Raw genomic sequence first — 105,147 nt, 5'->3', positions numbered from 1 at the left:
CCATGGAGATATGCCCCACCCACTATGTGAGTCTCCACCTACGTACTGGAGTGCATAGCAGATACTAACATACTTGTGTTGTGTGCTTAGATCTTTAATACGGGCTGTCTATAATTATACTAAATAGAATATAATTATGCTTTCAATTCCTGCGTACATTGGTGTGTCACGGTATTGATGTTAAGAGCTTCGTATGTCTCTTGTCATTGATGTACTATTCTGGGAATCCCTCTACTATGATCAAACAACATGATAATCATCGACATGTGCTCTTAATATTATTGCTCTTGTACATACTTTGTCCAGCTTCTACTACTAATCTATTTCAGTGTGAGGCTATTGACTTACTTTATGCCTCTATGTGTAACGTTGAGCGCTATGTTAACACTCCCCCAGGTTCAGAAATGTTGTGTTGATCACGTCACAGTTGTTCCGCCAAGATTCCGGAAGTATTATATAAGTACACAAATTTATTTGCAACGGAAGTTCAACTTCCGCTATCAAAATGAAGCTAATACTACAAGTAATTAAATATTCACACACTTATATTCTACGAAGTATTGTACATACACTCACGAACGAGCTCAGGCACGTAGAACTGTTCCTAGTCTACATGCATACACGAGAATAGTTGTTAAGCTTTTATAAGTTTGGCTCCACGAGCTCAAATAGCACTCTATGTCATATGATAGTACTCCTCTAGAACAAGTGACAAAAAATTTTGCTAACAAAGTGAAGCTACGTGATGGTATCAACAAAATTTGTAAGCTTTGAGCATTACTTTGCAAAAACATTTTGCTTGTACCCAGCTTTGAAGCAAAAATTATGAGCTTGCAAACTTGACCACAATTTCCATGTCAAACCACATGGAGTCCCACAAGATGGAGTGCACCACACGTACACAGACTATGGACACATCATAGACATTCCAGGTTTGTTGTGTCACACAATAATGATATAAAAAATTAATACAAACATTTGTAAAATAGTGTCTAGCTAGTAAGCGAAAAACTAGAAGGCAGCTTTCTTTTGGGGAAGTCAGTGACAGTGTTGCAGACAACGGAGTATGTGAGTTGTGCCATGGCGTCAGTGGGAATATGAGTAGTCCAAGCAACTGGCGAAGTGAGCCAGCACGTACCCTTGCAGCCTCCTTGAAGATTGATTTCACTCGTCAGGTTTGTCCTAAATGTAGAAAAGATATAACACGCTGTTTAGGGGATGATACATACGCACCACAATGGGACAAACCTAACAAAAAAGCATATGTAGTGTATTGGAATGTTACAGATGCTATACTAGCGTCACTCGGTAAACCCAAAGATCTCATAGAAGATGCACTTCGACGCGCTAAAGTGGATGTGACTACATATCCTTTTTTAGCAAAATAGGAAAAACAACATTTTTACGATATTTTTACCAGAACACTAAGTTTATATCTTCAGGATTGGAAAGCTCGACCCCAGGCACCCTAGCAAATGTAAGACTTTCAAATCAAGAGTACGAATTGGGTTTTTTAGCATTTGTACGTCTGGTGGGAGCAGCTTACTTTAAACAACATGCAACAGGATTTGACACTAACTCACCAGCTACATATTACCATTCATTGTCTGAACAAAATTTAACAGTTAAAGAACAACACTCTATTTGGCTAGACAATATAAGGCAAAATATTTGGGACAGGGTCAAATTTGAAAACGAGATGATACCATCTGATGATGCACTTTTGCTTCATTGGAAGCGATCGTGTTGGGTTCTACACATGTGGCAACAATCTGATCAACCCATTATGACATTAGAGCCATTAGAAAACTACGGTTGGAGTATCACAGACAATGAGCTCACCATTAAATGGGATACTGCCACCAACGTACAGGCTGTCCGTGATCGAGTCAACTCACTCCTTAAAGGATGCAAGTGTTCGACAGGTTGTTTGACTGGACGGTGTGGCTGCAAGAAAAGGGGGAAGCATTGTTCAATTGGCTGTGAGTGTTTAAATTGTGGTAATAACATAGCAGGGTCAAAACAGAACGAAACTCACATTATATCTCTGGAAGAAGATGTGGAGGCAGGCAGATTGACAGACAGAGAAGGGGAAGACATCGTCGACTGGGTGTTCGGACAAAATACAGGGAGTGACAGTCAAACCAGTCAGTCCGAATCAGAGCCTGAGTTAGACTAAGATTAAATTGTTATGTTTAAGATATTGTTTGTTATGCTTAAAATATTGTTTATATTTTTACTTGTACTCAAATTGTGTGTGGCTTTACTAGGCATGCTAAAACAAGTGACAAAAAAGTTTGGTAACAACGAATCTGTTCCTTACTTAGCATACACTGTAGCTAAAGGCTTGTACAACAGCTACCAGCTAAAACTGACTTGTACTCGCTCACCGTTATTCCATAAGCGCCGTCTCAGTAAAAATTCCAGGGGGGCTGGTGGTAGCTTTTTGTAACAAAAACAGTGCAACCTCTTTCAAAAATAAGAGGCATGGCATTATTTAAGGCTTGGTGGTTGCTACAACACCTATGCAGCCAGTATCAGACTTTATAGCTTGAGTTATAGGACTGTATCTTCAGCTATTGCCACTAACCTACAACACTATCAAGCGGAGCTTCTTTGTGATTTTTGTTGCTGTTGATGACGTCACGGTTGCAAATATATTCACGTGAGCTGTCAGATGGCGGAGCAACTGGTCAGTGGATGTGAGCAAGTTTGAGGTGTCTGGTCGTTTCCTGGGCAGGCAGATAGAGAATGTGGAGCTGGTCTTCCAGGTGAGGGGAGCAATAAAGGGAGTACTAATATGATTTTGTGTTATGTAGAATACATGCATTCTTTGTCTTATACCAGTTGAAGTGTTTCACTGCCCTTTCTTCTCCCCACACAGGACCTCCTTCAGCTGCAATACGAGGGTCTGGCAATCATGAAGATGTTTAGAAGATGTTTGGGAGGGCTAAAGTGAACGTTAATTTGCTCATCTTCCTCATAATTATATGAACAAAAGGCATCAGAACATTAAATTTGATTTTCACTAGCAAATTGCTTGCATTGACAATTTACTGTGCATGTGAGCATTTATCCAATTCAAGGAGAAGCCCTTGTTATGCCTCGAGGCGTAGCCGCACGAGGGATACCGTAAAGCTGACTGTGCGTGTGTGTCTATTATTACCGCACGAGGGATACGGTAAAGCTGACTGTGTGTGTGTGTGTGTGTGTGTGTGTCTATCATTACCAAGGAGAAGAAAAAAATTACTGCCTTGTGTCAGGTATATAGTGTTGTGCTTGTACGGTGTATGTAAGTACATGTATTCATTTGTCTTACACCAGTTGAAGTGTTTCACTGCCCTCTCTTCTCCCCACACAGGACCTCCTTCAGCTGCAATACGAGGGCCTGCAGTGGCGGATCCAGAGGTAGTTCGTTGGGTTCGTACGAACTACCCTTCCACTAAGTTGATACTTTATATTTAATACACCTGGCTAGCTAGCTAGCTAGCTAGCTTTATACTGTACTACTGTCATGACAATAGGGTACAAAGTCCTCTCTGCATAATGTGAGGGTGGAGCTGGTACTCTCTGCATAATATGAGGGTGGGGCTGGCTATATTGACTCATCCAGCCACATGGTAGCAGTGATAATTGAGCCTGGCCATGAATCCTAACAAAAGGCTAGATTGCAACCCTCCATTGACTCCTGGAGTAAAGTTTCAGGTAAGGGAGAGTTCATGGCACTGCATACTGAATGATAGACACTGTATAGATTAATTATAATTGCTATAATAATTATATTGACTAATATAATAATCTAGATGATGCGTCAAGTCTACAGCTAGTCTCCTCTTCAAGAGAACCACCAGCCACCATCGTCACTCCTCCAGTCATCAACGTCTCTCCTCCAGTCACAACCATCTTTCCTCCAGTCACAACTATCTCTCCACTGGAACCACCAGCCCCCTCCGTGTTCATCGAAGCAAGCAACGAGATCTTCCGCTGAGGATCAGCCAATGGACATTAATTGGTGCTCTCCTGAAAGAGAAGAAAGTGCAATCACTATCCCAGAGCATGAGAATGGCTTTGCCTTGTGTTCTTTCAGACATTATATAGTTGAAGGGGAATGTGGTTAATTAATGGGCGTGGCATGTAAAAGGGGGCGTGGTCAACCCAAAAATTTCGGCGCTACGCGCAGAGTGACACTTCTTGTCCGCGCTTTGCGCGGCCAAGAAGTAAGAACCCCCCTTCCCTAAATCCTGGATCCGCCCCTGGCCTGGCAATCATGAAGATGTTTAGAAGATGTTTGGGAGGGCTAAAGTGAACGTTAATTTGCTCATCTTCCTCATAATTATATGAACAAAAGGCATCAGAGCGTTAAATTGGATTTTCACTAGCAAATTGCTTTGTGTTCATTGACAATTTACTGTGCATGTGAGCATTTATCATTATTACCAAGGATCGAGAAGCCCTTGTTATGCCTCGAGGCGTAGCCGCACGAGGGATACAGTAAAGCTGACTGTGTGCGCGTGCGTGTGTCTGTGTGTCTGTTATTGTTACCAAGGAGAAGCCTTTGTTATTGCTGTGCTATTGACAAGTTGTAATTAATTAACAACATTAATTTTGTTTTTATAGTGTCTAACATAATTATATATGTACTAGTATATAATACTTCACTACTTTTCTCTATGCATTTAAATTGTCATTGAATGCATTATGGCAGAATTAATTAAAATCAATTGTCAAAACTGTATGAACTAGTGTTCAAGCTGGCGCTGTGCTAATGCCTCTCGCCATGTTTTTGCTTTCGCTGAAAAGTATTAGAGTGTTATATTAGTTTCTATAATGAATTTTATATTAAAGTTAGCTTATCTATATAAAGTCACTGAGAAGAAAAGACTTATTTACATGCATCTATTGTTGTATTATGTGGCTTACTAGGACCTCAAGAAAGAAGAAAATTGATTCTTCCAAGATCTGTAGTTCAGTGTATATAATATCTAAGAAGAAAAGACCTGTGTACATGCATATTGTTATCTATATTGTTATAATTATGGTAGTGTTTTGTGGCTTACCAGGCCTTCAAGACAAAGATGATTCTGCCAGGAGGATCTGGATCTGGATCTTGGATATTATTATTTTCTCACACGTGGGGAATGAGCGCGCATGCGCATTACATACACAGGAATAATTAAAGGGTGTGTCCAAAGAGATCAATTTCACAAATGGCTACTGCTAGCTAGCTGTTTTAACAGATATTTTCTGAGTATTGTAGCTAACAAAAAGCTAGCGCTTTAGTGCAAGGCTAACTCATATGTTAAATAGAAAGTTTGTGCGGACAGATGATGCTATGAAAGATTCTGAAGAGACTGCAACAGCCTTCAATGTGAGTCAAACTAGCCATAACTCGAGAAAGAAGCTTTAGTTTGCAAATCCACGAATCAAAATCCAAGAGAAAGTGGCTAGAAGCCTATAGAAGCTGTTAGTTTTCGTCGCATTGCAACCGTTGAGCAGTTACAGCTGGAACAGACACACAGACACACAGACACACGTACACACACAGTCAGCTTTACTGTATCCCTCGTGCGGCTACGCCTCGAGGCATAATAACAATCAATCTCAATTAATAATCAATCAATTATTAATAAACATAATTAATCTCTGGTAAACAACAATTACCACACAACAATCTCGGGTAGTCCATTTCTCTTCCTCTCTTTGTTAGTGTCCCTGAATACTGTCTCGATACAGGATCTTAGGTGGTCGGGTATCCACAATACTGTCAGTTCAGAGCAGTGGGTGGTTAGATGTCTGGCAAGCGTCTTCATTCCATCTTCTGTTATTGAGGCATTACCATAAATGTTCAGTGCTTCAATCTTGTTGATCAGTCCAGTTGATAGCTCCTCGATACTCTGATCAGTCAGTTCACAGGAAATCAAGTTCAATGTTCTCAGAGTCTTATTGACTGCAAGTCCAGCAGCAATGTGATGACAGCTAGTCACTGTGTTATTAGACAAAAAAAGATATTCGAGGGAATTGTTTGTATTCAGAAGTTGATAGAGGGCAGCTCCATTGTCGTCTGATATTGTTAGTGAGCAATTTCCCAGGTCCAGGCTCTTTAATGATGCGTCAGTTGACAAGGCCTCACAGATATTCTTCAGCTCAGTGTTACCAACAACATTGCTTGATAAATTAAGGCTTTCAAGAGTATTATTTGTGTTCAGTAGTCGAGGGATTGCTCCGTGATCGTCGAGAGATAGTGAGCAGTTGGAGAGATTGAGACTTTTGAATGATGTGTTAGTTGACAAGGCCTCACAGAGTGTGCTGAGTTCACTGTTGCCAATGGCATTATTAGACAAAACCAATTCAGATATTGAATTAGTGTTCTCGATAATCTCAGCGATTTGTATCCCTGCTGTAGGAATATCATTATTAGAGTTAGGACACTTGGAGAGTCCTCGGGCAAGAAATTTGCAGCCTTGTTCACTAATAGAGCAACTTCTGAGGCTAAGTGTGAATCCATTACTGGTGTTGGAACAAACTGATGCGAAATATCCAACAGAGAGGCAGTCAATAGGATTCATTGTAGTGTACCTAAGATTTAGATTGTGATTAAGAAGATTAGCCACAAACACACACAGTCGCGAGTCTTCAGCTTCGTACAAACAATTGATGAGGGACAACAAAAGGGGCTTCTCACCATACTTCTCTTTCTCAGTTTTGACAACCTTTCTGATCAGATCAAAAACAGTAGCTGGAACTGGACACAAGAATCGAGGTAGCTTGCTGAGGATTGGTCTACTTGTACTCAGTTTGGTGATACCAGCATAAAACTGGAAGACTGCACTGAATCGAGGATTCCCAAAGAGCTTCTGGAATACAGAGATTTGTTGCTTGGGAGACATGAGAGAGATGTGGATTGCTGCCAGTAGCTCTTGAATAGACAGGTGGAGAAAGCAGTAGTAAACCAAATGACCATCGCTAATGATACTGGGAACAGTTTGTAATAATCCAACGTTTGAAATGTCCTTCGTAATGCAAAGAGCGGCCAAATCACCGTCAGTAAATGTCGCTTTGTTTTTTTCGATCCCATGATATGCAAGTTGACACATTTGTACGGTCTGCGTTCTGATTTCCGAGGGCAGTGAGTCTGGGGATGTGATGTTTCCCACTGGAGTGGTCTTCCCCAACTTCTCCTGGAGGTATCTCTTAAGAGAGCTCTGGACAACCGATGTGAATATCCCGTGGTTGGATGTGGGGAGGGAGTGGTTGTCAGAAAGGAAGCAATTAACGACAATGGAAGCATTGAGGGGGAGGTAGCAGCTACCTTCTACCACTGGGTTCTCTCGAATTCTCTCCAGTAGAGTCTGCACAGCTTGTGAGTCACCTTTCAGACACTCGGTGAAATACTGTTCTAGTTTATGTGGTGTGAACCCCAACACCTCCACCCTGGACGATACTAGTGGGTGGAGCTCAGCCGAAGATGACGGTCGAGATGTTACAATCACAGCTGATTCGTGTAGCGGACTTTCTCGTGACATGTCTGGTCGAACTAGTTTGTTGATGATTGAGTCTCTAGGGAGGTCAGAAGGAAGTTCGTCCCATCCGTCTAGCACCCACAGTATACCTTTGCCATACAATGACATAATCACAGTCTCTGTTTCATTAGCCATCACTTTGTTTGTGCAGGGAAGTAAGTCAGAAATTGTAATGGCTTCTCTAACGAGGGGATCTCTCAGTCTCACAAGGATTGCAATATCGAACTCTTGGAACAGTTTCCTCTTTGCCCACTCCTGACAGATGTGTAGAGCAAGGGTGCTCTTGCCAGAGTCGGGAGCTCCTTCAATCAACACAAAGTTCTGTCTATTTCCAATCTCAGAGAAAATATTCATTAAGTCAATTGGAGTTTTTTGAAGCAAAATATCATCAATTTTTCCGGTGATTGATAGTCTAACAAATTCATCGTCGATTCTTCCTCTCTGTATTTTCTCCTTCTGAATCATGGCCAGTTTGAAGACTTTGTTTGTTGGGACAGGAGGCCATTGTGTGGCTAATGTGGATACTCGTGCTCTGTAGCGACTTTGTAGGTAGTCCCTGTACGAGGACAGCTTGTGGTTCAGCAGGATCCTCTCTCGGGAGGGAGGACACGAGGTGGTGGAGTCTGGGAAAAAAACAATAGGTGAGTACCATTCCTGGTGATAGTTAATAGAGAATTGTATGTGTAACAATAGCAATTAAGTTGAAGAGTCCCTTATTTGGTTGCAATCACTCCCACAACGTATGGTACCACAATGACCACACTCTCACATGACAGACTCACATTTGTCAGACAAGTACTTGCACACTTGAACAGCAACGGCTCCTTTGAGCAGGGAGAGTATGATGAGTAGCAGAGCTTGGAAGGTGGCTTGTAGTTGGTTCTTGTTCTGCCAGTATTCTAGGGCAAGTTTCATTCCGGCTTGAGTGCGGTTTAGACGTGTTTTAGCCTTCACTTCGCTGACGTCAGTTTTCTGTCCAGGCGACAGCTCCAGCTTTTCAAGATAGTCATCAGTGTTATCGAAACATGCTGCTAACTCGGGTAGATCTGGTTCCTGTATTGCTGTATTGAGCTGCTCATCAGTCAGTTTCATTTCTGTCTTCAGATCGTCAATTGTGAGCTCTGAAAATAGATGCCAAGCACACAAGGTTAGCAATTACCAATGAGGGTTTTATGCTTTAGCAATCATTAGTTTTAAAGGAAACATGACAGTCTTTATACCTTGGTTCTGCTCTTTAGTGGCCATTCCAGCAAATAAATCTGTGCCTTGCAGCTAGCTCTAGATCTCTCTGAAATATATTGGGTGTGTTGTTGTTTTTGCATGACTTGCAAAAAAAGTGGGTGTATCTCAGGTATCTAAGAATGAGATACACCCACTTTTGCATTTAATACCACACCCACCAAAGACATTTGAGTGAAACCATAGTTTATCTATGATGAAACCTGGCTAGCTAGCTTTTAGCTCCATCGCATTGCTAAAGTATTACAGCATTCTCCGAATGGAAGGAGGGTGAGTCAATTGATCAGCCATAGATTATTGTCTGGTTCATCAATAATAATAAATTGTCTGGTTATTAAATCTACAGGTTTAAGTTATGTTGTAAGGTCGTGGATCATGTTTTCTGTTCTTTAATTTGCACAGTTTGAGGCTGAGAATCCTGTCTTGTCAGTAATGAACCCGACGTATTCAAGTTTTCAAGTAAGAATATGATTACCGTAAGACCTTTAATTAAAGCAACACTTTTTTTAATAATTACGAAGCCAGATGTCGCTTCTTTTGGAGGTTGAAAAATTATGTTAAAAACCTGTTGTCGTATCTGATTATGGATAGCTCTACTCAGTCTATACTTGCCTCAATTTCTAGAACGTGTTTTCCAAAAACGATGCTAGGGTGTGGCTATATCATTTAGGACGCGACATTAAAACATAATTGTCAACGTAGCTGTCGTCAGAAAAATACCTAAGCTCGAGAGTGTTGCATATTTGGAGGGTCACCTTAATTAGAGGTCTTACAGTACCAGAACTGCAGAGAGTTGAGTTTTGCACTCCAATTGCCGTGTATTAAGTGTGCACCTCTGGAGAATTAGCTTTGGTCCAATAATTATAGGAAACAGAAGTTGCATTTCCTGCCATAATTATGTATCTCCAAAGCGGTCAAAGTTCACAATGGCTGCTGCTATAGGCACAGCTTTTGTTGCACTTTTATGACTAATAAATCAATAGGGCTTTAAATTAGCGCAAGCTAGGCTAACTCATAAGTTGGTTGGGTTGTCTGAGGAGCTGATTTCCCTCCCCAAGATATTTACTAGTCTCATTGAGATCGGGGAGAGGAAGTCACTATCACTTGTGCACCTTTGTGAACCTGTCTGTCTAATGTGATCACCCTGTAGCCAGGTTAATGGCCCAGTCTCCATAGGGTTGGTTTCATGCAACCTGTGTTAGCATGTCACCTCTTTATTACAGCCACTGTTGGTCTGCCCTAGTGTGACCTCTCAGACTTAGCCTTGTGTGTACATGTACATGCATGCTGCCTGTGCACCTGATGTGCTGGTAATGTGTATAATCTCTTCTGCTCAGAGAACCGGACATTTGGATCTACCGAGCACAACTCCAGATCACACACAATATTCAAACTGACCATTGAAAGCAAGGTTAGAGATGAGGAACTCAGTGATGGCACTACTATCAGGGTGTCCTCTCTGGTGAGTGGGTGGGGCAAGTGTGTGCCTACAGCTGTGAACACACTAGGTCGACTATTTTGCTTTAATTTGATCTACACGTACAGACTATGTATGTGTAAATGTACATATAAGTTATTGTTATTATGATGATTTTACCTCCTTCTCTGTGTTCAGAGCCTGGTTGACCTGGCTGGTCAGAGCGTGTAAGTGCAACAGGTGCCACGGGTGAGCAGTTTTGGGACAAGCTGATACAGTAGCCAATCAAGTAAAACTTCCCGTTGCTTTTTTGATGAAGATCATATCAAATTAAGTTATCAGAGTGAACCGTGTGAGTTACTATAGTTACATTGTACAGTATGCACTGCATGGAAATGTGCAGTTATATTAATCCCACGCTGAATGTACTGCTTTGTATAATTATACTCTCTCCTTCATAAAATGGTGTTGGTACATGTACGTACGTCATGTGATTACAGTTGCTTAAGTTTCTTACCAGTTTTGAGAGGCCGCTAATAGCAAGAGTCCATAATAAAAGAGAGGGAGTATCCAACGTAGCATTACCTTGCGTCAAATGTATTCGGAAAGTAACGTAACTTCCTGCTTTTTAACCAAACAATCCGAGTAGAAGCCGCTACTTACCTCGAGGCAGAAACATTTATACCATAAGTTGTTCAGACAGGGTATAACGTTACACTCCGAATACATCTGATGCAAGGTAACGATATACGCTCGATACTCTCTCTCTTTTATTATGGACTGAATTTTGTATGTATGAAGATGTTTAGATTAATGGATCATGTTGTTATGGTAAGGTAGTCTACTTTGCATGACTGAACACCCTTGTATTAGCTATCTATAAGTACAAGCACTGCAATATAGGACACCAACCTGTATGTTTATTTCTGAAGTACTGCTCTTTCAGTGTTTACATTGGAGCGTTTTTCTCATACCTCGATTTAGGCTGACCATTGAAAGCAGGGTTAGAGATGAGGAACTCAGTGATGGCACTATCAGGGTGTCCTCTCTGGTGAGTGGGTTGGGCAAGTGTGTGCCTACAGCTGTGAATAAATACTTGACTGATTGACGTCTGCATTGCTCCCAGGGTACATGCATCTATTTTAATATACAGGTTGGTTGTTCTGTTGAAGCTTTATGACCACTTTGAGCAGCTATAATCATAAGCACTGCAATAATTATGTCCCTGGTAATCTGCTCTTTCAGTGTCTATACTACTAATTATTGTATAATATTATTGGAGCTATTTTCTCTTCTGTCAGTTGCAGTTGCACCTCGAGGGGAAGCTCAGAGTTTTGGAGAATTGGACCAACAGCTGTGATAAGTCAGCGCTACCAAAGGTGAGCTCAATCACTTTAAGAATAAATGTCTTTGAGCAGTAATGGTCGCCAGAGTTGAGAGAGCTGAGATCTCACTATAGGGAAAAGTAAAATTGTTTCCTTTATAGTTTTTATCTAGTTAGTAGAAGAAAATTATTTTCAGAATACCTAACACCTTATAGGCTTTGATAGTGAGCCTCCCATTTCTAATTAAGATCTGATTGCACAAAATCTTCTTATCAGAGAGTGCCTGCATTTCATCAATAGCAACTGAATGCCATGGCCTACCATTGATGCTCACAACAAAAGCCCCTTGCTGGTACATTGCTAAGATGGTGGTGGGCATTTCAAGCAAATCAGCAATATGGGCGTGAGATTATTCTCTGATACGTTTGATGGTCAAATGCTGTGAAAATAGATGCCATTTTCTTTATGCATGATCCAACCAGTGTGTATGTGGAGGGTTGGGCAGGTTGTCTAGAGGAGCAGAAGTTCATTTGTATACTTTTAGATTCGTTAAAATGTTGTACACCAAGTGGTGTGTGGTGTTTTATTGGTGAGCATTTTTAGTTAGTTATGTGGTACGAGTAAAATAGTACATGTATTTCGTGCTTGTGCACAGTTCAATTCCAGTGCCTTACAATTCTCATTCTCCTCACAGCAGCTGTCCAGACGGAGGACCATGTGTCCGAGTCTTCTCTCACGTGACACTACGTCCCACCAGCCCTGGTCTGAGGCCCCTCCCCCCACAACCTCCTCTCTCACTTTATCCTCACTCAAATCCTCAACCAAGTCCGTATCTTTTGCTCCAAGATCATGTGACGAGTCCTTCAAAGTGCACTTCACTCCTACCAAGTTCATGAAGTTCCTGAATGAGCAGGAGGTGAGAGGAGGAATGTTTGTGCTCAAATATCAGATTTTACTTTAATGACCCTTTACCTGTCAATGTGGATCAATTGCAATGTTGTTTTGGAGTAGATCTTTACCAAATGCATATTATGTTTTCATACCTCCTAGATTGGCAGTGAGAAGAAGAAGTCCAGTCCTAGTCCTCTAGACAGTATCAGAGGGCCTCCCTCGTTCCTATACCACCCACAGAGGTGAGAGATACACATGTGCAGTGGTTAGAATATTCAGTGGCCTTTAATCAAAATAAATCTACTATTTGCTAGGCATTACTTTTTTTTGCTAGTGAGCTGCATTTCAGAGCATTTAGCAATTGATCATGTATATACTGTATGATCTATGCTCTGAATAGCCGATCTGATGGTGTACTGTGTGATTACACGTACGCTACTATCTCTTTATAATAGTTATTGCAACAACCCTGATAGCAGATGCCTATTTAATACCTAACTACAGTCCAACTTTAAGCTGACCTTTATCTCAAAGTGGGAGAATACCGTTAAATTTCATTGCCAGATTTTCAGTAGTTGACTGTACATGCACGTCACTATTGTATGTCGAGTATTCTCCACCTGGCAGCAACTTATTGATGTTCCCTTGTCAGGTTGAGGAGAAGAGTGAGACCATTCAATGTCTAGAGGATGACCTGCTGAGGGAGTTGGAGGAGAAGCTGCTCGAGAGGTCTCAAATCATGGACCCACGTGTCATGGCTGAGCTGGTGAGAGAATTGGAACTGGCCAACAGCAAGGCAGATGTGAGTTTAGCATGTACATGTATACACTCGGTGAATACTGTATAATTAATACATGTACAGTAGACTCTCGTTAATCCGGCCACCCTTGGGACAGTGCAACTTGGCCGGAATAGCGCGGTAGTTTGCATTTCAGAAAATAGCCGCGGCTTATAATCAACCTACCTCGAATATTAATGACTAATTTTGCGGTTTTGTCTCGAGGATAATAAATAAAGATAATGAATCATTTCCTCTCTATTACAATGTAATCCCACAGCTGTGTTTGCTCACAAAACGGTTTACCTTTTTTATAACTTTCATTGTAGTGTTCATGAGCATCCCGCTTCCTACCTCTCATTGTACACCCCAACCACTCCCCCCACACACAGTTTTTCTACTAAACCACACCCAAAATGTATACGTATAAAATTACTAGTTTGGGGCAGCAAGTATACAGAATAGCGAGTTGGCCACATTTCAGGCCGTACTTCAGAGAGTCGGAATAGCGAGAGTCTACTGTACCTTTATTATAACTACTGTACCACTACCACGATGCTATGATGGTTGTATCTGTATACCTGTGTGTGTACATGACCACCATGCAATCTATTACCCAGTCTGCTGTGCAAGAGAGACTTGTGATGGAGGAAGAGGTCAAGAAGGCACTGGATCGCTGTAAGGAGTTGGAGCAGAGCAGTGTGCCTGCAGTGGACGGGGTGGACATATTCGAGTGCTACAAAGTAACGGGAGAAGGAAGAGTACTTGAAACAGGTGATAAAGTGGTACAGTATACCGTACCGTACGTATAGCGTCCTGGGTATAGTTTCCGTGGGCAAGCTAAACCTTGACGAATATTTATCACTCACGAAAACGTAGGCATGGTTGACCGGAACGCGTGCAATGCAGTGAAGCAAAGGGAATTTTTACACACCAAATCACTGCTGCACCACGCCTACGTTTTTGTCTCGGATTTTTTATCCCACGAAAATGACCTGCTATACAGTATGTACTGATTAAGGCTTAGGCAAAATACACAATACATGATGCCGATTGTGTCTAGAGACTATTGTCCTTTTTTTTTCCCCATATAAAAGTTGCATTTCTGGTACTGTATCAGTTAGTCAGGGTTTCATCTATTGGGGGGGGGGGTGGTTCTTCCCCACCCCATGTTGTAGAATAATGACATCATCACATTAGTACTACATGTCACCACATTAGTTAACTAAAGGTAGATATCTCTACTGTGATGCGTTAGGTTAAGCATGTTGTAATCAACTTTTTTTTAAAACAAAAGTGGGCGTAGCCAAACATGTTGCGACATGCTTACGCACTCCCAAATCTCTCCCCCCCCCCCCCCCCAACTTGTTATCCTAGATGAAACCCTGTTAGTGTATTAGAGAGTACAAGAATGATTTGTCAGAACAATCTCATGTACCTCTTTGGTAAACATACACTAACTGTGTTGTACTGACTTTCATTGAATCACACTGTATCACACGTCACTCCCCTTGCAGCTGTACAATGAAGTACATAGCTGCGATAAAATCCTTCAATGTTGTGGATAGGCAATCAGCTGTCTACTGACCAGGTGTGTGTGGGCGGGGAATTGTGCGCTCAATAAGTGATAATCCTTATTAGTTGCTTAAAACCTGATACACAATTTCAGTAAATCAATTTTTCCATGCCCCACAGAGACGTAACCTATAGCTGTGCTCCATTTGCCTCGGCTGGAAAAAATGTGAGTCAATTAGTGACTTTCTATGACATTTATTCCCGGAACTGAATCATAATATGACTCTCACTGTTCCCCCCCAGAGGGTTCTTCCTGTGGGCATCGACAGTGGACTCCCCGGAGAGATAGCTGGGTATTGACGCGTACTCTGACGTGATCAAACAAATCATCTGCATCAGTGTCCATGGAGATATGCCCCACCCATTCTGTAAGTCTCCACCTACGTACTGGAGAGTGCATAGCAGATACTAACATACTTGTGTTGTGTGCTTAGATCTTTAATACGGGCTGTCTATATACTAAATAGAATATAATTATGCTTTCAATTCCTGCGTACATTGGTGTGTCACGGTATTGATGTTAAGAGCTTCGTATGTCTCTTGTCATTGATGTACTATTCTGGGAATCCCTCTACTATGATCAAACAACATGATAATCATCGACATGTGCTCTTAATATTATTGCTCTTGTACGTACTTTGTCCAGATTCTACTACTAATCTATTTCAGTGTGAGGCTATTGACTTATTTTATGCCTCTATGTGTAACGTTGAGCGCTATGTTAACACTCCCCCAGGTTCAGAAATGTTGTGTTTAAGATGACGTCAGTGGATGTGAGCAAGTTTGAGGTGTCTGGTCGTTTCCTGGGCAGGCAGATAGAGAAGGTGGAGCTGATCTTCCAGGTGAGGGGAGCAATAAAGGGAGTACTAATATGATTTTGTGTTATGTAGAATACATGCATTCTTTGTCTTATACCAGTTGAAGTGTTTCACTGCCCTCTCTTCTCCCCACACAGGACCTCCTTCAGCTGCAATACGAGGGCCTGGCAATCATGAAGATGTTTAGAAGATGTTTGGGAGGGCTAAAGTGAACGTTAATTTGCTCATCTTCCTCATAATTATATGAACAAAAGGCATCAGAGCGTTAAATTGGATTTTCACTAGCAAATTGCTTTGTGTTCATTGACAATTTACTGTGCATGTGAGCATTTATCATTATTACCAGGAGAAGCCCTTGTTATGCCTCGAGGCGTAGCCGCACGAGGGCTACGGTAAAGCTGACTGTGTGCGTGTGCGTGTGTCTGTGTGTCTGTTATTGTTACCAAGGAGAAGCCTTTGTTATTGCTGTGCTATTAACAAGTTGTAATTAATTAACAACATTTGTTTTTATAGTGTCTAACATAATTATATATACTAGTATATAATACTTCACTACTTTTCTCTATGCATTTAAATTGTCATTGAATGCATTATGGCAGAATTAAAATCAATTGTCAAAACTGTATGAATAACAATCAATCTCAATTAATAATCAATCAATTAATTATAATTGTTGCCCCTATTTGGCATGCCAGTGTTGAATTCCTACAAGGGAGAAGATCTTCTATTGTTTTTGCTTCTCTAACGAGGGGATCTCTCAGTCTCACCAGGATTGCAATATCGAACTGTTGGAACAGTTTCCCCTTTGCCCACTCCTGACAGATGTGTAGAGCAAGGGTGCTCTTGCCAGAGCCGGGAGCTCCTTCAATCAACACAAAGTTTCGTGTATCCTCAATCTCAGGGAAAATGTTAGTTAAGTTAACCGGAGTTTTTTGAAGTAAAATATCGTCAATTTTCCCCGTAATTGTTAGCCTAACAAATTCATCGTCGATTCTTCCTCTCTGTATTTCCTCCTTCTGAATCATGGCTAGTTCGAAAATTGTCTTTGTTGGGACGGGAGGCCATTGTGTGGCTGATGTGGATACTTGCATTCTGTAGCGACTTTGTAGGTAGTCCCTGTACGAGGACAGCTTGTGGTTCAGCAGGACCCTCTCTCGGGAGGGAGGACACGAGGTGGTGGAGTCTGGGGAAACAAAACAATAGGTGAGTACCATTCCTGGTGATAGTTAATAGAGAATTGTATGTGTAACAATAGCAATTAAGTAGACAGCAACATTCCTGCCAGAGTGCCATCTACATATGCTCTAGTCCTCACGTCAGTTTGCTCTCCAGGTGAGAGCTCCAATTTTTCAAGATAGCCTTTGTGAACATTGTCGAAACATGCTGCTAACTCGGGTAGATCTGGTTCCTTTATTACTGTATTGAGCTGCTCATCAGTCAGTTTCATTTCTGTCTTCAGATCGTCAATTGTGAGCTCTGAAAATAGATAGCAAGCACACAAGGTTAGCAATCACCAATGAGGGTTTTATGCTTTAGCAATCATTGGGTTTATCCTTTATAGGAAACATGACAGTCTTTATACCTTGGTTCTGCTCTTTAGTGGCCATTCCAGTAAATAAATCTGTGCCTTGCAGCTAGCTAGCTCTAGATTTCTCTGAAATATATTATTGAGTGTTGTTGTTTTTGCATGACTTGCAAAAAAAGTGGGTGTATCTCAGATATCTAAGATTGAGATACACCCACTTTTTACATTCACCACCACACCCACCAAAGACATATTGTTTTCACCCACAGAGCTAGCTAGAGCTAGAGACAAAACCTGGCTCCATTGCTAAAGTATTACAGCATTCTCCTAATGGAAAGATGGTGAGTCAATTTATTAGCCATAGATGATTGTCTGGTTCATCTCTTGGTTTATGTTACCTTGTAAGGTACGTCGTGGATCATGTTTTCTGTTCCTTTGCACAGTTTGAGGCTGAGAATGCTGCCTGTCAGTAATGAACCCGACGTATTCAAGTAAGAAATGTGATTACCGTAAGACCTTTAATTAAAGCAACACTTTTTAAAACTTATTGAAGCCAGAGATCGCTTCTTTTGGAGGTTGAAAATCATGTTGAAGACCTGGTGTCCATTATTTAGAGGGTCTCATCTAATTGGAGGTACATGTAACTCTACTCAGTCTACTTGCCTCGATTTCTATAGCCACTTAAAAACGTATTTTCCAGTGAGTTAGAATCTTTACTACTTTACTAGGGTGTGCCTACATTTACCTCCATTTAGGACGCGGCATTAAAAATTAATTGTCAACGCAGCTGTCGCTACTTTTAGAGGTCATAAATTTACCTAACCTCGAAGGTGTCCTCTCTGGTGAGTGGGTTGGGCAAGTGTGTACCTACAGCTGTGTACATGTAATTATTCTTAGCCAATTTTTTGAGAGGCCGCTAATAACAAGAGTCCCATAATAAGAGAGAGAGAGTATCCAACGTAGCATAAGATGTATTTGGAAAGTAGCGTAACTTCCTGCTTTGTAACTGATCAATTTAATTGATGACGTGTTTCAGACAGGGTGTCACGTTACTTTCCGAATATATCTGATGCAAGATAGCGATGCGTTCGATACTCTCTCTTTTTTACTATGAGCTCTTGACTTATTGTACTGCTCCCAGGGTACATGTATAATATGGATCAAGTATGTATGGTCGACTTTAACTGAGCACCCTTGTATTAGCCATAGTTATAAGCACTGCAATAATTATGTCCTTAGACAACGAACTTGCATGTCTGTTTCTGAGGTACCGTATATCTTCTAATTTATCGCCTCAGAAACTTCTAATTATCCCTGACACTCTTGCCTGCCAATTTTCGTTGTTCTAATACAACGGACACTCTTGTGCTTTAATATTACATTTGTCCGGACAATACCTTGAAAAGTTGAGTTACAGTCATAACCAGCCAGTAATACTTAGAGTGCTGCAGTTAGATAGCTTTGAGTATCTAGTTTTAGATAGCTATAATAGTGCAACTATTCAGTCGTACCCTGTTCTATTAAACTTAGCTCACTCGTATGCAGCTGCATGCTAATTATTCCCGGACACTTCGCATGCGCTATAAAAATCTGTTCCAATTATACCCGGACAATTTCCTGTCCAGAACATAATTATGCTGTACTTTATCTGGTAATCTGCTTATTCAGTGTCTTCTAACTTTATTGCATGAAACTCTTTTCTCAACCTCAACTTAAATCTTCTGTCACTTGCAGTTGCACCTCGAGGGGAAGCTCAGAGTTCTGGAGAATTGGACCAACAGCTGTGATAAGTCAGCGCTACCAAAGGTGAGCTCAATCACTTTAAGAATAAATGTATTTGAGCAGTAATTGGTCGCCAGAGTTGAGAGAGCTGAGATCTCACTAGGGAAAAGTAAAATTGTTTCTTATATAGTTTTGATCGAGTTGGTAGAGGAAATCATATTTTCAGAAGGCCCTAACACCTTGTAGGCTTTAGCTGATATGAAGTTGTAGTAAGCCTCCCATTTCAGATACAAACAGTCCAATTAAGATCTTCTTATCAGAGAGTACCTGCATTTCATGTGACTCATCAATAGCAACTGAATGCCATGGCCTACCATTGATGCTCACAACAAAAGCCCCTTGCTGGTACATTGCTAAGATGGTGGTGGGCATTTCAAGCAAATCAGCAATATGGGCGTGAGATTATTCTCTGATACGTTTGATGGTCAAACGCTGTGAAAATAGATGCATTTTCTTTATGCATGATGCAGCCAGTGTGTATGTGGAGGGTTGGGCAGGTTGTCTAGAGGAACTGAAGTTCATTTGTAGATTCGTTAAAATGTTGTACACCAAGTGGTGTGGTGTTTTATTGGTGAGCATTTTTAGTTAGTTATGTGGTACGAATAAAATAGTGCATGTATTTCGTGCTTGTGCACAGTTCAATTCCAGTGCCTTACAATTCTCATTCTCCTCACAGCAACTGTCCGCAGACGGAGGATCATGTGTCCGAGTCTTCTCTCACGTGACACTGCGTCCCACCAGCCCTGGTCTGAGGCCCCTCTCCCACAACCTCCTCTCTCACTTTAGCCCCACTCAAATCCTCAACCAAGTCCGTATCTTTCAAGATCATGTGACGAGTCCTTCAAAGGTTCATGAAGTTCCTGAATGAGCAGGAGGTGAGAGGAGGAATGCTTGGTCAAACTTCATATTTTACTTTAATAACCCTTTACCTGTCAATGTGCAATGTTGTTTGAGAGTAGATTTTACCAAATGCATATTTTGTTTTTATACCTTGGCAGTGAGAAGAAGTCCAGTCCTCTAGACAGTATCAGAGGGCCTCCCTCGTTCCTATACCACCCACAGAGGTGAGAGATACACATGTGCAGTGGTTAGAATATTCACTGGCCTTTAATCAAAATCGATCTACTATTTGCTAACTACAGTCCAACTTTAAGCTGGCCTTTATTTCAAAGTGGGAGAATACCGTTAAATTTCATTGCCAGATTCAGTAGTTGAGTGTACATGCATGTCACTATTGTATGTCGAGTATTCTCCACCTGGCAGCAACTTATTGATGTTCCCCTGTCAGGTTGAGGAGAAGAGTGAGACCATTCAATTTCTAGAGGATGACCTGCTGAGGGAGTTGGAGGAGATACTGCCCGAGAGGTCTCAAATCATGGACCCGGGTGTCATGGCTGAGCTGGTGAGAGAATTGGAACTGGCCAACAGCAAGGGCAGATGTGAGTTTAGCATGTACATGTTTGCACTCGGTAAATACTGTATAATTAATACATGTACAGTAGACTCTCGTTAATCCGGCCACCCTTGGGACAGTGCAACTTGGCCAGAAGAGCGCGGTAGTTTGCATTTCAGAAAATAGCCGCGGCTTAAAATCAACCTACCTCGAATATTAATGACTAATTTTGCGGTTTTGTCTCGAGGATAACAAATAAAGATAATGAATCATATTTCCTCTCTATTACAATGTAATCCCACAGCTGTGTTTGCTCACAAAACGGTTTACCTTTTTTATAACTTTCATTGTAGTGTTCATGAGCATCCCGCTTCCTACCTTTCATTGTACACCCCAACCACTCCCCCCACACACAGTTTTTCTGCTAAACCACACCCAAAATGTATACGTATAAAATTACTAGTTTGGGGCAGCAAGTATACAGAATAGCGAGTTGGCCACATTTCAGGCCGTACTTCAGAGAGTCGGAATAACGAGAGTCTACTGTACCTTTATTATAACTATTGTACCACTACCACGATGCTATGATGGTTGTATCTGTATACCTGTGTGTGTGTAGTTGACCACCATGCAATCTATTACCCAGTCTGCTGTGCAAGAGAGACTTGTGATGGAGGAAGAGCTCAAGAAGGCACTGGATCGCTGTAAGGAGTTGGATCAGAGCAGTGTGCCTGCAGTGGACGGGGTGGACATATTTGAGTGCTACAAAGTAACAGGAGAAGGAAGAGTACTTGAAACAGGTGATAAAGTGGTACAGTATACCGTACCGTACGTATAGCGTCCTGGGTATAGTTTCCGTGGGCAAGCTAAACCTTGACGAATATTTATCACTCACGAAAACGTAGGCATGGTTGACCGGAACGCATGCAATGCAGTGAAGCAAAGGGAATTTTTACACACAAAATCACTGCTGCACCACACCTACGATTTTGTCTCGGATTTTTTATCCCACGAAAATGACCTGCTATACAGTATGTACTGATTATGGCTTAGGCAAAATACACAATACATGATGCCGATTGTGTCTAGAGACTATTGCCCGTTTTTTTTCCCCATATAAAGGTTGCATTTCTGGTACTATATCAGTTTGTCAGGGTTTCATCTATTGGGGGGGGTGGTTCTTCCCCCCCATGTTGTAGAATAATGACATCATCACATTAGTACTACATGTCACCACATTAGTTAATGTGATTAACTAAAGGTAGATATCTCTACTGTGATGCGTTAGGTTAAGCTTGGTGTAATCAACTTTTTTTAAAACAAAAGTGGGCATAGCCAAACACTTTGCGACTCGCTTACGCACTCCCAATTCCCCCCCCCCCCAACTTGTTATCCTAGATGAAACCCTGTTTGTGTATTAGAGAGTACAAGAATGATTTGTCAGAACAATCTCATGTACCTCTTTGGTAAACATACACTAACTGTATTGTACTGACTTTCATTGAATCACACTGTATCACACGTCACTCCCCTTGCAGCTGTACAATGAAGTACATAGCTGCGATAAAATCCTTCAATGTTGTGGATAGGCAATCAGCTGTCTACTGACCAGGTGTGTGTGGGCGGGGGGTAGAATGGATTGTGCGCTCAATAAGTGATAATCCTTATTAGTTGCTTAAAACCTGATACACAATTTAAGTCAATCAAATTTTTCCATGCCCCACAGAGACGTAACCTATAGCTGTGTTCCATTTACCTCGGCTGGAAAAAATGTGAGTCAATTAGTGACTTTCTATGACATTTATTCCCGGAACTGAATCATAATATGTCTCTCACTGTTCCCCCCCCCCCACAGAGGGTTCTTCCTGTGAGCATCGACAGTGGACTCCCCGGACAGATAGCTGGGTATCGATGCGTACTCTGACGTGATCAAACCAATCAGTGTCCATGGAGATATGCCCCACCCACTCTGTGAGTCTCCACCTACGTACTGGAGTGCATAGCAGATACTAACATACTTGTGTTGTGTGCTTAGATCTTTAATACGGGCTGTCTATATACTAAATAGAATATAATATAATTATGCTTTCAATTCCTGCATACATTGGTGTGTCACGGTATTGATGTTAAGAGCTTCGTATGTCTCTTGTCATTGATGTACTATTCTGGGAATCCCTCTACTATGATCAAACAACATGATAATCATCGACATGTGCTCTTAATATTATTGCTCTTGTACGTACTTTGTCCAGATTCTACTACTAATCTATTTCAGTGTGAGGCTATTGACTTATTTTATGCCTCTATGTGTAACGTTGAGCGCTATGTTAACACTCCCCCAGGTTCAGAAATGTTGTGTTTTCAGTGGATGTGAGCAAGTTTGAGGTGTCTGGTCGTTTCCTGGGCAGGCAGATAGAGAAGGTCTTCCAGGTGAGGGGAGCAATAAAGGGAGTACTAATATGATTTTGTGTTATGTAGAATACATGCATTCTTTGTCTTATACCAGTTAAAGTGTTTTACTGCCCTCTCTTCTCCCCACACAGGACCTCCTTCAGCTGCAATACGAGGGCCTGGCAATCATGAAGATGTTTGGAAGGGCCAAAGTGAATGTTAATCTGCTCATCTTCCTCATAATTATATGAACAAAAGGCATCACAGCGTTAAATTGGATTTTCACTAGCAAATTGCTTGCATGTGTTCATTGACAATTTACTGTGCATGTGAGCATTTATCATTATTATTACCAAGGAGAAGCCCTTGTTATGCCTCGAGGCTTAGCCGCACAAGGGATACGGTAAAGCTGACTGTGTGTGTCTGTGTGTCTGTGTGTTGTTCAAGGAGAAGCCTTTGTTATTGCTGTGCTATTAACAAGTTGTAATTAATTAACAACATTTGTTTTTATAGTGTCTAACATAATTATATATACTAGTATATAATACTTCACTACTTTTCTCTATGCATTTAAATTGTCATTGAATGCATTATGGCAGAATTAAAATCAATTGTCAAAACTGTATGAATAACAATCAATCTCAATTAATAATCAATCAATTAATTATAATTGAATTAGTTTGTTAATGATTGAGTGTCTAGGGAGGTCAGAAGGAAGTTCGTCCCATCCGTCCAGCACCCACAGTACACCTTTGCCATCAGTCCCTGAAATTGTTGCCCCTATTTGGCATGCCAGTGTTGAATTCCTACAAGGGAGAAGATCTTCTATTGTTTTTGCTTCTCTAACGAGGGGATCTCTCAGTCTTACCAGGATTGCAATATCGAACTGTTGGAACAGTTTCCCCTTTGCCCACTCCTGACAGATGTGTAGAGCAAGGGTGCTCTTGCCAGAGCCGGGAGCTCCTTCAATCAACACAAAGTTTCGTGTATCCTCAATCTCAGGGAAAATGTTAGTTAAGTTAACCGGAGTTTTTTAAAGTAAAATATCGTCAATTTTCCCCGTAATTGTTAGCCTAACAAATTCATCGTCGATTCTTCCTCTCTGTATTTCCTCCTTCTGAATCATGGCTAGTTCGAAAATTGTCTTTGTTGGGACGGGAGGCCATTGTGTGGCTGATGTGGATACTTGCATTCTGTAGCGACTTTGTAGGTAGTCCCTGTACGAGGACAGCTTGTGGTTCAGCAGGACCCTCTCTCGGGAGGGAGGACACGAGGTGGTGGAGTCTGGGGAAACAAAACAATAGGTGAGTACCATTCCTGGTGATAGTTAATAGAGAATTGTATGTGTAACAATAGCAATTAAGTAGACAGCAACATTCCTGCCAGAGTGCCATCTACATATGCTCTAGTCCTCACGTCAGTTTGCTCTCCAGGTGAGAGCTCCAATTTTTCAAGATAGCCTTTGTGAACATTGTCGAAACATGCTGCTAACTCGGGTAGATCTGGTTCCTTTATTACTGTATTGAGCTGCTCATCAGTCAGTTTCATTTCTGTCTTCAGATCGTCAATTGTGAGCTCTGAAAATAGATAGCAAGCACACAAGGTTAGCAATCACCAATGAGGGTTTTATGCTTTAGCAATCATTGGGTTTATCCTTTATAGGAAACATGACAGTCTTTATACCTTGGTTCTGCTCTTTAGTGGCCATTCCAGTAAATAAATCTGTGCCTTGCAGCTAGCTAGCTCTAGATTTCTCTGAAATATATTATTGAGTGTTGTTGTTTTTGCATGACTTGCAAAAAAAGTGGGTGTATCTCAGATATCTAAGATTGAGATACACCCACTTTTTACATTCACCACCACACCCACCAAAGACATATTGTTTTCACCCACAGAGCTAGCTAGAGCTAGAGACAAAACCTGGCTCCATTGCTAAAGTATTACAGCATTCTCCTAATGGAAAGATGGTGAGTCAATTTATTAGCCATAGATGATTGTCTGGTTCATCTCTTGGTTTATGTTACCTTGTAAGGTACGTCGTGGATCATGTTTTCTGTTCCTTTGCACAGTTTGAGGCTGAGAATGCTGCCTGTCAGTAATGAACCCGACGTATTCAAGTAAGAAATGTGATTACCGTAAGACCTTTAATTAAAGCAACACTTTTTAAAACTTATTGAAGCCAGAGATCGCTTCTTTTGGAGGTTGAAAATCATGTTGAAGACCTGGTGTCCATTATTTAGAGGGTCTCATCTAATTGGAGGTACATGTAACTCTACTCAGTCTACTTGCCTCGATTTCTATAGCCACTTAAAAACGTATTTTCCAGTGAGTTAGAATCTTTACTACTTTACTAGGGTGTGCCTACATTTACCTCCATTTAGGACGCGGCATTAAAAATTAATTGTCAACGCAGCTGTCGCTACTTTTAGAGGTCATAAATTTACCTAACCTCGAAGGTGTCCTCTCTGGTGAGTGGGTTGGGCAAGTGTGTACCTACAGCTGTGTACATGTAATTATTCTTAGCCAATTTTTTGAGAGGCCGCTAATAACAAGAGTCCCATAATAAGAGAGAGAGAGTATCCAACGTAGCATAAGATGTATTTGGAAAGTAGCGTAACTTCCTGCTTTGTAACTGATCAATTTAATTGATGACGTGTTTCAGACAGGGTGTCACGTTACTTTCCGAATATATCTGATGCAAGATAGCGATGCGTTCGATACTCTCTCTTTTTTACTATGAGCTCTTGACTTATTGTACTGCTCCCAGGGTACATGTATAATATGGATCAAGTATGTATGGTCGACTTTAACTGAGCACCCTTGTATTAGCCATAGTTATAAGCACTGCAATAATTATGTCCTTAGACAACGAACTTGCATGTCTGTTTCTGAGGTACCGTATATCTTCTAATTTATCGCCTCAGAAACTTCTAATTATCCCTGACACTCTTGCCTGCCAATTTTCGTTGTTCTAATACAACGGACACTCTTGTGCTTTAATATTACATTTGTCCGGACAATACCTTGAAAAGTTGAGTTACAGTCATAACCAGCCAGTAATACTTAGAGTGCTGCAGTTAGATAGCTTTGAGTATCTAGTTTTAGATAGCTATAATAGTGCAACTATTCAGTCGTACCCTGTTCTATTAAACTTAGCTCACTCGTATGCAGCTGCATGCTAATTATTCCCGGACACTTCGCATGCGCTATAAAAATCTGTTCCAATTATACCCGGACAATTTCCTGTCCAGAACATAATTATGCTGTACTTTATCTGGTAATCTGCTTATTCAGTGTCTTCTAACTTTATTGCATGAAACTCTTTTCTCAACCTCAACTTAAATCTTCTGTCACTTGCAGTTGCACCTCGAGGGGAAGCTCAGAGTTCTGGAGAATTGGACCAACAGCTGTGATAAGTCAGCGCTACCAAAGGTGAGCTCAATCACTTTAAGAATAAATGTATTTGAGCAGTAATTGGTCGCCAGAGTTGAGAGAGCTGAGATCTCACTAGGGAAAAGTAAAATTGTTTCTTATATAGTTTTGATCGAGTTGGTAGAGGAAATCATATTTTCAGAAGGCCCTAACACCTTGTAGGCTTTAGCTGATATGAAGTTGTAGTGAGCCTCCCATTTCAGACACAAACAGTCCAATTAAGATCTTCTTATCAGAGAGTACCTGTGACTCATCAATAGCAACTGAATGCCATGGCCTACCATTGATGCTCACAACAAAAGCCCCTTGCTGGTACATTGCTAAGATGGTGGTGGGCATTTCAAGCAAATCAGCAATATGGGCGTGAGATTATTCTCTGATACGTTTGATGGTCAAACGCTGTGAAAATAGATGCCATTTTCTTTATGCATGATCCAGCCAGTGTGTATGTGGAGGGTTGGGCAGGTTGTCTAGAGGAGCAGCAGTTCATTTGTAGATTCGTTAAAATGTTGTACACCAAGTGGTGTGTGGTGTTTTATTGGTGAGCATTTTTAGTTAGTTATGTGGTACGAATAAAATAGTGCATGTATTTCGTGCTTGTGCACAGTTCAATTCCAGTGCCTTAAAATTCTCATTCTCCTCACAGCAACTGTCCGCAGACGGAGGATCATGTGTCCGAGTCTTCTCTCACGTGACACTGCGTCCCACCAGCCCTGGTCTGAGGCCCCTCTCCCACAACCTCCTCTCTCACTTTAGCCCCACTCAAATCCTCAACCAAGTCCGTATCTTTCAAGATCATGTGACGAGTCCTTCAAAGGTTCATGAAGTTCCTGAATGAGCAGGAGGTGAGAGGAGGAATGCTTGGTCAAACTTCATATTTTACTTTAATAACCCTTTACCTGTCAATGTGCAATGTTGTTTGAGAGTAGATTTTACCAAATGCATATTTTGTTTTTATACCTTGGCAGTGAGAAGAAGTCCAGTCCTCTAGACAGTATCAGAGGGCCTCCCTCGTTCCTATACCACCCACAGAGGTGAGAGATACACATGTGCAGTGGTTAGAATATTCACTGGCCTTTAATCAAAATCGATCTACTATTTGCTAACTACAGTCCAACTTTAAGCTGGCCTTTATTTCAAAGTGGGAGAATACCGTTAAATTTCATTGCCAGATTCAGTAGTTGAGTGTACATGCACGTCACTATTGTATGTCGAGTATTCTCCACCTGGCAGCAACTTATTGATGTTCCCTTGTCAGGTTGAGGAGAAGAGTGAGACCATTCAATGTCTAGAGGATGACCTGCTGAGGGAGTTGGAGGAGAAGCTGCTCGAGAGGTCTCAAATCATGGACCCAGGTGTCATGGCTGAGCTGGTGAGAGAATTGGAACTGGCCAACAGCAAGGCAGATGTGAGTTTAGCATGTACATGTATACACTCGGTGAATACTGTATAATTAATACATGTACAGTAGACTCTCGTTAATCCGGCCACCCTTGGGACAGTGCAACTTGGCCAGAAGAGCGCGGTAGTTTGCATTTCAGAAAATAGCCGCGGCTTAAAATCAACCTACTTCGAATATTAATGACTAATTTTGCGGTTTTGTCTGGAGGATAAGAAATAAAGATAATGAATCATTTCCTCTCTATTACAATGTAATCCCACAGCTGTGTTTGCTCACAAAACGGTTTACCTTTTTTATAACTTTCATTGTAGTGTTCATGGCTTCCTACCTCTCATTGTACACCCCAACCACTCCCCCCACACACCTCACATACACACACAATGCACACAACCACTCCCCCCACACACCTCACATACACACACAATGCACACAACCCCTCTCCCCCCCCACACACACCTCACATACACACACAATCCACACAACCCCTCTCCCCCCCCTCACCTCACATACACACACAATGCACACAACCCCTCTCCCCCCACACACACCTCACATACACACACAATGCCTCTCATTGTACACCCCAACCACTCCCCCCACACACAGTTTTTCTGCTAAACCACACCCAAAATGTATATGTATAAAATTACTAGTTTGGGGCAGCAAGTATACAGAATAGCGAGTTGGCCACATTTCAGGCCGTACTTCAGAGAGTCGGAATAGCGAGAGTCTACTGTACCTTTATTATAACTACTGTACCACTACCACGATGCTGTGATGGTTGTATCTGTATACCTGTGTGTGTGTACATGACCACCATGCAATCTATTACCCAGTCTGCTGTGCAAGAGAGACTTGTGATGAAGGAAGAGCTCAAGAAGGCACTGGATCGCTGTGAACAGTTGGATCAGAGCAGTGTGCCGATGGGGTAGATATTTGAGTGCTACGAACATTAGGTGATAAAAGTGGTACAGTATACCTGTACAGATTATGGCCTACATTATGCACTGCATCTATGTACATTAAACTAGTACTGGACTAGATACTTATTTGTTGGTAAAAAACGCCAAATCTGCAGAAAATTATTAACTTTCCATGATTATTGTCTGGTTATATCTGTTGGTTTAAGAGTTTATCGTGTTTTTCCTGTTCCTTTGCACAGTTTGAGGCTGAGAGTGCTGCCCTGTCAGTAATGAACCCGTACACTCGGACGCCTTCAAGAAGTTTAGGTATAAGAAATGTGATAACCAAAACTGAATTTGTAGTCAAATAGTTGAAAGTGTGTATGTACGAATGATGGTCATGTGATGATGCCATGTGTGTTTCTACCTTCTACTAAAGTATCGTATGATCTAAATTGCACATTAGCTATTTTTGTTGCCATGCAGAGGGTATGAATATACATACACTCATTGTACCCCCCACAGAGAGTTCTTGCGAGCATCGACAGTGGACCCCCTGGACAGAAGGCTGGGTATCAACAAGTACTCTGACGTGACCAAGCCAATCATCCATACATCGGCGTTCATGGAGATATGCTCCACCCACTCTGTGAGTCTCCGTATACTTGAGTGAGAGTAGCCGTTATACTAGCATACTTCTATTAAACAACATGATCATCATCACATGTGCCATTAATTGCTCTGGTACGTACTTTGTCCACTGTTTGACTGAAGCTCAGTAACAATTCCTCCAGTGTGAGGCTATTAACTTATTTTTATGCCCCAATCTTCATGCAGGGGCGTAGCAAGCAACTTTAAAGTGGTCAGGCCAACTTGATTAAAGGTCAACTGCTTTTCTACTATTGGAACTTTTGCATACAGTGGTGAATTTTTTACCTAAGAAAAAGGTCATCACTTTTCCTCACCAAAACAGCATGCGCATTATCACTTACAATATTTACGACCATTACCTACCCAGCTGCTAAAGTGGTTAGGCCAAAACCTGACCAGCCTGACCGCTTGCTACGACCTTGATGCAACGTTATGCTATAATTATGTGAACATTATTTCTTACTCGCCCAGGTTCAGGTTCGGAAGTGTTGTGTTTGAGATCACGTCAGGCAGATAGAGAAGGTGGAGCTGGTCCTCCAGGTGAGGGTGTGTGTACAGGTAGATGGTAGGTACGTAAAGTGTTCAAGAAGTTTACTGCCTTGTGTCAGGTATAGTGTTGGTATGCTTGTACGGTGTATGTAAGTACATGTATTCATTTGTCTTACAAATACATGCATTCTTTGTCTTATACACCAGTTGAAGTGTTTCACTGCCCTCTGTTCTCCCCACACAGGACCTCCTTCAGCTGCAATATGAGGGCCTGGCAATCATGAAGATGTTTGGAAGGGCCAAAGTGAACGTTAATCTGCTCATCTTCCCTCATGAACTTTTAAAATCCTCAGAGTGTTAAATTGTATTGCCATTAACAAATTGCATGTATTCATTGACAATTGCATGTGAGCATTCTTCAATTATTTATATCATCTGCATGTACTATTGACACGTTGCAATTGATTAATTAACGACCTAATGTTCTAACATACTATGTACTTCGCTACTTTTCTCTAAATTGTCATTGAATGATATAATAGTCCTATTCGTTTAAGAGCCTGGAATTTTGATTGCTGTTTGAATTGTGCTGAGCTGGCCCACCCTTTTACATTGTAAAATCAATGTGTTTTTTTTATGGTGTATGGTGGGCCGTTTGTTTCAAAATTCAAAATTAATGTTATATTTTCATTCAGATTACAATACATTCATTCAAGATGCATATACAGTATTCATTCAAGACCTGCAATTGTCATTCAAGATTTTAATGCATTCAAGTCGACAATAATTATTCAAGATATGCATGCCATGCATGCATATACAGTCATTAAAACACAACATTTATAAGATGTCCTTTGCTTAATGCTCAAAACTCGAAGGTCGGCAACGAACCCCTGACCTCTTGTTAATTTTCGTCAATCAATGTCATGTTTCTGGTTTGGGAATCACCTTACCACTACTGAGGGAGGGAGTTGATTATTGTGAACCCCATTTCCTGTTAATTAAAACAACTACACCATGCAATAAAACCACAAAGTGTGGCTAAAGTCATCTGAAATTATGCATGTTTATGCATCCATCAAAATCTTGAATCTTGAATGAATAATCTTGAATGCTCTTGAATGAAAATTGCACATCTTGAATGAATGTATTGTGATTTGAATGAAAATGTAACATTTGAATTTTGAAACAAACGGCCCACCATATTTTGCAGCCTCTGCATTCTGCAATGCATGCGCTATTATTCTAAATAAAGGAAGTTTGTAAAATATTGAAGTAAGAGCTACACAATGGTTTTTGTCCCAGAGAGTGTGTTTGTCAACTATCAGTGAGCTAGCTGGTCTTGAAGATACCTACTATATACACAGTAAGTGCATGCAGTAGTAGTAGAATTGTGTAGAGATGTTCCACCATCTTTGAGCATTAGTTTGTCAACTGTCAGTGAGCTAGCTGGTCTTGAAGATACCTACTAGCTATATACACAGTAAGTGCAGTATAGTGCAGTGCAGTAGTAGTAGATCTAAGAGGTAAACTAATGCTCAAAGATGGTGAAACATCTCCTCTACACAATTCTGCAGATGACTACTATATGTATATAAGATGTTCCATCATTCTTGAGCATTAGACTACCTCTTAGATCTACTACTACTGCACTTACTGTGTGTAGACGTTGTTTGTTTCGAATGTTATAACCTACGAAAATGACCTGCTATATAGTATGTACTGAATATGGCTTAGGCCAGGCCAAATACACAATTTATACATGATGCCGATTGCGTCTACATTACTTTGACAATGGCCGTTTTTAATTTTGCCATGTAAAAGGTTGCATCTTTGGTACTGTATCAGTTAGTCAGGGTTTCATCTAGTAGGGGGGGGTGGTTCTTCCCCCCCCCCCAAATCTTGTAGAATAATGACATCATCACATTAGTATTAAATCAACTTTTTTTAAGTGGGCATAGCCAAACACTTGCGCTTACGCACTCCCAAATCTCCCCCCCCCCCCAACTTGTTATCCTAGATGAAACCCTGTTAGTGTATTAGAGAGTACAAGAATGATTTGTCAGAACAATCTCATGTACCTCTTTGGTAAACATACACTAACTGTGTTGTACTGACTTTCATTGAATCACACTGTATCACACGTCACTCCCCTTGCAGCTGTACAATGAAGTACATAGCCGCGATAAAATCCTTCGATGTTGTGGATAGGCAATCAGCTGTCTACTGACCAGGTGTGTGTGGGCGGGGGGTAGAATGGACTGTGCGCTCAACAAGATTAATAGATGATAATCCTTATTAGTTGCTTAAAACCTGATACACAATTTCACATGTCCCACAGAGACGTAACCTATAGCTGTGTTCCATTTACCTCGACTGGAAAAAATGTGAGTCAATTAGTGACTTTCTATGACATTTATTCCCGGAACTGAATCATAATAATAATTATGACTCTCACTGTACCCCCCACAGAGGGTTCTTCCAGCGAGCATCGACTGTGGACCCCCCGGACAGATAGCTGGGTATCGACGCGTACTCTAACGTGACCAAGCCAATCATCCATACATCAGCGTCCATGGAGATATGCTCCACCCACTCTGTGAGTCTCCGTATACTTGAGTAGCCGTTATACTAGCATACTTCTATTAAACAACATGATAATCATCACATGTGCCATTAATTGCTCTGGTACGTACTTTGTCCACTGTTTGACTGAAGCTCAGACTATACTACTAATCTAGACTTTAACAATTCCTCCATTGTGAGGCTATTAACTTATTTTTATGCCCCAATCTTCATGCAGGGGCGTAGCAAGCAACTTTAAAGTGGTCAGGCCAACTTGCAATTAAAGGTCAGCTGCTTTTCTACTATTGGAACTTTTGTACAGTGGTGAATTTTTTACCTCAGAAAAGGTCATCACTTTTCCTCACCAAAACAGCATGCACATTTTCACTCACAATATTTACGACCATTACCTACCCAACTACAAAAAGTGGTGTGGTGTAATTTAGTAGGTACGTAAAGTGTTCAAGAAGTTTACTGCCTTGTGTCAGGTATAGTGTTGGTATGCTTGTACGGTGTATGTAAGTACATGTATTCATTTGTCTTACAAATACATGCATTCTTTGTCTTATACCAGTTGAAGTGTTTCACTGCCCTCTCTTCTCCCCACACAGGACCTCCTTCAGCTGCAATACGAGGGCCTGGCAATCATGAAGATGTTTGAAAGGGCCAAAGTGAACGTTAATCTGCTCATCTTCCTCATGAACAAAAATCGACAGAGCGTTAAATTGGATTTCCACTACATTCATTGACAGTTTTATACGTACAGTGCATGTGCTCTCTGTGACACTGTTGGGAGCATTGAATTTAAACCATCATTATTACTGTGCTATATTGACCAATTCCAACTGATTTGTTTTTAGGTAATTGTTATGTAATGTGCCGACATATTTCTAGTCTTCTGTGCACTAACTGTTTTGTAAATTGTCCTAGTAATAATATAATTGTTGTCAAAAGTAAATCATGTCGAGATTAGCCTCGATCCCGGCCCATGCCGCACTTCTCTTGAAAGCCTGTGAAGGAGGCTAGCTAGGTGGAGATTATAGCATTATTACAATAGTGTATTCAGTTACATACATACAGCTAGTGCATGACATGCTCTCCGTGTCAGTAGGAAGCATTGAATTCACTCGTCACCATCTGTACATGTGCTATAATTATATTGACCAATGATAGAGATTAGATGCATAAATAACAACGTCGACCTTTGTTTTACGTGTAATAATTATGTCTGTACGCTACTTTTTTCTTTTCTCGAAGCAATATTGGATAATATTATTGTAGAATAAAATATAATAGTTGTCAAAAGTACATGCAATGGTCGAGATTAAATGCATACACATTAATCTCAGGTAGTCCATTTCTCTTCCTTTCTTTGTTAGCGTCCCTGAATACTGTCTCGATACAGGATCTTAGGTGTCTGGGTATGTACAATCGTGTCAGTTCAGAGCAGTGGGTGGTTAGATGTCTGGCAAGCGTCTTCATTCCATCTTCTGTTATTCGGCCGTATCAATGCAGGGAAGTATGTCAGGAATTGTAATGGCTTCTCTAACGAGGGGATCTCTTAGTTTCACGAGGATTGCAATATCGAGCTCTTGGAACAGTTTCCTCTTTGCCCAGTCCTGACAGATGTGTAGAGCAAGGGTGCTCTTGCCAGAGCCGGGAGCTCCTTCAATCAACACAAAGTTTCGTCTATCTCTAATCTCAGAGAAAATGTTTATCAAGTCAACCGGAGTTTTTTGAAGTAAAATATCGTCAATTTTTCCTGTGATTGATAGTCTAAAAAATTCATCGTCAATTCTGCCTCTCTGTATTTTCTCCTTCTGAATCATGGCCAGTTTGAAAATTGTTTTTGTTGAGACGGGAGGCCATTGTGTGACTGATGTGGAGTCTGGTTCTCTGTAGCGACTTTGTAGGTAGTCCCTGTACGAGGACAGCTTGTGGCTCAGCAGGACCCTCTCTCGGGAGGGAGGACACGAGGTGGTGGAGTCTGGGGAAACAAAACAATAGGTGAGTTCCATTGGGTTTATTCTTTATAGGAAACATGACACTCTTTATACCTTGGTTCTGCTCTTTAGTAGCCATTCCAGTAAATATATAAATCTGTGCCTTGCAGCATAGATTGAAGAGTTAGCTCTCTATCTCAGACTCTGAAATATATTGTGTTTTGTTTTTGCAAAAAAAGTGGGTGTATCTCAGATGCCAAATACTGATATACACCCACTTTTCTTTGCATTTACCACACCCACCAAAGACTGTTCATGTGGTGCATGTGGTGCATGGGGTTATGATTTTTTGAAACCTGGCTCATTGCTAAAGTATTACAGCATTCTCCCAATGGAAAGAGGGTGAGTCAATTTATTAGCCATAGATTATTGTCTGGTTCATCAATTGGTTTGTAAGGTCGTGGATCATGTTTTCTGTTTTTTAATTTGCACAGTTTGAGGCTGAGAATGCTGCCCTGTCAGTAATGAATCCGACGTATTCAAGTAAGAAATGTGATTACCGTAAATACCTTTAATTAAAGCGACACTTTTTAAGCCAGAGGTCGCTTCTTTTGGAGGTTGAACATTATGTTAAAAACCTGATGTCGTATCTGATTATAGGTAGCTCTACTCAGTCTATACTTGCCTCAGTTTCTAGAACGTGTTTTCCAAAACCGATGCTAGGGTGTGGCTAGCTATATTTACCTCATTTAGGACGCGACATTAAAACATAATTGTCAACGTAGCTGTCGTAGAAGTCAGAAAATTACCTAAGCTCGAGAGTGTCACATATTTGGAGGGTCACCTTAATTAGAGGTCTTACAGTACCTGAACTGCAGAGTTGAGTTTTGGCACTCTCCAATTGCCGTGTATTAAGTATGCACCTCTGGAGAATTAGCTTTGGTCAAATAATTATAGGAAACAGAAGTTGCATTTCCTGCCATAATTATGTATCTCCAAAGCGGTCAAAGTTCACAATGGCTGCTGCTAGGCAGCACAGCTTTTGTTGCACTTTTATGACTAATAATCAATAGGGCTTTAAATTAGTGCAAGCTAGGCTAACTCATAAGTTGGTTGGGTTGTCTGAGGAGCCGATTTCCCTCCCCAAGATATTTACTAGTCTCATTGAGATCGGGGAGAGTAAGTCACTATCACTTGTGCACCTTTGTGAACCTGTCTGTCTAATGTGATCACCCTGTAGCCAGGTTAATGGCCCAGTCTCCATATAGGGTTGGTTTCAAGCAACCTGTGTTAGCATGTCACCTCTTTATTACAGCCACTGTTGGTCTGCCCTAGTGTGAGCTCTCAGACTTAGCCTTGTGTGTACATGTACATGCATGCTGCCTGTGCACCTGATGTGCTGGTAATGTGTATAATCTCTTCTGCTCAGAGAACCGGACATTTGGATCTACCCAGCACAACTCCAGATCACACACAATATTCAAACTGACCATTGAAAGCAAGGTTAGAGATGAGGAACTCAGTGATGGCACTACTATCAGGGTGTCCTCTCTGGTGAGTGGGTTGGGCAAGTGTGTGCCTGCAGCTGTGAATAAATTCTTGACTGATTGACGTCTGCATTGCTCCCAGGGTACATGCATGTATTTTAATATACAGGTTGGTTGTTCTGTTGAAGCTTTATGACCACTTTGAGCAGCTATAATTATAAGCACTGCAATAATTATGTCCCTGGTAATCTGCTCTTTCAGTGTCTATACTACTAATTATTGTATAATATTATTGGAGCTATTTTCTCTTCTGTCACTTGCAGTTGCACCTCGAGGGGAAGCTCAGAGTTTTGGAGAATTGGACCAACAGCTGTGATAAGTCAGCGCTACCAAAGGTGAGCTCAATCACTTTAAGAATAAATGTATTTGAGCCTTATTGATTGCCAGAGTTGAGAGAGCTGAGATCTCACTATAGGGAAAAGTAAAATTGTTTCCTTTATAGTTTTGATCTAGTTGGTAGAAGAAAATTATTTTCGGAATACCTAACACCTTATAGGCTTTGATAGTGAGCCTCCCATTTCTAATTAAGATCTGATTGCATAAAATCTTCTTATCAGAGAGTACCTGTATTTCATGTGACTCATCAATAGCAACTGAATGCCATGGCCTACCATTGATGCTCACAACAAAAGCCCTTTGCTGGTACATTGCTAAGATGGTGGTGGGCATTTCAAGCAAATCAGCAATATGGGCGTGAGATTATTCTCTCTGATGGTCAAACGCTGTGAAAATAGATGCCATTTTCTTTATGCATGATCCAGCCAGTGTGTATGTGGAGGGTTGGGCAGGTTGTCTATAGAAGAGCAGAAGTTCATTTGTATACTTTTAGACTCGTTAAAATGTTGTACACCAAGTAGTGTGTGGTGTTTTATTGGTGAGCATTTTTAGTTAGTTATGTGGTGCGAATAAAATAGTACATGTATTTCGTGCTTGTGCACAGTTCAATTCCAGTGCCTTACAATTCTCATTCTCCTCACAGCAGCTGTCCAGACGGAGGACCATGTGTCCGAGTCTTTTCTCACGTGACACTACGTCCCACCAGCCCTGGTCTGAGGCCCCTCCCCCCACAACCTCCTCTCTCACTTTATCCTCACTCAAATCCTCAACCAAGTCCGTATCTTTTTGCTCCAAGATCATGTGACGAGTCCTTCAAAGGTTCATGATGTTCCTGAACGAGCAGGAGGTGAGAGGAGGAATGGTCATTGTGCAATGTTGTTTGAGAGTAGATTTTACCAAATGCATATTTTGTTTTCATACCTCCTAGATTGGCAGTGAGAAGAAGTCCAGTCCTCTAGACAGTATCAGAGGGCCTCCCTCGTTCCTATACCACCCACAGAGGTGAGAGATATACATGTGCAGTACAAGTTCAGTGGCCTTTAATCAAAATAGATGTACTATTTGCTAGGCATTACTTTTTTGCTAGTGAGCTGCATTTCAGAGCATTTAGCAATTGATCATGTATATACTGTATGATCTATGCTCTGAATAGCTGATCTGATGGTGTACTGTGTGATTACACGTACGCTACTATTGCAGCTGTATGTACACGTACGCTACTATCTCTTTATAATAGTTATTGCAACAACCCTGATAGCAGATGCCTATTTAATACCTAACTACAGTCCAACTTTAAGCTGACCTTTATCTCAAAGTGGGAGAATACTGTTAAATTTCATTGCCAGATTTTCTGTAGTTGAGTGTACATGCACGTCACTATTGTATGTCGAGTATTCTCCACCTGGCAGCAACTTATTGATGTTCCCTTGTCAGGTTGAGGAGAAGAGTGAGACCATTCAATGTCTAGAGGATAACCTGCTGAGGGAGTTGGAGGAGAAGCTGCTCGAGAGGTCTCAAATCATGGACCCAGGTGTCATGGCTGAGCTGGTGAGAGAATTGGAACTGGCCAACAGCAAGGCAGATGTGAGTTTAGCATGTACATGTATACACTCGGTGAATACTGTATAATTAATACATGTACAGTAGACTCTCGTTAATCCGGCCACCCTTGGGACAGTGCAACTTGGCCAGAAGAGCGCGGTAGTTTGCATTTCAGAAAATAGCCGCGGCTTAAAATCAACCTACCTCGAATATTAATGACTGATTTTGCGGTTTTGTCTCGAGGATAATAAATGAATCATTTCCTCTCTATTACAATGTAATCCCACAGCTGTGTTTGCTCACAAAACGGTTTACCTTTTTATAACTTTCATTGTAGTGTTCATGAGCATCCCGCTTCCTACCTCTCATTGTACACCCCAACCACTCCCCCCACACACAGTTTTTCTGCTAAACCACACCCAAAATGTATAATTATGTATAAAATTACTAGTTTGGGGCAGCAGGTATACAGAATAGCGAGTTGGCCACATTTCAGGCCATACTTCAGAGAGTCGGAATAGCGAGAGTCTACTGTACCTTTATTATAACTACTGTACCACTACCACGATGTTGTGATGGTTGTATCTGTATACCTGTGTGTGTGTACATGACCACCATGCAATCTATTACCCAGTCTGCTGTGCAAGAGAGACTTGTGATGGAGGAAGAGCTCAAGAAGGCACTGGATCGCTGTGAGGAGTTGGAGCAGAGCAGTGGACGGGGTGGACATATTCGAGTGCTACAAAGTAACGTGAGAAGGAAGAGTACTTGAAACAGGTGATACAGTGGTACAGTATACCGTACCGTACGTATAGCGTCCTGGGTAGAGTTTCCGTGGGCAAGCTAAACCTTGACGAATATTTATCACTCACGAAAACGTAGGCATGGTTGACCGGAACGCATGCAATGCAGTGAAGCAAAGGGAATTTTTACACACAAAATCACTGCTGCACCACGCCTACGTTTTTGTCTCGGATTTTTTATCCCACGAAAATGACCTGCTATACAGTATGTACTGATTAAGGCTTAGGCAAAATACACAATACATGATACCGATTGTGTCTAGAGACTATTGCCCGTTTTTTTCCCCATATAAAAGTTGCATTTCTGGTACTGTATCAGTTAATATTGATGCCACCTTATAGTGGGTAATTTTTGAGGGTCTCGCAGATTATCCATTTTTGTAACTCTCAAAAAGTACCTACAAGTGCTAGAAGCCATCATTGCTTAGGACCACATGTTGTTTGCATAGCAACATTGTATGGTATTTTGTTGTTTTGTGGTAATGCAGTGAGCAAACAGCTGTACCACTACCACATGGTGGTTGTATTACCTGTGTGTGTGTGTGTACATGATCGACCACCATGCAATTTGAGTCTGCATGCAGCAAAAATGCAAAAATATTCATCATGATAATGTGTGTAGCTTTATGTTATGTAGCTTTGCACCTCCACCGAGGCATCAGCACCTGCGGTGCTTTCATTAATACATGTACCTGCAATTATATAACTACTGTACCACTACCACGATGCTGTGATGGTTGTATCTGTATACCTGTGTGTGTGTACATGACCACCATGCAATCTATTACCCAGTCTGCTGTGCAAGAGAGACTTGTGATGGAGGAAGAGCTCAAGAAGGCACTGGATCGCTGTGAGGAGTTGGAGCAGAGCAGTGTGCCGATGGGGTAGATATTTGAGTGCTACAAACAACAGGTGATAAAAGTGGTACAGTATACCTGTACAGATTATGGCCTACATTATGCACTGCATCTATGTACATTAAATTAGTACTGGACTAGAGAATTATTTGTTGGTAAAAAACGCCAAATCAGCAGAAAATTATTAACTTTCCATGATTATTGTCTGGTTATATCTGTTGGTTTAAGAGTTTATCGTGTTTTTCCTGTTCCTTTGCACAGTTTGAGGCTGAGAGTGCTGCCCTGTCAGTAATGAACCCGTACACTTCAAGAAGTTTAGGTATAAGAAATGTGATAACCAAAACTGAATTTGTAGTCAAATAGTTGAAAGTGTGTATGTACGAATGATGGTCATGTGATGATGCCATGTGTGTTTCTACCTTCTACTAAAGTATCGTATGATCTAAATTGCACATTAGCTATTTTCGTTGCCATGCAGAGGGTATGAATATACATACACTCATTGTACCCCCCACAGAGAGTTCTTCCTGCGAGCATCGACAGTGGACCCCCCGGACAGAAAGCTGGGTATCGACGAGTACTCTGACGTAACCAAACCAATCATCTATACATCAGCGTCCATGGAGATATGCTCCACCCACTCTGTGAGTCTCCGTATACTTGAGTGAGAGTAGCCATTATACTAGCATACTTCTATTAAACAACATGATAATCATCACATGTGCCATTAATTACTCTGGTACGTACTTTGTCCACTGTTTGACTGAAGCTCAGACTATACTACTAATCTAGACTTTAACAATTCCTCCAGTGTGAGGCTATTAACTTATTTTTATGCCCCAATCTTCATGCAGGGGCGTAGCAAGCAACTTTAAAGTGGTCAGGCCAACTAACAATTAAAGGTCAGCTGCTTTTCTACTATTGGAACTTTTGCATACAGTGGTGAATTTTTTACCTCAGAAAAGGTCATCACTTTTCCTCACCAAAACAGCATGCGCATTATCACTTACAATATTTACGACCATTACCTACCCAGCTGCAAAAAGTGGTTAGGCCAAAACCTGACCAGCCTGACCGCTTGCTACGACCTTGATCTTATGTGCAACGTTATGCTATAATTATGTGAACATTATTTCTTACTCGCCCAGGTTCAGGTTCGAAAGTATTGTGTTTGAGATCACGTCAGGCAGATAGAGAAGGTGGAGCTGGTCCTCCAGGTGAGGGTGTGTGTACAGGTAGAATTAATTTGGTAGGTACGTAAAGTGTTTAAGAAGTTTACTGCCTTGTGTCAGGTATAGTGTTGGTATGCTTGTACGGTGTATGTAAGTACATGTATTCATTTGTCTTGCAAATACATGCATTCTTTGTCTTACCGTATAGCGGGTAATTTTCGGGGGATAAAATATTCGTGGTTCAGCAATATTGAGACATTTCGTGGGTAATATTTTTGTGGTAGCTGCTTGCACTGCAGGTAAAGGTAGGCAAGGTCGCTTCATTCGTGGGTAAAATATTCGTGGTCAGACCTCCAACCGCGAAAACCATGAATATTTTGCCCCACGAAAATTACACGCTATACGGTACATGCATTCTTTGTCTTACCGTATAGCGCGAAATTTTCGAGGCACTTATATTTCGTGGATTGGCCTCTAAAAGCTATTTCGTTGCACAATGTTCGCGGAATGACTGCTTACCTGAAGCCACGCCTTTAAATATTTGCATGATAGCAGGTAATTCTAATTAAAGGATCAATTTTCGTGAACTTAATTTTCGTGTTGAATTCTAACCCACGAAATCCGCGAAATTAAGCCCCTCGAAAATTTCGCGCTGTACGGTATATACTAGTTGAAGTGTTTCACTGCTCTCTCTTCTCCCCACACAGGACCTCCTTCAGCTGCAATACGAGGGCTTGGCAATCATGAAGATGTTTGAAAGGGCCAAAGTGAAAATCTGCTCATCTTCCTATAAACAAAAATCGACAGAGCGTTAAATTGGATTTCCACTACATTCATTGACAGTTTTATACGTACAGTGCATGTGCTCTCTGTGACACTGTAGGGAGCATTGAATTTAAACCATCATTATTACTGTGCTATATTGACCAATTCCAACTGATTTGTTTTTAGGTAATTGTTATGTAATGTGCCGACATATTTCTAGTCTTCTGTACACTAACTGTTTTGTAAATTGTCCTAGTAATATAATTATTGTCAAAAGTAGATCATGTCGAGATTAGCCTCGATCCCGGCCCAGGCCGCACTTCTCTTGAAAGCCTGTGAAGGAGGCTAGCTAGGTGGAGATTATAGCATTATTACAATAGTGTATTCAGTTACATACATACAGCTAGTGCATGACATGCTCTCCGTGTCAGTAGGAAGCATTGAATTCACTCGTCACCATCTGTACATGTGCTATAATTATATTGACCAATGCAACTTCCATTAACAACGATCTTTGTTTTACGTGTAATAATTATGTCCAACCGGTACCGGTACTTCTACTCTATTTTTTCTTTTCTCAAAGCAAGTCATATAATTATAATTATTATTATGGTAGAATAAAATTAATTGTCAAAAATACATGCAATGGTCGAGATTAGATTGCAAGCACACTAATCTCGAGTAGTCCATTTCTCTTCCTCTCTTTGTTAGCGTCCCTGAATACTGTCTTGATACAGGATCTTAGGTGGGCGGGTATCTCCAATTCTGTCAGTTCAGAGCAGTGGGTGGTTAAATGTCTGGCAAGCGTCTTAATTCCATCTTCTGTTATTGATGAGCCATAACTCCAAATGTTCAGTGTTTCAATCTTGTTGATCAGTCCAGTTGATAGCTCCTCGATACTCTGATCAGTCAAATTACAGGTATACAATTCCAATCTTCTCAGAGTCTTATTGACTGCAAGTCCAGCAGCAATGTGACGACAGCTAGTCACTGTGTTATGAGACAAACTAAGATATTCGAGGGAATTGTTTGTATTCAGGAGTTGATAGAGAGCAGCTCCATTGTCGTCTGATATTGTTAGTGAGCAATTGCTCAGGGACAGGCTCTTTAATGATGTGTTAGTTGACAAGGCCTCACAGAGTGTGCTAAGTCCACTGTTACCAATGGCATTATTACACAAAGTAATGTGCTCGATAATCTCAGAGATGTGTATCCCTTCTGTAGGAATATTATTATTAAAGTTGGGACACTTGGAGAGTCCTCGGGCCAGAAATTTGCAGCCTTGGTCATCAATAGAGCAATTGCTGAGGTTCAGTGCGAATAATCCATTACTGCTATTGGAACAAACTGATGCGAAATATCCAACAGAGAGGCAGTCAATAGGATTCATTGTAGTGCGTTGAAGATCTAGATTGTGATTAAGAAGATTAGCCACAAACACACACAGTCGCGAGTCTTCAGCTTCGTACAAACAATTGATGAGGGACAACAAAAGGGGCTTCGGCTCATAATGCTTCTTCTCTTTCTCAGTTTTGACAACCTTTCTGACCAGATCAAAAACAGTGGCTGGAACTGGACACAAGAATCGAGGTAGCAAGCTGAGGATTGGTCTACTAGCTCTCAGTTTGGTGATACCAGCATAAAATTGGAAGACTGCACTGAATCGAGGACTACCAAACAGCTTCTGGAATACAGAAATTTGTTGCTTGGGAGACATGAGAGATATGTGGATTGCTGCTAGTAGCTCTTGAATAGACAGGTGGAGAAAGCAGTAGTACACCAGATGACCGTCGCTAATGATACTGGGAACAGTTTGTAATAATCCAACGTTTGAAATCTCCTTCGCAATGCAAAGAGCGGCCAAATCACCATCAGTAAATGTTGCTTTGTTGGCTTCAATCCCATAATATGCAAGTTGACACATTTGTACGGTCTGCGTTTTGATTTCCGAGGGCAGTGAGTCTGGGGATGTGATGTCTCCCACTGAAGTGGTCTTCCCCAACCTATCCTGGAGGTATCTCTTGAGAGAGCTTTGGACAACTGATGTAAATATCCCGTGGTTGGATGTGGGGAGTGAGTGGTTATCAGAAAGGAAGCAATTAACGACAATGGAAGCATTGAGGGGGAGGTAGCAGCTACCTTCTACCGCTGGGTTCTCTCGAATTCTCTCCAGTAGAGTCTGTACAGCTTGTGAGTCACCTTCCAGACACTCGGTAAAATACTGTTCTAGTTGATGTGGAGTGAACCCCAACACCTCCACCCTGGACGACACTAGTCGGTGGAGCTCAGCCGAAGATGACGGTCGAGATGTTACAATCATGGTTGATTTGTGTAGTGGACGTTCTTGTGACATGCCTGGTCGGATCAGTTTGTTGATGATTGAGTCTCTAGGGAGGTCAGAAGGAAGCTCATCCCATCCGTCTAGCACCCACAGTACACCTTTGCCATACAGTGATTTTATTACCGCCTCTGTCTCACTAGCCACGGCCGTATCGATGCAGGGAAGTATGTCAGCAATTGTATTTGCTTCTTTAACAAGGGGATCTCTCAGTCTGACAAGGATTGCAATATCAAACTCTTGGAACAGTTTCCCCTTTGCCCACTCCTGACAGATGTGTAGAGCAAGGGTGCTCTTGCCAGAGCCGGGAGCTCCTTCAATCAAAACAAAGTTTCGTCTATCCCCAATCTCAGAGAAAATATTCATCAAGTTAACAGGAGTCTTTAAAAGTAAAATGTCGTCAATTTTTCCTGTGATTGATAATCTAAAAAATTCATCGTCGATTCTTCCTCTCTGTATTTTTTCCTTCTGAATCATGGCCAGTTTGAAAATTGTTTTTATTGGGACGTGAGGCCATTGTGTGGCTGATGTGGAGTCTGGTTCTCTGTAGAAACTTTGTAGGTAGTCCCTGTACGAGGACAGCTTGTGGTTCAGCAGGACCCTCTCTCGGGAGGGGGGGAACGAGGTGGTGGAGTCTGGGGAAAAAAACAATAGGTGAGTACCATTCCTAGTAATCTTAATACAGAATATGTGTAATAATAGCAATTAAGTGGACAGTCCCTTATTTGGTTGCAATCACTCCCACAACGTATGGTACCACAATGACCACACTAACCACACTCTCACATGACAGACTCACATTTGTCAGACAAGTACTTGCACACTCGAACAGCAACGTCTTCTTTGAGCAGGGAGAGTATGATGAGTAGCAGAGCTTGGAAAGTGGCGTCTTGTCCGTTGGTCAGAATCCAGAATTTCAAAGCCAGCAACATTCCTGCCAGAGTGCCATCTACATATGCTCTAGTCCTCACGTCAGTTTGCTCTCCAGGTGAGAGCTCCAATTTTTCAAGATAGCCTTTGTGAACATTGTCGAAACATGCTGCCAACTCGGGTAGATCTGGTTCCTTTATTGCTGTATTGAGCTGCTCATCAGTCAGTTTCATTTCTGTCTTCAGATCGTCAATTGTGAGCTCTGAAATAGATAGCAAGCACACAAGGTTAGCAATCACCAATGAGGGTTTTATGCTTTAGCAATCATTGGGTTTATCATTTATAGGAAACATGACAGTCTTTATACCTTGGTTCTGCTCTTTAGTGGCCATTCCAGCAAATAAATCTGTGCCTTGCAGCTAGCTCTAGATCTCTCTTAGATGTGTTATTGTTTTTGCATGACTTGCAAAAAAAGTGGGTGTATCTCAGATATCTAAGATTGAGATACACCCACTTTTTTGCATTTAATACCACACCCACCAAAGACATTTGATTTTCACTAGACAAAACCTGGCTCCAGCTCCATTTGCTAAAGTATTACAGCATTCTCGATCTCCGAATGGAAAGAGGGTGAGTCAATTGATCAGCCATTGTCTGGTTCATCAATAATATTGTCTGGTTAATCTGTTGGTTTAAGTTATGTTGTAAGGTCGTGGATCATGTTTTCTGTTCTTTAATTTGCACAGTTTGAGGCTGAGAATGCTGTCGTGTCAGTAAATGAACCCGACGTATTCAAGTAAGAAATGTGATTACCGTAATTAAAGCAGTACATTTTAAGCCAGATGTCGCTTCTTTTAGGTTGAACATTATGTTAAAAACCTGATGTCACATCTGATTATAGGTAGCTCTAACTCAGTCTATACTTGCCTCAATTTCTAGAACGTGTTTTCCAGTGGATTGAAATCGATGCTAGGGTGTGGCTATATTTACCTCATTTAGGACGCGACATTAAAACATAATTGTCAACGTAGCTGTCGTAGAAGTCAGAAAATTACCTAAGCTCGAGCTAGAGTGTCGCATATTTGGAGGGTCACCTTAATTAGAGGTCTTACAGTACCAGAACTGCATGCAGAGTTGAGTTTTGGCACTCTCCAATTGCCGTGTATTAAGTGCACCTCTGGAGAATTAGTTTTGGTCCAATAATTATAGGAAACAGAAGTTGCATTTCCTGCCATACTCCAAAGCGGTCAAAGTTCACAATGGCTGCTACATGTAGGCAGCACAGCTTTTGTTGCACTTCTATGACTAATAAATCAATAAGGCCTTTAAATTAGTGCAAGGCTAACTCATAAGTTGGTTGGGTTGTCTGAGGTAAGTCACTATCACTTGTGCACCTTTGTGAACCTGTCTGTCTAATATGATCACCCTGTAGCCAGGTTAATGGCCCAGTCTCCATAGGGTTGGTTTCATGCAACCTGTGTTAGCATGTCACCTCTTTATTACAGCCACTGTTGGTCTGCCCTAGTGTGACCTCTCAGACTTAGCCTTGTGTGTACATGTACATGCATGCTGCCTGTGCACCTGATGTGCTGGTAATGTGTATAATCTCTTCTGCTCAGAGAACCGGACATTTGGATGTATCGAGCACAACTCCAGATCACACACAATATTCAAACTGACCATTGAAAGGAGGGTTAGAGATGAGGAACTCAGTGATGGCACTACTATCAGGGTGTCCTCTCTGGTGAGTGGGTTGGGCAAGTGTGTGCCTACAGCTGTGAACATACACTAGGTCGACTATTTTGCTTTAATTTGATCTACACGTACAGACTATGTATGTGTAAATGTACATATAAGTTATTGTTATTATGATGATTTTACCTCCTTCTCTGTGTTCAGAGCCTGGTTGACCTGGCTGGGTCAGAGCGTGTAAGTGCAACAGGTGCCACGGGTGAGCAGTTTTGGGACAAGCTGATACAGTAGCCAATCATGTAAAACTTCCCGTTGCTTTTTTGATGAAGATCATATCAAATTAAGTTATCAGAGTGAACCGTGTGAGTTACTATAGTTACATTGTACAGTATGCACTGCATGGAAATGTGCAGTCCTTATATTAATCCCACGCTGAATGTGCTGCTTTGTATAATTATACTCTCTCCTTCATAAAATGGTGTCGGTACATGTACGTACGTCATGTGATTACAGTTGCTTAAGTTTCTTACCAGTTTTGAGAGGCCGCTAATAGCAAGAGTCCATAATAAAAGAGAGGGAGTATCCAATGTAGCATTACCTTGGGTCAAATGTATTCGGAAAGTGACGTAACTTCCTGCTTTTTAACCACAAACAATCCGAGTAGAAGCCGCTACTTACCTCGAGGCAGAAACATTTATGCCATAAGTTGTTCAGACAGGGTATAACGTTACACTCCGAATACATCTGATGCAAGGTAACAATATACGCTCGATACTCTCTCTCTTTTATTATGGACTGAATTTTGTATGTATGAAGATGTTTAGATTAATGGATCACGATTGGTTGTTATGGTAAGGTAGTCTATTTTGCATGACTGAACACCCTTGTATTAGCTATAATTACAAGCACTGCAATATAGGACAACCAACCTGTATGTCTGTTTCTGAAGTACTGCTCTTTCAGTGTTTACATTGGAGCATTTTTCCCATGCCTCGATTTACAAGCTGATCATTGAAAGCAGGGTTAGAGATGAGGAACACAGTGACGGCACTATCAGGGTGTCCTCTCTGGTGAGTGGGTTGGGCAAGTGTGTGCCTACAGCTGTGAATAAATTCTTGACTGATTGACGTCTGCACTGCTCCCAGGGTACATGCATCTATTTTAATATACAGGTTGGTTGTTCTGTTGAAGCTTTATGACCACTTTGAGCAGCTATAATTATAAGCACTGCAATAATTATGTCCCTGGTAATCTGCTCTTTCAGTGTCTAATACTACTAATTATTGTATAATATTATTGGAGCTATTTTCTCTTCTGTCACTTGCAGTTGCACCTCGAGGGGAAGCTCAGAGTTCTGGAGAATTGGACCAACAGCTGTGATAAGTCAGCGCTACCAAAGGTGAGCTCAATCACTTTAAGAATGTCTTTGAGCAGTATTGATTGCCAGAGTTGAGAGAGCTGACTGTACATGCACGTCACTGTTGTATGTCGAGTATTCTCCACCTGGCAGCAACTTATTGATGTTCCCCTGTCAGGTTGAGGAAAAGAGTGAGACCATTCGATGTCTAGAGGATAACCTGCTGAGGGAGTTGGAGGAGAAGCTGCTCGAGAGGTCATGGAACCGGGTGTCATAGCTGAGCTGGTGAGAGAATTGGAACTGGCTAACAGCAAGGCAGATGTGAGTTTAGCATGTACATGTATACACTCGGTGAATACTGTATAATAATTTATTATGCCTCGACTGAGGCGCAGCCGTATGAGGGATACGCTAAAGCTGACTGTGTGTGTGTGTGTGTGTGTATTAATTCCAGCTGTAACTGCTCAACGGTTGCAATACGACAAAAACTAACAGCTTCTATAGGCTTTTAGCCACGTTTTCTTGGATTTTATTCGTGGATTAGCAAACTAAGGCTTCTTTCTCGATATATGGCTAGTTTGACTCACATATTGAAGGCTGTTACAGTCTCTTCAGAATCATCTGTTCACACTATTCGTTAGCCTTGCACTAAAGCGCTTGCTTTTTGTTCGCTAAGAGCCAGAAAAGATCTGTTGTTTAAAGCAGCTATATAGCTATAGTATAGTAGCCATTATTTTGTTCTCTTTGCAGACACCCATTATTCTTGCAGATTTAATGCGCATGCGCGCTCATCCCCACGTGTGAGATAATCCAGATCCTGATCTACTTTTTCTCTTGGGATTCTGGTAAGAAGCCACAAGCACAACAATGATTATAGAATAGATAACAATAGATGTACACAAGTCTGTGTAACGTTGAGAAGATAGGCTTCTGTTTCCATTCAGCTCCTCTCCTATTCTATTTGTAATTCAATTCTGTCAACAGTAATACATTATGTAATTACCTCTTCACCTCTCTAACACTCTCATAGTTGAGAGAAAGCGAAACATGACGAGAGGCATTAGCACAGCGCAGCTTGCAGCACTCGTTAATACATGTACACTAGACTCTTGTTAATCCGGCACAGTGAATCTTGGCCAGAATAGCGAGGTGGTTTAAAATAGCCACGGCTTAAGGGGGGAATGGATCATAAATATATGTTCCACTAATCCTGCCAAAACGTCAGTAGTGTTTACATCATACCCAAGTTTTTACTATCAAAATGTAGCTTTTAGAGTACACTGTTAAGTGTGCTTAACACAAACATATAACTCGTACAGGGGGGGGGGAGTTACAAGGTATGTTTCAAAATGACTTAGGTTCATTTGTGATTTTTATCTTTGACAGTTGTGGTGTAAAATAATCTGATACATAGATAGTACTTGTCTGTGGTTGTGGTAAATTGTGAGGAATTTTAATTTTGTTGGATCAATTGTGGTCAATGTTGTTTGGGAGTACCATAAGCATTCCAATCATAGAACCAGCCTCGATTAGGACGCCCTCTTTCATTTTTTTTGGTACATTGTTTCTAGAATAATAAAAATTTTTTACTGGTTCTATAATGAGAACGATTACGGTAGATCTTTACCAAATGCGTATTGTGTTTTCTAGATTGGCAGTGAGAAGAAGTCCAGTCCTCTAGACAGTATCAGAGGGCCTCCCTCGTTCCTATACCACCCACAGAGGTGAGAGATACACATGTGCAGTGTTTAGTGTCCTTTAATCAAAATAGATCTACTACCGTATAGCATGTATATTTCGAGGGTATAAATGTTCGCAGTTTTCGCGGATTGAGCCTGTACCGCGAAAATTTATAATAGTAGGCGTGTTCAGTATTATGGATTCGAGGCTAACGGTGTGTAGGTACAGCTGCATGTTGATGTGCGCATGCGCCAAAAGGCTGGAACTCAGACCACGAAAATAAAATCCGCAAAATCCTTTGTAGAGGTCCATCCGCGAACATTTATACCCTCGAAATATACCCGCTATACGGTATTTGCTAGGCATTACTTTTTTTTGCTAGTGAGCTGCATTTCAGAGCATTTAGCAATTGATCATGTATATACTGTATGATCTATGCTCTGAATAGCCGATCTGATGGTGTACTGTGTGATTACACGTACGCTACTATCTCTTTATAATAGTTATTGCAACAACCCTGATAGCAGATGCCTATTTAATACCTAACTACAGTCTAACTTTAAGCTGACCTTTATCTCAAAGTGGGAGAATACCGTTAAATTTCATCGCCAGATTTTCAGTAGTTGAGTGTACATGCACGTCACTGTTGTATGTCGAGTATTCTCCACCTGGCAGCAACTTATTGATATTCCCCTGAGTGAGACCATTCGAGGTCTAGAGGATGACCTGCTGAGGGAGTTGGAGGAGAAGCTGCTCGAGAGGTCTCAAATCATGGACCCAGGTGTCCTGGCTGAGCTGGTGAGAGAATTGGAACTGGCCAACAGCAAGGCAGATGTGAGTTTAGCATGTACATGTATACACTCGGTGAATACTGTATAATTAATACATGTACAGTAGACTCTCGTTAATCCGGCCACCCTTGGGACAGTGCAACTTGGCCAGAAGAGCGCGGTAGTTTGCATTTCAGAAAATAGCCGCGGCTTAAAATCAACCTACCTCGAATATTAATGACTAATTTTGCGGTTTTGTCTCGAGGATAATAAATAAAGATAATGAATCATTTCCTCTCTATTACAATGTAATCCTACAGCTGTGTTTGCTCACAAAATGGTTTGTACATGTATTAAATCTTTATGGCTGACTTGACAGAGCACCCTCGAATAGCTATAATTAGTCTCCATGTACTTGAGTAGCCGTTATACTAGCATACTTCTATTAAACAACATGATAATCATCACATGTGCCTTTAATTGCTCTGGTACGTATTTTGTCCACTGTTTGACTGAAGCTCAGACTCTACTACTAATCTAGAATTTAACAATTCCTCCAGTGTGAGGCTATTGACTTATTTTTATGCCCCAATCTTCATGCAGGGGCGTAGCAAGCAACTTTAAAGTGGTCAGGCCAACTTACAATTAAAGGTCAACTGTTTTTCTACTATTGCATACAGTGGTGAATTTTTTACCTAGGAAAAAGGTCATCACTTTTCCTCACCAAAACAGCATGCGCATTATCACTTACAATATTTACGACCATTACCTACCCAGCTGCAAAAAGTGGTTAGGCTAAAACCTGACCAGCCTGATCGCTTGCTACGGCCTTGATCTTATGTGCAACGTTTAATTATGTGAACATTATTTCTTACTCGTCCAGGTTCAGGTTCGGAAATGTTGTGTTTGAGATCACATCAGGCAGATAGAGAAGGTGGAGCTGGTCCTCCAGGTGAGGGTGTGTGTACAGGTAGATGGTAGGTACGTAAAGTGTTCAAGAAGTTTACTGCCTTGTGTCAGGTAGTGTTGGTATGCTTGTACGGTGTATGTAAGTACATGTATTCATTTGTCTTACAAATACAAGCATTCTTTGTCTTATACTAGTTGAAGTGTTTCACTGCCCTCTCTTCTCCCCACACAGGACCTCCTTCAGTTGCAATCATGAAGATGTTTGAAAGGGCCAAAGTAAACATTAATCTGCTCATCTTCCTACAAAAATCGGCAGAGCGTTAAATTGGATTTCCATTGACAGTTTTATACGTACTGTGCATGTGCTCTCTGTGACACTGTAGGGAGCATTGAATTTAAACCATCATTATTACTGTGCTATATTGACCAATTCCAACTGATTTGTTTTTAGGTAATTGTTATGTAATGTGCCGACATATTTCTAGTCTTCTGTACACTAACTGTTTTGTAAATTGTCCTAGTAATATAATTATTGTCAAAAGTAGATCATGTCGAGATTAGCCTCGATCCCGGCCCAGGCCGCACTTCTCTTGAAAGCCTGTGAAGGAGGCTAGCTAGGTGGAGATTATAGCATTATTACAATAGTGTATACAGTTACATACATACAGCTAGTGCATGACATGCTCTCCGTGTCAGTAGGAAGCATTGAATTCACTCGTCACCATCTGTACATGTGCTATAATTATATTGACCAATGATAGAGATTAGATGCATAACACAACAAATTAATTAACATTTATTAATTAATTAATTAACAACAATAATCATAATATAATTATAACTAAACATTAATTATTAATAATAATCAATTAATTATAAATTAATAATCTAATGAATACACAATTAATAATCAATCTAATTTACTAAACATAATTAATCTCGGGTAGTCCATTTCTCTTCCTCTCTTTGTTAGCGTCCCTGAATACTGTCTCGATACAGGATCTTAGGTGGTTGGGTATGTACAATAGTGTCAGTTCAGAGCAGTGGGTGGTTAGATGTCTGGCAAGCGTCTTCATTCCATCTTCTGTTATTGAGTCATTACCATAAATGTACAGTTCTTCAATCTTGTTGATCAGTCCAGTTGATAGCTCCTCGATACTCTGATCAGTCAGTGCACAGGAAATCAATCTCAATGTTCTCAGAGTCTTATTGACTGCAAGTCCAGCAGCAATGTGACGACAGCTAGTCACTGTGTTACCAGACAAATTAAGAAATTCGAGGGAATTGTTTGTATTCAGAAGTTGATAGAGGGCAGCTCCATTGTCGTCTGATATTGTTAGTGAGCAATTGCCCAGGTACAGGATCTTTAATGATGTGTTAGTTGACAAGGCCTCACAGAGTGTGCTAAGCCCACTGTTACCAATGGCATTATTAGACAAATCCAATTCAGATATTGAACTAGTGTTCTCGATAATCTCAGCGATGTGTATCCCTCCTGTAGGAATATCATTATTAGAGTTGGGACACTTGGAGAGTCCTCGGGCAAGAAATTTGCAGCCTTGGTCATCAATAGAGCAATCGTTGAGGCGCAGTGTGAATCCATTACTGGTGTTGGAACAAGCTGATGCGAAATATCCAACAGAGAGGCAGTCAATAGGATTCATTGTAGTGCAACCAAGATCTAGATTGTGATTAAGAAGATTAGCCACAAACACACACAGTGACGAGTCTTCAGCTTCGTACAAACAATTGATGAGGGACAACAAAAGGGGCTTCGGCTCACCATACTCTTTCTCTTTCTCCTTTTTGACAACCTTTCTGACCAGATCAAAAACAGTGGCTGGAACTGGACACAAGAATCGAGGTAGCAAACTGAGGATTGGTCTACTAGTACTCAGTTTGGTGATACCAGCATAAAACTGGAAGACTGCACTGAATCGAGGACTACCAAACAGCTTCTGGAATACAGAAATTTGTTGCTTGGGAGACATGAGAGAGATGTGGATTGCTGCTAGTAGCTCTTGAATAGACAGGTGGAGAAAACAGTAGTAAACCAGATGACCATCGCTAATGATACTGGGAACAGTTTGTAATAGTCCAACGTATGAAATTTCCTTCGTAATGCGAAGAGCGGCCAAATCATTGTCAGTAAATGTTGCTTTGTTTTTTTCGATCCCATGATATGCAAGTTGACACATTTGTACGGTCTCTGTTCTGATTTCCGAGGGCAGTGAGTCTGGGGATGTGATGTCTCCCACTGGAGTGGTCTTCCCCAACCTATCCTGGAGGTATCTCTTGAGAGAGCTTTGGACAACTGATATGAATATCCCGTGGTTGGATGTGGGGAGTGAGTGGTTATCAGAAAGAAAGCAATTAACGACAATGGAAGCATTGAGGGGGAGGTAGCAGCTACCTTCTACCACTGGGTTCTCTCGAATTCTCTCCAGTAGAGTCTGCACAGCTTGTGAGTCACCATTCAGACACTCGGTAAAATACTGTTCTAGTTGATGTGGAGTGAACCCCAACACTTCCACCCTGGACGATACACGTGGGTGGAGCTTAGCTGAAGACGACGGGCGAGATGTTACAATGACGGCGGATTTATGTAGCGGACTTTCTTGTGCAAAGCCTGGTTCAACTAGTTTGGTGATGATCGAGTCTCCATGGAGGTCAGAAGGAAGCTCGTCCCACCCGTCCAGCACCCACAGTACACCTTTGCCATCAGTTTCTAAAATTTCATCTCCAATCTGGCTTGCGTGTGTTGATTTCCTACAAGGGAGAAGGTCTTCTATTTTCTTGGCTTCTCTAACAAGTGGATCTCTCAGTCTCACGAGGATTGCAATATCGAACTCTTGGAACAGTTTTCCCTCTGCCCACTCCTGACAGATGTGTAGAGCAAGGGTGCTCTTGCCAGAGCCGGGAGCTCCTTCAATCAACACAAAGTTTCGTCTATTTCCAATCTCAGAGAAAATGTTAGTCAAGTTAACCGGAGTTTTTTGAAGTAAAATATCGTCGATTTTTCCTGTGATTGATAGCCTAACAAATTCATCATCGATTCTTCCTCTCTGTATTTTCTCCTTCTGAATCATTGCCAGTTTGAAGACTTTGTTTGTTGGAACAGGAGGCCATTGTGTGGCTGATGTGGATACTCGTGCTCTGTAGCGACTTTGTAGGTAGTCCCTGTACGAGGACAGCTTGTGGTTCAGCAGGACCCTCTCTCGGGAGGGGGGACACGAGGTGGTGGAGTCTGGGGAAACAAAACAATAGGTGAGTACCATTCCTGGTGATAGTTAATAGAGAATTGTATGTGTAACAATAGCAATTAAGTTGAAAGTCCCTTATTTGGTTGCAATCACTCCCACAACGTATGGTACCACAATGACCACATGCACTCTCACATGACAGACTCACATTTGTCAGACAAGTACTTGCACACTCGAACAGCAACGTCTTCTTTGAGCAGGGAGAGTATGATGAGTAGCAGAGCTTGGAAAGTGGCGTCTTGTCCGTTGGTCAGAATCCAGAATTTCAAAGCCAGCAACATTCCTGCCAGAGTGCCATCTACATATGCTCTAGTCCTCACGTCAGTTTGCTCTCCAGGTGAGAGCTCCAATTTTTCAAGATAGCCTTTGTGAACATTGTCGAAACATGCTGCTAACTCGGGTAGATCTGGTTCCTTTATTGCTGTATTGAGCTGCTCATCAGTCAGTTTCATTTCTGTCTTCAGATCGTCAATTGTGAGCTCTGAAATAGATAGCAAGCACACAAGGTTAGCAATCACCAATGAGGGTTTTATGCTTTAGCAATCATTGGGTTTATCCTTTATAGGAAACATGACAGTCTTTATACCTTGGTTCTGCTCTTTAGTGGCCATTCCAGCAAATAAATCTGTGCCTTGCAGCTAGCTCTCTCTGAAATATATTGGGCGTGTTGTTGTTTTTGCATGACTTGCAAAAAAAGTGGGTGTATCTCAGATATCTAAGACTGAGATACACCCACTTTTTTGCATTTAATACCACACCCACCAAAGACATTTGAGACAAAACCTCCAAAAGAACGGCGGCTGATTCATGAGACTAGGTACTGGCATGCGCAAGGAACACGTGGTCAGGCAGTCAGTGAAAGAACAAACAAATTAGAAAACTTCTCTTCCCTATAATTCTCAAGATTTCCCTTGCTGATCTATCCTGTAATTCTCTATAAGAAGATGACCACTACCTCCTCGAGCACATCCTCAACTGGAACACCGCCGATCAGTTCCACCAACCCGACGACAACTCCGACAACTCTCAACACCATGATTGCCAATTCTGTCCAGGCAGCCCTCGGCGCGGTGTTACCAACGATCATCACCGCAATGGACCAGCGGATTCAGGCAGCAGTCCAACAACACAGCCCCACAGCCGGCCCCTCATCAGTCTCACCATCAGTCCCACCCTCGATCCCAACCATCTCTGCTTCCGGCTCGGGTACCCCACGGAGTCCCACCTCAGGCCCTGTTGTCAGCACCGGAACGGCAGGTATGTCAAGTACCTCACTAGCACATGTTCCCCTCGTATCCACTAGTGCCCCCCGTACTCAAATCCGCATGAGCCTCCCCACATTACCGACGATACCAAGCATTATTCCATATACGGTCAATGTAGGCCAGAATGCCATCCCCATTCCCGACAAACTATCTAAAAAATCGGAAAAAGGGGAATTTATCGAACTAGCTGAGTTCTTACCCGACTCGTTCGGGGGTACCTCAAACGATACGGGTGAGAAACCCAGAAGAAAGCGCAGGGTTGCCAACATATTACATAAAAACCTCTGCTCTACGTTTTACAAATAAATGCTAGGTCTACAATCAATCAAGACACAGAACTAGATCTAGCTATGGCGATGTGCTTCTGCTGCCCCAAACCTCGCTACAAACGGCTGGTTGATGGGCTCTTCCCAGAGTACCCTCAAACACCCACACGTACCTGTGTCTGCTAATATAGACAAGCTGCTCTTCTTTGTTCAAACCTCCCCTGACCATCTGGACAATATTGGAGAGTACCTCGCTCTGAGACTGTGTCAGAGCCTGCAAAAGAGAGAGAAACGGGTTAGACGACTATTTCAGAGACGTACCTGTACAGTACAATGTCGACATGTCATGTATAGCTAGGAAAATTTATCGACCATCCCCGTACCTCCGGAACAGAAAATGGTGTACCGTATATCTTCTAATTTATCGGACAGGAAAAAATAATTATTTTAGAAATTGTCCGGGTATAATTGGAACAGATTTTTATAGAGCATGCGAAGTGTCTGGAATAATTAGAACAAGCAAGCAGCTGCATGCGAGCTAGCTAAGTTTAATAGAACAGGGTACGACTGAATAGTTGCACAAGCTATCTAAAACTAGCTACTCAAAGCTATCTAACTGCAGCGCTCTAAGTCTTACTTGCCGTCTGTGAATGATAACTCGGTATTGTCCGGATATTTAGAACAAATGTAATATTAAAGTACTGGAGTGTCCGTTGTATTAGAACAACGAAAATTGCCCAAAAGAGTGTCTGGGTAATTAGAAGTGTCCGATAAATTAGAAGATATACGGTATATATGTGGCTGGGAACTTTAAATGTTATATCTATGATACAACTATAGTATCCAATGGCTTTCTCACAAACGTGGTACAAAATACCATTTTCATGCCTCTCCCTCCCCCCAGGCATGTGAGTGTGGCTCTGCAAGTGACGGAGAAGCTGCTGTCAGCCTGTGACTCACGAAAGCTCCAGTTGATTGTGGATAGCTACCTGGATATACTGCATAATATGCTGGAAACTAGCAACACAGAACTGCATATCATGGCCACCAATTCGGTGAGTAGGGAGTGGGTGTGGGTGTGTGGTGTGTGTGGGTGTGAGTAGAGTGTGTGTCTGTGATAGTGCCGAGAGTGAACGTGTGTGTATGTGTGTGGGTGTGAGTAGCGAGTGTAAGTGTGAGAGTGCGGAAAGTGAACATGCATGTATATGTGTGGGTGTGTGTAGTGGGTGTGGAGGGGGTATGCCATTAGCCAGGAGTGAGTGTGTGAAGTGAACTTGTTTATACAACACATTGACCCTTCCTCCGCACACACACAGTTTGTGAAGTTTGCCGAGCGAGAGGAAGGGAACACCCCCTACCACAGACAGTACGACGTCCTCATCCACCGCTTTGCCTCTCTTAGCCTCACCAAGAATGTCGACGACGCCGATAAATATCACGAGTATGTGTACATGAAATGAGTTTGAGTGGCCACAGGTCGAAGTGTTAGGTGTCATATTTTAACTGTACCGCCCTTAGGGTGCTCTGCCACATGCATAACTTGTGATCACATTGCTTTCATCACCAACTCCACCCCTCCCCACTACACCTCACACAGGACGCGGATGGCTGGGTTGCAAGGGCTGAGGGGAGTGATAAAGAAGATTGGTCGGCAAGACAACCTCCAGATGAACATTTGGGACCTTGATCACATGAACAAGATAGTGCCGCCCTTCCTCTTCAATATGCACAGTCACAGTGTCGCCCAGTCAAGGTATACTGTCTAGGATAGTCACTACAATTTGCTTCAGTTCTACTCCTGAAGCACTGGCTAATACACATACTTCAATGAGCTACATACATGTACCAGAAACATTGATAGCCTCAGTCTGTATCAAACTTACCTATTGATGGCCTTAGATAATTATATGCAGTGTGTGCCCATAGTAACCCCCCTCCCACTCTGACAGAGAGATCCAGCCTGTTGTGGAGGAGGGGGACAGTCTGGGAGGGTACTCTCAGGATAGTCTCACTGAGCTCATAACTTTTGCCGGACTCTCTCACATCGACAGTGTCCTCAAGCCAATACTGCAGTAAGTCATTCAATGCCTCGTGTGCGTAGGTGCTACTTGTAGGCAAGGTGGTTTCCCTAATGTGCATGTATACAGTGTACGTACGTAGGTGTTACAACACTGTACTTGTAGGCAAGGTGGTTTCCCTAATAGGTGTAACTTAAATGGAACTGCATTCAGCAGGAATTCATTTAGCCTCCTTCACCGGCCTTTGAAAGAAGGCCTGCTATCGACTGCTTGCGCATGCGCCAAATAAATATTCCTATAATACTGGATACATCAGAGAAAATATCCTAAAAGTCATACACAGAGCTATATAGCTAGCTAGCTAGAGACAGAGCTGTGTAGGTTTGTTGTACTGCTATTTTCTTCTGATAGAATCAGTAGCAGTAGTATAGTAGACTTTCACCAAGTTAGTGTTAAATGGGCGTGGCCTGTCCATATAGGCTTTTATCAGCCGTCACTCCTTTCAGACGATCGTCATCCACACTGTTGCAGGCTGTGAGTCTTTTGTTAACATAGCAGGCTAAGGGTAGCTATCAGAGAATGCTATCCGATGGGCTAGAAACCTTCAATCGAACTTTCTATCTACTTCTTTCAATCCACTTCCTTTCGTTGTGATGTCATAGTTTTACTGAGCATAAACGATGTTATCCAAAGCCCCCAGATATCGGGGGGATATTAGGGCATGCGCAAGCAGTCGATACCAGGCCTACTTCCCTAGTGGGAAGTGCGGCCTGGGATCGAGGCTAGAGTTCATTAGGATTCTTAATTAACTCCTGATGTTAGTAAAGTGCTATGACCTATTGTGCAATGTTGTCTCAGCAGGTCTAGTACCATGACAACCATTGTCTCATATCCTGTGTATATACCGTATAGCGGGTATATTTCGAGGGTATAAATGTTCGCGGTTTTCGCGGATTGAGCCTCTACCGCGAAAATTTTTACCCACGAAAATTTATATCTTTATTGAATAGTAGGCGTGTTCAGTATTATTGACCACACCTATCGACAATAAGAGGTGCCTCACCGTTATAGGCTAGGCCTGGATTCGAGGCTAACGGTGTGGTGGTAACAGCTGCATGTTGATGTGCGCATGCGCCAAAAGGCTGGAACTCAGACCACGAAAATAAAATCCGCGAAATCCTTTGTAATGGTCCATCCGCGAAAATTTATACCCTCGAAATATACCCGCTATACGGTAGTAGCACTCCATTGCTCCCCTTATAGACACTTTGACCTAAACAAACTATGGATATCAGACAAGGAATTCACAGCTGGTGTGTACATCATCGTCGTGGAAGCCATGCAGGTACACGTATATACTGGTGGCCAACTTGGAAACGGTTCTCACCATAGTGTATTATTATTAGTGCATCATGCCAAGGGCGTATACAGAGAAGAGGGCATGCAACTCTCGCCCTATTCTCAGATCATCCGACTTTGTATTGAGCTATTTTTAGAACTGCCCACAAAAACGCCCACGAGTAACCTTTGACCGCACAAGGTAAATCAAAGTATTTTTTATATCTGTGCTAGCTAGCTAGCTTGATTGCAGCATAGTAAAACTAGTTCTCAGCAGCAGTATGGCTCGTACTAGCAGTGTCAAAGGCAAAGAGGCAAACCATCCAACAGTTGCAACTCCAAGAAGATGAAACCTAGGTACAATAAACCTGTCTTCCTGAGTCTCTGGTACTTCTTAACAATGCGCCCAGCTCTTAACTTCCTGCTCGAAGGGGTTGTATTGGACCTGGCTGGACTAGGACTGGTCATGACACTTCTCTAAAATAATACTGCACTGTTCATGTTATGTTAGCTAGCTAGCTAGCTAGCAAAGGCAGCTCTGATGTACACGCCCATAATTATAACTCCGTAAACAGCACCGCCCACTTGTTCACGTCCGTATACTGAATTCTATTTTTAGCATATCCGGTCTCTGATACGAAGTCGGATGAGTACGTAGGATACATAGTGAGTTGCATGCCCTCTTCTCTGTATACGCCCTTGATCATGCTTGATACTTATGGTCGTGTACGGTCGACTGTAAATTCTGACTTGACTGCTCTGCGCAGTTAAGGCCTGGGTCAGGCACTGATAAGATTAATTTTATTCATTGCCAACATTTTATGTAGATCATGTAGATCATGTAGTGTTAATGAGATTCATAATGTTTATTAATGTTATTCATTGCATTGACGTCATAAGGTCAATGTATTTGCTTAGCTAGCTGCTAGAACTATTATAGATTATCTTTGGCAACAAATACGGCGGACTTAAACAAGGTAAGAGTAGCTGTTTAGGCCCTCAAAAGATAGAGTATGTTGTTATGATTATGTTTCCTTGATGGGAAGTAAAAATGTCCAAAACTTTCTTAGCTATGCTAGCTTCTTTAGCTCTGACAGCCACTCTAGAGGTAGGCTATTTTGTGTATCTCAAGAATACAATAACTGCTACTTTTCCCATCAAGGATACTAGTACCTAGCTATGAGATGTTCATCTAGCCTTGTTTTTGAAGCTTGATCTTGGCATCTTCAACGCCGTATTTGCACTTCTCTTTCTGAAAGTGGCATGACGTCATCACCATTTATGGGACTAATTAGCATAATTGAATTAAGCTAATTAGTTTTTTGGAAAAAGAAAACATTGAGCTTCATTTTGGATCATTTTGATGCAGCATACACTGTATATTGCAAATAATACAGCAGTATGAACATAGTGTAAATTTTTGGTGTTGAAATCTGGACCCGGGCCTTAAGTGCGCAGAGTGTCCACAACGTAACATTGATAGCTTTCAGGTCCAACATACTCCGTCACTTTCTGAACAAGATTGTTTATTCAAGCATTTCAATTGTTCCCTCCAGTGTCTACTTACAGTGTAGACATGTACCCCCCAGTGTACATTATCTTATCCCTCCACAGCCCTCTAGTGTACATTATCCACTGTACACGTACCCCCATAGAGACAGGATCGGTACAAGGCCGTCCAGTCGCTGGTGGACCACCTGGATGCCTATTATGCTTTTGAGCACTGCCCCAAATTCAGCCTATTATGCTTGTGGAAAGAACCTATTATGCCCTACATTCAGTATTTCGTAACCAAAAATTATATCTTGATATAATTATACGTAGCCCCCCACAGCCTCCCAGTGTACATTATCCACTTACATGTGCCCCCACAGCCCCCAGTGTACATTATCCACTTACATGTACCCCCCACAGCCTCCCAGTGTACATTATCCACTTACATGTACCCCCCACAGCCTCCCAGTGTACATTATCCACTTACATGTACCCCCACAGCCCCCAGTGTACATTATCCACTTACATGTACCCCCACAGCCTCCCAGTGTACATTATCCACTTACATGTACCCCCCACAGCCTCCCAGTGTACATTATCCACTTACATGTGCCCCCACAGCCCCCAGTGTACATTATCCACTTACATGTACCCCCACAGCCCCCAGTGTACATTATCCACTTACATGTGCCCCCACAGCCCCCAGTGTACATTATCCACTTACATGTGCCCCCACAGCCCCCAGTGTACATTATCCACTTACATGTACCCCCCACAGCCTCCCAGTGTACATTATCCACTTACATGTACCCCCCACAGCCTCCCAGTGTACATTATCCACTTACATGTACCCCCACAGCCCCCAGTGTACATTATCCACTTACATGTACCCCCACAGCCTCCCAGTGTACATTATCCACTTACATGTACCCCCCACAGCCTCCCAGTGTACATTATCCACTTACATGTGCCCCCACAGCCCCCAGTGTACATTATCCACTTACATGTACCCCCACAGCCCCCAGTGTACATTATCCACTTACATGTGCCCCCACAGCCCCCAGTGTACATTATCCACTTACATGTGCCCCCACAGCCCCCAGTGTACATTATCCACTTACATGTACCCCCCACAGCCCCCCAGTGTACATTATCCACTTACATGTACCCCCCACAGCCTCCCAGTGTACATTATCCACTTACATGTACCCCCACAGCCCCCAGTGTACATTATCCACTTACATGTGCCCCCACAGCCTCCCAGTGTACATTATCCACTTACATGTACCCCCCACAGCCTCCCAGTGTACATTATCCACTTACATGTACCCCCCACAGCCTCCCAGTGTACATTATCCACTTACATGTGCCCCCACAGCCCCCAGTGTACATTATCCACTTACATGTACCCCCACAGCCCCCAGTGTACATTATCCACTTACATGTACCCCCACAGCCCCCAATGTACATTATCCACTTACATGTGCCCCCACAGCCCCCAGTGTACATTATCCACTTACATGTGCCCCCACAGCCTCCCAGTGTACATTATCCACTTACATGTGCCCCCACAGCCCCCAGTGTACATTATCCACTTACATGTGCCCCCACAGCCTCCCAGTGTACATTATCCACTTACATGTGCCCCCACAGCCTCCCAGTGTACATTATCCACTTACGTGTGCCCCCACAGCCCCCAGTGTACATTATCCACTTACATGTACCCCCACAGCCCCCAGTGTACATTATCCACTTACATGTACCCCCACAGCCCCCAGTGTACATTATCCACTTACATGTGCCCCCCACAGCCCGAGTCCCCCAGGGTACATTAACTTAAATGTACCTCCCCCACAGCCCCCCTGTGTACATTATCCACTATAATACACGTACCCCCACAGCCCCCCAGTGTACATTATCCACTGTACATGTACCCCCACAGAGACAGGATCGGTACAAGGCCGTCCAGTCGCTGGTGGACCACCTGGATGCCAGGGTGAAGGAGTCCTGGGAGACCAAACAGGGGATCCTCGGCACACTCTCTAAGTGTGTTGCCGTGGCAGCAGACAGCTCTCTAGGTGAGTCTCCATGGTAGAGTACTTGTATGGTTTCAACACTATTTTGGGGCCATTTTCTAAAGAAGGCTATACGCATTTATTCTTCATACGCAGATGCTTTCATAGCTGTTATTAAAGTTTGTACATGACATTGTATGTTTTGACACTGGCTTAATCTTTATAATTATACGTACCGTATTACTAGAATATTTTTCTGGTGAAAAACCTTTTCGAATGAGCCAAATCAGCAGAAAATGTGACCCTTTGCGATCTAACTATTGCGTTCTGGCAAGGATCGTGTGTATTTACTAGTAATAATTTAGGTTTTGCAGATATTATTGTTGCGAATTGATCAACCCTCGCAAAATTCGCAAATGTTTGATGCTCGCAAAACCTAGTAATACGGTAGTATGGTTTAATTCCACGCTTTAAATCGGCATACATGTATTTACATTACTTAGCTTGTGTCCACTCATGCAGGTCCGTCTCTACTGGATATATTCCGTACACTGGTCCGCCACCTCCGTATCTCCATAGAAACTGTTTCAGAAGGCCCCTCCGACCTCACGTCCTCTCTGACCTTTCAGCAATCCATCACTATCACTGTGGGGGAGTTTGCAGGAGTCCTTCCCGACTATCATAAGCCAGATATACTGGGGCTCATCAACTCGTATGTACCCGTGGCCTCAGGGGGTCTTGATAGCGGAGCCACCACTGGACTGTCTGTACATCCTCTGGCACCTCAGGACACTCAAAACAGGTGAGAATTGTAATTATAAAGCTGTTGCTTCATTTAGCTATTTGTGTACATGTATGTGTTTAGTTTCCTGTCATAAACACTGTTTGTACATGTACGTGTTCTATGATTCTGGTGCCTTTGTGAATCCTGTTTATAGCAGTAACCTTTGAGTAGACTATGATATTATGTTATACTTATTGTCCATACATCAGAATTTATGGCAGTAAACCTCCGAGGACGAGGGTGAAGCTCCGAGGCCAAGGATGGTTTACGTTTGCCATAAATTCAAATGTAGTGGACAGTAAGTGTTATATACCCACTTTAATGAAAAGTATTTGTTACCTAAGCTACCTTACCTTGGATACAACTAGCTAACTGTCTCAAAAACTATTGAGGCAAAAAGGTTGTGCGTATAGCTTTTAGCCAGTGCTAAGCTTCTAGCTCTACGCACTAACTTGTCAATGTCCAAGCAGTGAGCCCCACCCGGCCATCCTCCAGCCTTCCTGGTGTTTAGTGAGCCCCACCCATCTGTCCTGCCTTTGTCAACAAGTGTCTAGCTTCTTTTTGGCTGTGTAGATCTAGTATAAAATCAGTGCGCCCTCAAGGCAAGGGAGTTTATGAGGAATGTGCTCCAGGCCAAGGGCTGGGGTTTATGGTAGTTAAACCCCAGCCAGTTGCTATGATACAGACCCCAAGTGGGGAATATTATAGAGGATGATCTGCTTATAATTATGTGACCATGCACAATAGACTGCGTGCATTACTAAGTGTTTATGCTTCCATAATTGTGTTCTCTCCTTTATTATGCAGCCCCATGTTGACTACCTCCCTGGTCAAGTGTTTGAGGGCGGTGGCTGACACCTGTCACGCATCAGTGCTGGAGACCGCGTTCCCAGGGCAACTGTTTGCCTCCCTCGTCCAATTGCTCCTCATACGAGAACCCAGCACACAGTTGGATGTGGCCCTACTCTGGCATCGTCTCGTAGATCACCATGCCAACAAGGACAAGATTCCTCTCAACACGTGCGTATGTGTGCGTGCGTGCGTACCTTGCTATGTTCAGTGTGCATTTGAGGCATACTAGACTTTATTTGTCAGTTATACAGGTCCATATGAGCTTTTGTCTTAGCTTTCACTACATGTATTTATACAATCATGTGCAGTGCATACAGCTACATGTATGTGTATTTATACCCTCCTCTTGTGCAGTGATTGGGTGAGTCTGGAGGCTGTAGGGCTCTCACTGGGTTTGGTTTTGAAAAGATTCCTCTCTAAAACAGTCAACTCTCTCTTCACCAATCTCCTGGAACTGGCCAAAGCTCTCTGCACTAGCCCTGCTAACACACTCGCTTTCTACCAACTCGTATTTCTCCTGACACTGGAATTCTCTTATCAAGGGCTCTCAGATATACTGGTCTTCCTACACCAGCTGCAAGAGTTTGCTGTGAAGGAGAAAGGCCTTGAGGCACATCACAGAGTGGTGCTACATGCTACAGTGGCGGGTGTGCTGCATCTAGCGTCCAAGATTAGTCGAAACGAGGTACTCAAGACGACACACATCGATGGAGTGATTGCTAAGAGAAGGGAGACAGCTCCAAAGGCTATAGTGGGACATTCTTCTAGAGGGGTGAGTGTGTGTGTATGGGGGGGCAGTCTTCTAAAGGGTGAGCAGGGTGAGCAGGGTGTCATCAAGGGCGTATACAGGAAGAGGGCATGCAATTCGCCCTATTCTCAGAATCATCCGACTTCGTATTGAGCTATTTTTAGAACTGCCCACAAAAACGCCCACGCGTAACCTTTGACCGCACAAGGTAAATCAAAGTCTTTTTTATATCTGTATAAGCTAGCTCGATTGCAGCATAGTAAAACTAGTTCTCAGCAGCAGTATGGCTCGTACTAGCAGTGTCAAAGGCAAAGGCAAACCATCCAACAGTTGCTACTCCAAGAAGATGAAACCTAGGTACAATAAACCTGTCTTCCTGAGTCTCTGGTACTTCTTAACAATGCGCCCAGCACTTAACTTCCCGCTCGTAGGGGTTGTCTTGGACCTGGCTGGACTAGGACTGGTCATGACACTTCTCTAAAATAATACGATATCCCCCTCTAGCTCCAATCCTCCCCCTAAAATTTACATTTAGGCACTAGTCGGAGTTCATAGCTGGAAATTTTACATACTAACAGCAAGAGTTCATGATAAAGGTCTATTATGAACTCTCTTGCTAACAGTTGACCTTTTTTTTTAGCAAAATTTTTTAGTCACTTTTCTTATTACTCTCTCTATTTCAAAATCCTATATGACACCCTGGTGAGTATGGGGCAGTCTTGCACATGTGTGGGGGACGGTAGTGATGATGCCCATGCATGATAATACACAGCACTGACTACATGTGTGGGTGTTCATCTAGATACATATTCAAATGACTTGAGGTGCAGAGTGTTGCTACACTACTTAAGCAAACCAAGTAAGAGAATTAATGTACATCAGCAAAAGTATTGTAAAAGAATAGAGCATTTGTTCGGGAGAAGTGGAGATGTCGAGCCAAAATAGCAAAGGCATGGTCCTCATCCTATGTTGAATCCGTAAAACAGTGCTACAGATACTCTTTGAAAATCTAGGCACTTACTTAGGAGAAGTTCAAGCAAAGATACACATACATTTGTACATAATTATGAAGCTTGTGGGTATATCATAATCATGATCAGCTTTGTTTTGTGGTTTAGTGGTGTGAGTACTCACTTCAACATTCAACTTTGAATGATTCAACCTACTGTATGGTCCCACTATGTACGTGCACTGCCTATATATGGTCCCACTATGTACATGCACTGCTTATGGTCCCACTATGTACATGCACTGCTTATGGTCCCACTATGTACATGCACTGCTTATGGTCCCATTATGTACATGCACTGTTTATGGTCCCACTATGTACATGCACTGCCTATGGTCCCACTATGTACATGCACTGCCTATGGTCCCACTATGTACATGCTTATGGTCCCACTATGTACATGCTTATGGTCCCACTATGTACGTGCACTGCCTATGGTCCCACTTTGTACGTGCACTGCCTATGGTCCCACTATGTACATGCATTGCTTATGGTCCCACTATGTACGTGCACTGCCTATGGTCCCACTTTGTACGTGCACTGCCTATGGTCCCACTTTGTACGTGCACTGCTTATGGTCCCACTATGTACGTGCACTGCCTATGGTCCCACTATGTACGTGCACTGCTTATGGCCCCACTATGTACGTGCACTGCCTATGGTCCCACTATGTACGTGCACTGCCTATGGTCCCCACTATGTACGTGCACTGCCTATGGTCCCACTATGTACGTGCACTCCCTATGGTCCCACTATATACGTGCACTGCCTATGGCCCCACTATGTACGTGCACTGCCTATGGTCCCACTATGTACATGCACTGCTTATGGTCCCACTATGTACACGCACTGCCTATGGTCCCACTATGTACATGCACTGTTTGATGTCCTTTGCAGTACTTCGTACTAACAGTTTCTTCAGCCTTCACACTGCTTTCCATACATTCAGTGAACGGTTAGTAGCTACATGTATATCATATCTGCTGGTATATGCAAGCTAGTCCCCGCCCATTCTCCATTTCAGATCCTCACCATAATTTGTATGTGAGTTTCCATATATACCACCAAGAGTAGATCGTGAGAGCATTTACTATAATATTAATACCACCTTATAGCGGGTAATTTTTGAGGGTCTCGCAGATTAGCCATTTTTGTAACCCTCAAAAAGTACCCATTTAACATACAAGTGCTAGAAGCCATCATTGCTTAGGACCACATGTTGTTTGCATAGCAACATTGTATGGTATTTTGTTGTTTTGTGGTAATGCAGTCAGCAAACAGCTGTACCACTACCACATGGTGGTTGTATTACCTGTGTGTGTGTGTGTACATGATCGACCACCATGCAATTTGAGTTTGCATGCAGCAAAAATGCAAAAATATTCATCATGATAATGTGTGTAGCGTTATGTTATGTAGCTTTGCACCTCCACCGAGGCATCAGCACCCGCGGTGCTTTCATTAATACATGTACCTGCAATTATATAACTACTGTACCACTACCACGATGCTGTGATGGTTGTATCTGTATACCTGTGTGTGTACATGACCACCATGCAATCTATTACCCAGTCTGCTGTGCAAGAGAGACTTGTGATGGAGGAAGAGCTCAAGAAGGCACTGGATCGCTGTGAGGAGTTGGAGCAGAGCAGTGTGCCGATGGGGTAGATATTTGAGTGCTACAAACAACAGGTGATAAAAGTGGTACAGTATACCTGTACAGATTATGGCCTACATTATGCACTGCATCTATGTACATTAAATTAGTACTGGACTAGATATTATTTGTTGGTAAAAAACGCCAAATCAGCAGAAAATTATTAACTTTCCATGATTATTGTCTGGTTATATCTGTTGGTTTAAGAGTTTATCGTGTTTTTCCTGTTCCTTTGCACAGTTTGAGGCTGAGAGTGCTGCCCTGTCAGTAATGAACCCGTACACTCGGACGCCTTCAAGAAGTTTAGGTATAAGAAATGTGATAACCAAAACTGAATTTGTAGTTGAAAGTGTGTATGTACGAATGATAGTCATGTGATGATGCCATGTGTGTTCTACTAAAGTATCGTATGATCTAAATTGCACATTAGCTATTTTCGTTGCCATGCAGAGGGTATGAATATACATACACTCATTGTACCCCCCACAGAGAGTTCTTGCGAGCATCGACAGTGGACCCCCCGGACAGAAGGCTGGGTATCGACAAGTACTCTGACGTGACCAAGCCAATCATCCATACATCAGCGTTCATGGAGATATGCTCCACCCACTCTGTGAGTCTCCGTATACTTGAGTAGCCGTTATACTAGCATACTTCTATTAAACAACATGATAATCATCACATGTGCCATTAATTGCTCTGGTACGTACTTTGTCCACTGTTTGACTGAAGCTCAGACTCTACTACTAATCCAGACTTTAACAATTCCTCCAGTGTGAGGCTATTAACTTATTTTTATGCCCCAATCTTCATGCAGGGGCGTAGCAAGCAACTTTAAAGTGGTCAGGCCAACTTGATTAAAGGTCAGCTGCTTTTCTACTATTGGAACTTTTGCATACAGTGGTGAATTTTTTACCTAAGAAAAAGGTCATCATTTTTCCTCACCAAAACAGCATGCGCATTATCACTTACAATATTTACGACCATTACCTACCCAGCTGCTAAAGTGGTTAGGCCAAAACCTGACCAGCCTGACCGCTTGCTACGACCTTGATCTTATGTGCAACGTTATGCTATAATTATGTGAACATTATTTCTTACTCGCCCAGGTTCAGGTTCGAAAGTATTGTGTTTGAGATCACGTCAAGCAGATAGAGAAGGTGGAGCTGGTCCTCCAGGTGAGGGTGTGTGTACAGGTAGAATTAATTTGGTAGGTACGTAAATTGTTCAAGAAGTTTACTGCCTTGTGTCAGGTATAGTGTTGGTATGCTTGTACGGTGTATGTAAGTACATGTATTCATTTGTCTTACAAATACATGCATTCTTTGTCTTATACCAGTTGAAGTGTTTCACTGCTCTCTCTTCTCCCCACACAGGACCTCCTTCAGCTGCAATACGAGGGCCTGGCAATCATGAAGATGTTTGGGAGGGCCAAAGTGAACGTTAATCTGCTTATCTTCCTCATTAACAAAATCGACAGAGCGTTAAATTGGATTCCCATTAGCAAATTGTGTTCATTGACAGTTTTATACGTACAGCTCTCTGTGACACACTGTAGGGAGAATTGAATTTAAACCATCATTATTACTGTGCTATATTGACCAATTCCAACTGATTTGTTTTTTAGTTATGTAATGTGCTGACATCCTTCTAGTCTTCTGTGCACTGAAGCAAATAATTGTTCTAGAATAAAATTAATGATTAGCCTCGGATCCCGGCCCAGGCCGCACTTCTCTTGAAAGCCTGTGAAGGAGGCTAGCTAGGTGGAGATTATAGCATTATTACAATAGTGTATTCAGTTACATACATACAGCTAGTGCATGACGTGCTCTCCGTGTCAGTAGGAATTGAAGCATTGAATTCACTCGTCACCATCTGTACATGTGCTATAATTATATTGACCAATGCAACTTCCATTAATAACAACGTCGACCTTTGTTTTACGTGTAATAATTATGTCTGTACGCTACTTTTTTCTTTTCTCGAAGCAATATTGGATAATTATTATTGTAGAATAAAATATAATAGTTGTCAAAAGTACATGCAATGGTCGAGATTAAATGCATACACATTAATCTCAGGTAGTCCATTTCTCTTCCTTTCTTTGTTAGCGTCCCTGAATACTGTCTCGATACAGGATCTTAGGTGTCTGGGTATGCACAATCGTGTCAGTTCAGAGCAGTGGGTGGTTAGATGTCTGGCAAGCGTCTTCATTCCATCTTCTGTTATTCGGCCGTATCAATGCAGGGAAGTATGTCAGCAATTGTAATGGCTTCTCTAACGAGGGGATCTCTTAGTTTCACGAGGATTGCAATATCGAGCTCTTGGAACAGTTTCCCCTTTGCCCACTCCTGACAGATGTGTAGAGCAAGGGTGCTCTTGCCAGAGCCGGGAGCTCCTTCAATCAACACAAAGTTTCGTCTATCTCTAATCTCAGAGAAAATGTTTATCAAGTCAACCGGAGTTTTTTGAAGTAAAATATCGTCAATTTTTGCTGTGATTGATAGTCTAAAAAATTCATCGTCAATTCTGCCTCTCTGTATTTTCTCCTTCTGAATCATGGCCAGTTTGAAAATTGTTTTTGTTGAGACGGGAGGCCATTGTGTGACTGATGTGGATACTCGTGCTCTGTAGCGACTTTGTAGGTAGTCCCTGTACGAGGACAGCTTGTGGTTCAGCAGGATCCTCTCTCGGAAGGGGGGACACGAGGTGGTGGAGTCTGGGGAAACAAAACAATAGGTGAGTACCATTGGGTTTATTCTTTATAGGAAACATGACACTCTTTATACCTTGGTTCTGCTCTTTAGTAGCCATTCCAGTAAATATATAAATGTGTGCCTTGCAGCATAGATTGAAGAGTTAGCTCTCTATCTCAGACTCTGAAATATATTGTGTTTTGTTTTTGCAAAAAAAGTGGGTGTATCTCAGATGCCAAATACTGATATACACCCACTTTTCTTTGCATTTACCACACCCACCAAAGACTGTGCAGGTGGTGCATGGGGTTCTGATTTTTTGAAACCTGGCTCATTGCTAAAGTATTACAGCATTCTCCTAATGGAAAGAGGGTGAGTCAATTTATTAGCCATAGATTATTGTCTGGTTCATCAATTGGTTTGTAAGGTCGTGGATCATGTTTTCTGTTTTTTAATTTGCACAGTTTAAGGCTGAGAATGCTGCCCTGTCAGTAATGAACCCGACGTATTCAAGTAAGAAATGTGATTACCGTAAATACCTTTAATTAAAGCGACACTTTTTAAGCCAGAGGTCGCTTCTTTTGGAGGTTGAACATTATGTTGAAGACCTGGTATCGCTTCTGATTATGGATAGCTCTACTCAGTCTATACTTGCCTCGATTTCTAGAACGTGTTTTCTAAAAACGATGCTAGGGTGTGGCTATATTTACATCATTTAGGACGCGACATTAAAACATAATTGTCAACGTAGCTGTCGTAGAAGTCAGAAAATTACCTAAGCTCGAGAGTGTCGCATATTTGGAGGGTCACCTTAATTAGAGGTCTTACAGTACCAGAACTGCAGAGTTGAGTTTTGGCACTCTCCAATTGCCGTGTATTAAGTGTGCACCTCTGAAGAATTAGCTTTGGTCCAATAATTATAGGAAACAGAAGTTGCATTTCCTGCCATAATTATATATCTCCAAAGCGGTCAATGGCTGCTGCTAGGCAGCACAGCTTTTGTTGCACTTTTATGACTAATAATCAATAGGGCTTTAAATTAGTGCAAGCTAGGCTAACTCATAAGTTGGTTGGGTTGTCTGAGGAGCCGATTTCCCTCCCCAAGATATTTACTAGTCTCATTGAGATCGGGGAGAGTAAGTCACTATCACTTGTGCACCTTTGTGAACCTGTCTGTCTAATGTGATCACCCTGTAGCCAGGTTAATGGCCCAGTCTCCATAGGGTTGGTTTCATGCAACCTGTGTTAGCATGTCACCTCTTTATTACAGCCACTGTTGGTCTGCCCTAGTGTGAGCTCTCAGACTTAGCCTTGTGTGTACATGTACATGCATGCTGCCTGTGCACCTGATGTGCTGGTAATGTGTATAATCTCTTCTGCTCAGAGAACCGGACATTTGGATCTACCGAGCACAACTCCAGATCACACACAATATTCAAACTGACCATTGAAAGCAGGGTTAGAGATAAGGAACTCAGTGATGGCACTACTATCAGGGTGTCCTCTCTGGTGAGTGGGGTTGGGCAAGTGTGTGCCTACAGCTGTGAACACACTAGGTCAACTATTTTGCTTTAATTTGATCTACACGTACAGACTATGTATGTGTAAATGTACATATAAGTTATTGTTATTATGATGATTTTACCTCCTTCTCTGTGTTCAGAGCCTGGTTGACCTGGCTGGGTCAGAGCGTGTAAGTGCAACAGGTGCCACGGGTGAGCAGTTTTGGGACAAGCTGATACAGTAGCCAATCAAGTAAAACTTCCCGTTGCTTTTTTGATGAAGATCATATCAAATTAAGTTATCAGAGTGAACCGTGTGAGTTACTATAGTTACATTGTACAGTATGCACTGCATGGAAATGTGCAGTTATATTAATCCCACGCTGAATGTACTGCTTTGTATAATTATACTCTCTCCTTCATAAAATGGTGTTGGTACATGTACGTACGTCATGTGATTACAGTTGCTTAAGTTTCTTACCAGTTTTGAGAGGCCGCTAATAACAAGAGTCCATAATAAAAGAGAGGGAGTATCCAACGTAGCATTACCTTGCGTCAAATGTATTCGGAAAGTGACGTAACTTCCTGCTTTTTAACCAAACAATCCGAGTAGAAGCCGCTACTTACCTCGAGGCAGAAACATTTATACCATAAGTTGTTCAGACAGGGTATAACGTTACACTCCGAATACATCTGATGCAAGGTAACGATATACGCTCGATACTCTCTCTAATTGCTAGGCATTACTTTTTTGCTAGTGAGCTGCATTTCAGAGCATTTAGCAATTGATCATGTATATACTGTATGATCTATGCTCTGAATAGCTGATCTGATGGTGTACTGTGTGATTACACGTACGCTACTATCTCTTTATAATAGTTATTGCAACAACCCTGATAGCAGATGCCTATTTAATACCTAACTACAGTCCAACTTTAAGCTGACCTTTATCTCAAAGTGGGAGAATACCGTTAAATTTCATTGCCAGATTTTCTGTAGTTGTGTGTACATGCACGTCACTATTGTATGTCGAGTATTCTCCACCTGGCAGCAACTTATTGATGTTCCCCTGTCAGGTTGAGGAAAAGAGTGAGACCATTCAATGTCTAGAGGATGACCTGCTGAGGGAGTTAGAGGAGAAGCTGCTCGAGAGGTCTCAAATCATGGACCCAGGTGTCATGGCTGAGCTGGTGAGAGAATTGGAACTGGCCAACAGCAAGGCAGATGTGAGTTTAGCATGTACATGTATACACTCGGTAAATACTGTATAATTAATACATGTACAGTAGACTCTCGTTAATCCGGCCACCCTTGGGACAGTGCAACTTGGCCAGAAGAGCGCGGTAGTTTGCATTTCAGAAAATAGCCGTGGCTTAAAATCAACCTACCTCGAATATTAATGACTAATTTTGCGGTTTTGTCTCGAGGATAATAAATAAAGATAATGAATCATTTCCTCTCTATTACAATGTAATCCCACAGCAGTGTTTGCTCACAAAACGGTTTACCTTTTTTGTAACTTTCATTGTAGTGTTCATGAGCATCCCGCTTCCTACCTCTCATTGTACACCCCAACCACTCCCCCCACACACAGTTTTTCTGCTAAACCACACCCAAAATGTATACGTGTACTAGTTTGGGGCAGCAGGTATACAGAATAGCGAGTTGGCCACATTTCAGGTCGTACTTCAGAGAGTCGGAATAGCGAGAGTCTACTGTACCTTTATTATAACTACTGTACCACTACCACGATGTTGTGATGGTTGTATCTGTATACCTGTGTGTGTACATGACCACCATGCAATCTATTACCCAGTCTGCTGTTCAAGAGAGACTTGTGATGGAGGAAGAGCTCAAGAAGGCACTAGATCGCTGTGAGGAGTTGGAGCAGAGCAGTGTGCCGATGGGAAAAGGAAGAGTACTTGAAACAGGTGATAAAGTGGTACAGTATACCGTACCGTACGTATAGCGTCCTGGGTATAGTTTCCGTGGGCAAGCTAAACCTTGACGAATATTTATCACTCACGAAAACGTAGGCATGGTTGACCGGAACGCGTGCAATGCAGTGGAGCAAAGGGAATTTTTACACACGAAATCACTGCTGCACCACGCCTACGTTTTTGTCTCGGATTTTTTATCCCACGAAAATGACCTGCTATACAGTATGTACTGATTAAGGCTTAGGCAAAATACACAATACATGATGCCGATTGTGTCTAGAGACTAATGCCCGTTTTTTTTCCCCATATAAAGGTTGCATTTCTGGTACTGTATCAGTTTGTCAGGGTTTCATCTATTGGGGGGGGGGGTGGTTCTTCCCCCCATGTTGTAGAATAATGACATCATCACATTAGTACTACATGTCACCACATTAGTTAATGTGCATGATTAACTAAAACTGTGTTAAGCATGTTGTAATCAACTCAAAAAGAAAAAAGTGGGCATAGCCAAACATTTTGTGACGCGCTTACGCACTCCCAAATCTCCCCCCCCCCCCCCAACTTGTTATCCTAGATGAAACCCTGTTAGTGTATTAGAGAGTACAAGAATGATTTGTCAGAACAATCTCATGTACCTCTTTGGTAAACATACACTAACTGTGTTGTACTGACTTTCATTGAATCACACTGTATCACACGTCACTCCCCTTGCAGCTGTACAATGAAGTACATAGCTGCGATAAAATCCTTCGATGTTGTGGATAGGCAATCAGCTGTCTACTGACCAGGTGTGTGGGTGGGGGGTGGATGGATTGTGCGCTCAACAAGATTAATAGATGATAATCCTTATTAGTTGCTTAAAACCTGATACACAATTTCAGTCAATCAATTTTTGCATGCCCCACAGAGACGTAACCTATAGCTGTGCTCCATTTGCCTCGGCTGGAAAAAAGGTGAGTCAATTAATGACTTTCTATGACATTTATTCCCGGAACTGAATCATAATAATAATTATGACTCTCATTGTACCCCCCACAGAGGGTTCTTCCTGCAAGCATCGACTGTGGACCCCCCGGACAGATAGCTGGGTATCGACGCGTACTCTGACGTGATCAAACCAATCATCTGCATCAGTGTCCATGAGATATGCCCTTACAGTGTCGTTAAGTAGAGACTTGGCTTGATACAATAAAAGGCGTAAGAACTCAGTCATATTTGCACAATACTTTTATGTAACGGACTGTAACTTCAAAATACAAATAGTATACGGTTTATTTTACTGACAGTATCCACAAATGCACGGATTACCCCCTTTTTGGGGTAATGTACGCGCATGTGCATACAAGGTATTCCAGGCCGCCTTTCTCTTCGCGGCCTGGAATTGAGGCTAACCACTACGATGTTGTGATGGTTGTATCTGTATACCTGTGTGTGTACATGACCACCATGCAATCTATTACCCAGTCTGCTGTTCAAGAGAGACTTGTGATGGAGGAAGAGCTCAAGAAGGCACTGGATCGCTGTGAGGAGTTGGAGCAGAGCAGTGTGCCGATGGGGTATACTCGAGTGCTACAAACAACAGGTGATAAAAGTGGTACAGTATACCTGTACAGATTATGGCATACAATATGCACTGCATCTATGTACATTACTGGACTAGACTGTTTTTCAATTTAACCATAATCATTTTGGTAAAAAATGCCAAATCAGCAGAAAATTTGACCCTTTCGTAACTTTCCATGAATTGTCCGGTTATCTGTTGGTTTAGAGTTGATCATGTTTTTCTGTATACCTTCGCGCTGTTTGAGGCTGAGAATGCGGCCCTGTCAGTAATGAACCCGTGCATTCAGGAAGCCTTCAAGAAATCAAGTAAGAAATGTGATTACCAGAACTGAATTTGTGGTCAAATAGTTGAAAGTGTGTATGTACGAATGATGGTCATGTGATGATGGTCATGTGTGTTTCTACCTTCTACTAAAGTATCGTATGATCTAAATTGCAAATTAGCTATTTTCGTTGCCATGCAGAGGGTATGAATATACATACACTCATTGTACCCCCCACAGAGAGTTCTTGCGAGCATCGACAATGGACCCCCTGGACAGAAGGCTGGGTATCAACAAGTACTCTGACGTGACCAAGCCAATCATCCATACATCAGCGTTCATGGAGATATGCTCCACCCACTCTGTGAGTCTCCGTATACTTGAGTAGCCGTTATACTAGCATACTTCTATTAAACAACATGATAATCATCACATGTGCCATTAATTGCTCTGGTACGTACTTTGTCCACTGTTTGACTGAAGCTCAGACTCTACTACTAATCTAGACTTTAACAATTCCTCCAGTGTGAGGCTATATTAACTTATTTTTATGCCCCAATCTTCATGGAGGGGCATAGCAAGCAACTTTAAAGTGGTCAGGCCAACTTACAATTAAAGGTCAACTGTTTTTGTACTATTGGAACTTTTGCATACAGTGGTGAATTTTTTACCTAAGAAAAAGGCCATCACTTTTCCTCACCAAAACAGCATGCGCATTATCACTTACAATATTTACGACCATTACTATACCCAGCTGCAAAAAGTGGTTAGGCCAAAATCTGACCAGCCTGACCTCTTGCTACGACCTTGATCTTATGCAAAGTTATGCTATAATTATGTGAACATTTTTTCTTACTCGCCCAGGTTCAGATTCGGAAATGTTGTGTTTGAGATCACATCAGGCAGATAGAGAAGGTGGAGCTGGTCCTCCAGGTGAGGGTGTGTGTACAGGTAGATGGTAGGTACGTAAAGTGTTCAAGAAGTTTACTGCCTTGTGTCAGGTATAGTGTTGGTATGCTTGTACGGTGTATGTAAGTACATGTATTCATTTGTCTTACAAATACATGCATTCTTTGTCTTATACACCAGTTGAAGTGTTTCACTTCCCTCTCTTCTCCCCACACAGGACCTCCTTCAGCTGCAATACGAGGGCCTGGCAATCATGAAGATGTTTGGGAGGGCCAAAGTGAATGTTAATCTGCTCATCTTCCTCATGAACTTTTAAAATCCTCAGAGTGTTAAATTGGATTTCATTAGCAAATTGCATGTATTCATTGACAATTGCATGTGAGCATTCTTCAATTATTTACATCATCTGCATGTACTATTGACACGTTGCAATTGATTAATTAACGACCTAATGTTCTAACATACTATGTACTTCGCTACTTTTCTCTAAATTGTCATTGAATGATATAATAGTCATAATTATTCGTTTAAGAGCCTGGAATTTTGATTGCTATTTGAATTGTGCTGAGCTGGCCCACCCTTTTACATTGTAAAATCAATGGTGGGCCGTTTGTTTGTTTCAAAATTCAAAATTAATGTTATATTTTCATTCAGATTACAATACATTCATTCAAGATGCATATACAGTATTCATTCAAGACCTGCAATTGTCATTCAAGATTTTAATGCATTCAAGTCGACAATAATTATTCAAGATATGCATGCCATGCATGCATATACAGTCATTAAAACACAACATTTATAAGATGTCCTTTGCTTAATGCTCAAAACTCGAAGGTCGGCAACGAACCCCTGACCTCTTGTTAATTTTCGTCAATCAATGTCATGTTTCTGGTTTGGGAATCACCTTACCACTACTGAGGGAGGGAGTTGATTATTGTGAACCCCATTTCCTGTTAATTAAAACAACTACACCATGCAATAAAACCACAAAGTGTGGCTAAAGTCATCTGAAATTATGCATGTTTATGCATCCATCAAAATCTTGAATCTTGAATGAATAATCTTGAATGCTCTTGAATGAAAATTGCACATCTTGAATGAATGTATTGTGATTTGAATGAAAATGTAACATTTGAATTTTGAAACAAACGGCCCACCATAATTATTTTGCAGCCTCTGCATTCTGCAATGCATGCGCTATTATTCTAAATAAAGGAAGTTTGTAAAATATTGAAGTAAGAGCTACACAATGGTTTTTGTCCCAGAGAGTGTTTGTCAACTATCAGTGAGCTAGCTGGTCTTGAAGATACCTACTATATACACAGTAAGTGCATGCAGTAGTAGTAGAATTGTGTAGAGATGTTCCACCATCTTTGAGCATTAGTTTGTCAACTGTCAGTGAGCTAGCTGGTCTTGAAGATACCTACTAGCTATATACACAGTAAGTGCAGTATAGTGCAGTGCAGTAGTAGTAGATCTAAGAGGTAAACTAATGCTCAAAGATGGTGAAACATCTCCTCTACACAATTCTGCAGATGACTACTATATGTATATAAGATGTTCCATCATTCTTGAGCATTAGACTACCTCTTAGATCTACTACTACTGCACTTACTGTGTGTAGACGTTGTTTGTTTCGAATGTTATAACCTACGAAAATGACCTGCTATATAGTATGTACTGAATATGGCTTAGGCCAGGCCAAATACACAATTTATACATGATGCCGATTGCGTCTGCATTACTTTGACAATGGCCATTTTTAATCTTGCCATGTAAAAGGTTGCATCTTTGGTACTGTATCAGTTAGTCAGGGTTTCATCTAGTAGGGGGGGTGGTTCTTCCCCCCCCCAAATCTTGTAGAATAATGACATCATCACATTAGTATTAAATCAACTTTTTTTAAGTGGGCATAGCCAAACACTTGCGCTTACGCACTCCCAAATCCCCCCCCCCCCCCCCCAACTTGTTATCCTAGATGAAACCCTGTTAGTGTATTAGAGAGCCCAAGAATGATTTGTCAGAACAATCTCATGTACCTCTTTGGTGAACATACACTAACTGTGTTGTACTGACTTTCATTGACTCACACTGTATCACACGTCACTCCCCTTGCAGCTGTACAATGAAGTACATAGCTGCGATAAAATCCTTCGATGTTGTGGATAGGCAATCAGCTGTCTACTGACCAGGTGTGTGTGGGCGGGGAATTGTGCGCTCAATAAGTGATAATCCTTATTAGTTGCTTAAAACCTGATACACAATTTCAGTAAATCAATTTTTCCATGCCCCACAGAGACGTAACCTATAGCTGTGCTCCATTTGCCTCGGCTGGAAAAAATGTGAGTCAATTAGTGACTTTCTATGACATTTATTCCCGGAACTGAATCATAATATGACTCTCACTGTTCCCCCCCCAGAGGGTTCTTCCTGTGGGCATCGACAGTGGACTCCCCGGAGAGATAGCTGGGTATTGACGCGTACTCTGACGTGATCAAACAAATCATCTGCATCAGTGTCCATGGAGATATGCCCCACCCATTCTGTAAGTCTCCACCTACGTACTGGAGAGTGCATAGCAGATACTAACATACTTGTGTTGTGTGCTTAGATCTTTAATACGGGCTGTCTATATACTAAATAGAATATAATTATGCTTTCAATTCCTGCGTACATTGGTGTGTCACGGTATTGATGTTAAGAGCTTCGTATGTCTCTTGTCATTGATGTACTATTCTGGGAATCCCTCTACTATGATCAAACAACATGATAATCATCGACATGTGCTCTTAATATTATTGCTCTTGTACGTACTTTGTCCAGATTCTACTACTAATCTATTTCAGTGTGAGGCTATTGACTTATTTTATGCCTCTATGTGTAATGTTGAGCGCTATGTTAACACTCCCCCAGGTTCAGAAATGTTGTGTTTAAGATGACGTCAGTGGATGTGAGCAAGTTTGAGGTGTCTGGTCGTTTCCTGGGCAGGCAGATAGAGAAGGTGGAGCTGATCTTCCAGGTGAGGGGAGCAATAAAGGGAGTACTAATATGATTTTGTGTTATGTAGAATACATGCATTCTTTGTCTTATACCAGTTGAAGTGTTTCACTGCCCTCTCTTCTCCCCACACAGGACCTCCTTCAGCTGCAATACGAGGGCCTGGCAATCATGAAGATGTTTAGAAGATGTTTGGGAGGGCTAAAGTGAACGTTAATTTGCTCATCTTCCTCATAATTATATGAACAAAAGGCATCAGAGCGTTAAATTGGATTTTCACTAGCAAATTGCTTTGTGTTCATTGACAATTTACTGTGCATGTGAGCATTTATCGTTATTACCAGGAGAAGCCCTTGTTATGCCTCGAGGCGTAGCCAACGAGGGCTACGGTAAAGCTGACTGTGTGCGCGTGCGTGTGTCTGTGTGTCTGTTATTGTTACCAAGGAGAAGCCTTTGTTATTGCTGTGCTATTAACAAGTTGTAATTAATTAACAACATTTGTTTTTATAGTGTCTAACATAATTATATATACTAGTATATAATACTTCACTACTTTTCTCTATGCATTTAAATTGTCATTGAATGCATTATGGCAGAATTAAAATCAATTGTCAAAACTGTATGAATAACAATCAATCTCAATTAATAATCAATCAATTAATTATAATTGTTGCCCCTATTTGGCACGCCAGTGTTGAATTCCTACAAGGGAGAAGATCTTCTATTGTTTTTGCTTCTCTAACGAGGGGATCTCTCAGTCTCACCAGGATTGCAATATCGAACTGTTGGAACAGTTTCCCCTTTGCCCACTCCTGACAGATGTGTAGAGCAAGGGTGCTCTTGCCAGAGCCGGGAGCTCCTTCAATCAACACAAAGTTTCGTGTATCCTCAATCTCAGGGAAAATGTTAGTTAAGTTAACCGGAGTTTTTTGAAGTAAAATATCGTCAATTTTCCCCGTAATTGTTAGCCTAACAAATTCATCGTCGATTCTTCCTCTTTGTATTTCCTCCTTCTGAATCATGGCTAGTTTGAAAATTGTCTTTGTTGGGACGGGAGGCCATTGTGTGGCTGATGTGGATACTTGCATTCTGTAGCGACTTTGTAGGTAGTCCCTGTACGAGGACAGCTTGTGGTTCAGCAGGACCCTCTCTCGGGAGGGAGGACACGAGGTGGTGGAGTCTGGGGAAACAAAACAATAGGTGAGTACCATTCCTGGTGATAGTTAATAGAGAATTGTATGTGTAACAATAGCAATTAAGTAGACAGCAACATTCCTGCCAGAGTGCCATCTACATATGCTCTAGTCCTCACGTCAGTTTGCTCTCCAGGTGAGAGCTCCAATTTTTCAAGATAGCCTTTGTGAACATTGTCGAAACATGCTGCTAACTCGGGTAGATCTGGTTCCTTTATTACTGTATTGAGCTGCTCATCAGTCAGTTTCATTTCTGTCTTCAGATCGTCAATTGTAATACTTCACTACTTTTCTCTATGCATTTAAATTGTCATTGAATGCATTATGGCAGAATTAAAATAAATCGTCAAAACTGTATGAATAATAATCAATCTCAATTAATAATCAATCAATTAATTATAAATTAAATAATTAATTATTAATCTATGAATTAATACACATCAATCTCGGGTAGTCCATTTCTCTTCCTCTCTTTGTTAGCGTCCCTGAATACTGTCTCGATACAGGATATTAGGTGTCTGGGTATCGACAATTGTGTCAGTTCAGAGCAGTGGGTTGTTAGATGTCTGGAAAGCGTCTTTATTCCATCTTCTGTTATTGAGTCATTACCCCATATGTACAGTGCTTTAATCTTGTTGATCAGTCCAGTTGATAGCTCCTCGATACTCTGATCAGTCAGTTCACAGGAAACCAAGTACAATGTTCTCAGAGTCTTATTGACTGCAAGTCCAGCAGCAATGTGACGACAGCTAGTCACTGTGTTATCAGACAAATTAAGATATTCGAGGGAATTGTTTGTATTCAGAAGTTGATAGAGGGCAGCTCCATTGTCGTCTGATATTGTTAGTGAGCAATAGTCCAGGTCCAGGATCTTTAATGATGTGTTAGTTGACAAGGCCTCACAGAGTGTGCAAAGTCCACTGTTACCAATGGCATTATTAGACAAATCCAATTTAGATATTGAACTAGTGTTCTCGATAATCTCAGCGATGTGTATCCCTGCTGTAGGAATATCATTATTAGAGTTGGGACACTTGGAGAGTCCTCGGGCCAGAAATTTGCAGCCTTGGTCATCAATAGAGCAATTGTTGAGGCTAAGTGTGAATTCATTACTGGTGTTGGAACAAGCTGATGCGAAATATCCAACAGAGAGGCAGTCAATAGGATTCATTGTAGTGTAATCAAGATCTAGATTGTGATTAAGAAGATTAGCCACAAACACACACAGTCGCGAGTCTTCAGCTTCGTACAAACAATTGATGAGGGACAACAAAAGGGGCTTCGGCTCAAAACTAAACTTCTCTTTCTCAGTTTTGACAACCTTTCTGACCAGATCAAAAACAGTGGCTGGAACTGGACACAAGAATCGAGGTAGCAAGCTGAGGATTGGTCTACTAGTTTTCAGCTTGGTGATACCAGCATAAAACTGGAAGACTGCACTGAATCGAGGACTACCAAACAGCTTCTGGAATACAGAAATTTGTTGCTTGGGAGACATGAGAGAGATGTGGATTGCTGCTAGTAGCTCTTGAATAGACAGGTGGAGAAAGCAGTAGTAAACCAGATGACCATCGCTAATGATACTGGAAACAGTTTGTAATAATCCAACGTTTGAAATGTCCTTCGTAATGCGAAGAGCGGTCAAATCCCTGTCTGTAAATGTCGCTTTGTTTTGTTCGATCCCATGATATGCAAGTTGACACATTTGTACGGTCTGTGTTCTGATTTCCGAGGGCAGTGAGTCTGGGGATGTGATGTTTCCCACTGGAGTGGTCTTCCCCAACTTCTCCTGGAGGTATCTCTTGAGAGAGCTCTGGACAACCGATGTGAATATCCCGTGGTTGGATGTGGGGAGGGAGTGGTTGTCAGAAAGGAAGCAATTAACGACAATGGAAGCATTGAGGGGGAGGTAGCAGCTACCTTCTACCACTGGGTTCTCTCGAATTCTCTCCAGTAGAGTCTGCACAGCTTGTGAGTCACCTTTCAGACACTCGGTGAAATACTGTTCTAGTTTATGTGGTGTGAACCCCAACACCTCCACCCTGGACGATACTAGTGGGTGGAGCTCAGCCGAAGATGACGGTCGAGATGTTACAATCACAGCTGATTCGTGTAGCGGACTTTCTCGTGACATGTCTGGTCGAATTAGTTTGTTGATGATTGAGTCTCTAGGGAGGTCAGAAGGAAGTTCGTCCCATCCGTCCAGCACCCACAGTACACCTTTGCCGTACAGTGACATAATTGCAGTTTCTGTTTCATTAGCCATCGCTTTGTTTGTGCAGGGAAGTAAGTCAGAAATTGTAATGGCTTCTCTAACGAGGGGATCTCTCAGTTTCACGAGGATTGCAATATCGAATTCTTGGAACAGTTTTCCCTCTGCCCACTCCTGACAGATGTGTAGGGCAAGGGTGCTCTTGCCAGAGCCGGGAGCTCCTTCAATCAACACAAAGTTTCGTCTATTTCCAATCTCAGAGAAAATGTTAGTCAAGTTAACTGGAGTTTTTTGAAGTAAAATATCGTCAATTTTTCCTGTGATTGATAGCCTAACAAATTCATCGTCGATTCTTCCTCTCTGTATTTCCTCCTTCTGAATCATGGCTAGTTTGAAACATTTCTTTGTTGGGACAGGAGGCCATTGTGTAGCTGAAGTGGATACTTGTATTCTGTAGCGACTTTGTAGGTAGTCCCTGTACGAGGACAGCTTGTGGTTCAGCAGGACCCTCTCTCGGGAGGGGGGACACGAGGTGGAGTCTGGGGAAACAAAACAATAGGTGAGTACCATTCCTGGTGATAGTTAATAGAGAATTGTATGTGTAACAATAGCAATTAAGTTGAAGAGTCCCTTATTTGGTTGCAATCACTCCCACAACGTATGGTACCACAATGACCACACTCTCACATGACAGACTCACATTTGTCAGACAAGTACTTGCACACTCGAACAGCAACGTCTTCTTTGAGCAGGGAGAGTATGATGAGTAGCAGAGCTTGGAAAGTGGCGTCTTGTCCGTTGGTCAGAATCCAGAATTTCAAAGCCAGCAACATTCCTGCCAGAGTGCCATCTACATATGCTCTAGTCCTCACGTCAGTTTGCTCTCCAGGTGAGAGCTCCAATTTTTCAAGATAGCCTTTGTGAACATTGTCGAAACATGCTGCTAACTCGGGTAGATCTGGTTCCTTTATTGCTGTATTGAGCTGCTCATCAGTCAGTTTCATTTCTGTCTTCAGATCGTCAATTGTGAGCTCTGAATTAAATAGATAGCAAGCACACAAGGTTAGCAATCACCAATGAGGGTTTATGCTTTAGCAATCATTGGTTTTATCCTTCATAGGAAACATGATAGTCTTTATACCTTGGTTCTGCTCTTTAGTGGCCATTCCAGCAAATAAATCTGTGCCTTGCAGCTAGCTCTAGATCTCTCTTAGGTGTGTTGTTATTTTTGGCATGACTTGCAAAAAAAGTGGGTGTATCTCAGATATCTAAGAATGAGATACACCCACTTTTTGCATTTAATACCACACCCACCAAAGACATTTGATTTTCACAAGATGAAACCTGGCTCCATTGCTAAAGCATTCTCCGGTTGTGAGTCAATTGATCAGCCATAGATTATTGTCTGGTTCATCAATAATATTGTCTCCCTGTCAGTAATGAACCTGACGTATTCAAGTAAGAAATGTGATTGCCGTAAGACCTTTAATTAAAGTGACACTTTTTAAGCCAGAGGTCGCTTCTTTTGGAGGTTAAACATTATGTTAAAAACCTGATGTCGCATCTGATTATAGGTAGCTCTACTCAGTCTATACTTGCCTCAATTTCTAGAACATGTTTTCCAAAAACGATGCTAGGGTGTGGCTAGCTATATTTACCTCATTTAGGACGCGACATTAAAACATAATTGTCAACGTAGCTGTCGTAGAAATCAGCAAATTACCTAGCACAGCTTTTGTTGCACTTTTATGACTAATAAATTTAAATTAGTGCAAGCTAGGCTAACTCATAAGTTGGTTGGGTTGTCTGAGGAGCCGATTTCCCTCCCCAAGATATTTACTAGTCTCATTGAGATCGGGGAGAGTAAGTCACTATCACTTGTGCACTTTTGTGAACCTGTCTGTCTAATGTGATCACCCTGTAGCCAGGTTAATGGCCCAGTCTCCATAGGGTTGGTTTCATGCAACCTGTGTTAGCATGTCACCTCTTTATTACAGCCTCTGTTGGTCTGCCCTAGTGTGACCTCTCAGCCTTAGCCTTGTGTGTACATGTACATGCATGCTGCCTGTGCACCTATTGTGCTGGTAATGTGTATAATCTCTTCTGCTCAGAGAACCGGACATTTGGATCTACCGAGCACAACTCCAGATCACACACAATATTCAAACTGACCATTGAAAGCAGGGTTAGAGATGAGGAACTCAGTGATGGCACTACTATCAGCTAGGGTGTCCTCTCTGGTGAGTGGGGTTGGGCAAGTGTGTGCCTACAGCTGTGAACATACACTAGGTCGACTATTTTGCTTTAATTTGATCTACACGTACAGACTATGTATGTGTAAATGTACATATAAGTTATTGTTATTATGATGATTTTACCTCCTTCTCTGTGTTCAGAGCCTGGTTGACCTGGCTGGGTCAGAGCGTGTAAGTGCAACAGGTGCCCCGGGTGAGCTGTTTTGGGACAAGCTGATACAGTAGCCAATCAAGTAAAACTTCCCGTTGCTTTTTTGATGAAGATCATATCAAATTAAGTTATCAGAGTGAACCGTGTGAGTTACTATAGTTACATTGTACAGTATGCACTGCATGGAAATGTGCAGTCCTTATATTAATCCCACGCTGAATGTACTGCTTTGTATAATTATACTCTCTCCTTCATAAAAATTAATGGTGTTGGTACATGTACGTACGTCATGTGATTACAGTTGCTTAAGTTTCTTACCAGTTTTGAGAGGCCGCTAATAGCAAGAGTCCATAATAAAAGAGAGGGAGTATCCAACGTAGCATTACCTTGCGTCAAATGTATTCGGAAAGTGACGTAACTTCCTGCTTTTTAACCAAACAATCCGAGTACCCGAAGCCGCTACTTACCTCGAGGCAGAAACATTTTATGCCACAAGTTGTTCAGACAGGGTGTAATGTTACACTCCGAATACATCTGATGCAAGGTAACGATATACGCTCGATACTCTCTCTCTTTTATTATGGACTGAATTTTGTATGTATGAAGATGTTTAGATTAATGGATCACGATTGGTTGTTATGGTAAGGTAGTCTACTTTGCATGACTGAACACCCTTGTATTAGCTATAAGTACAAGTACTGCAATATAGGACAACCAACCTGCATGTCTGTTTCTGAAGTACTACTCTTTCAGTGTTTACATTGGAGCGTTTTTCCCATACCTCGATTTACAAGCTGACCATTGAAAGCAGGGTTAGAGATGAGGAACTCAGTGATGGCACTATCAGGGTGTCCTCTCTGGTTAGTGGGTTGGGCAAGTGTGTGCCTACAGCTGTGAATAAATTGTTGACTGATTGATGTCTGCACTGCTCCCAGGGTACATGCATGTATTTTAATATACAGGTTGGTTGTTCTGTTGAAGCTTTATGACCACTTTGAGCAGCTATAATTATAAGCACTGCAATAATTATGTCCCTGGTAATCTGCTCTTTCAGTGTCTATACTACTAATTATTGTATAATATTATTGGAGCTATTTTCTCTTCTGTCACTTGCAGTTGCACCTCGAGGGGAAGCTCAGAGTTCTGGAGAATTGGACCAACAGCTGTGATAAGTCAGCGCTACCAAAGGTGAGCTCAATCACTTTAAGAATAAATGTCTTTGAGCAGTATATTGATTGCCAGAGTTGAGAGAGCTGACTGTACATGCACGTCACTGTTGTATGTCGAGTATTCTCCACCTGGCAGCAACTTATTGATGTTCCCCTGTCAGGTTGAGGAGAAGAGTGAGACCATTCAATGTCTAGATGATGACCTGCTGAGGGAGTTGGAGGAGAAGCTGCTCGAGAGGTCTCAAATCATGGACCTGGGTGTCATGGCCGAGAATTGGAACTGGCTAAGCAACTCAGATGTGAGTTTTGCATGTACATGTTTACACTCGGTGAATACTGTATAATTATGCCTTGAGGCGTAGCCACACGAGGGAAATGGTAAAGCTGACTGTGTGTGTGTGTGTGTGTGTATTCCAGCTGTAACTGCTCAACGGTTGCAATGCGACGAAAACTAACAGGCTTCTAGCCACGTTTTCTTGGATTTTGTTTCGTGGATTAGCAAACTAAGGCTTCTTTCTCGAGTTATGACTAGTTTGACCCACATTGAAGGCTGTTGCAGTCTCTTCAGAATCTTTCGTAGAATCATCTGTTCGCACAAAATTTCTATTCAACTTATAAGTTAGCCTTGCACTAAAGTGCTAGCTTTTTGTTAGCTAAGAGCCAGAAAAGAGGTGTTATTAGCTATAAACATAGATATAGAAGAGAGGGATTGGCAACGGAAGTTAAAACGTAGACTTTTGTGCAGGGGGTGTGGCTTAATCCTGAAACGATCCGTGTTGTCCCCCACCGTAACGCTGCGAAACACTTTTTTTATGTTTGAGGCCTTACACAGAGCTTTCTAAGACCCCCCAAAACTTCATTTCCATGCATGCTTCTTGATGATGTGTATTATGTGGAACTTCCCAAAATTTTTTATAGATTGTTGAGAAAGAGCTAGCGGTACATAGCGCTTTTTTCACCTCTTTTCACCGTTTTTTTATGGCTATGTACCAATAGCACTTATAATAAGTATAGCTAAGATTGTCTAACTAAATAGTGTCCTGGATCACATATAGCCTCAAGCATGGAAATGAAGTCTAAAATCAGCAGCAGAATTGTTATACTGACAGTAAGACAATCACTTGTTTCCTCAACCATTCCCAGCCTGTGGTTTACTCGAGGCTGTCTTCCTACGTTGAAGTAGACAGCAACGCCGGGGCAACACAGATAGTTATTCGAGGTCGATTTTGTTGCCAATCCCTCTTTGCTCTATCTATGCTATAAACTGTAGTAGCCATTTGTTCTCTTTGCAGACACCCATTATTCTTGTAAATTTAATGCCATCCCCACGTGTGAGATAATCCAGATCCTGATCTACTTTTTCTTGGGATTCTGGTAAGAAGCCACAAGCACAACAATGATTATAGACAATATCAGATGTACACAAGTCTGGTAACAATAGATGCATGTAACACCAGTCTTTTCTACTTTTTGCAAATACTATACTGTTGTGTTTAAATATAAGCTTCATGATCCAAATTCTCTATTACTATTCTGTACAGATTGTGCCTTTAATTGACAAAGGTTTGCTCCCACTGTTTGGCTATACAGGCCATATAAATAACAAGCAGTTACTTCTATCTTGATTATTCATCAAGCCATCAGATAGGCTTCTGTTTCCATTCAGCTCCTCTCCTATTCTATTTGTAATTCAATTCTGTCAACAGTAATACATTATGTAATTACCTCTTCACCTCTCTAACACTCTCATAGTTTGAGAGAAAGTGAAACATGACGAGAGGCATTAGCACAGCGCAGCTTGCAGCACTCGTTAATACATGTACAGTAGACTCTTGTTTATCCGGCACAGTGAAGCTTGGCCAGAATAGCAAGGTGCTTTAAAATAGCCACGGCTTAAGGGGGGAATGGACCATAAATATATGTTCCACTAATCCTGCCAAAACGTCAGTAGTGTTTACATCATACCCAAGTTTTTACTATCAAAATGTAGCTTTTAGAGTACACTGTTAAGTGTGCTTAACACAAACATATAACTCGTACAGAGGGGGGGAGTTACAAGGTATGTTTCAAAATGACTTAGGTTCATTTGTGATTTTTATCTTTGACAGTTGTGGTGTAAAATAATCTGATACATGTAGTACTTGTCTGTGGTTGTGGTAAATTGTGAGGAATTTTAATTTTGTTGGATCAATTGTGGTCAATGTTGTTTGGGAGTACCATAAAAGCATTCCAATCATAGAACCAGCCTCGATTAGGACGCCCTCTTTAATTTTTTTTGGTACATTGTTTCTAGAATAATAAAAATTTTTTACTGGTTCTATAATGAGAACGATTACGGTAGATCTTTACCAAATGCGTGTTGTGTTTTCTAGATTGGCAGTGAGAAGAAGTCCAGTCCTCTAGACAGTATCAGAGGGCCTCCCTCGTTCCTATACCACCCACAGAGGTGAGAGATACACATGTGCAGTGTTTAGTGTCCTTTAATCAAAATAGATCTACTACCGTATAGCATGTATATTTCGAGGGTATAAATGTTCGCAGTTTTCGCGGATTGAGCCTGTACCGCGAAAATTTATAATAGTAGGCGTGTTCAGTATTATGGATTCGAGGCTAACGGTGTGTAGGTACAGCTGCATGTTGATGTGCGCATGCGCCAAAAGGCTGGAACTCAGACCACGAAAATAAAATCCGCGAAATCCTTTGTAGAGGTCCATCCGCGAACATTTATACCCTCGACATATACCCGCTATACGGTATTTGCTAGGCATTACTTTTTTTTGCTAGTGAGCTGCATTTCAGAGCATTTAGCAATTGATCATGTATATACTGTATGATCTATGCTCTGAATAGCCAATCTGATGGTGTACTGTGTGATTACACGTACGCTACTATCTCTTTATAATAGTTATTGCAACAACCCTGATAGCAGATGCCTATTTAATACCTAACTACAGTCCAACTTTAAGCTTACCTTTATTTCAAAGTGGGAGAATACCGTTAAATTTCTTTGCCAGATTTTCAGTAGTTGACTGTACATGCACGTCACTGTTGTATGTCGAGTATTCTCCACCTGGCAGCAACTTATTGATGTTCCCTTGTCAGGTTGAGGAGAAGAGTGAGACCATTCAATGTCTAGAGGATGACCTGCTGAGGGAGTTGGAGGAGAAGCTGCTCAAGAGGTCATGGAACCGGGTGTCATAGCTGAGCTGAGCTGGTGAGAGAATTGGAACTGGCTAACAGCAAGGCAGATGTGAGTTTAGCATGTACATGTATGCACTCGGTAAATACTGTATAATAATGTATTATGTCTCGACTGAGGCGCAGCCGTATGAGGGATACGCTAAAGCTGACTGTGTGTGTGTGTCTGTGTGTGTATTCCAGCTGTAGCTGCTCAATGGTTGCAATACGACAAAAACTAACAGCTTCTATAGGCTTTTAGCCACGTTTTCTTGGATTTTATTCGTGGATTAGCAAACTAAGGCTTCTTTCTCGAGATATGGCTAGTTTGACTGACATTGAAGGCTGTTACAGTCTCTTCAGAATCATCTGTTCACACTATTCGTTAGCCTTGCACTAAAGCGCTTGCTTTTTGTTCGCTAAGAGCCAGAAAAGATCTGTTGTTTGAAGCAGCTATATAGCTTAGTATAGTAGCCATTTGTTCTCTTTGCAGACACCCATTATTCTTGCAGATTTAATGCGCATGCGCGCTCATCCCCACTTGTGAGATAATCCAGATCCTGATCTACTTTTTCTCTTGGGATTCTGGTAAGAAGCCACAAGCACAACAATGATTATAGAATAGATAACAATAGATGTACACAAGTCTGTGTAACGTTGAGAAGATAGGCTTCTGTTTACATTCAGCTCCTCTCCTATTCTATTTGTAATTCAATTCTGTCAACAGTAATACATTATGTAATTACCTCTTCACCTCTCTAACACTCTCATAGTTTGAGAGAAAGCGAAACATGACGAGAGGCATTAGCACAGCGCAGCTTGCAGCACTCGTTAATACATGTACAGTAGACTCTTGTTAATCTGGCACAGTGAAGCTTGGCCAGAATAGCGAGGTGTTTTAAAATAGCCACGGCTTAAGGGGGGAATGGATCATAAATATATGTTCCACTAATCCTGCCAAAACGTCAGTAGTGTTTACATCATACCCAAGTTTGTACTATCAAAATGTAGCTTTTAGAGTACACTGTTAAGTGTGCTTAACACAAACATATAACTCGTACAGGGGGGGGGGGGGGGTTACAAGGTATGTTTCAAAATGACTTAGGTTCATTTGTGATTTTTATCTTTGACAGTTGTGGTGTAAAAATAATCTAATTCATAGATAGTACTTGTCTGTGGTTGTGGTGAATTGTGAGGAATTTTAATTTTGTTTCAATTGGGTATCCAGTAAAGTACCTAAGTTATTATTTAGCGAATCTAATAACTAATGACATCATCACATTAGTACTACATGTCATCACATTAGCATTAAGTTAAGCATGATGTAATCATTTAAACAAAAGTGGGCATATAGCCAAACATTTTGTGATGCGCTTACGCACTCCCAAATCTCCCCCCCCCCCCCCAACTTGTTATCCTAGATGAAACCCTGTTAGTGTATTAGAGAGTACAAGAATGATTTGTCAGAACAATCTCATGTACCTCTTTGGTAAACATACACTAACTGTGTTGTACTGACTTTCATTGAATCACACTGTATCACACGTCACTCCCCTTGCAGCTGTACAATGAAGTACATAGCTGCGATAAAATCCTTCAATGTTGTGGATAGGCAATCAGCTGTCTACTGACCAGGTGTGTGTGGGCGGGGAATTGTGCGCTCAATAAGTGATAATCCTTATTAGTTGCTTAAAACCTGATACTCAATTTCAGTCAATCAATTATTACATGCCCCACAGAGACGTAACCTATAGCTGTGCTCCATTTACCTCGGCTGGAAAAAAGGTGAGTCAATTAGTGACTTTCTATGACATTTATTCCCGAAACTGAATCTTATGACTCCGAAACTGAATCTTAATAATTATGACTCTCACTGTTCCCCCCCCCCACAGAGAGTTCTTCCTGCGAGCATCGACTGTGGACCCCCCGGACAGATAGCTGGGTATCGATGCGTACTCTGACGTGATCAAACCAATCATCTGCATCAGTGTCCATGGAGATATGCCCCACCCACTCTGTGAGTCTCTACCTACGTACTGGAGAGTGCATAGCAGATACTAACATACTTGTGTTGTGTGCTTAGATCTTTAATATGGGCTGTCAATGTAGAATTTGTGCTTTCAATTCCTGCGTACATTGGTGTGTCACGGTATTGATGTTAAGAGCTTCGTATGTCTCTTGTCATTGATGTACTATTCTGGGAATCCCTCTACTATGATCAAACAACATGATAATCATCGACATCTGCTCTTAATATTATTGCTCTTGTACGTACTTTGTCCAGATTCTACTACTAATCTATTTCAGTGTGAGGCTATTGACTTATTTTATGCCTCTATGTGTAACGTTGAGCGCTATGTTAACACTCCCCCAGGTTCAGAAATGTTGTGTTTAAGATGACGTCAGTGGATGTGAGCAAGTTTGAGGTGTCTGGTCGTTTCCTGGGCAGGCAGATAGAGAAGGTGGAGCTGATCTTCCAGGTGAGGGGAGCAATAAAGGGAGTACTAATATGATTTTGTGTTATGTAGAATACATGCATTCTTTGTCTTATACCAGTTGAAGTGTTTCACTGCCCTCTCTTCTCCCCACACAGGACCTCCTTCAGCTGCAATTCGAGGGCCTGGCAATCATGAAGATGTTTAGAAGATGTTTGGGAGGGCTAAAGTAAACGTTAATTTGCTCATCTTCCTCATAATTATATGAACAAAAGGCATCAGAGCGTTAAATTGGATTTTCACTAGCAAATTGCTTTGTGTTCATTGACAATTTACTGTGCATGTGAGCATTTATCATTATTACCAGGAGAAGCCCTTGTTATGCCTCGAGGCGTAGCCGCACGAGGGCTACGGTAAAGCTGACTGTGTGCGTGTGCGTGTGTCTGTGTGTCTGTTATTGTTACCAAGGAGAAGCCTTTGTTATTGCTGTGCTATTAACAAGTTGTAATTAATTAACAACATTTGTTTTTATAGTGTCTAACATAATTATATATACTAGTATATAATACTTCACTACTTTTCTCTATGCATTTAAATTGTCATTGAATGCATTATGGCAGAATTAAAATCAATTGTCAAAACTGTATGAATAACAATCAATCTCAATTAATAATCAATCAATTAATTATAATTGTTGCCCCTATTTGGCATGCCAGTGTTGAATTCCTACAAGGGAGAAGATCTTCTATTGTTTTTGCTTCTCTAACGAGGGGATCTCTCAGTCTCACCAGGATTGCAATATCGAACTGTTGGAACAGTTTCCCCTTTGCCCACTCCTGACAGATGTGTAGAGCAAGGGTGCTCTTGCCAGAGCCGGGAGCTCCTTCAATCAACACAAAGTTTCGTGTATCCTCAATCTCAGGGAAAATGTTAGTTAAGTTAACCGGAGTTTTTTGAAGTAAAATATCGTCAATTTTCCCCGTAATTGTTAGCCTAACAAATTCATCGTCGATTCTTCCTCTCTGTATTTCCTCCTTCTGAATCATGGCTAGTTTGAAAATTGTCTTTGTTGGGACGGGAGGCCATTGTGTGGCTGATGTGGATACTTGCATTCTGTAGCGACTTTGTAGGTAGTCCCTGTACGAGGACAGCTTGTGGTTCAGCAGGACCCTCTCTCGGGAGGGAGGACACGAGGTGGTGGAGTCTGGGGAAACAAAACAATAGGTGAGTACCATTCCTGGTGATAGTTAATAGAGAATTGTATGTGTAACAATAGCAATTAAGTAGACAGCAACATTCCTGCCAGAGTGCCATCTACATATGCTCTAGTCCTCACGTCAGTTTGCTCTCCAGGTGAGAGCTCCAATTTTTCAAGATAGCCTTTGTGAACATTGTCGAAACATGCTGCTAACTCGGGTAGATCTGGTTCCTTTATTACTGTATTGAGCTGCTCATCAGTCAGTTTCATTTCTGTCTTCAGATCGTCAATTGTGAGCTCTGAAAATAGATAGCAAGCACACAAGGTTAGCAATCACCAATGAGGGTTTTATGCTTTAGCAATCATTGGGTTTATCCTTTATAGGAAATATGACAGTCTTTATACCTTGGTTCTGCTCTTTAGTGGCCATTCCAGTAAATAAATCTGTGCCTTGCAGCTAGCTAGCTCTAGATTTCTCTGAAATATATTATTGAGTGTTGTTGTTTTTGCATGACTTGCAAAAAAAGTGGGTGTATCTCAGATATCTAAGATTGAGATACACCCACTTTTTACATTCACCACCACACCCACCAAAGACATATTGTTTTCACCCACAGAGCTAGCTAGAGCTAGAGACAAAACCTGGCTCCATTGCTAAAGTATTACAGCATTCTCCCAATGGAAAGATGGTGAGTCAATTTATTAGCCATAGATGATTGTCTGGTTCATCTCTTGGTTTATGTTACCTTGTAAGGTACGTCGTGGATCATGTTTTCTGTTCCTTTGCACAGTTTGAGGCTGAGAATGCTGCCTGTCAGTAATGAACCCGACGTATTCAAGTAAGAAATGTGATTACCGTAAGACCTTTAATTAAAGCAACACTTTTTAAAACTTATTGAAGCCAGAGATCGCTTCTTTTGGAGGTTGAAAATCATGTTGAAGACCTGGTGTCCATTATTTAGAGGGTCTCATCTAATTGGAGGTACATGTAACTCTACTCAGTCTACTTGCCTCGATTTCTATAGCCACTTAAAAACGTATTTTCCAGTGAGTTAGAATCTTTACTACTTTACTAGGGTGTGCCTACATTTACCTCCATTTAGGACGCGGCATTAAAAATTAATTGTCAACGCAGCTGTCGCTACTTTTAGAGGTCATAAATTTACCTAACCTCGAAGGTGTCCTCTCTGGTGAGTGGGTTGGGCAAGTGTGTACCTACAGCTGTGTACATGTAATTATTCTTAGCCAATTTTTTGAGAGGCCGCTAATAACAAGAGTCCCATAATAAGAGAGAGAGAGTATCCAACGTAGCATAAGATGTATTTGGAAAGTAGCGTAACTTCCTGCTTTGTAACTGATCAATTTAATTGATGACGTGTTTCAGACAGGGTGTCACGTTACTTTCCGAATATATCTGATGCAAGATAGCGATGCGTTCGATACTCTCTCTTTTTTACTATGAGCTCTTGACTTATTGTACTGCTCCCAGGGTACATGTATAATATGGATCAAGTATGTATGGTCGACTTTAACTGAGCACCCTTGTATTAGCCATAGTTATAAGCACTGCAATAATTATGTCCTTAGACAACGAACTTGCATGTACCGTATATCTTCTAATTTATCGCCTCAGAAAGTTCTAATTATCCCTGACACTCTTGCCTGCCAATTTTCGTTGTTCTAATACAACGGACACTCTTGTGCTTTAATATTACATTTGTCCGGACAATACCTTGAAAAGTTGAGTTACAGTCATAACCAGCCAGTAATACTTAGAGTGCTGCAGTTAGATAGCTTTGAGTATCTAGTTTTAGATAGCTATAATAGTGCAACTATTCAGTCGTACCCTGTTCTATTAAACTTAGCTCACTCGTATGCAGCTGCATGCTAATTATTCCCGGACACTTCGCATGCGCTATAAAAATCTGTTCCAATTATACCCGGACAATTTCCTGTCCAGAACATAATTATGCTGTACTTTATCTGGTAATCTGCTTATTCAGTGTCTTCTAACTTTATTGCATGAAACTCTTTTCTCAACCTCAACTTAAATCTTCTGTCACTTGCAGTTGCACCTCGAGGGGAAGCTCAGAGTTCTGGAGAATTGGACCAACAGCTGTGATAAGTCAGCGCTACCAAAGGTGAGCTCAATCACTTTAAGAATAAATGTATTTGAGCAGTAATTGGTCGCCAGAGTTGAGAGAGCTGAGATCTCACTAGGGAAAAGTAAAATTGTTTCTTATATAGTTTTAATCGAGTTGGTGGAAGAAATCATATTTTCAGAAGGCCCTAACACCTTGTAGGCTTTAGCTGATATGAAGTTGTAGTAAGCCTCCCATTTCAGACACAAACAGTCCAATTAAGATCTTCTTATCAGAGAGTACCTGTGACTCATCAATAGCAACTGAATGCCATGGCCTACCTTTGATGCTCACAACAAAAGCCCCTTGCTGGTACATTGCTAAGATGGTGGTGGACATTTCAAGCAAATCAGCAATATGGGCGTGAGATTATTCTCTGATACGTTTGATGGTCAAACGCTGTGAAAATAGATGCATTTTCTTTATGCATGATGCAGCCAGTGTGTATGTGGAGGGTTGGGCAGGTTGTCTAGAGGAACTGAAGTTCATTTGTAGATTCGTTAAAATGTTGTACACCAAGTGGTGTGTGGTGTTTTATTGGTGAGCATTTTTAGTTAGTTATGTGGTGCGAATAAAATAGTGCATGTATTTCGTGCTTGTGCACAGTTCAATTCCAGTGCTTTACAATTCTCATTCTCCTCACAGCAGCTGTCCAGACAGAGGACCATGTGTCCGAGTCTCCTCTCACGTGACACTGTGTCTCACCAGCCCTGGTCTGAGGCCCCTCCCCCCACAACCTCCTCTCTCACTTTATCCTCACACTGAAATCCTCAACCAAGTCCGTATCTTTTTGCTCCAAGATTATGTGACGAGTCCTTCAAAGGTTCATGATGTTCATGAATGAGCAGGAGGTGAGAGGAGGAATGGTCAATGTGCAATGTTGTTTGAGAGTAGATTTTACCAAATGCATATTTTGTTTTCATACCTCCTAGATTGGCAGTGAGAAGAAATCCAGTCCTCTAGACAGTATCAGAGGGCCTCCCTCGTTCCTATACCACCCACAGAGGTGAGAGATACACATGTGCAGTGTTTAGTGGCCTTAAATAGATCTACTACCGTATTTGCTAGGTATTACTTTTTTGCTAGTGAGCTGCATTTCAGAGCATTTAGCAATTGATCATGTATATACTGTATGATCTATGCTCTGAATAGCCGATCTGATGGTGTACTGTGTGATTACACGTACGCTACTATCTCTTTATAATAGTTATTGCAACAACCCTGATAGCAGATGCCTATTTAATACCTAACCTATAGTCCAACTTTAAGCTGACCTTTATCTCAAAGTGGGAGAATACCGTTAAATTTCATTGCCAGATTTTCAGTAGTTGACTGTACATGCACGTCACTATTGTATGTCGAGTATTCTCCACCTGGCAGCAACTTATTGATGTTCCCCTGTCAGGTTGAGGAGAAGAGTGAGACCATTCAATGTCTAGAGGATGACCTGCTGAGGGAGCTGGAGGAGAAGCTGCTCGAGAGGTCTCAAATCATGGACCCAGGTGTCATGGCTGAGCTGGTGAGAGAATTGGAACTGGCCAACAGCAAGACAGATGTGAGTTTAGCATGTACATGTATACACTCGGTGAATACTGTATAATTAATACATGTACAGTAGACTCTCGTTAATCCGGCCACCCTTGGGACAGTGCAACTTGGCCAGAAGAGCGCGGTAGTTTGCATTTCAGAAAATAGCCGCGGCTTAAAATCAACCTACCTCGAATATTAATGACTAATTTTGCGGTTTTGTCTCGAGGATAATAAATGAATCATTTCCTCTCTATTACAATGTAATCCCACAGCTGTGTTTGCTCACAAAACGGTTTACCTTTTTATAACTTTCATTGTAGTGTTCATGAGCATCCCGCTTCCTACCTTTCATTGTACACCCCAACCACTCCCCCCACACACAGTTTTTCTGCTAAACCACACCCAAAATGTATAATTATGTATAAAATTACTAGTTTGGGGCAGCAGGTATACAGAATAGTGAGTTGGCCACATTTCAGGCCGTACTTCAGAGAGTCGGAATAGCGAGAGTCTACTGTACCTTTATTACTACTGTACCACTACCACAATGTTGTGATGGTTGTATCTGTATACCTGTGTGTGTGTACATGACCACCATGCAATCTATTACCCAGTCTGCTGTGCAAGAGAGACTTGTGATGGAGGAAGAGCTCAAGAAGGCACTGGATCGCTGTAAGGAGTTGGAGCAGAGCAGTGGACGGGGTGGACATATTCGAGTGCTACAAAGTAACGTGAGAAGGAAGAGTACTTGAAACAGGTGATACAGTGGTACAGTATACCGTACCGTACGTATAGCGTCCTGGGTAGAGTTTCCGTGGGCAAGCTAAACCTTGACGAATATTTATCACTCACGAAAACGTAGGCATGGTTGACCGGAACGCATGCAATGCAGTGAAGCAAAGGGAATTTTTACACACAAAATCACTGCTGCACCACGCCTATGTTTTTGTCTCGGATTTTTTATCCCACGAAAATAACCTGCTATACAGATTAAGGCTTAGGCAAAATACACAATACATGATGCCGATTGTGTCTAGAGACTATTGTCCTTTTTTTTCCCCATATAAAAGTTGCATTTCGGGTACTGTATCAGTTAATATTGATGCCACCTTATAGTGGGTAATTTTTGAGGGTCTCGCAGATTAGCCATTTTTGTAACTCTCAAAAAGTACCTACAAGTGCTAGAAGCCATCATTGCTTAGGATCACATGTTGTTTGCATAGCAACATTGTATGGTATTTTGTTGTTTTGTGGTAATGCAGTGAGCAAACAGCTGTACCACTACCACATGGTGGTTGTATTACCTGTGTGTGTGTGTGTACATGATCGACCACCATGCAATTTGAGTTTGCATGCAGCAAAAATGCAAAAATATTCATCATGATAATGTGTGTAGCTTTATGTTATGTAGCTTTGCACCTCCACCGAGGCATCAGCACCCGCAGTGCTTTCATTAATACATGTACCTGCAATTATATAACTACTGTACTACTACCACGATGTTGTGATGGTTGTATCTGTATACCTGTGTGTGTGTACATGACCACCATGCAATCTATTACCCAGTCTGCTGTGCAAGAGAGACTTGTGATGAAGGAAGAGCTCAAGAAGGCAAGGAGTTGGAGCAGAGAAGTGTGTACTTCAGAGAGTCGGAATAGCGAGAGTCTACTGTACCTTTATTATAACTGCTGTACCACTACCACAATGTTGTGATGGTTGTATCTGTATACCTGTGTGTGTGTACATGACCACCATGCAATCTATTACCCAGTCTGCTGTGCAAGAGAGACTTGTGATGAAGGAAGAGCTCAAGAAGGCACTGGATCGCTGTGAGGAGTTGGAGCAGAGCAGTGTGCCGATGGGGTAGATATTTGAGTGCTACAAACAACAGGTAATAAAAGTGGTACAGCATACCTGTACAGATTATGGCCTACATTATGCACTGCATCTATGTACATTAAATTAGTACTGGACTAAATATTATTTGTTGGTAAAAAACGCCAAATCAGCAGAAAATTATTAACTTTCCATGATTATTGTCTGTTGGTTTAAGAGTTTATCGTGTTTTTCCTGTTCCTTTGCACAGTTTGAGGCTGAGAGTGCTGCCCTGTCAGTAATAAACCCGTACACTCGGACGCCTTCAAGAAGTTTAGGTATAAGAAATGTGATAACCAAAACTGAATTTGTAGTCAAATAGTTGAAAGTGTGTATGTACGAATGATGGTCATGTGATGATGCCATGTGTGTTTCTACCTTCTACTAAAGTATCGTATGATCTAAATTGCACATTACCTATTTTCGTTGCCATGCAGAGGGTATGAATATACATACACCCATTGTACCCCCCACAGAGAGTTCTTGCGAGCATCGACAGTGGACCCCCTGGACAGAAGGCTGGGTAGCGACAAGTACTCTGACGTGACCAAGCCAATCATCCATACATCAGCGTTCATGGAGATATGCTCCACCCACTCTGTGAGTCTCCGTATACTTGAGTAGCCGTTATACTAGCATACTTCTATTAAACAACATGATCATCATCACATGTGCCATTAATTGCTCTGGTACGTACTTTGTCCACTGTTTGACTGAAGCTCAGACTATACTACTAATCTAGACTTTAACAATTCCTCCAGTGTGAGGCTATTGACTTATTTTTATGCCCCAATCTTCATGCAGGGGCGTAGCAAGCAACTTTAAAGTGGTCAGGCCAACTTGCAATTAAAGGTCAGCTGCTTTTCTGCTATTGGAACTTTTGTACAGTGGTGAATTTTTACCTCAGAAAAGGTCATCACTTTTCCTCACCAAAACAGCATGCATGCGCATTATCACTCACAATATTTACGACCATTACCTACAGAGCTGCAAAAAGTGATTAGGCCAAAACCTGACCAGCCTGACCGCTTGCTTACGACCTTGATCTTATGTGCAACGTTATGCTATAATTATGTGAACATTATTTCTTACTCGCCCAGGTTCAGGTTCGAAAGTATTGTGTTTGAGATCACGTCAAGCAGATAGAGAAGGTGGAGCTGGTCCTCCAGGTGAGGGTGTGTGTACAGGTAGAATTAATTTGGTAGGTACGTAAAGTGTTTAAGAAGTTTACTGCCTTGTGTCAGGTATAGTGTTGGTATGCTTGTACTGTGTATGTAAGTACATGTATTCATTTGTCTTACAAATACATGCATTCTTTGTCTTATACCAGTTGAAGTGTTTCACTGCCCTCTCTTCTCCCCACACAGGACCTCCTTCAGCTGCAATACGAGGGCCTGGCAATCATGAAGATGTTTGGAAGGGCCAAAGTGAACGTTAATCTGCTCATCTTCCTATAAACAAAAATCGACAGAGCGTTAAATTGGATTTCCACTACATTCATTGACAGTTTTATACGTACAGTGCATGTGCTCTCTGTGACACTGTAGGGAGCATTGAATTTAAACCATCATTATTACTGTGCTGTATTGACCAATTCCAACTGATTTGTTTTTAGGTAATTGTTATGTAATGTGCCGACATACTTCTAGTCTTCTGTACACTAACTGTTTTGTAAATTGTCCTAGTAATATAATTATTGTCAAAAGTAGATCATGTCGAGATTAGCCTCGATCCCGGCCCATGCCGCACTTCTCTTGAAAGCCTGTGAAGGAGGCTAGCTAGGTGGAGATTATAGCATTATTACAATAGTGTATTCAGTTACATACATACAGCTAGTGCATGACATGCTCTCCGTGTCAGTAGGAAGCATTGAATTCACTCGTCACCATCTGTACATGTGCTATAATTATATTGACCAATGATAGAGATTAGATGCATAACACAACAAATTAATTAACATTTATTAATTAATTAATAACGACAATAATCATAATATAATTATAACTAAACATTAATTATTAATAATAATCAATTAATTATAAATTAATAATCTAATGAATACACAATTAATAATCAATCAATTAATAAACATAATTAATCTCGGGTAAACAACAATTAATACACATACACATTAATCTCGGGTAGTCCATTTCTCTTCCTCTCTTCGTTAGCGTCCCTGAATACTGTCTTGCTACAGGATATTAGGTGGTCGGGTATCAACAATAGTGTCAGTTCAGAGCAGTGGGTGGTTAGATGTCTGGCAAGCGTCTTCATTCCATCTTCTGTTATTGAGGAATTACCCCATATGTACAGTCTTTTAATCTTGTTGATCAGTCCAGTTGATAGTTCCTCGATACTCTGATCAGTCAGTTCACAGCACTCCAAGTCCAATGTTCTCAGAGTCTTATTAACTGCAAGTCCAGCAGCAATGTGACGACAGCTAGTCACTGTGTTACCATTCAAACTAAGATATTCGAGGGAATTGTTTGTATTCAGAAGTTGATAGAGGGCAGCTCCATTGTCGTCTGATATTGTTAGTGAGCAATTGCGCAGGTTCAGTGTCTTTAATGATGTGTTCGTTGACAAGGCCTCACAGAGTGTGCTAAGTCCACTGTTGCCAATGGCATTAAAAGGTAAATTCAATCCAGATATTGAACTAGTGTTCTCGATAATCTCAGCGATGTGTATCCCTCCTGTAGGAATATCATTATTAGAGTTGGGACACTTGGAGAGTCCTCGGGCAAGAAATTTGCAGCCTTGTTCACTAATAGAGCAATTTTTGAGGCTAAGTGTGAATCCATTACTGCTATTGGAACAAACTGATGCAAAATATCCAACAGAGAGGCAGTCAATAGGATTCATTGTAGTGTGATTAAGATTTAGATTGTGATTAAGAAGATTAGCCACAAACACACACAGTCGCGAGTCTTTAGCTTCGTACAAACAATTGATGAGGGACAACAAAAGGGGCTTCGGCTCACCATACTTCTCTTTCTCAGTTTTGACAACCTTTCTGACCAGATCAAAAACAGTGGCTGGAACTGGACACAAGAATCGAGGTAGCTTGCTGAGGATTGGTCTACTTGTACTCAGTTTGGTGATACCAGCATAAAACTGGAAGACTGCACTGAATCGAGGATTCCCAAACAGCTTCTGGAATACAGAGATTTGTTGCTTGGGAGACATGAGAGAGATGTGGATTGCTGCCAGTAGCTCTTGAATAGACAGGTGGAGAAAGCAGTAGTAAACCAAATGACCATCGCTAATGATACTGGGAACAGTTTGTAATAATCCAACGTTTGAAATGTCCTTCGTAATGCAAAGAGCGGCCAAATCACTGTCAGTAAATGTCGCTTTGTTTTTTTCGATCCCATGATATGCAAGTTGACACATTTGTACGGTCTGCATTCTGATTTCCGAGGGCAGTGAGTCTGGGGATGTGATGTCTCCCACTGGAGTGGTCTTCCCCAACTTCTCCTGGAGGTATCTCTTGAGAGAGCTCTGGACAATTGATGTGAATATCCCGTGGTTGGATGTTGGGAGGGAGTGGTTGTCAGAAAGGAAGCAATTAACGACAATGGAAGCATTGAGGGGGAGGTAGCAGCTACCTTCTACCACTGGGTTCTCTCGAATTCTCTCCAGTAGAGTCTGCACAGCTTGTGAGTCACCTTTCAGACACTCAGTGAAATACTGTTCTAGTTCATGTGGATTGAACCCCAACACTTCCACCCTGGACGAGACTAGTGGGTGGAGCTCAGCCGAAGATGATGGTCGAGATGTTATAATCATGGTGGATTTGTGTAGCGGACGTTCTTGTGACGTGCCTGGTCGAATTAGTTTGTTGATGATTGAGTCTCTAGGGAGGTCAGAAGAAAGTTCGTCCCATCCGTCCAGCACCCACAGTACACCTTTGCCGTACAATGACATAATTGCAGTCTCTATTTCATTAGCCATCGCTTTGTTTGTGCAGGGAAGTAAGTCAGAAATTGTAATGGCTTCTCTAACGAGGGGATCTCTCAGTCTGACAAGGATTGCAATATCGAATTCTTGGAACAGTTTCCCCTTTGCCCACTCCTGACAAATGTGTAGAGCAAGGGTGCTCTTGCCAGAGCCGGGAGCTCCTTCAATCAACACAAAGTGTCTTCTATCTCCAATCTCAGAGAAAATGTTCGTCAAGTTAACCGGAGTTTTTTTAAGTAAAATATCGTCAATTTTTCCTGTGATTGTTAGTTTAACAAATTCATCGTCGATTTTTCCTCTCTGTATTTTCTCTTTCTGAATCATGGCCAGTTTAAAGACTTTGTTTGTTGAGACGGGAGGCCATTGTGTGGCTGATGTGGAGTCTGGTTCTCTGTAGCGACTTTGTAGGTAGTCCCTGTACGAGGACAGCTTGTGGTTCAGCAGGACCCTCTCTTGAGAGTGGGGACACGAGGTGGTGGAGTCTGGAGAAACAAAACAATAGGTGAGTACCATTCCTGGTGATAGTAAATAGAGAATTGTATGTGTAACAATAGCAATTAAGTTGAAAGTCCCTTATTTGGTTGCAATCACTCCCACAACGTATGGTACCACAATGACCACACTCTCACATAACAGACTCACATTTGTCAGACAAGTACTTGCACACTTGAACAGCAACGTCTCCTTTGAGCAGGGAGAGTATGATGAGTAGCAGAGCTTGGAAGGTGGCTTGTAGTTGGTTCTTGTTCTGCCAGTATTCTAGGGCAAGTTTTATTCCGGCTTGAGTGCGGTTTAGACGTGTTTTAGCCTTCACTTCGCTGACGTCAGTTTTCTGTCCAGGCGACAGCTCCAGCTTTTCAAGATAATCATCAGTGTTATCGAAACATGCTGCTAACTCGGGTAGATCTGGTTCCTTTATTGCTGTATTGAGCTGCTCATCAGTCAGTTTCATTTCTGTCTTCAGATCGTCAATTGTGAGCTCTGAGAATAGATAAGCAAGCACACAAGGTTAGCAATCACCAATGAGAGTTTTATGCTTTAGCAATCATTGGGTTTATCCTTTATAGGAAACATGACAGTCTTTATACCTTGGTTCTGCTCTTTAGTGGCCATTCCAGCAAATAAATCTGTGCCTTGCAGCTAGCTCTCTCAGAAATATAATGGAGTACCAATTGCAACCAACACGGGCATGCGCAAGAAACACGTGGTCAGGCAGTCAGTGAAAGAATAGAAAACTTCTCTTCTGGGTCTATCCCATAATTCTCAAGATTTCTCTTGCTGATCTATCCTATAATTCTCTATATGAAGATGACCACTACCTCCTCGAGCACATCCTCAACTGGAACACCGCCCATCAGTTCCACCAACCCGACGACAACTCCGACAACTTTCAACACCATGATTGCCAATTCTGTCCAGGCAGCCCTCGGCGCGGTGTTACCAACGATCATCACCGCAATGGACCAGCGGATTCAGGCAGCAGTCCAACAACACCACCCCACAGCCGTCCCCTCATCAGTCTCACCATCAGTCCCACCCTCGATCCCAACCATCTCTGCTTCCGGCTCGGGTACCCCACGGAGTCCCACCTCAGGCCCTGTTGTCAGCACCGGAACGGCAGGTATGTCAAGTACCTCACTAGCACATGTTCCCCTCGTATCCACTAGTGCCCCCCGTACTCAAACCCGCATGAGCCTCCCCACATTACCGACGATACCAAGCATTATTCCATATACGGTCAATGTAGGCCAGAATGCCATCCCCATTCCCGACAAACTATCTAAAAAATCGGAAAATGGGGAATTTATCGAACTAGCTGAGTTCTTACCCGACTCGTTCGGGGGTACCTCAAACGATACGGGTGAGAAACCCAGAAGAAAGCGCAGGGTTGCCAACATATTACATAAAAACCTCTGCTCTACGTTTTACAAATAAATGCTAGGTCTACAATCAATCAAGACACAGAACTAGATCTAACTATGGCGACGTGCTTCTGCTGCCCCAAACCTCGCTACAAACGGCTGGTTGATGGGCTCTTCTCAGAGGACCCTCAAACACCCACACCTGTGTCTGCTAATATAGACAAGCTGCTCTTCTTTGTTCAAACCTCCCCTGACCATCTGGACAATATTGGAGAGTACCTCGCTCTGAGACTGCGTCAGAGCCTGCAAAAGAGAGAGAAACGGGTTAGACGACTATTTCAGAGACATACCTGTACAGTATACAATATCGACATGTCATGTATAGCTAGTGAAATTTATCGACCATCCCTGTACCTCCGGAACAGAAAATGATGTATCTTATGTGGCTGGGAACTTTAAATGTTATATCTATGATACAACCAATGGCTTTCTCACAAACGTGGTACAAAATACCATTTTCATGCCTCTCCCTCCCCCCAGGCATGTGAGTGGCTCTGCAAGTGACGGAGAAGCTGCTGTCAGCCTGTGACTCACGAAAGCTCCAGTTGATTGTGGATAGCTACCTGGATATACTGCATAATATGCTGGAAACTAGCAACACAGAACTGGCCACCAATTCGGTGAGTAGGGGGGAGTGTGATGTGTGTGGGTGTGGGAGTGGGTGTGTGAGT

General features: G+C 41.8%; 8 protein-coding genes and 3 long non-coding RNA genes across 13 annotated transcripts; 2 read left to right on the top strand and 9 right to left on the bottom strand.

Annotated features, from left to right (window-relative positions):
- Positions 1 to 950: 950 nt before the first annotated feature.
- On the bottom strand, positions 951 to 4,210 carry LOC135339191 (uncharacterized). The gene is made up of 4 exons (XR_010395868.1): positions 2,391 to 4,210; positions 2,039 to 2,175; positions 1,843 to 1,947; positions 951 to 1,182 (listed from the first exon to the last, which is right to left on the bottom strand). It is a non-coding gene; the product is annotated as an uncharacterized LOC135339191 (long non-coding RNA).
- Positions 4,211 to 5,618: 1,408 nt separating this feature from the next.
- On the bottom strand, positions 5,619 to 8,162 carry LOC135339149 (NACHT, LRR and PYD domains-containing protein 5-like). Its single transcript, XM_064535292.1, has one exon. The coding sequence runs from the start codon at positions 7,983 to 7,985 to the stop codon at positions 5,658 to 5,660; it is 2,328 nt and encodes a 775-aa protein (XP_064391362.1). The 5' UTR covers positions 7,986 to 8,162; the 3' UTR covers positions 5,619 to 5,657.
- Positions 8,163 to 8,270: 108 nt separating this feature from the next.
- LOC135339181 (uncharacterized) lies at positions 8,271 to 8,838 on the bottom strand. Its single transcript, XM_064535328.1, has 2 exons — positions 8,741 to 8,838; positions 8,271 to 8,641 (listed from the first exon to the last, which is right to left on the bottom strand). The coding sequence occupies exons 1-2, from the start codon at positions 8,763 to 8,765 to the stop codon at positions 8,286 to 8,288; spliced, it is 381 nt and encodes a 126-aa protein (XP_064391398.1). The 5' UTR covers positions 8,766 to 8,838; the 3' UTR covers positions 8,271 to 8,285.
- Positions 8,839 to 8,892: 54 nt separating this feature from the next.
- LOC135339215 (uncharacterized) lies at positions 8,893 to 71,579 on the top strand. Of its 3 annotated transcripts, none has more exons than XR_010395919.1 (3): positions 8,893 to 9,029; positions 9,162 to 9,218; positions 71,466 to 71,579. It is a non-coding gene; the product is annotated as an uncharacterized LOC135339215 (long non-coding RNA). The 3 variants fall into 3 exon arrangements; XR_010395918.1 differs by lacking the exon at positions 71,466 to 71,579 and adding an exon at positions 45,888 to 45,990; XR_010395917.1 differs by lacking the exon at positions 71,466 to 71,579 and adding an exon at positions 10,097 to 10,237.
- On the top strand, positions 28,937 to 30,086 carry LOC135339224 (uncharacterized). The gene is made up of 3 exons (XR_010395932.1): positions 28,937 to 29,039; positions 29,513 to 29,581; positions 29,775 to 30,086. It is a non-coding gene; the product is annotated as an uncharacterized LOC135339224 (long non-coding RNA).
- Positions 33,356 to 34,303, bottom strand: LOC135339177 (uncharacterized). Its single transcript, XM_064535323.1, has 2 exons — positions 34,153 to 34,303; positions 33,356 to 34,082 (listed from the first exon to the last, which is right to left on the bottom strand). The coding sequence occupies exons 1-2, from the start codon at positions 34,175 to 34,177 to the stop codon at positions 33,589 to 33,591; spliced, it is 519 nt and encodes a 172-aa protein (XP_064391393.1). The 5' UTR covers positions 34,178 to 34,303; the 3' UTR covers positions 33,356 to 33,588.
- LOC135338902 (NACHT, LRR and PYD domains-containing protein 3-like) lies at positions 41,644 to 44,501 on the bottom strand. Its single transcript, XM_064534996.1, has 2 exons — positions 44,198 to 44,501; positions 41,644 to 44,033 (listed from the first exon to the last, which is right to left on the bottom strand). Exons 1-2 carry the CDS (start codon positions 44,499 to 44,501, stop codon positions 41,716 to 41,718), a joined length of 2,622 nt encoding a protein of 873 aa, XP_064391066.1. The 3' UTR covers positions 41,644 to 41,715.
- On the bottom strand, positions 51,561 to 53,917 carry LOC135339158 (NACHT, LRR and PYD domains-containing protein 12-like). The gene has a single exon (XM_064535302.1). The coding sequence runs from the start codon at positions 53,763 to 53,765 to the stop codon at positions 51,600 to 51,602; it is 2,166 nt and encodes a 721-aa protein (XP_064391372.1). The 5' UTR covers positions 53,766 to 53,917; the 3' UTR covers positions 51,561 to 51,599.
- On the bottom strand, positions 69,328 to 70,395 carry LOC135339179 (uncharacterized). Its single transcript, XM_064535326.1, has 2 exons — positions 70,175 to 70,395; positions 69,328 to 70,104 (listed from the first exon to the last, which is right to left on the bottom strand). Exons 1-2 carry the CDS (start codon positions 70,197 to 70,199, stop codon positions 69,611 to 69,613), a joined length of 519 nt encoding a protein of 172 aa, XP_064391396.1. The 5' UTR covers positions 70,200 to 70,395; the 3' UTR covers positions 69,328 to 69,610.
- Positions 71,580 to 80,783: 9,204 nt separating the features above from the next.
- Positions 80,784 to 83,211, bottom strand: LOC135339160 (NACHT, LRR and PYD domains-containing protein 3-like). The gene has a single exon (XM_064535304.1). The coding sequence runs from the start codon at positions 83,045 to 83,047 to the stop codon at positions 80,882 to 80,884; it is 2,166 nt and encodes a 721-aa protein (XP_064391374.1). The 5' UTR covers positions 83,048 to 83,211; the 3' UTR covers positions 80,784 to 80,881.
- Positions 83,212 to 100,644: 17,433 nt separating this feature from the next.
- LOC135339143 (NACHT, LRR and PYD domains-containing protein 3-like) lies at positions 100,645 to 103,604 on the bottom strand. Its single transcript, XM_064535284.1, has 2 exons — positions 103,197 to 103,604; positions 100,645 to 103,036 (listed from the first exon to the last, which is right to left on the bottom strand). The coding sequence occupies exons 1-2, from the start codon at positions 103,504 to 103,506 to the stop codon at positions 100,710 to 100,712; spliced, it is 2,637 nt and encodes an 878-aa protein (XP_064391354.1). The 5' UTR covers positions 103,507 to 103,604; the 3' UTR covers positions 100,645 to 100,709.
- Between the last annotated feature and the right edge of the window lie 1,543 nt (positions 103,605 to 105,147).

This window comes from Halichondria panicea, chromosome 7 (genome assembly GCF_963675165.1).
Source record: "Halichondria panicea chromosome 7, odHalPani1.1, whole genome shotgun sequence".
Taxonomy (NCBI): Eukaryota; Metazoa; Porifera; class Demospongiae; order Suberitida; family Halichondriidae; genus Halichondria; species Halichondria panicea.
This window is presented reverse-complemented; position numbering and strand designations above follow the sequence as displayed.

Bases quoted from the DNA above. Each gene is read 5' to 3' on its own strand.
- LOC135339149 (XM_064535292.1), bottom strand. From the start codon at position 7,985: ATGATTCAGAAGGAGAAAATACAGAGAGGAAGAATCGACGATGAATTT.
- LOC135339181 (XM_064535328.1), bottom strand. From the start codon at position 8,765: ATGGCCACTAAAGAGCAGAACCAAG. The intron at 8,642-8,740 runs GTATAAAGACTG...ATCTATTTTCAG, and splicing joins CACTAAAGAGCAGAACCAAG to AGCTCACAATTGACGATCTG.
- LOC135339177 (XM_064535323.1), bottom strand. From the start codon at position 34,177: ATGGCTACTAAAGAGCAGAACCAAG. The intron at 34,083-34,152 runs GTATAAAGAGTG...TTGTTTCCCCAG, and splicing joins TACTAAAGAGCAGAACCAAG to ACTCCACCACCTCGTGTCCT.
- LOC135338902 (XM_064534996.1), bottom strand. From the start codon at position 44,501: ATGAAACTGACTGATGAGCAGCTCAATACAGCAATAAAGGAACCAGAT. The intron at 44,034-44,197 runs GTGAGTCTGTCA...TTTTTTCCCCAG, and splicing joins CAAGTACTTGTCTGACAAAT to ACTCCACCACCTCGTTCCCC.
- LOC135339158 (XM_064535302.1), bottom strand. From the start codon at position 53,765: ATGATTCAGAAGGAGAAAATACAGAGAGGAAGAATCGATGATGAATTT.
- LOC135339179 (XM_064535326.1), bottom strand. From the start codon at position 70,199: ATGGCTACTAAAGAGCAGAACCAAG. The intron at 70,105-70,174 runs GTATAAAGAGTG...TTGTTTCCCCAG, and splicing joins TACTAAAGAGCAGAACCAAG to ACTCCACCACCTCGTGTCCC.
- LOC135339160 (XM_064535304.1), bottom strand. From the start codon at position 83,047: ATGATTCAGAAGGAGGAAATACAGAGAGGAAGAATCGACGATGAATTT.
- LOC135339143 (XM_064535284.1), bottom strand. From the start codon at position 103,506: ATGAAACTGACTGATGAGCAGCTCAATACAGCAATAAAGGAACCAGAT. The intron at 103,037-103,196 runs GTGAGTCTGTTA...TTGTTTCTCCAG, and splicing joins CAAGTACTTGTCTGACAAAT to ACTCCACCACCTCGTGTCCC.